The sequence below is a fragment of the Salvelinus namaycush genome, chromosome 15 (assembly GCF_016432855.1).
Source record: "Salvelinus namaycush isolate Seneca chromosome 15, SaNama_1.0, whole genome shotgun sequence".
Classification (NCBI taxonomy): domain Eukaryota; kingdom Metazoa; phylum Chordata; class Actinopteri; order Salmoniformes; family Salmonidae; genus Salvelinus; species Salvelinus namaycush.
Genome location: NC_052321.1, coordinates 28,835,437 through 28,964,006, shown reverse-complemented (window position 1 = coordinate 28,964,006; position 128,570 = coordinate 28,835,437). Strand labels below are relative to the sequence as shown.

The 128,570-nt window shown below is 41.7% G+C and overlaps 5 protein-coding genes and 1 long non-coding RNA gene across 15 annotated transcripts in view; 4 read left to right on the top strand and 2 right to left on the bottom strand.

Moving 5' to 3' along the window:
• stmn4l (stathmin-like 4, like) overlaps positions 1–2,362 on the top strand; it is a 5,038-nt gene extending 2,676 nt beyond the window's left edge. The window contains exons 5-7 of the mRNA XM_039008996.1: positions 204–395; positions 801–818; positions 1,726–2,362. Coding sequence (XP_038864924.1) covers positions 204–395; positions 801–818; positions 1,726–1,734 — 219 coding nt within the window. The 3' untranslated portion in view covers positions 1,735–2,362. The remainder of the gene's footprint in view (positions 1–203; positions 396–800; positions 819–1,725) is intronic.
• Positions 2,363–2,594: 232 nt separating this feature from the next.
• On the bottom strand, positions 2,595–3,798 carry il17a/f1 (interleukin 17a/f1). The gene is made up of 3 exons (XM_039008998.1): positions 3,766–3,798; positions 3,232–3,470; positions 2,595–2,906 (listed from the first exon to the last, which is right to left on the bottom strand). The coding sequence occupies exons 1-3, from the start codon at positions 3,796–3,798 to the stop codon at positions 2,666–2,668; spliced, it is 513 nt and encodes a 170-aa protein (XP_038864926.1). The 3' UTR covers positions 2,595–2,665.
• Positions 3,799–18,858: 15,060 nt separating this feature from the next.
• On the top strand, positions 18,859–27,065 carry LOC120059917 (interleukin-17A-like). Its single transcript, XM_039008995.1, has 3 exons — positions 18,859–18,891; positions 19,427–19,602; positions 26,834–27,065. Exons 1-3 carry the CDS (start codon positions 18,859–18,861, stop codon positions 27,063–27,065), a joined length of 441 nt encoding a protein of 146 aa, XP_038864923.1.
• Positions 27,066–28,191: 1,126 nt separating this feature from the next.
• Positions 28,192–29,813, top strand: LOC120060034 (membrane progestin receptor beta-like). The gene is made up of 4 exons (XM_039009098.1): positions 28,192–28,617; positions 28,791–29,060; positions 29,156–29,371; positions 29,478–29,813. The coding sequence occupies exons 1-4, from the start codon at positions 28,192–28,194 to the stop codon at positions 29,811–29,813; spliced, it is 1,248 nt and encodes a 415-aa protein (XP_038865026.1).
• A 12,018-nt stretch (positions 29,814–41,831) lies between these two features.
• On the top strand, positions 41,832–57,614 carry LOC120060402. 10 transcript variants are annotated; one of them, XM_039009702.1, is made up of 8 exons: positions 41,832–42,014; positions 43,214–43,289; positions 44,472–44,616; positions 55,154–55,298; positions 55,487–55,556; positions 55,679–55,786; positions 55,900–55,989; positions 56,579–57,614. In XM_039009702.1, the coding sequence occupies exons 3-8, from the start codon at positions 44,480–44,482 to the stop codon at positions 57,457–57,459; spliced, it is 1,431 nt and encodes a 476-aa protein (XP_038865630.1). In that variant the 5' UTR covers positions 41,832–42,014; positions 43,214–43,289; positions 44,472–44,479; the 3' UTR covers positions 57,460–57,614. The 10 variants fall into 10 exon arrangements, with proteins under 10 accessions (XP_038865630.1, XP_038865627.1, XP_038865637.1 ...); XM_039009699.1 differs by having other exon boundaries at positions 41,833–42,014; positions 44,469–44,616; XM_039009703.1 differs by lacking the exon at positions 41,832–42,014 and adding an exon at positions 43,037–43,111.
• Positions 44,360–48,178, bottom strand: LOC120060404. Its single transcript, XR_005478223.1, has 2 exons — positions 47,836–48,178; positions 44,360–44,607 (listed from the first exon to the last, which is right to left on the bottom strand). It is a non-coding gene; the product is annotated as an uncharacterized LOC120060404 (long non-coding RNA).
• Positions 57,615–128,570: the final 70,956 nt, after the last annotated feature.

Sequence of the window (128,570 nt, the reverse complement as noted above, 5' to 3'; positions counted from 1 at the left end):
GTTTCTAGATTTGTATGGTGGAGATGGGAATGCTCACAGAATGTTGGTCAGAATTGAATTTTTCCAGTTTGGTGGGGAGATGGAATCCTTAGAGTCAGGTGTGCGGTGTTGAGCAAGACTGCTTTGCATCATTGAAGAGATAGGGACTCTGGTCTCTGATCATCCACTCACCCCTCCATCTACCCTTCTCTATCACACCCTAGTGCCAGGAGGCTGAGTTGCTGAAGCACCTGGCTGAGAAGCGGGAACACGAGCGTGAGGTGGCCCAGAAGGCCCTGGAGGAACACAACAACTTCATTCGGCTGGCCAAGGAACGCATGGAGCTGCGCATGGAGCACAACAAGGAGAAACGGGAGGCACACCTGGCCGCCATGCTGGAACGCCTGCAGGAGAAGGTAGAGTTACACTCAGCTGATACCCAAGGCAGGATTGAGGTCCATTCCATTTCAATTCACTCAATACAGGAAGTGCATTGATGAACATTGAAATGGAATTAACCCCAACCCTAACTCTATCTCCTTTGTCTTTTGTTTGTTTTTCATCTGTCATGGATAATATCATCAATATTCTGTCAGAATAGTTCTATTTGGTTAAGATATTTTCTTTTTTGTGATGTTAAAGTTCAGAGTGCTGTGTATTACCTCTATGTAATGTAGCTGGTTTGAGAAACAATCAAGACACATTTGAGATACACTCTACTGACTAGTCATCCATAGAATATCATTACCTCTGACCATTATTTTGTTGATATGAAACGGACGGGAAGTCTAAAGAGTGGTGTCTGTGTTTCTCTCTTTCAGGACAAGCACGCTGTGGAGGTGAGGAAAAACAGAGAGCACAAGGAGGAGAGCGGGTAGAGAGAGATGGAGACAAAGAAAGAGAGCCCGTGGTGCCTCTGTTTTGTTGCGTGAGAATAGGAGGGAAGAGAAGAGACAAAATAAAGAGACTAGGTTCTTAAAATGGACATGGGATTTGTTTGACAGACGAGAATCCACAATGATGGAGTTGAAGTAGGAGAAGTGCACACAAGGCGGTTTCCTGGAGAGACAGAAAATCAAGTTGTAGTTTTGTATTGCGCTTGAGTGTAGTGGAGTATAAGAGCACTATGCATCATTTAGTAGCTAATTACACCTTCTGTAGGCTTGGTATTTATAATAGACTTTGAACACATCCTTATTTGCAAGAAGTCTTAACATAACTTACCTTCTTAAAGTTCTGTTCATTAAAATCACTGACACATATACTTCCATTTAAAGCATTCTACACGTCATGTTTGTTACACTTTTCACCACTTTTTGGCATGTTAGCTTATGTACAGTACATAAATAGTCATTGAATGGGATACTGATGCTACCGGCTTCGCAATTTATATCTTTTTCAAATAGGAAAGCTCCTTGATCTGAAGTGTTAATTATCTCCGTCTTTATTCTGTAGTCAATGGCTGTTGTGTTTCACTGTGGTGTGTAGTGTAGTGTTAATTGTGCACGGCTAGTTTCTTTGGTGTTTCTTCAGACATAGTAGATTTGATTATTAGGGGAATAGACTGTTTGCACTAATATGTACCAGTTACAGATGTATGTGATGTATCACTCAATATCAATTTAAAAAAGTACAACATCTGTATAAGAGACCCTTGTTGTTTGTATGCTTACTTACATGTGCACTAGTCACCTGTGTGCGCTTGTGTCTTATCTAACTGTCCTATCTCTGAACTCTGTGTTGTAGGTTTCATGACGGCCTGATCACAACACGAGCTGAACTTATTTTGGAAGCCATTTTGAAGGGCGTTCGCCAGCCTGTTCAGACTGTAGCCCTCTGGGTTCAGTCGTTTGGAGAAATGACTGAGACTATGAGATTCTAATGATGACACATGAGAGAGGTGCTTAAGTCAACGACTGAAGCGGATTGGTCAGTGTGCCCTGTTTTAGGAACTGATCAGTACAACAAAAAAGATATTAAAAGATCGAGCTGAAACCTATGACAAAGGATGATGTCATTGCTACCTTCTTCAGTGTTCTGCTCAGGATTCTCTCTGTGCTTTGCTGACGTGCCAACAGTGCCAACGGTGGGTCTGAGTGTGAGTGTGAGCGTTTCTGTTAAGGATGAGCGTGAGCATGAGTGTGTATAGTTCAGTAAAAACACTTTGATATCACACATTTTGCTTTGAGCTCACACCTGCAGGCAAGGTTTTAACTTAAATGTCCTTATGAGTTTGGTTTGTAAACTTGAGTCTGTTGGAGCCAAAATCATTGTAAATCTACTGAAGCGAATGGAGGTCAGGGAATGATGTGGCTGCTTGTTGATGTACAGAAATGATGCTCTATTTTAGATGCCAAAAGAGAATTAAAGGAGTTCTGTTTTGAATTGATCATGTGAATTTCTTTATTCAATAAATACCAAAATATCATCCAATACATTAAATAACCCCAAAATAAATAGAACCACATACTGAATAAATACATAATTAATTTTGTGCTTTAAAGCTCAATAGAAAATATATCCATATTTGACTATTCAAATTGATCTTTCAATGACATAGAGCCAAAGCTCCATAAAACGAACACACAAATACTTTCAATGAATGTGGGGATCAAACCTACAACCTTGGTATTGCCAACACTCACGGCCCCACCAGCTGCACCGCCAGGCTTGACCTCTGATATCATTACTGTTGGTGCTCAATGCTAGGCCTGACACAGGTACAGCCCACCGCGATGATCTTTGACTCCAGCCGGTAGTAGTATCTGTCCACGCTCCCCATCATCTTCCTCAGGACCAGGATCTGGTGGTAAATGGGTTTGGACTCCAGGCTCCTGTCCTCCTTACCCGCGACGTTCAGACAGCCCTCCAGAGAGCACCTGACCTCTGAGATGGTATGGGGAAAGCGAGACTCATCATAGGTGGTGCTGGAGAGACAGAGAGAGAGGAGATAGAAAGAGAAGGGGAGAGGACAATATTAGAGATCACAATGAATTCAACAGAGTACAGCTGAGAATTCAGACTTTTTTTAAGCAAGCTTCCTAAAGGTATGAAAGGCATATAGCATTTTCTTATTTTATTTTATTCCTTACTCTGTAATTGTTCTTAGGTATTTTGAAAGGCTCAAATAAAATGTAGTATTATTATTATTTTGAAAGGCATATAAAAATATATATATATTTAAAAAAAATAATGTCTGTGTGTATTGTGGTATTTCTATTGTGTCTATGTAAGCTCGTTGCAGGTCCTCACTTGGTAGTCCATGGGGAGATCGAGTGGTTCCCAATGGATCTGACGGGGCGGGAAGGAATCAAGTTGCTCGGGTCCAGGTGCAGGGGGACAGTTATTGTGTTTGGAGCTGAAGGCTCTACAGGCTTCTTGTGTCCCTGAAGGTTGTTCTGTGAGCGTCTCCCTGTCATCCCTGGATGGACGTGGGGGGCTGCCTCTGCACCCATCATCATCATCACCAACAACCCCATTAAACACAGCACCTGAGGAACAGAGGGACTGTTGGTGGCCTGGTATCACCTCTGAATGTAGGCATATATAGGACAGTTTTGCTAAATGTGTTGCTAAATATGTTTGTTGATTTACACTATGAGCCAGGCAAATTCAACAGCAAAACACAAAACATCCTCTTTACTCTACTATGAACCCATTAAGGGAAAATGGATAATCAAAATGACAGAACTGAACTTTAAAACAATTTCAACTTCTTGCTCAGCAGATACAGACACCAGTGGCAAACTCCGCTGATATCTTGAAGATACTCAAGTAATCACTTACCATCAAAAAGTGTACGTTTGAAGTAGAACTCATGATTTGTTTGTTAGTCTTGTCGTCCTCAGTGGAAGGTCGTTGCTGTGTTGTAGTCTTGGTCTGGTTGTCTGGTGGTCTGGTTGTCTGGTTGTCTGGTGGTCTGGTGGTCTGGTGGTTTGGTTGTCTGGTTGTCTGACAGTGTTCTGCTCGTCTTTTTCTGCTGTTGTGTTCTGGTTCTGTTCAAGTTGTCTGAGGTGATGCTGTAGGTTTTATACTGTAGTGGCTGTGTGCCTACTCAGAAGTTTCACTTCCTGTGTTGCTGCGATTGCCTTTCATCCTCTGCTTAATGCTTACTAGCTAACCACACAGCGTGAAAAGTAGTGCACGTAGTTACTGCTGTCATCTATGGAAATCTTGGTAACACTTTACTTGACACCCACCGTCATAAAACGTTATGGCACTGTTGTAACCATGTCATAATATGTCATAACAGCTGACATAACTTGTAATAAACTGTTTTAATATGTTCATAATACTGTCATGACACAGATCTTTAGACCTGTTGTGACATACTGTATATTGCGTTATTTTATGACTGGTTATGACACAAACCTACATAAGAGTGTCAAAACCAACAAAACCTACCACACAAGGCAAAACATTGCTTTACACCATAGCCTACGTGTCAACATTATGTTTATGTCATATAAAAAAATATTAATTGACCATATTCAATTATCACTGTAATTGCACATACCCCAATGCTCTGTGGCTGATGACTGGGATGAATGCAGTAGCAGGAATCAGGAGCAGGACAAGACACCCTCTTTTTGACTGATGATTGACATAAGGGCATGTACATGATAGACCTATCTGGCTTATATGATTATATGATGGTCATAATACTTAGTCCAATTAAAGTGACACAGGATGGTCATAATGCTTCATGACAGTGTCATAAAGTGTATTTCCTACAGGTTATTTAAAATATGATGAAAGAAAACATGACTGTAAATAATTCATTACAACAACAAGAAAGGATTTAAGAAACAAAGTTGCAAACAAAAGGGAACTTCTTGGTAGGGAAACATATTATTTGAATAAATGTGGGTTTTGACACCCTTATATAGGTGTCATAACTAGACAGAAAATAATGCAATTATTATGATAGTTTATGACAAGTTATGTCAGCTGTTATGACATATTATGACATGGTTATGACTGTGTCATAATGTGTTAGAATACTGAGTGTCAAGTAAAGTGTTAGTGAAATCTTATTGTCATATGTTGGGAATTTCAAGTCGGTTTTGGTGTCCGTAATAGGCCAGATAACTTTGTTCCATGACAAAGTCATTTTCAAAAGATTGTTAATGACAAGTATTATCATTATTATCGTTAGTGTTATGTAGGGCTCAACAATGTGTTTGCCAAATCATTTGATACTGACATTAGCCAGCCAGCCAGCCATAGGAAGCTGTATGGTTATGGGCCAGATCGTGTCAATAGTTCTGATAGTTATGAAGATGTATGTCTATGTCACAGCAACAGTATGTCAGTTTAAACAGCCATTGTCAAGCCGTGTGATTGTCATGGCCATAGGAGTCTACTGACTTTTTTGTTGTTGATTATATTATATTAGATCAACTCAATTAATTTGGTAATGTGCTTAAAATGATGTGTGTGGCAAACTGTGTGCTTAAACAATGTGATTAAAATGATGATGTGTGTGGTTAATGTTTTTCTGCAATTTGATATCAAAATCTTTGTGAGATTTTCACTGTCCTGGGAAAATAGCACACACAAAGTTAAAATCGTATCCTAGTAATAATACAACTATATGTATATAGACACTGCACACTTCCTCACACTTGATACTCCCACGCTTCAACAATCAGAACCCAATAGAATCAGCAACTGGCCTGGATTGTCATGCCGATCATTATGTAACCATGGGTTCAGATAGACAGCACTGTGAGTTTCCATCCTCACATTTCTTGCCTTGTCATGGCTTTGTATTTTTCCTCTTGAGATGATGAACATGATGAGATGATGAACATGATATCGAGACAATGCGGTTACATTTTGTATTATTGGCATTTACACAATGGCAGCAAGGGTAGATTCCCAACTATTCATGGTGTATCATATCTACTACAGGTGTAGGATCCTAGTTTGATCTAAAGTTTGTAATTCCCATTTTAAAATGTCAGAATTGATTTACCCTAACGAAAACCCCTACAAAATATGTCCATTCATTATAATTCACATTTCCTGTTGCTGCAGAATTATTTTCCTGCTGAAAAAGAATTGGCTCAAATTTAGATCCTACATCGGTAGATGTGTCTTGAATGATTAATTTCACCGTACAAGGTTGAACCCTAACACAGTACGTCCCAAATAGAGAGCCTGGACATGACTAGTTCCACTAGGGTCACAGCAAAGAACTGAGTTCAGGCCAGACACATTGGTTTGATTCATTTTAAGAGACAAGAAAAATCTTTCGGTGGGTCATTCACAGCCCTTTCTGAAACAAAGGGTCATATTCTCTTAGTTGCAAAACAATTTGATATCCAGTTCGTGATACATAAAAAGCTATACTACGCTATCTCAGAGCTGAAGCAATGGAAAGCGAGGGATCTCGGAGCGAGTTCAGGTCTTTCATTAAGGCTTGACAGGCTTTGATGTGGCTCAGGTCTTCTAGGACTTAGTTTTCCCCCTTTGTTCTGTCATCACAATCTAGGACACCACTGTCAGTCGAAATGTGGATGTCCGGGCCAGGGTTAACCTACATGGGGGTTTCTAAACATCCAGGAATCTCTGAAGTTGCTTCCTCCTCTTCCGCTAATAGCCAACCACCGTGGGCGAAGTAATTTCCAGGAACCATGGGGGGAGACCCCAAAAACATTTGATCGATTAACCTTTTACTGCACTGGGCTAAGTCAGGATCACACAGAGTGTTTATTGGTAGTCATAAACAAATCTACTTTGAAACGAAAGTATACACTTCACACACATGGTTATGAGCTTAAAAAAAGAAGACACCTATACCATAATTTTGAGTTTGCGTCCCAATTTTACACTTTATATACATCACAGAAGACTGAAATTTAACTAAACCGTTTGACATATAAACACAGTTTAAAAAAAATATTAAGAACATTCCACCCATGAGGCTACTAGGTCATTTGACTGCAGGAAAAGGCTACACGTGTGTATCTGTGGCGGACACTGGTCAATCAAGAGCTTGGAACAGGGCACAAATATATTTGCACTTTCCTGACTTTTGGTTAGTCACTTTATATACACTACCGTTCAAAAGTTTGGGGTCACTTAGAAATGTCCTTGTTTTTTGAAAGAAAAGCACATTTTTTGTTCATTAAAATAACATCAAATTGATCAGAAATACAGTGTCGACATTGTTAATGTTGTAAATGACTATTGTAGCTGGAAATGGCTGATTTTTTATGGAATATCTACATAGGCGTACAGAGGCCCATTATCAGCAACCATCACTCCTGTGTTCCAATGGCACGTTGTGTTAGCTAATCCAAGTTTATCATTTTAAAAGGCTAATTGATCATTAGAAAACCCTTTTGCAATTATGTTATCATAGCTGAAAACTGTTGTTCTGATTAAAGAAGCAATAAAACTGGACTTTTTTTTAGACTAGTTGAGTATCTGGAGCATCCGCGTTTGTGGGTGTCACATCTGCTCCTGCCCTAGTGGACATCCTGTGTCTCCTTGACATGCAGCCATTCCCCCAGTACACTCTCTCTCTCCCTCTCTCTCTCCCTCTCCCTCTCCCTCTCTGTGTGTGTGATTGTGTGGTTGGAGACAGGTGTGCTGGAGTCAGAGCAGATCCCCACCAGCTGCAACCCGTTCCATAATCAAGAACTCTACAAATACTCAGTCCTGCCACTTCCACTCTGCCAGATCGTAATCTCCGTTCAGTCAGTCATGCTTCTAGCTATTTGTTATTTAAGATCCTGTATCCTGCTGTGCCTGTTTCCTTGCCTGACACTGTTTAGCCTCTCACTGCAGTTTTGCCGCTCTGACTCTGGTTCCTGTCTCCTGTTCCACATCTCACCACCCTGCTACCCTGTTCTGGATTCAGCTCACCACCACTCCCTTGGATTCCCCTCCGGACCTGTTTACCCTGTCCCAACCCAGCTCACTCCAACCTCAGCCTCCACATCTGGTTTCCTACAACTCATTCGAGCTTCCCCGGATCTGCACTTCATCTCTCCCTGTGTTACAATAAATACCTTGGTTTATTCATCCCTGTTTCCTTGTCTGAGTCTGCTCTTGGGTTCCCCTGTGCTGCTCCGCATAACAGTGGGTTCGATTACAGGCTCAAAATGGCCAGAAACAAAGCACTTTCTTCTGAAACTTGTCAGTCTATTCTTGTTCTGAGAAATGAAGGCTATTCCATGTGAGAAATTGCCAAGAAACTGAAGATCTCGTACAACGCTGTGTACTACTCCCTTCACAGAACAGCGCAAACTGTCTCTAACCAGAATAGAAAGAGGAGTGGGAGGCCCCGGTGCACAACTGAGCAAGAGGACAAGTACATTAGAGTATCTAGTTTGAGAAACAGACGCCTCACAAGTCCTCAACTGGCAACTTCATGAACTAGTACCGGCAAAACACCAGTCTCAATGTCAACAGTGGAGAGGCGACTCTGGGATGCTGGCCTTCTAGGCAGAGTTCCTCTGTCCAGTGTCTGTGTTCTTTTGCACATCATAATCTTTTATTTTTATTAGCCAGTCTGAGATAGGGCTTTTCTTTGCAACTCTGCCTAGAAGGCCAGCATCCCGGAGTCGCCTCTTCATTGTTGACGTTGAGACTGGTGTTTTGCAGGTACTAAGGGAGTAGTATACAGCGTTGTACGAGATCTTCAGTTTCTTGGCAATTTCTCGCATGGAATAGCCTTCATTTCTCAGAACAAGAATAGACTGACGAGTTTCAGAAGAAAGTCTTTGTTTATGGCCATTTTGAGCCTGTAATCGAACCCACTGTTACGTTGATGCTCCAGATAATCAACTAGTCTAAAGAAGGCCCGTTTTATTGCTTCTTTAATCAGAACAACAGTTTTCAGCTGTGCTAACATAATTGCAAAAGGGTTTTCTAATGATCAATTAGCCTTTTAAACTGATAAACTTGGATTAGCTAACACAACGTGCCATTGGAACACAGGAGTGATGGTTGCTGATCATGGGCCTCCGTATGCCTATTGTCACGCCCTGGCCTTAGTTATCTTTGTTTTCTGTATTATTTTAGTTAGGTCAGGGTGTGACATGGGGGATGTTTGTGTGTATTTGTCTCGTATTGGGTGGTTGTATTGTATTAGGGGGTTTTGGTAGAGTTTATGGGGTTGTGTTCAGTGTAGGTGTCTAGGTATGTCTATGGTTGCCTGAGTGGTTCTCAATCAGAGACAGCTGTCTTTCATTGTCTCTGATTGGGAGCCATATTTAAGGCAGCCATAGGCATTAGGCTGTTGTGGGTAATTGTCTATGTCTAAACGTTAGTAGCTTGTGTGTGCACTTTCGTTTTGTAGCTTGTAAAGTGTTTCGTTTCGTGTTCATCTTCTTCGTAAATAAAAAGAGGATGTATTTATATCACGCTGCGCCTTGGTCCACTCATTCACCAGAAGACGATCGTGACACCTATGTAGATATTCCATTAAAAATCATCCGTTTCCAGCTACAATAGTCATTTACAATATTAACAATGTCTACACTGTATTTCTGATCAATTTCATGTTATTTTAATGAACAAAAAATTTGCTTTTCTTTCAAAAACAAGGACATTTCTAAGTGACCCCAAAATTTTGAACGGTAGTGTATATCATATTATTTTTCTATGTTGTATTTTGTTGTATCATGGGTGGCAGTTATATCAGAAGCATTGCATTTGTCTACATACACACCTCCTCTCTCTAGATAAAATGGGGTCACAGAAGTGCTGATACACTTCCCACAAGTAAGTCTCTCTTGAGTCACAGCAGCAGACTAAGAACGAAACTTCGACACAGTCCGACCAGACCACATCAGAGGACGCTAGGAACCACATCACACAGATTGTGACATAACAGTAAGAGGTGGGGCCAGCAGGAAAGACACAGGAAGTTGGTAGGTCCATAAAAGGAAAGTAATGTACTGTACAGTACAATACCCGTCAGCTCCAAAAATCCAAGGATAATGAACAGTAATATGCTGCTTTGTCTGTTTTAAAATGTTGTAGTCAATGGTGTAGTGGGCCTGGAGAAGTGGGTATACTCAAATTTTTCCCAAAATTTCCTAAATGGCCTGCCCGGGCAAAGGAAAGGCGCCCTGGGTGAAAAATTATATGAGAAACAGTGGCATACACTCTAAATGATCTAAAATGATGAATCCCATATTGGTTTTTCACAGTCAGGCCAACCCATGCTGTACTGTGCAAGTAGAGTAATACTATTGAAACAGATTAATGAGGTTATCAACTGAGTCAGAAGGTTTTTATTCTCAAAGTCACACTTCTTTATATAGAAACACAACACAATTAGATGTTCTAAATCCAATGTTTAAACCACATCAGGAGACCAGTTTTGACGGCTGGGAAAAATCTAAGAAATTTAGATTTCTTTGTGTATTTACCCTTTAATTCACGTGTGCAGGCACCTACAGTAGCACTGTTGTTTGGTTAGCGTTTCTGTAGCACATGAGATTAAGTTTGAAAAACAAATGGCCACTTGGATTGATGCAAATGCCAGGTAGACTATATCATTTTGCCATGTAGGCATAGGTTACTTTGTAGCCAGTTATTAACATTTAATTGGGAAGGTTTTACCAGAAGGTTACGCCTATCATTAACATTTCTATATTTTTTATGTCCTTAAATTGTTTAAAACCTGGACATTTTACTTCATATTATGAAGCATGTGTTATCTTGCTCAAAGTAGTCTATAGCCAAATCCCACCATAGAAACGTGGAGGCAATTATTTTATGAAGACATCCTCATTTGCGTTCTCCTGTTCTATTCTTTCAAATGTATTTAATTGTCTTGCAGCGAAAGGCATTATCCTAATCATATGAGCAACCTATGATAGTTGTTACATCTTTATCTCTCCTCTTTCTACATTTCTAACCGATATTCCCATCTCTGTCCACTTGCATGTGCGGAGCGCATTTTAGAGCTGTGTTTTCCTGTGTTAGAGTCTGGGTTAAACTTGGAACATTGTTATACTAGAGACATGATACATCAGGAGTAATACTATAGTGTCTGAGGAGTGATAGAGACTGTTTTTTACATCAGAAGTTAAATGGTTATCTGTAGGAGCCAGATGGCTTTGGAATGTGCTGGATAGAGGGGAGGCTGTTAAGGGAGTGCTATAGGTGATACGGGTGGAGAGCTTTGGATTAGGCATCAAGGGGGTTGAGGTCAGGTCAGATCACCTTAAGGGAGGAGGAACTGTTTATTACCCCATCACTTTGTCTTCCTTTCGAACCATAACAGATGTAAGAGTTGGAGAGGAGGAAGAGTGCATCTAAATTGGAGTATATATACTTGTGTTGGTGGAAACATGTTTTGTCTAATGCAGCTTTATTGATCCTCTGGGAAGAATTAAACTTTGTTTAGCTTTCATAGTGTCCGTAGAGTTTTTTACTCGGAGAATTAGAACCTAACACCTGCCAATTGCATTTTAGAACATTCACGCATAGGCCTACCACCGTATGCACATTGCTGGGCCTAAAATGTGAAATAATGCTTTATCAAAATGTTAAGCTAAGCATTCTGATCTGTTTCATCCTCCTTATTTAATTGATACACATATACCTCCACTACACTACTTTGATACGCATCATGGGGATTAAGAAGTGCCCACTGAAAAATAAGTGGGTGGGAGAATACCTGTGTATAGCCTCCACTAAAACATCCCTCCCTCCCTCCCTCCCTCCCTCCCTCCCTCCCTCCCTCCCTCCCTCCCTCCCTCCCTCCCTCCCTCCATGGGACAGCATCTGACTGTGTGCATGTGAACTTTTCCCAGGTTGAGAGGGCTTGTTAATGTGGTAGATGTGACCTGTTTTAAAATGGGACAGTGGCTGGATGCAGTCAGCCTTTCACTCATCTGTGCAGTGGTTGGGTAGTAGAGAGCACATGAGGATGCCCTATCATTGGAGGCATCTATCTAGAACAGAGTATCGTTCTCGATAGAGAGATAGATAGTAAAACTGTTGTGTAGTTGTGTAGTCTAGAGGTTACGGAATGACTAGACTACAACTGGGTAGGAGGAGGTAGGAGTATCACACAACTGCTGCTTCTCTATTATCTGTTCAGCCTATGCGGTTGATCGCTGAGGTAAGAGGGTAAATGCATGCAACAGGTTACAACAGTGATCAACAAAGGGGTGTAATGGGTTGTGCTATACTGCCCTACCAAGCAAAAAGGCAGTAACTGCTCTGCTGTAACAGAGTTGAAACGGCATCCTCTGTGTGTCTTCCACTAAGATACCAGTTGCATTTATATGGAGATGTAGGTTCTGGTCAGTCACATTACATACTGTGTTTTACAAGTAGCCCATGTCTTGTTATAATAATACATGTGAAAAGCAGTCCTAATGCACCCTCACATGGCAACTTTGATCCCCATAGATACTATAATCATCTAGGCCACAGGGGTTGGTGGAAGTCATTTTGGCAAAACAGTTTCTTCCCGCATTCAAGTAATGATGGCACCGAAGCAGACACATTGAGCACACGTTTGGCATGCCAAAGCTTGTTGTGCTAATAACATACGCCACCAACAAAGGTGATGGATACAATTTTGGATACAATTTTTGTTTCCTGACCAGGACAGTCACTCAATACTGGAATATAAAAGAAAACCAGAAACCCTGGACATGTGACTAGATATATTATTAGTGAGGTAGCAATGCTGTGTGTATGCTCAACTGGAAAGCAAGGGTGTATGGCTTTGACAATTCAGTATGGGATGCACGTCTACTGACTGTCAGCTGGCTAGAGATCGTGTGTGTGGTGTAACGTTACTGATTCAAATAACCCATATAATGTCAGAATACAATTATATGGTTTATATTCGTTATAGGGATAATAGATTGAAGCTAGGATAAATTGCTGATTGCCTCTTATGGGAGCAGGTATCACAAATGTATTGCTTCATGCTAATGCTAGCTAGGTAGGTTTTTACATTTTGGTAGGGGTGCATCACTTCTAGCTTGGTGGCTGTCACAGGCTAGAAATCGTGTCTGTGGTGTACTGATTCAAAGAAACCTTCAGATGAAATTTCAGAATATAATTCATTATAGGGCTAATAGATTGAAGTTAGTATAATTTGCAGATCTCCTCTTATGGGAGCTGGTAGGATTGTTAGTCTATGCTCACTAGCTAGCTAATTAATTATGTTCTCAGATCTACTTAGCTAGCTGTCTGGGTGTCAGCGTTTCAGAGAAAGTTCAACCATCATTTCCCCCCTGGAATGCTGTGCCATGTTGTTGTGTCCCTAGAGCTGTCAGTCAGTGTCATACAGGTTTGATTGCATCACTATCAGAATAAAATTATATGATACCAAGGTAAAAGGCAGTAACTGTAGCCAAGGGCAGGTTAAAACCAAGCTAAAGGGCAGTAAGTTCAGTTACTAATATGACCCCAGTTTTCTCCAAAACACAACACAATAGAGGCAGGATACTTGTCCACATGATTAAGCATGTAGTTAATGTAGCATAAATTACATGAACTAATTCTCGACCAAGTGAGCAGCTACTGCCTTTTTGCTTGGTAGGGCATTATAGCTGCTTTGTGTGAAGGCCTATGTTCCAGCCCAGCACGAATACATGTACGTGATTCACCTAAGTAAGACATTGATTATGAGATCACTAGTCGAATCAGGTGTGTTTGTGCTGAGCTGAGCTGGAACACAAGCATGTACACCAGGTAGGTCCCCAGGACCAGCAATGAAGAACATACAGAGCCACACATAAACAAAATGATATGCTCTAGATATGCTCTAGACTTCACTTTTGTTGAGGATGCACAATGTCAGTAAACCAGTCTTAAAGGGACAGAGGGATTGTTTTTGTTACCCTGTAAGTAGTATATGGTCTATAAAGTGGTGCTGGAGCGCCAGTAGGAGGCACTCTTTTCTCTGGTCTAAAAAAATATCCCAATGCCCCAGGGAAGTGATTGGGGACTTTGCCCTGTGTAGGGTACCGTCTTTTGGATGGGATGTTAAACGGGTGTTCTGACTCTCTGTGGTCACTAAAGATCCCATGGCACTTATTGTAAGAGTAGGGGTGTTAACCCCGGTGTCCTGGCTAAATTCTGATATGGCGGCGGCGGTGATGGCTGACGTTTTACGGGCTACTAAACAATAACTTATTTTGTACATAATGTTTCTGCCACAATCTCTTATGACCGAAAAGAGCCTCTGGATATCAGGACAGCAATTACTCACCTCGTACAGGACAAATATTTTTTCTTTAATGAGTCGGACGCGAAGTATTTACTTCAGACACCCGACAAGGCCCAAATCCCTGTCATTTGCATGAAGAACAGACAGAGATATAGGGGACGTAGGTCGGGGTGCCTTGTAAGGATCCAACGGCGAGTGAGTAATCTGCCTTTACCATCAGTCCTATTAGCCTACGTGCAATCATTGGATAATAAAATGGATGAGCTCCGATCATGACTATCCTATAACGAGACATTAAAAACTGTAATATCTTATGTTTCACCGAGTCGTGGCTGAACGACGACATGGATAACATACAGCTGGATGGGTTTTCCGTGCATCGGCAAGATAGAACAAATGCCTCCGGTAAAACATTGGGAGGCTGTATGTGTCTATTTGTAAGTAACAGCTGGTGCACGAAATCTAATATTAAGGAAGTCTTGAGATTTTGCTCACCTGAGGTAGAGTATCTCATGATAAGCTGTAGACCACACTATTTACTAAAAGAGTTTATCTATATTTTTCATAGCTGCCTACTTATCACCACAAACCGATGCTGGCACTAAGACGGCACTCAACGAGCTGTATAAGGCCATAAGCAAACAAAAAAATGCTCATCCAGAGGTGGCACTGCTAGTGGCTGGGGACTTTAATGCAGGGAAACTTAAATCCGTTTTACATAATTTCTACCAGTATTTTACATGTGCAACCAGAGGAAAAACAACTCTAGACCACCTTTACTCCACACACAGAGACACGTACAAAGCTCTCCCTCGCCCTCCATTTGGCTAATCTGACCATAACTCTATCCTCCTGATTCCTGCTTACAAGTAAAAACTAAAGCAGGAAGTACCAGTGACTCGCTCAATAACGTGGTCAGATGACGCAGTATGCTAAGCTACAGGACTGCTAGCACAGACTGGAATATGTTCCGGAATTCTTCCAATGGCATTGAGGAGTACACCACATCAGTCACTGGTTTCATCAATAAGTGCATCAATGACGTCGTCCCCACAGTGACCGTACATACATACCCCAACCAGAAGCCATGGGTTACAGGCAACATCCGCACTGAGCTAAATGATCCTCTATGCCCTCGTGAACCATCAAACAGGCAAAGCGTCAATACAGGACTAATATTGAATCGTACTACACCGGCTCCAGCGCTCGTCGGATGTGGCAGGGCTTGCAAACTATTACAGACTACAAAGCGAAGCACAGCCGTGAGCTTCCCAGTGACACGAGCCTACCAGATGAGCTAAATAACTTCCCTGCTCGCTTCGAGGCAAGCAACACTGAAGCATGCGTGAGAGCATCAGCTGTTCCCGACAACTGTGTGATCACGCTCTCCGTGGCTGATGTGGGTAAGACCTTTAAGCAGGTCAACATTCAACATCCGGAATACCAGGACGTGTTCTCCGAGCATGCGCTGAACAACTGGCAAGTGTCTTCACTGACATTTTCAACCTCTCCCTGACCGAGTCTATAATACCAACATGTTTCTAGCAGACCACCATAGTCCCTGTGCCCAAGAACACCAAGGTAACCTGCCTAAATGGCTACAGACCCGCAGCACTCACGTCTGTAGCCATGAAGTGCTTTGAAAGGCTGGTCATGGCTCACATCAACACCATTATCCCAGTAACGCTAGACCCAATCCAATTTGCATACCGCCCGAACAGATCCACAGATGATGCAATCTCTATCGCACTCCACACTGCCCTTTCCCACATGGACAAAAGGAACATCTACGTGAGAATGCTATTAATTGACTACAGCTCAGTGATTAATACCATAGTGCCCTCAAAGCTCATCACGAAGCTAAGGACCCTGGGACTAAACACCTCCCTCTGCAACTGGATCCTGGACTTCCTGACGGGCTGCCCCAAGGTGGTACGCATCTGCCACGCTGATCCTCAACACGGGGCCCCCTCAGGGGTGAGTGCTCAGTCCCCTACTGTACTCCCTTTTCACCCATGACTGCATGGCCAAGCACAACTCTAACACCATCGTTAAGTTTGCCGGCAACACAACAGTGGTAGGCCTGATCCTCGACAATGATGAGACTATAGGGAAGAGGTCAGAGAACTGGCAGTGTGGTGCCAGGATAACAACCTCTCCCTCAATGTGATCAAGACAAAGGAGATGATTGTGGACCACAGGAAAAGGAGGACCGAGCACAATCCCATTCTCATCGACGGGGCTGTAGTGGAGCAGGTTGAGAGCTTCAAGTTTGTTGGTATCCACATCACCAACAAACTATCATACTCCAATCAAGCCAAGACCGTCGTGAAGAGGGCACGACAACGCCTATTCCCCCTCAGGAGACGAAAAGATTTGGCATGGGTCCTCAGATCCTCAAAAAGTTCTACAGCTGCACCATCGAGAGCATCCTGACCGGTTGTATCACCGCCTGGTATGGCAACTGCTCGGCTTCCAACTGAAAGGCACTACAGAGGGTAGTGTGTATGACAGCAATGCATGCTTTGTTTTTTCCCCCTAGCACTGTTTCCATAACATTTTAGCATTTGTGGCACAAATCCTATTCACGTCCTGGTACCGATATTAGCATTTATCCCACATCTTGTTCAAATCATCAACAGTTGAAGTTGTACATACACCTTTGCAAAATACATTAAATCTCAGTTTTCCATAATTCCTGACATTTAATCCAAGAAAAAATTCCCTGTTTTAGGTCAGTTAGGATCCCCACTTTATTTTAGAATGTGACATGTCAGATTAATAGTAGAGAGAATGATTTATTTCAGCTTTTGTTTCTTGCATCACATTCCCAGTGGGTCAGAAGTTTACATACACTCAATTAGTATTTGGTAGCATTGCCTTTAAATTGTTTATCTTGGGTCAAACGTTTCGGGTAGCCTTCCACAAGCTTCCCACAATAATTGGGTTTTGGCTCATTCCTCCTGACAGAGCTTGTGTAATTGATTCAGGTTTGTAGGCCTCCTTGCTCGCACACACTTTTTCAGTTCTGCCCACAAACTTTCTATAGGATTGAGGTCAGGGCTTTGTGATGGCCACTCCAATGTCTTGACTTTGTTGTCCTTGAGCCATTTTGCCACAACTTTGGAAGTATGCTTGGGGTCATTGTCCATTTAGAAGACCCATTTGCGACCAAGCTTTAACTTCCTGACTGATGTCTTGAGCTGTTACTTCAATATATCCACATAATTTTCCATCCTCATTATACCATCTATTTTGTGAAGTGCACAAGTCCCTCCTGCAGCAAAGCACCCCCACAACATGATGCTGCCTCCCCAGTGCTTCACGGTTGGGATGGTGTTCTTCGGCTTGCAAGCGTCCCCCCTTTTCCTTCAAACATAACGATGGTCATTATGGCCAAACAGTTCTATTTTTGTTTCATCAGACCAGAGGACATTTCTCTAAAAAGTACGATCTTTGTCCCCATGTGCAGTTGCAAACTGTAGTCTGGCTTTTTTATGGCGGTTTTGGAGCAGTGGCTTCTTCCTTGTTGAGCAGCCTTTCAGGTTATGTCGATATAGGACTCCTTTTACTGTGGATATAGATACTTTTGTACCTGTTTCCTCCAGCATCTTCACAATATCCTTTGCTGTTGTTCTGGGATTGATTTGCACTTTTCGAACCAAAGTACATCCGTCTCTAGGAGACAGAACGCATCTCCTTCCTGAGTGATATGATGGCTGCGTGGTCCCATGGTGTTTATACTTGCGTACTATTGTTTGTACAGATAAACGTGGTACCTTCAGGTGTTTGGAAATTGCTCCCAAGGATGAACCAGACTTGTGGAGGTCTCCAATTCTTTTCTGAGGTCTTGGCAGATTTCTTTTGATTTTCCCATGATGTCAAGCGAAGAGGCACTGAGTTTGAAGGTAGGCCTTGAAATACATCCACAGGTACACCTCCAATTGACTCAAATGATGTCAATTAGCCTATCAGAAGCTTCTAAAGCCATGACATAATTTTCTGGAATTTTCCAAGCTGTTTAAATGCACAGTTAACTTAGTGTATGTAAACTTCTGACCATCTGGATTTGTGATACAGTGAATTATAAGTGAAATAATCTGTCTGTAAACAATTGATGGAAAAAATGTATTGTGTCATGCACAAAGTAGATGTCCTAACCGACTTGCCAAAACTATAGTTTGTTAACAATACATTTGTGGAGTGGTTGAAAAACAAGTTTGAATGACTTTAACCTAAGTGTATGTAAACTTCCGACTACAACTATATAAGTAACTAACGCTGATATTTGTACTATGTCTTGAATCGGATTTGTGCAACAAATGCGAAAAATTACCATACCGAAACAGTGCAGGGAAACTAAACCTAAGTATGAATTTCTGTCATACCCTGTCCATTGACTGCTTACAGGGTAAGGAAACCAATATGTAATTTTGTAATTTGGGTGAACTTTAACACCTTTTTGCGTGATGTTTCCACACCGAAGGCGCCTGGAAGTAGATTTAGTGATAAGGCCAACTATTTCAGATCTGCAGAATCCCCCTTTGTTTCAAATGGTCTACAAACAGGTCAGGTCAGAGATATTATCTCATTTTCATCCGTTTTCATTATTACATGCAAATTTACCACTCAAGGCATTCAGATAAATACTTCACACCCGAAGGCAGAAGTTCGACATAAAGACGTGACAGATAGACAAACAGAGATCAGAGATGGATCTCAAAAGCAACGTTTCGAAGTACCTGGTGAGTATAACAGTCAGCGTGTGATAAAGCTACTACTCATGTTTTTTGTTATACTGAAAATTGTATGTAACAATTGATTACATTTAACAGAAACTCTTATCGAGAGCAATTAAGGTTAATTCAAAGGCACATCCAAAGATGTTTCACCTACTCGGCTCAAGGATTCAAAATTGCAACCTTTCGGTTATTGGCCCAACACTCCTAACCACTAGGCTACTAGCTGCCTAATAAGGATTACCATACATATACTTATTTGCCATACTTTTTTTTGCCATGTACTTGTGATGTGCTAATTAATTTATCTCATAAACAAAAAACTCTTTGGTTGCATCATCTCTAATGTATTCATTAGTACAGTGCAGAGTCACATCCGATTTTGACAATTTGATTCATTTAATTGATCTGAATAAAAAAATAGAACCGTTTCTGTCCAATGGTTTTTGTTTAGCCTGTTTGTGCTTAAGTTTCAGCACTATTCATTAGTTAGATAACTTCTAATATATTTACTTGTATTTCCATCTCTTACCATCCTCAGGTTGTGTGCTGTGTGTCTATGCTGCTGGGCCTGACCATGGCGAAAGGAAAGAAGGGGACAAAGGAGAGGTGTAACGAAACACTGATCATCCCTTCAGACTTCTACAAGATTCCCACAGAGGAATCAGAGGGAAATGGGAACATTCACACACGCTCTCTGTCACCCTGGACCTGGAAGTGAGTTACATTTACATAATATAGTGGACACTCTTATCCAGAGTGACTTACAGGAGCAATTAGGGTTAAGTGCCTTGCTCAAGGACACATTGGCAGATTTTTCACCTAGTCGGCTCAGGGATTTGAACCAGTGACTTTTCAGTTACTGGACCAGTGCTCGTAACCGCTAGGCTACCTGCCGCAAATTTACAATAACATACACACTAAAGTATTTTCAAAAAAATTTACCTCGATCTGAGTTATGTGACTGTCTTACAATCTTTTTTTTTTATTTTTTATTTTTTTTATTTTTTTTTTAGGGGTGGATCAGCTTAATATTGCGGAAAGAATGTTGCTTCCAATGTAATTGTCTGCATCATTTCCAATCCCCCATATTTTTTTTGGGTAAATATATATATCCATACACGCATGCATACATATATACATATATACATACACATACCTATATAGACATACATACTTTTTTAAAGAATATACCTTTATTATTATTCCCCGCAACCCTACCACCGCTCCCCCAATTGGAGTAAACTAATAAACACTTCTGCTTTTACCTTCAATTTATACATCTTATACCTATTTTACAGACACAGACTACTTTATAATAGTTCTCTCTTGTTTGTTCTTAGTCCTTCCTCTATTTCTGTTGTCCATCCAATTTTATTTCCACTTGTAACTGTGCTATTTCACAAAAGCTCCGCACCTATACACATTTCACAGATCCCGTATGCCCTACATTGTTTATCTTGTTATTAGTCCCATCCTTCAGTTCCACTCAACCCTTCCCATCTATCTTCCAACATCATCCATTTCGGATTTTTATTTGCCATATATTTTTCAACTGTGCTGTGATGCTTCACAAAAGATTTGAACCTTCCTATTCTCATAGCTTCTACAGATTGTAAATTAAAAATAAACATTTTTGCTAAAATAATTATTATATTATTGATTGATTGACTATGGCTTTTCAAATCCCCCAGTATTGCTATCTGTAGCGTTAGTTCTAGGCAAATGTTGCAATTCTTCAGCCATTCCTGGACCTGTGACCAAAAACGAGCTACATATGGACAATACCAAAATAAATGATCTAATGACTCTGCCTCCTCACAACAGAATCTGCAGAGCTGGGAAGATTGTATACCCCATATATATAACATTCTATTAGTTGCAAGAATTTTGTACAGTAATTTAAATTGAAAAATTCGAAGTTTTGAATCCGGCGTTGTTTTGCGTATCAATTCATAAACCATGTGCCATGGAATGGGTACATCGAAAATCTCTTCCCAACTATTTTGCAATTTATATGGCACAGCTGTCAGTTTTTTGGTCCTTAAATGAAATTGGTATATGTTTTTATTTATCACACTTTTCTTTAACCATTTATGTTCTTTAATACAGGGCCGACATACAAGTTCCTTACTTTTTTCCCCTTCTACTTGCCTCTTCCATTTTTGTGGTAATGCTGCAATTAATTGGTTGTAATTTTGGGTAGAGCAGACATTTCCATATGTCTGTGTTAGCTGCATGTGTGACATAACTCCACCAGTCCTATTTATGATATCATTCACAAAAATTATACCTTTTTTAAACATTTCTTCGATAAATACAGTTTTTTTATCAATTACTATATTTGAATTTAACCACAATATTTGTTGTACTATTTGTTCCGTCCTTTCAGGTGGATTAAACTGAAATTGCAACCAACTTTCTAAGGCTTGTTTAAAAAATAAGGATATTTTGGAGATTATTTCCTTTTCAAACAACCGAAAGTGAGCAGGTGTAATCTGAATAAAGGGAAAAAGGCCCTTCTTGAACATAGGATGAGACATTCGTACCAATTTACTAGAGAACCAGTTTGGATTTAAGTATAACTTTTGTATGACTGATGCCTTTAGTGAGAGGTCTAATGCTTTAATATTTAATAATTTCTGCCCTCCGAATTCATATTCGTTATATAAATAGGCCCTTTTAATTTTATCTGGCTTGCCGTTCCAAATAAAATGGAATATTTTTTGTTCATATAATTTAAAAAGCAGGTCACTAGGTGTAGGCAAAACCATAAGCAAATAGGTAAACTGTGATATGACTAAAGAGTTAATCAGGGTGATTTTTCCACAAATAGACAAGTATTTTCCTTTCCATGGTAGCAAGATCTTATCTATTTTTGCTAACTTTCTATAAAAATTTATTGGAGTGAGATCATTTCTTTCTTTTGGGATTTTTATACCGAGTATGTCCACATCTCCGTCAGACCATTTAATTGGTAAACTACATGGCAATATAAAATGTGTATTTTTTAGTGATCCAATACGTAATATGGTACATTTATCATAATTTGGTTTTAATCCAGAGAGGATAGCAAAGGTATCTAGATCCTCTATGAGGCCGTGGAGAGACTCTAGTTGTGGTTTTAAAAGAAAACATGAATCATCAGCGTACAATGACACCTTAGTTTTTAAGCCACGGATTTCTAATCCATTAATATTAATGTTTGATCTAATTTTAACAGCTAACATTTCGATGGCAATAATAAATAGATATGCCGATAGTGGACAACCTTGTTTTACTCCTCTAGATAGTTTAAAACTTTCTGAGATGTAGCCATTATTTACTATTTTACACCTAGGGTTACTATACATAATTTTAACCCATTTTATAAGAGATTCCCCAAAATTGAAATATTCTAGGCATTTATATATAAACTCCAGTCGTACTTTATCAAAAGCCTTTTCAAAATCAGCTATGAAAACCAGACCTGGTGTCCCCGATATTTCATAGTGTTCTATTGTTTCCAGTACTTGCCTTATATTATCTCCAATGTATCGTCCATGTAAAAAACCTGTCTGATTAGGATGAATAATATCTGACAAAACTTTTTTTATTCTATGCGCCAAGCATTTTGCTAGGATTTTTGCATCACAACACTGAAGTGTAAGAGGTCTCCAATTTTTTAATTGGACTGGATCTTTATATATACCACTTGGGTCCTGTTTCAGTAATAACGATATCAGACCTTCTTGTTGCGTGTCTGATAATCTACCATTTATATAGGAGTGGTTAAAACAAGCTAATAATGGTCCTTTGAGTATATCAAAAAAAGTTTTGTATACTTCCACTGGTATGCCATCCAGCCCTGGAGTTTTCCCATCCTTAAAGGCCCCAATTGCATCAAGCAGTTCCTCCTCTGTAATTTGGCCTTCACATGAGTCTTTCTGTACAGATGTTAATTTTACATTATTAATAGGAAAAAAATCCATACAATTAGTTTCAGTTAGTGGAGATGGAGGAGCCTGAAACGAAAACATATTCTTAAAGTACTTTACTTCCTCTTTCAAAATATCATTTGGTGAATCATGCGTGACTCCATCATTTGTAACAAGTTTTAATACATTTTTTTTGGTAGCATTTCTATATTGAAGATTGAAAAAGAATTTGGTGCATTTTTCCCCATATTCCATCCAGTTCGCTTTATTTTTATAATATATTACACTGGATCTTTCTTGAATAAGTTCCTCCATTTCTTTTTGTTTTTCCTCTAACTTATTCTGTGCCTCTATGGTACCGTTTTTATTGCTATCTAACTGTACTGTTAGTCCTTCAATTTCCTTTGTTAATATGGACTCTTTTGATCTAAATTCCCTTTGTTTTATAGATGAGTACTGAATTGCATGGCCTCTAAAGGCACACTTAAAAGTGTCCCATACAATAAGGGGATCTGCTGTACCTATGTTATGTCTGAAAAAGTCAGTTATAAAATCTTCTGTCCTAGTTCTAAACAATTTATCATCTAGTAGACTTTGATTAAATTTCCAATATCCTCGCCCACGTGGAAATTCTGTAAGAGAAATATATATGCCAATTATGTGATGATCCGACCGCATTCTGTCCCCTATCAACACTTTTTTAACTTTTGGTGCCAGAGAGAATGGTATAAGAAAGTAGTCAAGACGACTAGCTTGATTCAGCCTCCGCCATGTATATCTCACTAAATCAGGGTATTTAAGTCTCCATATATCCACTAATTCCAATATATCCATGACATTCATGATTTCCTTAAGTGCCTAAAGGTGATAGTTTGTAGTGTGATTTCCTTTCCGGTCCATAGAGGTATTTAAGACCGTATTAAAATCTCCCACTATAATAATAGAGTCTAGTGTTGCTTGTAGAGTTGATAAATTCTTATATATATTTTCAAAGAAGCTTGGATCATCATTATTCGGACCGTATAGGTTAACAAGCCATATTTGTTTATTGTCCAATAACATATTTAAAATAATCCATCTACCTTGAGGATCTGTTTGGACAATTTGCACATTTGGATCAAAATTATTGTTAATTAAAACCATCACCCCTTTTGAATTTCTTTGCCCATGGGAGAAATATATTTTGCCCCCCCAGTTCTTTTTCCACAAAACTTCATCTAAAACTGTTGAATGGGTTTCCTGTAAACAATAGATATTATAATCCTTCTCTTTTAGCCAGGTAAATACTGATCGTCTTTTCTTATTATCTGCTAAGCCATTACAATTGTAACTGGCTATACTTATTTCACCACTTACCATAATGAGACACACCTTTCATTCTTTTAATCAGAATATATTTTTGTAAACGTACTATTAAAAAGTAACATAATGATTGAGTGTCTATATAGTTGTACCATGATATTTGCATTTCTACTAAGTAAACCTCCAATTGGTCCCTACTATTCCACCCGCTAAAAGGCCTCATCTCGAGATGGCTTGTCATCCCAATGCCCGGCAGACCACCCTCGACCCCCTGTATCCCATAGCCCTGAACCGACTGGGATCCATTCTTTGAAAAGAGCATACAGTGCCATTTACCGAATTGAAGAAGATCAATTGCCATATGCATTTCCATTGCCCTCACCTCGATTTGTATTATATATATCTGTGGATCATCCTCTATTGTCCCTAACATCTTTTACTTCTTCCTTCGCAACAGTTGTGGGATACACACATACACCCACACACACTCAGCCCTTACCCCCACACAACCATAAGCTCACTTTCTCAACAATTGCACCATCCCAGAGCCCAACTCAAGATGGGTCATGATTTACAAATGCACTTGCAGTTGCAGCTGCATGAGAAGGCCTGCAAGACCGCACAAAAAATTAGCAAAAATTGAGAGATTTATTTACCATTGTCATATCCTAGATAATGGAGGTCAAATGTACACCTTATTCCTGAAACACCCACAATACGGCCACCCGTCATGACCATGTCCCCACGCATCTCCATGCAGTCCGACTTTGATTTTGTGCCGCCAGGGCCACAATAATATACCCCCTCTCTGAATGTCCGAGTGTGACCCCCTCCCCATGGGTTACTGCAGCTAGTGTTGCCAGCACTGCCACTGCCTGGGTGGGGGCACCCCACCGGAATCCCCACCGGCTAGGTACAAGGTCGTCAAGGTTCTCATTAGCAGCTTTGAGAATTTCCTTGTATATTATGCTCTCCCTTTATGGGGCTTTGGCTTTGCAGGACCAACCCTGCCAAGCAGGCTCAGAATCTTGAGGGGGCAGTGCTGCTCTTGGTCTCTGACCTCATTTTAGCTGCATACAGACCGCTTACAGCGGGCACATAAAACAGTTAGGGACTTCTCCTTAGTATCTGGGTCATTCAGGTGGGTGTCTAGGGTATAGTGCCATGGACCGTACCATTAAAATAGGATAATAAATAATTAGATATAATTTATAAAAAAATAAATAAAAAAATGTAGTTCTCCATGATAGGACAATAAATAAATAAGACGTATAATTCATTATAAAAGTATATCCATCATCTGAACAACATTGAAAGCCCTCTCATACCCGGCTCACAGCAATACATTGGCTCTGGGATATGCAACCATTTCATTACTCACTCACTCAACTTTCCAAACATAACAAATAAAATAAAAAATAAACACAAACCATACCATCCACACATACTGTGCCTTCTGTTTACTTAGTTTTTATCTTCACTATGTTGAATTAGTGCTTGTGTGTTCAATTAGTTATATGTGAAGATTTATAGAAAAGCTATATTTTTTATTGTATTGTTACAATCAGTAACCGGGCTTGAATTGTGTTTATTTCCCTCGTCTATGAGAACTTTGTAATTTTTAAAATAACCATGGAGTAGTCTTTGTGTCTCTGAACAACTGGTTATCAATATATAGTTTATCAACGACGAGAGCTACTCGTTTCGCTTTTAATCTATTTTCTTTGAAAATTGGATACAGAACTTTGCGCCGTTCTGCAATTTCCTTCGGAAACTGATCATTCATGCCAATTTTGGTCCCAGCAAGTCTTTTACCCAGGCTTTTAACCATTATTTTATCTTTAAATGAAGCAAATTTGGCAACGGTGAATGCGTTCAAGTTGGATTTTGTCGATAACTTCGCGTGGAATCTGAAGCGCTGTAAGGAGGAACTCTCTAACTATAGATTCAGGAACTTCTCCTTCTTTTTCTTGGATACCTGTAAGTACCAAATTCTCTCTCATGGATCTAGTTTGTATGTCCAGTAAGGTTTCCTTCAGAACGGTGTTCTCCTTTTTAATTCCATTCATTTCGGTTTCAATCTTATTGACTGTCCCTTTTAGCGCGTGTGTTTGCTTCTCCAATGTCGCAGCTTTTTCATCACTCATCTCTAGGCTTGCCTTCAACTCTTTTATATCCTTACTAACTAATTCAAGTATACCCAGTTTGTCATTTATTGATTTTAACAGATCGGTTTCGACCTTTACCATTCCCGCTGGTGAAAATATTAAATCATCAGTGTCTGTAGAAGAGTCACGTTTTCGTTTTGTAATCGGTTCCCCTGTCTTACTCTCCGTCATGTTTGGTTGTTGCCTGTTTTCGTAATATTTGTCGATAAATGTCTCTAGTTTTAGGATTTGTTTTGTGTTATTGTCCAGATTGAAGGTTATCACTCACCAGATTAAGTAGTGCTAATATTTTAGTCTAATTTAGCAGATATTTCGAATATTATGTTTTATCTTGAGGTGCTCTACATAAATCCCTTCAGTCCGCCATTACCCTTACGTTACCTTTACGTCATACGTCAGCATTACCCGGTCACACTTATTTTGGATAGTCCAGACCTCTGTCTTACAATCTTAATACAAGCTCTATGTAAAGCCTGTGAAAACTATCCCTTCAAACAGTACTTAGTAGGTTTAAATATTTGTTGTTGATTTATTTTTCTTCTCTCTCTGTTGAATCTCTAGAACCACTACAGTGGAGAACCGTCTTCCTCAGACCATGTGGGAGGCCGAGTGCAGCTTTATGTACTGTGACAACCCCACCAACAGCAGCCAGTACATGCGCTACGGGCAGAACTCTGTACCTATCTACCAGCAGGTCTTGGTACTCTACACTTCAGCCACCAGGAAGTGCTACAGCGCCTCTTTCGTGTCTGTTGCCGTGGGGTGCACCTGTGCCTGGGCAAGGACTAGTTGATGTAACCTGCAGTACACTACATCTATGGCCTTACTTTGTTTTGTTATTCATTTAATTCAATCAAAATGTAATGTATTTTAATTTAAAGCAACTAGGGAGGTCCAACATTTGTTAATCCCACTAAGCCAGAAGAATTGACTGTGAATAGTTGAGTAGAATTGAAGAAAAAGATCCCCATTGACATATGTTCGTTCTATTTGAGCAATAAAAACATTTTTAAAACCCAATTGTCTTAAACTTTTTGAAATATATAATTTTTTGAAGTAGAATAGAATGTCCAGTCCATTCATCAGAATTGAAAAATCAGCAGTAGAAGTTACTAGGGAAATCTCACTACAATTTAAAGAATGTCTCATGACTGATTATCCTCGTGGTCTGCAGTTTGTGTTTGGGAGGAAAATAAGCATAATTGGAAACAAATTCTTAGATTCATTTAGAAAAGGAGACTCATTGTTTTATTAAGCTGACTAAGAGCTATGAGGTAGAACATACCGTCTGTTACCCTTGTGTGTGTGTGAGTGCATGTGTGCATGTGCATGTGTGTGTGTGTGTGTGTGAGAGAGAGAGAGATGGCCAAGCAAAATAGATCCCTATAATGAGGGAATAATGCCTGGGATCGGTAGGAGTGAAATGTTGATACGCATAAAGTTGCAGTCAGTAGTCAGAGGTGGGAGAGTCCAGAAAGGGAGAGCTTCAGGTTAGTTCCTTTTTCCTTATCTCACCTCTGTGGAACAGCAGCCTATACTTGTTATATATGTGTTAAAAGGGGGCATTCAAAGTTCTGTTTAATTAGGTTTGTTTCTCCTACATCCACTTTTAACGTGTTTCATCAGGGCTTTCTGGTTTAGTTTATAGTAGACATCTAAAAGCATGTCTTCTGCTAACTGTTATTCACAAGGTTGAGTTCCTGGTTTGTCTTTGTGATGGTCACTGTGAGCATATGTAACCAGATTAGTCAGCAGCATGTTGATGTTGTTGATGTTGATTTGAAAGAGGAGCATTATATGGCAGAGGATACACCAGAGGCATGAGAAGTCTAGTAACATGTTTGTCCAATAACAGTTCTGTCTGTAAATGTACAAATCATGTACACCTCTTATTGTGTTACTAATGTTTTGGGCAAAGCATGCACCTCAACAAATTCTACCAAACTCAGTATGACAACACAGTTACCAACCTGCTGTCCTTTCCTCTACAGACAGACCCCCTCACCTCACCTCAAACCTCCTCACAGGTGCACCATTCTCCTTACCCCCTCATTCCCTCTGCCCCCAATCCCACCATGCCCAGTATATCTGTCTCCCTCCCCCTAAAACCCATGAGTTCCCTCTCCTCCTTCCTCTCCTCTCTGTCTTCTCTCCCCCACACCGTCAGAGACACTGAGGTCCCCCTTCTCTTCCGTGAGCCCTACATCCTGTCTGGCTACCGGCCCGTGGGCCATTCCTGGAGCTTCTACTTCCTCAGCCTCTTCCAGATACACAATGAGACAATCAACGTGTGGAGCCACTTGCTGGCCGGAGTCTGCGTTGCGCTGAGGTTCTCTGTGTTTGCTGTGATGTGTGGAGGGGTACTTCAATATTTTTTGTGTAATTCAGTGTGTGTTAGGGTTAGATTTAGATGCATTTTTTATGTATGAATTTGTATGTGCGTATTTGTGTCCAAAATAATGCCACACAATTACTGCAGATGTAAACCTTGTATTTAAACCTCATCACCCTTCCTAAGGGTCTCGTGGGCCTGACCCTGAATGGACCAGACGGGCTGGGTCTTTACCTGGACCTGGCCTGTCTACCGCTGGTCTACTACGTCCTGTCTCTTCTGACCTACTTGTGCTGCAGCGCTACAGCCCACCTGCTCCAGTCCCACTCCGAGCTGGCCCACTATGCCCTGTTCTTCCTGGACTATGTGGGAGTGGCTGTGTACCAGTATGGCTGTGCCCTGGCTCTTTACTTCTACAGCTCTGATCCCGCATGGAGACGCAGTCGAGTAGGAGAGGTGGGGAATGAGTGAATTAGGGAGTCAATGAGTGAATGAGTGAATGAATGAGTGGACAAAGGAACAAAGTTACGAACAAACCTCTCCTCTGTTAGGTGTTCCTCCCTGCAGCAGCTCTCCTGGCTTGGTTGTCCTGTGCCTGCTGTTGCTTTGCCAAACTCAGTTCCCACCACCCATACCCACTCCATCGTAAGCTGTGCCAGGTTGTGCCAACTGGTCTGGCGTACCTGCTAGACAGCAGTCCTGTGGCACATAGACTGGTCAGCAGGACCTGGGGAGACGACCCTGCTATGACCCTACACGCAATACAGGTGAGCGAGAGGGAGAGAGAGAGGGGGAATGAGGGAGAAAGAGATAGAGAAGATTGAGGTTGGGGAGAGGTTTCTGCACAATCTGACACTCTGATGTCACACACAGGTGTTGCTGTTCCTCCTGGCAGCGTTCTTCTTCTCCTGTCCCATGCCTGAGCGTTTCTTTCCTGGGCACTGTGACATCATCGGCCACGGGCACCAGCTCTTCCACTTCCTCCTCTCCCTCTGCACGCTGACCCAACAGGAAGCTGTGTTTGAGGACTTCCTGTCCCGGCGGGCGTCCCTGACGAGGGAGTACGGGGAGTGCCGCCTACTGGTGGCAGCCGTGTCATTTCCTGTCCTGGTGTTCTGTAGCGTGCTGACAGCTGTGGTCATGAGGAGATTGGTGGAGAGGAGGCTGAGGAAGGAGGACAGATGGGGGGAGGAGGTAGAGAGAGGATAGAGAGTGGGAGAAAGAGTGATCTGATGTGAGGTAGAAAGAAGGGGAAGAGAGGGTAAAAGGGGAAGGAGAGAGAGATTTGGGGATTGTAAGATGAATTCTTATACATTATAAGGCCTTCCTACGATGACTTGATATCTAGCTTTTATGGTCACTTATTTGTTTTGAACATAATTCACTGGTGATCATAGGCTTATTTATGTATGTTGTTGTCTCGTTTGTAGTGTTCATCTTTGGCCATAGGGAGGCAGTGTCTACTGTCATTACTATCTACTGCAGGGAGAGTTGTGGTTTGTGAAGCAAACATGAACACTTTTACTCCAAGCACATTCATGCTGTGATTATGTTCCTATTGAGAAGCATTTCACAATTTCACGCTGTTTAGGTTCACGCTGTTTAGGTTCACGCTGTTTAGGTTCACGCTGTTTAGGTTCACGCTGTTTATGTTCACGCTGTTTAGGTTCACGCTGTTTAGGTTCACGCTGTTTAGGTTCACGCTGTTTATGTTCACGCTGTTTAGGTTCACACTGTTTAGGTTCACACTGTTCACGCTGTTTAGGTTCACGATGTTTAGGTTCACGCTGTTTAGGTTCACGCTGTTTATGTTCACGCTGTTTAGGTTCACGCTGTTTAGGTTCACGCTGTTTAGGTTCACGCTGTTTATGTTCACGCTGTTTAGGTTCACACTGTTTAGGTTCACACTGTTCACGCTGTTTAGGTTCACGATGTTTAGGTTCACACTGTTCACGCTGTTTAGGTTCACACTGTTTAGGTTCACGCTGTTTAGGTTCACGCTGTTTAGGTTCACGCTGTTTAGGTTCACGCTGTTTATGTTTACGCTGTTTATGTTCACGCTGTTTCGGTTCACGCTGTTAAGGTTCACGCTGTTTAGGTTCACGCTGTTTAGGTTCACGCTGTTTAGGTTCACGATGTTTAGGTTCACGCTGTTTAGGTTCACGATGTTTAGGTTCACACTGTTCACGCTGTTTAGGTTCACGATGTTTAGGTTCACGATGTTTAGGTTCACACTGTTTAGGTTCACACTGTTTAGGTTCACACTGTTTAGGTTCACGCTGTTTAGGTTCACACTGTTTAGGTCCACACTGTTTAGGTTCACACTGTTTAGGTTCACGCTGTTTAGGTTCACGCTGTTTAGGTTCACACTGTTCACGCTGTTTAGGTTCACAATGTTTAGGTTCACGCTGTTTAGGTTCACGATGTTTAGGTTCACGCTGTTTAGGTTCACGCTGTTTAGGTCCACACTGTTTAGGTTCACACTGTTTAGGTTCACACTGTTTAGGTTCACACTGTTTAGGTTCACGCTGTTTAGGTTCACGCTGTTTAGGTTCACACTGTTCACGCTGTTTAGGTTCACAATGTTTAGGTTCACGCTGTTTAGGTTCACGATGTTTAGGTTCACACTGTTTAGGTTCACGCTGTTTAGGTTCACGCTGTTTAGGTTCACACTGTTTAGGTTCACACTGTTTAGGTTCACGCTGTTTAGGTCCACACTGTTTAGGTTCACGCTGTTTAGGTTCACGCTGTTTAGGTTCACACTGTTTAGGTTCACGTTGTTTAGGTTCACACTGTTTAGGTTCACACTGTTTAGGTTCACGTTGTTTAGGTTCACACTGTTTAGGTTCACACTGTTTAGGTTCACGATGTTTAGGTTCACACTGTTTAGGTTCACACTGTTTAGGTTCACACTGTTTAGGTTCACGCTGTTTAGGTTCACGCTGTTTAGGTTCACACTGTTTAGGTTCACACTGTTTAGGTTCACGTTGTTTAGGTTCACACTGTTTAGGTTCACACTGTTTAGGTTCACACTGTTTAGGTTCACGATGTTTAGGTTCACGTTGTTTAGGTTCACGCTGTTTAGGTTCACGCTGTTTAGGTTCACACTGTTTAGGTTCACACTGTTTAGGTTCACGATGTTTAGGTTCACGATGTTTAGGTTCACTTTGTTTAGGTTCACGATGTTTAGGTTCACGTTGTTTAAGTTTACGCTGTTTAGGTTCACACTGTTTAGGTTCACACTGTTTAGGTTCACGCTGTTTAGGTCCACACTGTTTAGGTCCACACTGTTTAGGTTCACGCTGTTTAGGTTCACACTGTTTAGGTTCACACTGTTTAGGTTCACGCTGTTTAGGTTCACGATGTTTAGGTTCACGCTGTTTAGGTTCACGCTGTTTAGGTCCACACTGTTTAGGTTCACGCTGTTTAGGTTCACACTGTTTAGGTTCACGCTGTTTAGGTTCACGCTGTTTAGGTTCACACTGTTTAGGTTCACGCTGTTTAGGTTCACACTGTTTAGGTCCACACTGTTTAGGTTCACACTGTTTAGGTTCACACTGTTTAGGTTCACACTGTTTAGGTTCACGCTGTTTAGGTCCACACTGTTTAGGTTCACGATGTTTAGGTTCACACTGTTTAGGTTCACGCTGTTTAGGTTCACGCTGTTTAGGTTCACGCTGTTTAGGTTCACGCTGTTTAGGTTCACGCTGTTTAGGTTCACGATGTTTAGGTTCATGCTGTTTAGGTTCACGCTGTTTAGGTTCACGCTGTTTAGGTTCACGATGTTTAGGTTCACGCTGTTTAGGTTCACGTTGTTTAGGTTCACACTGTTTAGGTTCACACTGTTTAGGTTCACACTGTTTAGGTTCACACTGTTTAGGTTCACACTGTTTAGGTTCACGCTGTTTAGGTCCACACTGTTTAGGTTCACGCTGTTTAGGTTCACACTGTTTAGGTTCACACTGTTTAGGTTCACACTGTTTAGGTTCACACTGTTTAGGTTCACGCTGTTTAGGTCCACACTGTTTAGGTTCACGATGTTTAGGTTCACGCTGTTTAGGTTCACGCTGTTTAGGTTCACACTGTTTAGGTTCACACTGTTTAGGTTCACGCTGTTTAGGTTCACGCTGTTTATGTTCACACTGTTTACGTTCACGATGTTTAGGTTCACGCTGTTTAGGTTCACGATGTTTAGGTTCACAATGTTTAGGTTCACGATGTTTAGGTTCACACTGTTTAGGTCCACACTGTTTAGGTTCACACTGTTTAGGTCCACACTGTTTAGGTTCACGCTGTTTAGGTTCACACTGTTTAGGTCCACACTGTTTAGGTTCACACTGTTTAGGTTCACGCTGTTTAGGTCCACACTGTTTAGGTTCACACTGTTTAGGTTCACACTGTTTAGGTTCACACTGTTTAGGTTCACGCTGTTTAGGTCCACACTGTTTAGGTTCACGATGTTTAGGTTCACGCTGTTTAGGTTCACGCTGTTTAGGTTCACACTGTTTAGGTTCACACTGTTTAGGTTCACGCTGTTTAGGTTCACGCTGTTTATGTTCACACTGTTTACGTTCACGATGTTTAGGTTCACGCTGTTTAGGTTCACGATGTTTAGGTTCACAATGTTTAGGTTCACGATGTTTAGGTTCACACTGTTTAGGTCCACACTGTTTAGGTTCACACTGTTTAGGTCCACACTGTTTAGGTTCACGCTGTTTAGGTTCACACTGTTTAGGTCCACACTGTTTAGGTTCACACTGTTTAGGTTCACGCTGTTTAGGTTCACGCTGTTTAGGTTCACACTGTTCACGCTGTTTAGGTTCACGATGTTTAGGTTCACGCTGTTTAGGTTCACACTGTTTAGGTTCACGCTGTTTAGGTTCACGCTGTTTATGTTCACACTGTTTACGTTCACGATGTTTAGGTTCACGCTGTTTAGGTTCACGATGTTTAGGTTCACAATGTTTAGGTTCACGATGTTTAGGTTCACACTGTTTAGGTCCACACTGTTTAGGTTCACACTGTTTAGGTCCACACTGTTTAGGTTCACGCTGTTTAGGTTCACACTGTTTAGGTCCACACTGTTTAGGTTCACACTGTTTAGGTTCACGCTGTTTAGGTCCACACTGTTTAGGTTCACACTGTTTAGGTTCACACTGTTTAGGTTCACACTGTTTAGGTTCACGCTGTTTAGGTCCACACTGTTTAGGTTCACGATGTTTAGGTTCACGCTGTTTAGGTTCACGCTGTTTAGGTTCACACTGTTTAGGTTCACACTGTTTAGGTTCACGCTGTTTAGGTTCACGCTGTTTATGTTCACACTGTTTACGTTCACGATGTTTAGGTTCACGCTGTTTAGGTTCACGATGTTTAGGTTCACAATGTTTAGGTTCACGATGTTTAGGTTCACACTGTTTAGGTCCACACTGTTTAGGTTCACACTGTTTAGGTCCACACTGTTTAGGTTCACACTGTTTAGGTTCACACTGTTTAGGTCCACACTGTTTAGGTTCACACTGTTTAGGTTCACGCTGTTTAGGTTCACGCTGTTTAGGTTCACACTGTTCACGCTGTTTAGGTTCACGATGTTTAGGTTCACGCTGTTTAGGTTCACGATGTTTAGGTTCACACTGTTTAGGTTCACACTGTTTAGGTTCACACTGTTTAGGTTCACGCTGTTTAGGTTCACGCTGTTTAGGTTCACACTGTTTAGGTTCACACTGTTTAGGTTCACGCTGTTTAGGTCCACACTGTTTAGGTTCACACTGTTTAGGTTCACACTGTTTAGGTTCACACTGTTTAGGTTCACGTTGTTTAGGTTCACACTGTTTAGGTTCACACTGTTTAGGTTCACGTTGTTTAGGTTCACACTGTTTAGGTTCACACTGTTTAGGTTCACACTGTTTAGGTTCACACTGTTTAGGTTCACACTGTTTAGGTTCACGCTGTTTAGGTCCACACTGTTTAGGTTCACGCTGTTTAGGTTCATGATGTTTAGGTTCACACTGTTTAGGTTCACACTGTTTAGGTTCACACTGTTTAGGTTCACGCTGTTTAGGTCCACACTGTTTAGGTTCACGATGTTTAGGTTCACACTGTTTAGGTTCACAATGTTTAGGTTCACGCTGTTTAGGTTCACGCTGTTTAGGTTCACACTGTTTAGGTTCACACTGTTTAGGTTCACGCTGTTTAGGTTCACGCTGTTTAGGTTCACACTGTTTAGGTTCACGATGTTTAGGTTCACGCTGTTTAGGTTCACGATGTTTAGGTTCACAATGTTTAGGTTCACGATGTTTAGGTTCACACTGTTTAGGTCCACACTGTTTAGGTTCACACTGTTTAGGTCCACACTGTTTAGGTTCACGCTGTTTAGGTTCACACTGTTTAGGTCCACACTGTTTAGGTTCACACTGTTTAGGTTCACGCTGTTTAGGTTCACGCTGTTTAGGTTCACACTGTTCACGCTGTTTAGGTTCACGATGTTTAGGTTCACGCTGTTTAGGTTCACGCTGTTTAGGTTCACGCTGTTTAGGTTCACACTGTTTAGGTTCACGCTGTTTAGGTTCACGCTGTTTAGGTTCACGCTGTTTAGGTTCACACTGTTTAGGTTCACACTGTTTAGGTTCACACTGTTTAGGTTCACGCTGTTTAGGTCCACACTGTTTAGGTTCACACTGTTTAGGTTCACACTGTTTAGGTTCACACTGTTTAGGTTCACACTGTTTAGGTTCACGTTGTTTAGGTTCACACTGTTTAGGTTCACACTGTTTAGGTTCACACTGTTTAGGTTCACACTGTTTAGGTTCACGTTGTTTAGGTTCACACTGTTTAGGTTCACACTGTTTAGGTTCACGATGTTTAGGTTCACACTGTTTAGGTTCACACTGTTTAGGTTCACACTGTTTAGGTTCACGCTGTTTAGGTTCACACTGTTTAGGTTCACACTGTTTAGGTTCACACTGTTTAGGTTCACACTGTTTAGGTTCACGTTGTTTAGGTTCACACTGTTTAGGTTCACACTGTTTAGGTTCACACTGTTTAGGTTCACGATGTTTAGGTTCACACTGTTTAGGTTCACGATGTTTAGGTTCACGCTGTTTAGGTTCACACTGTTTAGGTTCACACTGTTTAGGTTCACGCTGTTTAGGTTCACGCTGTTTAGGTTCACACTGTTTAGGTTCACGATGTTTAGGTTCACGCTGTTTAGGTTCACGATGTTTAGGTCCACACTGTTTAGGTTCACGATGTTTAGGTTCACACTGTTTAGGTTCACACTGTTTAGGTTCACACTGTTTAGGTTCACGATGTTTAGGTTCACACTGTTTAGGTCCACACTGTTTAGGTTCACGCTGTTTAGGTTCACACTGTTTAGGTCCACACTGTTTAGGTTCACACTGTTTAGGTTCACGCTGTTTAGGTTCACGCTGTTTAGGTTCACACTGTTCACGCTGTTTAGGTTCACAATGTTTAGGTTCACGCTGTTTAGGTTCACGATGTTTAGGTTCACGCTGTTTAGGTTCACGCTGTTTAGGTCCACACTGTTTAGGTTCACACTGTTTAGCTTCACACTGTTTAGGTTCACACTGTTTAGGTTCACGCTGTTTAGGTTCACGCTGTTTAGGTTCACACTGTTCACGCTGTTTAGGTTCACAATGTTTAGGTTCCCGCTGTTTAGGTTCACGATGTTTAGGTTCACACTGTTTAGGTTCACACTGTTTAGGTTCACACTGTTTAGGTTCACGTTGTTTAGGTTCACACTGTTTAGGTTCACACTGTTTAGGTTCACGATGTTTAGGTTCACACTGTTTAGGTTCACACTGTTTAGGTTCACACTGTTTAGGTTCACACTGTTTAGGTTCACGTTTTTTAGGTTCACGTTTTTTAGGTTCACACTGTTTAGGTTCACACTGTTTAGGTTCACACTGTTTAGGTTCACGATGTTTAGGTTCACGTTGTTTAGGTTCACGCTGTTTAGGTTCACGCTGTTTAGGTTCACACTGTTTAGGTTCACACTGTTTAGGTTCACGATGTTTAGGTTCACGATGTTTAGGTTCACTTTGTTTAGGTTCACGATGTTTAGGTTCACGTTGTTTAAGTTTACGCTGTTTAGGTTCACACTGTTTAGGTTCACACTGTTTAGGTTCACACTGTTTAGGTTCACACTGTTTAGGTTCACGTTGTTTAGGTTCACACTGTTTAGGTTCACACTGTTTAGGTTCACACTGTTTAGGTTCACTCTGTTTAGGTTCACTCTGTTTAGGTTCACACTGTTTAGGTTCACACTGTTTAGGTTCACACTGTTTAGGTTCACGCTGTTTAGGTTCACACTGTTTAGGTTCACACTGTTTAGGTTCACTCTGTTTCAAACATAATTTTTCAAACAATAAACTAAACTTTCTGACACATGCATCTTTCAACAATGTGATCCTCCTCACACAAAAACAAACACATATACAGGTTTAGTGAGCCATGGCCACTGCGAACACAAAGGACATTCATGCATGGGTGCATGAGTGACTGTGTGTCGGTGAAGATAAGGATATTTTTAGGTTAGACCCTGTTGCTATAGTATATCTCAATCAGCACCCTGGGGTGATGTCGTGCTAAAACTCCTCTACAACATTCCCACTCCGCCTCAAACACACAGCCCTGTATTCACCAAATAAATCCAATCAAATCAAATTGTATTAGTCGCGTACACATATTTAGCAGATGTTAATGCGTGTGTAGTGAAATGCTTGTGTTCCTAGCTCCAACAGTGCAGTAGTATCTAACAATACACAACAATAGACACAAATCTAAAAAAGTAAATGAATGGAATGAAGAAATATAGAAAAATAAGGACGAGCAATCTCGAGGTCCGGAGTATATATATATATGATGGGATGTCTGGACATTATGGACAGTATGTGGATAGAAAATATAGTATATATGTAGAATATGTAGGGCAGAATAGTATATGTACAGCAATAGTTAAATAGGATGGCCTTGACTAGAATACAGTATATACATATGAAGTGGGTAAAACATAATGTAAACATTATTAAAGTGACCAGCGTTCCATTATTAAAGTTACCAGCGTTCCATTATTAAAGTGACCAGTGTTAGATGTTTATGTACATAGGTGTCACGAACGTCGTCAGGGTGGAAAGGACAGGACCAAGGTGCAGCGTGGTGAGCGTACATTTTTCTTTATTTTTAAATGTTATAAATGTCGCCAACAAAACAAGAAACAACAAAAACAAACGTGAAGCTGACTAGGGTTATACAGGCCACTAACACAGACAACTACCCACAAACACCAAAGGAAAAAAGGCTGCCTAAGTATGATTCCCAATCAGAGACAATGATAGACAGCTGTCCCTGATTGAGAACCATACCCGGCCAAAACATAGAAACAGAAAACATAGAAATAAAGACACTAGAATGCCCACCCTAGTCTCACCCTGGCCTAACCAAAATAGAGAATAAAAGCTTCTCTATGGCCAGGGCGTTACAATAGGCAGCAGCCTATAAGGTGCAGGGTTGAGTTACCGGGTTGTAAACGGCTAGTGACAGTGACTAAAGTTCAGGACAGGGTACTGGGCGGAAGCCGGCTAGTGGTAACTATTTAACAGTCTGATGGCCTTGAGATAGAAGCTGTTTTTCAGTCTCTCGGTCCCAGCTTTGATGCACTCGTACTGACCTCGCCTTTTGGATGGTAGCAGGGTGAACAGGCCGTGGCTTGGGTGGCTGAGGTCCTTGGTTATCTTTTTGGCTCACATAATGACTGAACCATTCACATAATGACACTAGACTTTTACTGCTTTTAAACTAGTACTTAATTTTCACTGCTGTAAGTACAGTGCAATAATACTTAAAGAGCTTGTTGCACTGTATTCAGAGTAATAATTACCCAGTAATAAGGACACACTAATGTAAGGGTTGAATGTAAAGTGTTACCTAAAATTACATTATCTGTGCAGGTTTTTACATATAAAACATACACTTAACCTAATAACTTGAGCTGTGATAGTTGTGATTCTGAAAGCTAGGCAGACATGTTAACACTTATCAGGGTGGGAGAGCGAGATAAAGCATGTCAGACATTTCTGTTCCCAGAAAGTTCCAAGAACATTTGTTAGGTTGCAGAAAATGTTCTCATAACACAAAAGCTGTCCAGTCGTGCTGATGATTTGTCAAGAGATTATTGAATGTTTGTATTAAACATTTGCCTGATGTTGCAAGAATGTTCCCAGATCACATTTAGCCTGCTCTTTAAAGTTTCCCAGAATGTTTTAATAGGTTGTGAGAACAGTCTGGTGGAAACATTGTGGGGACATCACAAAAAATATGTGAACAAAACACAAGGACAGTCCAGTTGTGCAGATGATTACACAATGTGTCTTTTGGCGGGCAAAATCATTCACCTGATGTTACAACAATGTTCCCAGAACACATTTTTTTTAATGTTCTTTGAAAGTTCCTAGACATTTCTTTAGGTTGCGGGAACATTGTGGAGTTCACAAAATAAGTTCCCAAAACACTAAAACTGTCCAGTTGTGCTGACATTCAGATCATGTTTGCAACACGGTGAACAACACACTCCATTGATGTTGTAAGAATGTTGACAGAACAGACATTCTGAGTTCTTTAAAGGATCCCAGAATATTTAATTAGGTTGTGGGAACACATTACAAGAGATAAGTTCCCAAAACACAAAATCTGTCCAATTGTGATGACATTCTTATAGTGTTTGTATCAGGGTGCACAAAACATTACCTCAATATTCTTAGCATGTTATTCCTATGTTCCTTTCATCTTACTGTCAAGGAAGTTAGTTGTACAACAATCCATGTAGAAACACATATGGCAATTATTTACAAACATAGTTTGAACCTACTTTTTTAATTTTAATTTTTATCCCTTTTTCTCCCCAATTTAGTGGTATCCAATTGGAATTTACAGTCGTCTCATCGCTGCAACTCCCGTACAGACTCGGGAGAGGCGAAGGCCTAGAGCCATGCGTCCTCTGAAACACGACCCAACCAAGTCACACTGCCCACTTAACCCAAAAGCCAGCCACACCAATGTGTTAGAGGAAACACTGTACACCTGGTGACCATGTCAGTGTGCATGTGCCCGTCCCACCACGCCACGCCACAGGAGTCACTACAGCACAATGGGACAAGGACATCCCTGCCAGCCAAACCCTCCCCTAACCCGGACAACACTGGGCCAATTGTGCACCGCCCCATGGGTCTCCCGGTTGCAGCCGGCTGCAACAGAGCCTGTACTCGAACCAGGATCTCTAGCGGCACAGCTAGCACAGCCATGCAGTGCCTTAGACCACTGCACCACTCGGGAGGCCCCACTTTTAACCTACTTTGTTGATAGTCGCAAGCGGGGATAGAGCCTTGAAATGTTGGAGTGATATCCCTTGAGTTAGTCCACCGTGCCACGGGGATGGGATGCAACACAAAGCTGTTTACACCTTTACTCTGACTCCAGGATGTGATCTTTGTCTTTGCAAAAGAGAGAATAACTAAATCTAGAAAAATACATTCTCTCTATTATTTTGTACTCTACCAATCTTCTTTATATACTGTAAACTTGGGATGTATTGACTTGTATTTTACCTACAAACTTGGTAGAGTAAGAAATAATAAAATACACTTCTTTTTCTAGATTTATTTATCCTCTCTTTTGGATAACCACATCTGAGAAGTCAGAGTAAAAGCATAAACAGATAAATATGTGTGTTAGTTCCATCCCAGTGGACCAGTGGTTTCATTCCAAGGATAACACTCCAAAGCTCCCAGGTTTGATCTCCGCTTGTGGCTATCAACAAATACAGTGAAACTACTGTATGTTTGTACAATAAATGTCAAATAAATTGTCATGTGATTCCAAATAAGTGCCATATGTGTTTCTACATGGATTGTTGTACAACTAACTTCCTTGACAGTAAGATAACACACGGAAAAAGAAAACACCATGGACTGTTCAAAATGTCATTTTATCATTCTGGGAACATAGGAATAACATTCTAGAACATTGAGGGAATGTTTTGTGCACCCTGATTCAAACATTGTAAGAATGTCATCACAACTGGACAGATTTTGTGTTTTGGGAACGTATCTCTTGCAATGTCCCCACACTGTTCTTACAAACCTAATGATGTTTTGTGAACTTTCCTCATAACATAAAAAATATGCTCTGTTAATATTTTTGCAACATCAGAGGAATATTTTTTCAACCTTAATGCCAACATTGTATAGTCATCAACACAACTGGTCAGTTTTTATGTTTTGGAAACATATCTCTTGTGACGTCCCCGATATTCTGGGAACCTTTAAAGGACAGACAAAATGTGTTCTGGGAACGTTCTTGCAACATCAGCTGAATGTTTATATAACATTGTATGATCATCAGCACAACTGGATCGTTTTTGTGTTATTAGAACATTCGGAGCTACATAATGAATGTTTTGGGAACATTCACAGAACCAATTTTGATTTGCTGTGTGGTCAAATTAAGATCCTATACCTGGGTAGATGTCTCGGATGACATCTCCATTAACGTTAGCGCAACGTTCCAATAATGTTTTCTCCGAAAAAAATGTAATTGAAACCAGACATGATTGCTGAATAATGTTAAGAGAATGTTATTGGAACAATCATGTCATAACGTCACACTATAACTTTATGAGAGCATTGTGGGAATATTCCTTGCTTGTTGTTATCAGTCTTTTTAATAACATTTCAATCAACATTAGCAGAACGTTCCCGTAATGTTTCTCAGAACTATTTCTATTGTTCTGACATTTTGTTGCAGCAGTATGACCTAAAAACATTCCTAGTACATTGTGCTATTACATTACCTGAAAACCTACTGAGAAAGTATGAGGAATGTTCTGAGGCAGTTGCTCCAAATGCTGTGCAAAGCATTTTAGTGAATGTAAGTGAATGTAAGGAGAACATTCTGAAGATATTTAATTGAAAACATTTTCTGAAGACAAAACAACAACATTTTGTTATCAAAAACATTCTTTGAATGGTTTAGGATGTTATCATCCTAATGTTAGATAAAACCGTGACTGGAACTTAATGGGGATCTTAGCAAATATTCTGTGAATGTTTCCGTTTTGCTGTGATGTGTGTCACATTGAGCGAGAAAGAGAGAGAAAGAAAGAGGTGGGGAGAGAGAGAATGAGGAAGTAAAGTTCCAAAGTTACTTGCTGCTTAATGCTAACAGAGATCTGTGACAAGATAACAGAGAGAGACAGAGAGAGAGAGACAGAGACAGAGGGAGAGAGGTGGTGGCTGTGGTGTACCATATTGACATGGTACATTTGGGTGAGAAGGTGTTGCTGTCTGTTGACCGTCTTTGACAAGGTCAGCTGTCCGACCCCGCAAAATACTTTACTTTGTGAGTACTTATTTATTTTCACCTGTGTGTGTGTGTGCTTGTGGGCCTTTGCACGAATACTGTATATACTCCACGAATACTGTATATGCTTGTTTGCATTTTGAAACTCCTCACACTGTCATACACAATATCTACCATCTGCTAAGTGTTTATCTTCTCCTTTCTCTCCTTCAAGTTAGTAAGTGGTCTTTCTCTTCTCCTTTCTCTCTTTGCCTCTATCATCTCAGTGGCACACACAGCTGGGGTCACAACACACTAAGCACCACTGATCAAGGGTTAACCGTCAGTTGGGGGCTGCTGTGCACTGCTAAAATAGCTGCCAGTTTGATATCATTGTATACTAATCCCTTGTCACAGTATTGTACAACAACAAAAACGGCTTGATCTCAATTCCCAGACCACAATACACACAAAAAACAACACAACAAGAGCCTTTCAAAGGAGAGAGGGAGAAAGATAGTGTGTGTTTCAGTATTAAAGCCTTCAACACCTGTACAGTGAAAGTCATTATTGACCATATAACACGAACATAGCAGCTCTGTTCAGTACTTGCCCTCTGTCCTTGCCCTCTGTCCTGTGTGTTCAAGGCTGTCAATGAATAAACTGCAGAATGTAGAAACTTCCATTTCCACTTTTATTAACAACCCATTTGCCGTAGGCTATAGTCTAAGTCTTAGGCGGCAGGAGAAACCTGTTCATTGTTCTTAGAGTGAGTTTTCAGGTGTGGTCAAAACAACCTGTTCCTCTGTGCAAGCATACAGTGTGCGTGTGTGTGTGTGTGTGAGTGTGTGTTTGTACATTAGGATTACAGTATTTGCTCATGGGTTACCGGAAAGAAAAAGTTACATTTCAAAATATAATTTGAATTGTTTGAACAACGTGTAGGCCGCATCAAGTACAGAGTGAGCAGTAGAATTAGCACATGCATTTTTATGAGCACAGGCTTGTATCAAAATGCTTTTCAATCAACACCAGCCCATTTTGATTGGCTCAAATCAACGGGTCATTGATTGGCAGTGGCAGTGAGACCTCTCCAAACAGGTGAAAGTGTTTCAGAGAACACAGAATGGAACTAACATGAGGTCATACTTGAAATGGTAGAATAGAATATAAACGTTGTTAATGATATCAGTTATCAGATGTATTAAATGTAAATTAAAAGCCTGTGTATTTTTCTTTCTGCTATTTGACACTTACAGGATGTTGACAGATGGCCCTGCGTTATGCATTTGATTGGATTATAACAGTCAAGACGTTATCCCTGTGAATCACAAGGTAAGTCTTTTTTTTATATGAAATACTGTTTCATATTCAATATGTAACAAGCTATCTGTAGAAGCCATATACTGACTGAACATGTCATATCATGATATCCTTTGGGTGGTGGCCATTCTTGATACACACGGGAAACTGTTGAGTGTAAAAAACCCAGCTGCGTTACGGTTCTTGACACACTCAAACCGGTGTGCCTGCACCTACTACCATACCCCGTTCAAAAGCACTTAAATATTTTGTCTTGCCTATTTACCCTCTGAATGATACACATACACAATCCATGTCTCAATTGTCTCAAGGCTTAAAAATCCTTCTTTAACCTGTCTCCCCCTTCATCTACACTGATTGATGTGGATTTAAAAAGTGACATCAATAAGGGATCATATAGCTTCCCCTGGATTCACCTGGTCAGTCTATCTATGTCGGTTTTCTTTCGTTTCACTGTTTCTATTTCAATGTTTTACTTTTCTTAGAATGTTTCGCACACTTGTTGATAATTTGGTATTTAAGTGCAGTAAGTGATTAATTAATTAACAGTAATTAAGTAAGAGTAGCCTCTCAGAGAAAATGACTTTTCCTATCATCAGTAAGTGATGTATTTGATGGGGTCAGGGAGTTAATCATATAGTTGTCTCTGCTCTCTGCATTCATAATTACAGCTTTATTTGTTAAATTGTATCCCAGCTATCTTCAGTGTCAGAGTTATCTTATTTGTGCTATAATTCTGTCTGTCTGTCTGTCTGTCTGTCTGTCTGTCTGTCTGTCTGTCTGTCTGTCTGTCTGTCTGTCTGTCTGTCTGTCTGTCTGTCTGTCTGTCTGTCTGTCTGTCTGTCTGTATATACAAAGAGTCTGTCTGTCTGAATATACAAAGAGTTCAATCCTATACTGTAATAATATGTGTATACATGAACCCTCTTGAATTATCTTTCAATGAGTAAGTAGATGAATCCTCTCAGTGCACAAATGTGTGCTATGCTTTGTTTTGTCAACTTCTCTTTGATCACGTAACCATAAAAGTACAAATTGACACCATCAATCACAACTATACACAAAATAAACACTCCTTTCAGTAGATGAGCCAACACTTTTATTTCACCAAAGCACACTCGAAAGCATGTATGCACCCACAAACTCTCTCTCTTTCTCTCCACCTCTCTCACTCACTGTTTCCCCTTACAGCAGCAGTTGCCATGGCGCCGGTGGGAGAGGTCATGGGGTCATGGGCAGTGTCAGTGTCGAAATCATTCTCTCCAGAGGTCGTTGTTTTCTCTCTGCTCTTCCTCCTCCTCTCCATCATCCTCCTCACCCTCTGCACTATCTGTGGAAGGTCAGTGATAGATTCATTTGATAACATTCTTATTTTGTTCCATTATAGAAAGTATTTGACGCCTACAGATGTGGAATCTTAATTTGATCACCCTGTAGCAGGATAACTTTACTGCAATGCATGAAATGTAAAACGTGTAGTGTATTTGAGCTTAAAAAAGGCTTCTGAAGTTTGTAATTTTCACTTTGAAATTCCAGACTTGTTTTTCCCTTACGAAATATGTATAGACTCCTACAAACATGTAAATGAATTATAATCCATTTAATCATTTACAATTCCTATAGCAGCAGGATTTTTTTCCTGCTGTAGCAAACTGGCTCAAATTAAGATGCTACATATGTATGAGTACTGTACAAGACCCTATATGGCATGCTTACAGGAATGAGGTGTAGGTAAATGTATGAATGAAACGTGCATGGAGCTCAGTGCTCCAGGCTACAACTAATTCATCCCTCCATACAGTACACCACGGCCTCAGGTTAAAATTCCAACTCTTTCTGAGATTCTAGAAGACTTTGTCCCATCAACTGGGGCTAAGGAGAGAGTGGTTTTACATTTAAACCATGACTAGAAAAGTAATGTACCTGTTGTATATGTAGGAATACTAACAGTGGCCATGGATTACAAGCAACATCCGCATCGAGCTAAAGGCTAGAGCTGGCGCTTTCAAAAAGCGTGAGACTAATCCGGACGCTTATGAGAAATCCCGCTATGCCCTCAGACGAACCATCAAACAAGCAAAGCGTCAATACAGGATTAAGATTGAATCCTACTACACCTGCTCTGACGCTCTTCGGATGTGGCAGGGCTTGAAAACTATTACGGACTACAAAGGGAAACCCAGACGCGAGCTGCCCAGTGACGCGAGCCTACCAGATGAGCTAAATGCCTTTTATGCTGGCTTCGGGGCAAGCAACACTGAATCATACATGAGAGCACTAGCTGTTCTGGATGACTGTGTGACGCACTCGGTAGCCAATGTGAACAAAACCTTTAAACAGATCAACATTCACAAAGCCGCTGGGCCAGACAGATTACCAGGACGTGTACTTAAAGCATGCGCGGACCAATTGTCAAGTGTCTTCACTGCCATTTTCAACCTCTTCCTGACCGAGTCTGTAATACCTACATGTTTCAAGCAGACCACCATAGTCCCTGTGCCCAAGGAAACAAAGGTAACCTGCCTAAATTATTACCACCCCGTGGCACTCACGTCGGTAGCCATGAAGTGCTTTGAAAGGCTGATCATGGCTCACATCAACAGCATCCTCCCGGACACCCTAGACCCACTCCAATTCGCATACAGCCCCCAACAGATCCACAGATGACGCAATCTCAATCACACTCCACACTTCCCTTTTCCACCTGGACAAAAGGAACACGTATGTGAGAATGCTGTTCATTGACTACAGCTCAGCGTTCAACACCATAGTACCAACGAAGCTCATCACTAAGCTAAGGACTTTGGGACTAAATACCTCCCTATGCAACTGGACTTCATGACGGGCCGCCCCCAGGTGGAAAGAGTAGGCAACAACACGTCTGCCATGCTGATCCTTAACACGGGGCACCTCAGGGGTGTGTACTTAGTCCCCTCCTGTATTCCCTGTTCACCCACGACTGCGTGGCCAAACACGATTCCAACACCATCATTAAGTTTGCTGACAACACAACAGTGGTAGGCCTGATCACCGACAACGATGAGACGGCCTCTAGGGAGGAGGTCAGAGACCTGGCAGTGTGGTGCCAGGACAACAACCTCTCCCTCAATGTGAGCAAGACTAAGGAGCTGATCGTGGACTACAGGAAAAGGCGGGCCGAACAGGCTCCCATTTACATTGATGGGGCTGTAGTGGAGCGGGTCGAGAGTTTCAAGTTCCTTGGTGTCCACATCACCAACAAACTATCATGGTTCAAACACACCAAGACAGTCGTGAAGAGGTCACGACAAAACCTTTTCCCCCTCAGGAGACTGAAAAGATTAGAAATGGGTCCCCAGATCCTCAAAAGGTTCTACAGCTGCACCATCGAGAGCATCCTGACCGGTTGCATCACCGCCTGGTATGGCAACTGCTCGGCATCTGAACGTAAGGCGCTGCAGAGGGTAGTGCGAACGGCCCAGTACATCACTGGGGCCAAGCTTCTTGCCATTCAGGACCTATATAATAGGCGGTGTCAGAGGAAAGCCCATAAAATTGTCAGAGACTCCAGTCACCAAAGTTATAGACCTTTTTTTCTGGTACCGAACGGCAAGCGGATACTTGAGCGCCAAGTCTAGGACCAAAAGGCTCCTCAACAGCTTCTACCCCCAAGCCATAAGACTGCTGAACAATTCATAAAATCGTCAACGGACAATTTACATTGACTCCCCTCCCTTTTGTACACTGCTGCTACTCACTGTTTGTTTGTTACCTATGCATAGGTATGCATTGTTACTCACTTCGCCCCTACCTGCATGTACAGATTACCTTAACTAGCCTGTACCCCCGCACACTGACTTGGTACCGGTGCCCCATGTATATAGCCTCGTTATTGTTATTCTTATTGTGTTACTTTTTATTATTACTTTTTATTTTAGTCTACTTGGTAAATATTTTCTTCTTCTTGAACTGCACTGTTGGTTAAGGGCTTGTAAGTAAGCATTTCACGTAAAGTCTACACTTGCTGTATTCGGCGCATGTGACAAATAAAGTTTGATTTGATTTTGATTTGAGTGTACTTATGGATCATTATCAATGTATGCTTGATCAATGTCATGATACTCTACACCTGAGACATTGTCTTTGAATGTCGTATTGTCTTTTGTCTTGTAGATACATATTTTGGTTTATGATTGTCTCAAATGCACGCATGCGCACACACACACACACACACACACACACACACACACACACACACACACACACACACACACACACACACACACACACACACACACATTCCAGTCAGACAGAACGTTCAGGTTTGGTGGCTTCGGGAATTCCTGTGGTATGAGACATAGGACTCTCTCTTCCCCTCTCTCTACATTACGAAACGACACACTTCAAATAATGTACATAATGTATAGGCCGGCCCCACCGGTGAATCACTCAGATACTTCACTCTGTTTATCTTTCTTTTCCGAGCAACGGATGACTAGAAAAAGCTTAAACCAAGTTTATTCACCCACTGGGTGCTTCATCTACAGACACAAGTCACACAAGCATATACAGTACTTACGACTAGGAGTCCCCTCCTTGTATGTCCAAGATAAACACTCCTTTTCTGTTGTTTGGCAGAAACTCGGTCGGTGCCTCTTACTGGTATTGTCATGGCCCTGCCTAAGTCTAGGACCCTCTTGGGCGTGGAATTGTGTATGAGATAGGACTTTGATCAGATGGTCTTTGAGGTGGGACCCTATGGCCCCCTCCCAGCAGTGTCTTCTCTCTTCAACTGTTGACCTTAAAGGCTTCCCAGATGGCGCAGCGGCATAAGGCGTCACTACAGCCCTGGGTTCAATCCCAGGCTGTGTCACAGCCGGCTGTGACCGGGAGACCCATGAGGAGCGCACAATTGGCCCAGCGTCGACCGGGTTAGGGGAGGGTTTAGCCGGCCTGGATTTCCATGTCCCATTATGCTCTAGCGACTCCTTGTGGCAGCTGGATGGTGTTTCCTCCTACATATTGGTGGCTGGCTTCCGGGTTAAGTGAGCAGTGTGGCTTGGCAGGGTAGTGTTTTGGAGGACGCATGGCTCTTGACCTTCGTCTCTCCCGAGTCCGAGTTCAAGTAAAATAAATCAATGTAGACTACAGCAGAACAAAAATATGAGAATATATACAGTTGAAGTCGAAAGTTTGCGTACACCTTAGCCAAATACATTTAAACTCAGTTTTTCACAATTCCTGACATTTAATCCTTGTAAAAATTCCCTGTTTTAGGTCAGTTGGGATCCCCACTTTATTTTAAGAATGTGAAATGTCTCTCTATAATAGTAGAGAGAATGATTTATTTCAGCTTTTATTTATTTCATCACATTCCCAGTGGGTCAGAAGTTTACATACACTCAATTAGTATTTGGTAGCATTTCCTTTAAATTGTTTATCTTGGGTCAAATGTTTTGGGTAGCCTTCCACAAGCTTCCCACAAGAAGTTGGGTGAATTTTGGCCCATTCCTCCTGACAGAGCTGGTGTAACTGAGTCAGGTTTGTAGGCCTCCTTGCGTGCACACGCTTTTTCAGTTCTGCCCACAAATTTTCTATAGGATTGAGGTCAGGGCTTTGTGATGACCACTCCAATACCTTGACTTCGTTGTCCTTAAGCTATTTTGCCACAACTTTGGAAGTATGCTTGGGGTCATTGTCCATTTGGAAGACCAATTTGTGACTTCCTGACTGATGTCTTGAGATGTTGCTTCAATATATCCACATCATTTTCCTACCTCATGATGCCATCTATTTTGTGAAGTGCACCAGTCTCTCCTGCAGCAAAGCACCCCCACAACATGATGCTGCCACCCCCGTGCTTCACGGTTGGGATGGTGTTCTTTGGCTTGCAAGCGTCCCCCCTTTTTCCTCCAAACATAACGATGATCATTATGGCCAAACTGTTTTATTTTTGATTCCTCAGACCAGAGGACAATTCTCCAAAAAGTAAGATTTTTGTCCCCATGTGCATTTACAAACCGTAGTCTGGATTTTTTTATGGCGGTTTTGGAGCAATGGCTTCTTCCTTGTTGAGCAGCCTTTCAGGTTATGTCGATATAGGACACGTTTTACTGTGGATATAGATACTTTTGTACCTGTTTCCTCTAGCATCTTCACAAGGTCCTTTGCTGTTGTTCTGGGATTGATTTGCACTTTTCGCACCAAAGTACGTTCATCTCTAGGAGACAGAACGCATCTCCTTCCTGAGCGGTATGATGGCTGCATGGTCCCATGGTGTTTATACTTGCATACTATTGTTTGTACAGATAAACGTGGTACCTTCAGGCGTTTGGAAATTGCTCCCAAGGATGAACCAGACTTGTGGAAGTCAACAATTTTTTTCTGAGGTCTTGGCTGATTTCTTTTGATTTTCCCATGATGTCAAGCAAAGAAGCACTGAGGTTGAAGGTAGGCCTTGAAATACATCCACAGGTACACCTCCAATTGACTCAAATGATGTCAATTAACCTATCAGAAGCTTCTAAAGCCATGACATCATTTTCTGGAATTTTCCAAGCTGTTTAAAGGCAAAGTCAACTTAGTGTATGTAAACTTCTGACCCACTGGATTTGTGATAAAGTGAATTATAAGTGAAATAATCTGTCTGTCAACAATTGTTGGAAAAATTATTTGTGTCATGCACAAAGTAGATGTCCTAACCGACTTGCCAAAACTATAGTTTGTTAACAATACATTTGTGGAGTGGTTGAAAAACTAGTTTTAATGACTCCAACCTAAATGTATGTACATTTCCAACATCAACTCTAGGCCTCCTGCCAATCTGGTAATATGAAGCACATATTCAGATTACAAACTTGTTCTGTGCAGTGAAGGCAAAGGAACTAAAAAAAATCCTACCTTAGTTTTCAAAACTTCCCACAATGACTTTCCCCATGTCAAGTGCATTTAACTCCTGAGAGTCAACTTCTTGCTCAAAGCCATGAGCGGGCCTGTGACGTTTAGCCTTCTTCTAAGACTGTTCTGACTCTGGCTATAGTGCATCTTTTTTTTTCTTTTTTTTCTCTAAGGGTTCTCTTTTGCTAGTTTAAGTCCTCCAGTCATTTCTAGACCGACGCTCCCAACCTTTTTGCATGTTGTCCAGCCCACCTTTGACTTCTGCATGACAAGCCAGGGGTTATACGTTTGCTTGTTCTTGAACTGAAAACTGCACCTTCTCCGAGCACTTCATCGGTGTTTGATACACTGTCCCCCCCAGCTCCCCGTCTCCCTCTCCTGCTGAGTCTGACTCGCTAGTAGGCCTACTAGCTAGTGGAGGTGCCAGTGGTGATGCTGAACTGGCAGGATTAGCAGAACTGCTAGCTAAGGCATTGCCATCAGGAAAAGTTTGCCCCTCACTCCTCTCCTCCAGCACTGACAGTTCTCCGGCTCATTCTGGGTTCGATTCACCATTTTTCTCTGGATTTTTTTACTTGAAAAATGTCAAACTCAATTGCCTTTTCTTATAAATGTTTTATTTGACTTTCCCACCATTCAAATACAGTAGGTAGATGACTAGACTCGGCTATGTGATTATGTGGCTTTTTCTGGGTTCGATTCACCATCTTTCTCTGGATTTTTGGACTTGAAAAATGTCAAACTCGATTGCCTTTTCTTATAAAAAATGTATTTGGCTTTCCCACGACTCAAATTCAGTAGGGACATGACTAGACTAGGCAACTACCAAGACCTGTGTCAAGATCAGGTACTTACCCCACTGGCCCTCCCCATAACCTCTATGTACATATAATAGAGCAGGTCTGGAATCAGTGTGGCATGATAGGATGATTACAAAGAAGGATCACCGCGCTTCTACATGATGGTCTTTCTGGGGGGTGGGAGAAATAACGAGGGGGCAACTTGATTTAATACTGATCGCTTTTATTAGAATGTCTATAGTGTGAACAGTGACATAATTAATAAATCATGCCATGAGAGCTACCAGATCTGGGCAATAGGTGCCGGAACAAACAAAGTCAAATCTGAGAGGTGCCGGCAGGATCCGGCTCAAATTAAGCACTGGACAAGACTGTAACTACCAATTGGATATCACGAAATTGGGGAGAAAAAGGAGTAAAAATACAAATAAGAAACATAATAAAAAACTGTTGACCTTATCTCGAGTTGAGTTCCAGATCCCTCATTGTCCTGGTTCCGCCGCAACAGGCCTGCCTGTTGGAACTGAGACTAGACTGTTGCTCTTTGCCTCCTTCCTTAGAAATATTAATATTCAGCAATAACATGGTTGAACAGAATATTAACTTTGTCTCACTCAGTAACTTACTTACCATACACAAAGTTCCTATTCACCCTTCATTGACCCCAACATATACAAACGTGATGGCGCCGACGGAGATGACAGCATCTCAACTAGCTCTTAGGAAACTTTGCAGTATTTTGTTGTTAATGTACTATTTATTTTTAACATTATTAGCTCTGGAAATGTTTTGAGTCATTACATACAGCTGGGAAGAACTATTGGATATTTGAGCGGCGGTAACTCATTAGAACTAGCAGCATTACGACCAGGAATACGACTTCCCTGGAGCAGATACTTTGTTCACTCTCCCCAGAGCAATTGAACATATTCTAGAGGCCGATCCGAAAACATCGCCTGCGGAGGAGAGGCACTCAAGGCAGCCTGCTGGTTTGATTTAGGAGGCGCGCACACCACCCACCGCTTCCGAGTATATTACTCGCTAATGCAAGGATTTCTTTCCAGAGAGACATCGGGGCCTGTAACATACTTTGATTCACGGAAACATGGCTCTCTCGGGATACTCTGTCGGAGACGGTAAAGCCAACAGGATTCTCAGTACATTACGCAGACAGGAATAAATATCTCTCTGGAAAGCAGATGGGCGGAGGGGTGTGTTTCATGATTAACGACTCATGGTGTAATTATAGGAACATACAGGATCTCAAGTCATTTCGTGCACCCAATCATGAATACCTCACAATCAAATGCCGACCATATTATCTCCCAAGATAATTCTCCTCCGTCATTACCACGGACGTTTACATCCCTCCTCAAGCCGATACCATGACAGCCGTCAAAGAACTTCACTGGACTTTATGCAAACTGGAAACCACATGTCCTGAGGCTGCATTTATTGTAGCTGGGAATTTTAACAAAGCAATTTGAGGACTAGGCTGCCGAAGTTCTATCAACATATCGACTGTACTACTTGCCCTGCTAAGACTCTCGACCATAGCTATTCAAACTTCTGGAATGCTTACAAGGCCCTCCCCCGCCCTCCTTTCGGCAAATCTGACCACGACTCCATCTTGCTCCTCCCTTACTATAGGCAGGAACTCAAACAGGAAGTACCCGTGCTAAGAACTATTCAACGCTGGTCTGACCAATCGGAATCCACGCTTCAGGATTGTTTTGATCACGTGGACTGGGATATGTTCTGGGTAGCTTGCGAAAATAATCTAAACGCATACACGGATACGGTGACTGAGTTTATAAGGAAGTGTATAGGAGATGTAGTACCCACTGTGACTACTAAAACCTACCCTAACCAGAGACCGACGTCTTGCTTCCCGACAGGCTAAACAAATTCTTTGGAAGCTTTGAGGATAACACAATGCCACCAACGCGGCCCGCTACCAAGGACTGTGGGCTCTCCTTCTCTGTGGCCGACGTGAGTAAAACATTTAAACGTTTTAACCCTCACAAGACTACCGGCCCAGACGGCATTCCTAGCCGCGTTCTCAGAGCATGTGCAGACCAGCTGGCTGGTGTGTTTACGGGCATATTCAATCTTTTCCCTATCCCAGTCTGCTGTCCCCACATGCTTCAAGATGGCCACCATTGTTCCTGTACCCAAGAGGGTAACGGTAACTGAACTTAATGACTATCGCCCATAGCACTCACCTCTGTCATCATGAAGTGCTTTCAGAGACTAGACAAGGATCATATCACCTCTCCCTTACCTGCCACCCTAGACCCACTTTAGTTTGCTTACCGCCCCAATTGATCCACAGACGATGCAATCGCCATCACTCTGCACACTGCCCTATCCCATCAGGAAAAGACGAATATCTATGTAAAAATGCTGTTTATTGACTATAGCTCAGCATTCAACACCATAGTGCCCTCCAAGCTCATCATTAAGCTTGAGGCCCTGGGTCTGAACCCCGCCCTGTGCAACCTGGTCCTGGACTTCCTGACGGGCCGCCCCCAGGTGGTGAAGGCAGGAAACATCACCTCCACTCTGCTGATCCTCAACACTGGGGCCCCACAAGGGTGCGTACTCAGCCCCCTCCTGTACTCCCTGTTCACTCATGACTGTGTGGCCGAGCATGCCTCCAACTCAATCATCAAGTTTGCAGACGACACAACAGTAGTGGGCTTGATTACCAACAATGACAAGACAGCCTACAGGGAGGAGGTGAGGGCTCTGTGGTGCCTGGAAAACAACCTCTCACTCAACATCAACAAAACAAAGGAGATGATCGTGGACTTCAGGAAACAGCAGAGGGTGCAGTCTCTTATCTACATCGACGGGACCGCAGTGGAAAAGGTGGAAAGCTTCAAGTTCCTTGGCGTACACATCACTGACAAACTGGAATGGACCACCCACACAGACAGTGTGGTGAAGGCGCAACAGAGCCTATTCAACCTCAGGAGGCTAAAGAAATTTGGCTTGTCACCTAAAACCCTCACAAACTTTTACAGATGCACAATTGAAAGCATCCTGTCGGGCTGTATCACCACCTGGTATGGCAACTGCACCACCTGCAACCGCAAGGCTCTCCAGAGGGTGGTGCGTTCTGCCCAACGCATTACCAGGGACAAACTACCTGCCCTCCAGGACACCTACACCACCCAATGTCACAGGAAGGCCAAAAAGATCATCAAGGACATCAACCACCCGAGCCACTGCCTGTTCACCCCGATATCATCCAGAAGGCGAGGTCAATACAGGTGCATCAAAGCTGGGACCGAGAGACTGAAAAATAGCTTCTATCTCAAGGCCATCAGACTGTTAAACAGCCATAACTAGCACATTAGAGGCTGTTGCCTATAGGCATAGACTAGAAATCACTGGCCACTTTAAGGAATAGAACAGTAGTCACTTTAATAATGTTTACATATCTGGCATTACTCATCTCATATGTATATACTGTTTTCTATACTTCTATGGTATCTTAGTCACTTAATAATGTTTACATATCTTGCATTGCTCATCTCATGTGTATATACTGTATTCTATACTATTCTACTGTATCTTAGTCCATTCTGCTCTGACATCGCTCGTCCATATATGTATATAGTCTTAATTAATTAATTTGTGTGTATTGGGTATATGTTGTGTAATTTGTTAGATATTACTTGTTAGATATTACATCACTGTCAGAGCAAGAAGCGCAAATATTTCGCTATTCCCACCGTAACATCTGCTAATCACGTGTATGTGACCAATAAAATGTGATTTGTTTTGACATGTACATTTCTTATATGTGTAAAGTAATCAATAGGTTCTGGTATGGTAACATGAATAAGTATATTTCAAGCCAGAATCCAACACCTTCAAATAGTGATTTGATAGCGCCATAGTGCGAGTGCAAAAGTTCAAACACAGACTAATATATCATGAACACACCTTTAAATACAGGTCTGCTATCAGCAAATAATCACTTTATATACTGTTTATAGATACTGTTGCTGATATGGATTAGTTAATGGTGAACCACATTTATTGTTTGTGCACTTGATTCTAAAAGTAAATACTTTTTCATGCATTGTTGAATATTAGGGAGTGTACCAAATTCTTTGAAATTCTGTAAACATCAGTAGGTATCTGTTGTACTTGTTCGGATTCTCTAGTTTGCGCTGTGTTCCACAGGCAATCATTTGAGCTCCAGGACGGTGGTGGGGGGGTGGAGAGAACCCAGTCACAGCTGATGAGAGTGGTGAGAGACAAAACAAGCAACAACAATGACGACAGCTATGTCCTGACCAGGGTTACTCAGAAGTCAGTCAGAGAGGAGGTAGGGAGATACGGAGGAAGGGAGGAAGCAAGGAAGTTGTAGCAGGGATCAAAGGGTTGAAGAGAGAAGGGAGGGAGGGATGCAGTGGATGGAATCCTTTTGAGAGTACTTTGTCCTGAGACCAATGACAGCAAAATGATGAACCCAGTATACTGTGATGTCATTACCTGAGTGTTTTTGATTGACAGGTAAAGTTGGAGAACACCCTGGCCGCCAGGGAGAACCCCATGATCAATGACATCAGAAAAAACGAGAGAGGTGGGAAACCAAACTGTTACACCTCTGTGTTTATAGTTTCAGCCGTAAGCGAGGCTACCTCTAGATCTGCTTGAAGGGTTGTCTTACAGTGTGTGTTCTGTTTTCATCTCCTCCCTGGTTAGATTTCAGTCCCATACCTGAAGACAGTGTCCCAGAGCAGCTTCCTGCTGAGCAGGATGGCATCAGGATCAAACCCTGGAGGAGCCACAGGGTGGCGCCAGATCAGCAAGGTACTGCCTTCATCACTCTCTCTGTATCCCCCTACGCATTTCTCCCATGTGTCTTTCACACAAGTTTGGTGAGTAGTGGGTAAGTATTACAGGTGTGTTTTGATGTCCTGCAGGTGATTCTCTAGGTTCCTTGCAGATTGCCAACGGAACCCCTGTGGCCATGACGACTATATCTCCTTCCCCTCCCACCACCGTCGACATCGGTAGACTACCTCAAATCACCTATGTGCACTTCTCAAACGATCAACCAATCAATCAAATGTATTTATAAAGCCGTTTTTACATCAGCCGATGTCACAAAGTGCTGAACAGGAACCCAGCCTAAACCCCCAAACAGCAAGCAATGCAGGTGTAGAAGCACGGTGGCTAGGAAAAAAGGCAGGAACCTAGGAAGAAACCCAGAGAGGATCCAGGCTCTGAGGGGTGGCCAGTCCTCTTCTGGCTGTGCCGGGTGGAGATTATAACAGTACATGGCTAAGATGTTCAAACGTTCATAGATGACCAGCAGGGTCGAATAATAATAATCACAGGGGTTGTAGAGGGTGCAGCAGGTCAGCACCCCAGGAGTAAATGTCAGTTGGCTTTTTATAGCCGATCATTCAGAGTTAGAGACAGCAGGTGCGGTAGAGAAAGAGAGTCGAAAACAGCAGGTCCGGGACAAGGTAGCACATCCGGTGAACAGGTCAGGGTTCCATAGCCACAGGCAGAAACTAATGGGGCTCAATCTCTCTTTGACTAAGCTTCAGGTTAAGTGACTCTCCTCTATTATTTTCTTATTTTCTCATCTTGTAGGTGACCTGAGGGAGGTCCTGAACTTCACACCCGAGCTCCGCTCTATGCCAGCACCTATATCCGTGGTGGAAGATGACAGCATCCTCGAGTCCGTACCCCCACCTGTCTATTCAGGGGACACCATGGACACCCCCATCATGAATGTTCACCACACCCTGGTGCTGGATGCCCCCATCGTGGATTCCCTCAACATGGACAGCCTTGCATCTGTGGATGCCCCCATTGTGAACAGCCTTGAACCTGTCGATATCCCCATTGTGAATGACACTGACCCCCTCAATATCCCCATCGTGAACGACCTTGACCTACTGGAGACCCCTGCAGAATTCAGCTCCAACTTTATCGCTCAGCTTGAAGAAGAGGGTCAGGTGGAGGGTGAGGACCAGGGGCCTTCCCTGGGGGTCCGACCCCAGCACACCTATGAGATCTTTGGGGAGCTCACACCTGATGAACCCTCTGTGGAAGTGGACCTGACAACCCCAGGCTATCAAACCATAGCTGAACTGGTCCACGAATCAACCACACAGCCTAACGATGACACAACCATGGTCACAATGCCATCGGACCTGGCAAGCCCAGACTATGAGATCATAGCTGAACTGGTCCAGAAATTGAGCGCAACCACACTGCCTGACAATGAGCCAATAAAAACTACAGGCACAGACCCGGGGGAGGAGCTTGACCTGACAAGCCCTCTCTCATTGGTGGAGGAGGTAGAGGATGGTTTGAGTGACAGGGGGTGGAATCCAATGTACGCCAGGGTGAGCAGGAAGCTTAGTAAGTGCCCTACCCCACCCCCTGTGCCTCCGCCAGAGGACGAGGAAGAGGAGGAATCTTTACCTCCATTACCGGAAAGAAGTGGAGAGATGGAGGAATCGTAGAATATCCCTTCAGACTTTTAAAAAGCACTGCAAATGTGTGTTATGACTCAATGCTATTTGTATTTATATGCAGTGCATTCGGAAAGTATTCAGACCCCTTGACTTTTTCAACATTTTGTTACATTACAGCTTTATTCTAAAATGGATTAAATAGTTTTTTCCCCCTCCTCAATCTACACACAATACCCCATAATGACAAAGCAAAATCAGGTTTGTAGAAATGTTTGTAAATGTATTAAAAATAAAAAACAGATATCACAGTTACATAAGTCTTCAGACTCTTTACTTAGTACTTTGTTGAAGCACCTTTGGCAGTGATTACAGCCTCGAGTCTTCTTGGGTATGAAGCTACAAGCTTGGCGCACCTGTATTTGGGAAGTTCCTCCCATTCTTCTCTGCAGATCCTCTCAAGCTCTGTCAGGTTAGATTGGGAACATCGCTGCACAGCTATTTTCAGGTCTCTCCAGAGATGTTCAATCGGGTTCAAGTCCGGACTCTGGCTGGGCCACTCAAGGACATTCGGAGACTTGTCCCAAAGCCACACCTGCGTTGTCTTGGCTGTGTGCTTAGGGTCGTTGTCCTGTTGGAAGGTGAACCTTCGCCCCAGTCTGAGGACCTGAGCACTCTGGAGCAGGTTTTTTATCAAGGATCGTTATGTACTTTTCTCCGTTCATCATTCCCTCGATCCTGACTAGTCTCCCAGTCCCTGCAGCTGAAAAACATCCCCAAGGTATGATGCTACCAGCACCATGCTTCACCATAGGGATGGTGCCGGGTTTCCTCCAGATGTGACGCTTGGCATTCAGGCCAAAGAGCTCAATCTTGGTTTCATCAGACCAGAGAATCTTGTTTCTCATAGTCTGAGAGTCCTTTAGGTGCTTTTTGGCAAACTCCAAGTGGGCTGTCATGTGCCTTTTACTGAGGAGTGGCTTCCGTCTGGCCACTCTACCATAATGGCCTCATTGGTGATGTGCTGCAGAGATGGTTGTCCTTCTGGAAGGTTCTCCCATTTTCACAGAGGAACTATGGAACTCTGTCAGTGACCATCGGGTTCTTGGTCATCTCCCTGACCAAGGCCCTTCTCCCCGATTGTTCAGCTTGGCTGGGCGGCCAGCTCTAGGAAGAGTCTTGGTGGTTCCAAACTTCTTCCAATTAAGAATGATGGAGGCCACTGTGTTCTTAGGGACGTTCAATGGTGCAGAAATGTTTTGGTACCCTTCTCCAGATATGCCTCGACACAATCCTGTCTCGGGGCTCTATGGACAATTCCTTCGACCTCATGGCTTGGTTTTTTCCCTGACATGCACTGTCAACCGTGGGACCTTATATAGACAGGTGTGTGCTTTTCTAAATTATGTCCAATCAATTGAATTTACCACAGGTGTACTCCAATTAATTTGCAGAAACAAGGATGATCAATGGAAACAGGATGCACCTGAGCTCAATTTTGAGTCTCATATTAAATGGTCTATATCTTTATGTAAATAAGGTATTTTTTGTGTGTTTTTTTACATTTGCAAAAACGTCTAAAAATCTGTTTCGTTTTGTGATATTGTGTGTAGATTGATAAGGATTTTTTTTTTAAAATACATTTTGGAATAAGGCTGTAACATAACAAAATGTGGAAATAGTCAAAGGGTCTGAATACTTTCCGAATGCACTGTATACTCAACTATCTGTGCCTTATTTCTAGACTTATAATATATCTGATGATGAGGGTAATGGTTGTAACTAGTCCAAATAGAAAGTAACACTTCCCCATCTAATATACTCTTATATGAGACAGGTATCTCACTATCCTCTCCTCCTTCCAAGTAATTTCATTGGTTTTGCAAACGCTGTTCCAACTCAATGCCATGCTATGCATTCCATAACGAACCCCGAGCCAGAATAGAACTGGGTCCCTTAACATGTGCCAGAGTAGGCTGCTCCCCTGCTCAGATGTTGCATGCATCAACCAATGGTTGCGTGCCACGTCATCGACTGTGTCATCGACTAATAGATTGCTATAACATATGATGTGGTTCGCTAATACGTTAAATACCTACCCAGGCATTCTAAGATCTGGCAGGCATCAGCAACACCTAGGCAAAAGAATGCACCCTTTATGTTTGTATGTACTAACACATTACAGCGTGACATGGCAATTACACAATTATAAATCTAGGAGTTTTTGTTTCTTTGAGATTCATTCAACTGGGTCAACTAAGACTCTCTCTCTAGAATTACAAAAGTAATACTATAATGACTATACTGGTGCATTCTTAATAAATCATGCATGTATATTAATAAATTAAATTGACATCAACACAATATAATAGCCATAGCTAGTTTTTTTTTAAAATAAATTTTATCCCCTTTTCTCCCCAATTTTTGTGGTATCCAATCGCTAGTAATTACTATCTTGTCTCATCGCTACAACTCCCGTACGGGCTCGGGAGAGACGAAGGTCGAAAGCCATGCGTCCTCCGAAGCACAACCCAACCAAGCCGCACTGCTTCTTTAACACAGCGCGCCTCCAACCCGGAAGGCAGCCGCACCAATGTGTCCCTCCCTAACCCGGACGACGCTGTGCCAATTGTGCGTCGCCCCACGGACCTCCCGGTCGCGGCCGGCTGCGACAGAGCCTGGGCGCGAACCCAGAGACTCTGGTGGCGCAGTTAGCACTGCGATGCAGTGCCCTAGACCACTGCGCCACCCGGGAGGCGCCATAGCTAGTTTATTTATTTATTCAAAGCTTTCCATGTGAGAGGTATAATAAATCATTGAAATGTTTTTTATTTTTTATTTAACTAGGCAAGTCAGTTAATAAAGACCAAATTCTTATTTACAATGACGGCCTACCCCGGCCAAACCCTAACAATGCTGGGCCAATTGTGCACCGCCCTATGGGACTCCCAATCACAGCTGGTTGTGATACAGCCTGGAATCAAACCAGGGTCTGTAGTGATGCTTTTAGCACTGAGATGCAGTGCCTTAGACAGCTGCACCACTCGGGAGTTTATCCTACTTGGGATTTAAGGACTATGTAAATCTGTGCTGTAAAATGTTAATTTTCATTATTAGAACATATAAGCAGATTGAAATACAAGAGGACAGATGTAGTAAACAGAATTTAGTACAGCCTATTGGCCATCATTTACTATGAAATACTACATTGCAAATCTCTACCTCATTAATTCCCTCAACCATTGAGGGAGTGAATGTCATAATCTGAAATTAAGCCACTTTAGAAATATCACATTGTGGAAGGGACATAGCGAAATTCAACACATATATCAGTGTTCCAATTCAATATATTGCGTGTAAATGGGTATGTGTGCAGATGCAATTCCTGTATCTCACCACAGTGGGGTAGTAGAACTGAAGATCTGTGACTGGATTTCTCTCTTTCAGTGGAAAGGGAGTTGCCAAAAAAGGGGCCACATTGAGCTCCTCTAAAATCCTGCTGCCGATGCATCACGTGAGGCAGGTGGGGCGGAGCGCCACCAATATCCAAGAGATTTGCATGCAAATCTGTTATTTCCTGTCACAACAGTATATCATATCCGAACTGTAACTGTGCAATAGATGAAACGAAGCAATAGCGTTATAAATGTTGCATATTATTTTAACCAGGTTATTTTGTAACAGGCAGGCAGACATGCTAAGTGTTGTTATATTGCAGAGCGATGACTAGCTAGTTTACTCCATAACAGTGTACTCGACTACAGCGGCCTTCTGTGCAAAGAGCTAAAGATATGGGAAGTAGCCATACACTGATCATAACCCAAATGTTATAAAGTTTGTGTATATGTGGCTCAAAACTCATTTCTGGGATTGGTTATAAGTTCATTAAATGTGTTGCCAGTGTAGTGTACTGGTTTCGATGCATATGAGCTTTGTTGATTGAGTTTGGCGAGTCAATATTTCAATTTTAAAATCACCACCGCTGTTGTACATTCCTTCTGAGGAAGGGTGGAAAGACCGCAGGAACTGTGGTCAGGAAATGAAACATAAATACACAAACCTAGCACATACCTTTCAAAAGTAGGCATGGAGAGAAAAATATGCCTTTCCTTCTACTAGTATAGCATGTCCATAAGCCTTGTGGAAATGAGTGCAACGTCCTTCAGCTGTTTTACTCTAACGTTATGCAACAGTAAGAATACAAAACCACAAGTACATTGCTCAATGACAAATATTTATAAGACTGTGGAAAGAATTGTTTCTTCAGCATTTTTGTGGTCCGATTTGATGTTGAATTCCACTGTGAAATTGATGGTTCTGTCTATTAGCCATTGACAGACATAACCATGGAGATAATTCATAGTTTAGTAGATTAGTTGGTGGTGGGTGCCCTGCATGGTGCTGCAAATGCAGTATTGTTTTTCAACTGACTGATTGTGGCGACCCAACCAAATTCACATAGAAATTTGTGTCATAGATCTGTCATTGTCATCGAAAGCAAGTCTAAGGAGTGGTAGATCTGTTCTATGTGCTCCAATTCTATGCTTCCCGTTCTTTAGTTTCGTTTTTGCGTCTTCTTCTTGCGGTTTTGTACACCAGCTTCAAACAGCTTAAAATACTATATTTTTGGTTATCGAAAATATATTTCACAGCGATTTAGACTTACACTAAACTTGCTTGTTTTGACACATAAACTGAAATTAGGCGAACTATTCGAATTTTAGCAACATAGTACATCTTTAAAATGAGAAATGTGAGCACTTTCTCCAAAAGTGAATGCAGGAAATGTGAGCAGGTTGCCACCAGTCTCTCCTGTGGGGTCAACTAAACTCTCTCTCTATGGTCTCCATCAGGTCCACTTCTGATCCATCATATAGGATGACGGGCATGGAAAGAGAGGGGCCGTGGCTATCGTCAGGGACTCTGGGAAGGAACAGAGATATGTCAGAAATTGTTATAACAAGAAATTGACTCGCAGAGAGAGTTTCAGAAATGGGCCTAGATTAAAGCAATAGTTTTATAGATGTGATGCGTAATGGATACAGTCAGTGTGTAATGTGCACCATAGAGGCAATATAGCCTAGGCCTATTTCACAATAACTTCTAAGTGTAATTCAATATTTAATCATCATCTTTTTTTTTATAGCATATCCTCATGTTTAAAAGTATCTTAATAAATTATCCACAATAAAGCAGTTTGCAAGTGTTTTGCTGACATGTAACTAATCTGATCTGCCCAAAGGTTTGGTATTTTGTTATGCTCAAGGTGAATTTGATCTTGCCCGATCGGCAGTTACTCACGAGTCTGGTTCTGAGCGAGGCACTGACTCCACACAAGTCCCCTTTGTCAAGAAGTCCTGTTGAGAGTTTTGACAATAGAGTTGTCAGAGAACACCATACAGTCCCTTCAGAAAGTATTCACACCCCTTGACTTTTTCCACATTTTGTTGTGTTACAGCCTCAAATTAAAATGGATAACATTTAGATTTTGTTTCACTGATCTACACACAATACCCCATAATGTTGAAGTGGAATTATGTTTTTAGAAATGTTTACAAATGAATAAAAAATGAATAGCTGAAATGTCTTGAGTCTATAAGTATTCAATCCTTTTGTTACAGCAAGGCTAGATAAGTTCAGGAGTAAAAATGTGCTTAAAGGTGCAATATGCAGAAATTGCTCTGCCATATCCTGGTTGCTAAAATTCTAAGAGTTCGCCTAATTTCAGTCTATGTGACAAAACAAGCAATGTGTAGTGTAGAGAAACATTGTGCCATCTAAACCGCTGTGAAATATATTTTCAATAATCCAAAATATTGTCTTTTCAGCTAGTGTACAAAACTGCAAGTAAAAGACGCAAAAACTAAACTTAAGAATGGGAAGAATAGAAATAGCACACACAGAAGAGATCTACCGCTTAATAAACTTGTTTTCAATGAGAATGACAGATCCATAACACACTTTCTATGTGAATTTGGTCGGGTCGCCCAAAAAGTTACATATTTCAGCTTTAACAAGTCACATAATAAGTTGTATTGACTCACTCTGTGTGCATTAATAGTGTTTAACATGATTTTTAAATGACTACCTCATCTCTGTACCCCACACATATGTAATGTCCCTATGTCGACTGGTGAATTTCAAGCACAGATTCAACCACAAAGATCAAGGAGGTTTTCCTATGGTTCGCAAAGAAGGACACCTTTTTGGTAGATGGGTAAAAAAAAGCTGACTTTGAATATCCCTTTCAGCATGATGCAGTTATTAATTTTACACTTTGGATGGTGTATCCATACACCCAGTCACCGCAAAGATACAGGCACCTTTCCTAAAGAGAAAGGAAACCGCTCAGGGATTTCACCACGAGGCCAATGTCGATTTTAAAACAGTTACAGAGTTTAATGGCTGTGATAGGAGATAACTGAGGATGGATCAAACACATTGTAGCTCATCCACAATACTAACATAAATTACAGAATGAAAAGAAGGAAGCCTGTACATAATACAAATTATCCAAATGTTGCATCCTGTTTGCAATAAGGCACTAAAGTCATACTGCAAAAAATTTGGCAAAGTTATGTACTTTTTGTCCTGAATACAAAGTGTTATATTTGGGGCAAATCCAATCCAACACATCACTGAGTACCACTCTTCATATTTTCAAGAATTGTGGTGCCTGCATCATGTTATGAGTATGCTTGTCATCGGCAAGAACTACGAAGTTTCTAGGATAAAAAGAAACGGAATAGAGCTAAGCACAGGCAAAATCAGAGGAAAACCTGGTTCAGTCTGCTTTCCAACAGACACTGGGAGACAAATTCACTGTTCAGCAGGACAATAACCTAAAACACAAGGCCAAATATACACTGGCGTTGTTTACCAAGACGACATTGAATGTTCCTGAATGGCCTAGCTACAGTTTTGACTTAAATCGTCTTGGAAATCTATGGCAATACTTGAAAAAAATATATATATTTTTGTTGTTATTTATTTCACCTTTATTTAACCAGGTAGACCAGTTGAGAACAAGTTCTCATTTACAACTGCGACCTGGCCAAGATAAAGCAAAGCAGTGCAACAAAAACAACAACACAGAGTTACACATGGGATAAAAAAACTTAGTCAATAACACAATAGAAAATATGTATACAGTGTGTGCAAATGAAGTAAGGAGGCAAGGCAATAAATAGGCCATAGTGGCAAAGTAATTACAAAACATGTCTGTCTAGCAATGATCAACAACCAACTTCATTTGTCAAGGGGTGTGAATACTTTCTGAAAGCACTGTATATGGTTTGCAGAAAACTTTACAATAAAAAAATGTAATCAGTTACGAATGCCATTGGTTAAGAAGTTTTAACATTTTATATAACAGGAAATAATAAATCAAATGCTGTCAATTTGATTATGCTCGTCCATCACCACTAATGAGAATGAGCTAAAATAATATTCTTACATTTTCCTGAGTGGCGCTTGGGAACTGAATGTGTGTATCTTTGGAAAAGTGGTGAAAGACATGCTTGTCCTTGTTGATGACTTCTACAGAACCGTTATAAGGACAATGTGCCCCCGTCCCTTCCGACAACTCAGAACTCTGCAAGTGAGGGGTTGAATTGAAATCGCTTTCATTGTGGACCCGTCTGGAGTTACAGAATCCATACGTGTCTGTCCCGATTAAAAGCGTCTTTGCAAAAGTTTTCCTTTTGGAACGCAATTCCCGATTGTTATATTCCTCTAGAACCCGGTCCAGTTCCACATCAACGTCATAATCCTCTACTGAAAATTCCGAGTCGTGTCCTTCACTGTGGCAGTCTAGTTGTTGCGCTATGTTTCGTGACTGATTGAAGTTCGTCAATTTGGGTATCTTCAATGGTTTGAACAAGTGACTTTCCTCTTTCGAAACATGGGCTGTGTTGTCATCTCTTTTGAATGCGTTTATCTCGTTGACACTCGCAGGTGCAACCTTCTTTCCACAACTACTACCGCTACCCATGTTGTTGGTGTCCCTTGGCACCAGGCTGTAAAAATGTACGAGGCACAGCAAAGGCACGCTCCCATTGCCAGTTCCCTTGGCCCCCCACCAAGTAATCCAAGAACTCAGAAGTTAGATCAAAAATTAACTTGCCTCCACTCAATAGATCACCAAAAAATGTGGTTCACTTACGCAATCGGGGGAAAGCGGTCCTTCTGTCTGTGGCGCAATGGAATCATACAAACACAAATAAAAAGTGTGGAATAATTTGATTCAATCTAGACGTCTACCGGTAGCTTGCAAAACGCAGTCAAACCATCCGCGCTTCAGCCTCCTCCTAAATTTGTGTGCGCGAGTACACAACACTTTACGGTATCACGTCTTTTCTGACTGATTCGGATGCGCTCTCATGCGCAGTCAGATATAAATGTACAGTAGGTACTGTACAAATCATTCCAAGCAAACAGTTTGAAACACATTTATTCAATATTCGTTTCATAACATTTTGGCCTTATCAAAAATGACTTTGATATTATGGGTAGAGTGAGGCTGCAAAGGCTGCAGAAGCCTACCAGGGTGCTGTTTACCAAATGTGAAAGAAAAATGTCTTTACAGTCGTGACACACAAATACAGTAGACACACACACTCACGCACTCACAACATTTTAAACTTAGATTGACCCCTATGTCCAAAAAATTCACAGTAAAAATGTCTGGTATACTTTTTTTGAGATGTGTGCGACTAGTAGATCATTAATCCAGTGTGATGACCATTGCATCGCATAAGAGGCCTAGTGCTAAACAACTAAGTGAAATTATTTGAATCCCAATTCATATTTTTTTTTTTGTGAGCGCAATGCACAGTTTCTCTAGAGATAAATCAGATCAAGCTGGAACTGTGCAATGTAGTTGTCACGTCCTGACCATAGTGCTTATGTGTTTTGCTTGTTTTAGTGTTATTTTGTAATTGTATATTGTTTTCACGTTCATTAAATCATGGAAACTTACCACGCTGCACATTGGTCCTCCGATCCTTCTCGCCTCTCCTCGTCTGAGGAGGAGGACGACTTAGACTGCTGTTACAGAACCACCCACCAAACCCGGACCAAGCAGCGTGGCAACGGGCAGCAGCGACAGCAGCAGCGGTACCAGGAGGAATGGACATGGGAGGAAATTCTAGATGGTAAAGGACCCTGGGCAGAGCCAGAGGAGTGTCGCCACCCCAAAGCGGAGCTGGAGGCAGCAAAAGCGGAGAGGCGGCATTATGAGGCGCTAGCAAGGCAGAGCGTCTGGAAGCCCGAGAGGCTCACCCCAAAATTTCTTGGGGGGGGGGGGCTAAAGGGGAGTGTGGCGAAGTCAGGTAGGAGACCTGCGCCAACTTCCCGTGCTTACCGTGGAGTGAGAGGGCGTCGTACTGGTCAGACATCGTGTTATGCGGTGGAGCGCACGGTGTCCCCAGTACGCGTGCTTAGCCCAGTGCGGGCTATTCCACCTCGCCGCACTGGTAGGGCTAGGTTGGGCATCGAGCCGGGTGTCATGAAGCCGGCCCGACGCATCTGGTCTCCAGTGAGTCTCCTCGGGCCGGCGTACATGGCACCAGCCTTACAAATGGTGTCCCCGGTTCGCCAGCATAGCCCAGTGCGGGCTATTCCACCTCGCCGCACTGGCAGGGCTACGGGGACCATTCAACCAGGTAAGGTTGGGCAGGCTCGGTGCTCACGAGCTCGTGTACTCCTTCACGGTCCGGTATATCCGGCGCCACCTTCCCGCCCCAGCCCAGTACCATCAGTGCCTACACCACGCACCAGGCTTCCAGTGCGTCTCCAGAGCCCTGTTCCTCCTCCACGCACTCTCCCTGTGGTGCGTGTCTCCAGCCCAGTACCTCCAGTTCCGGCACCACGCACTAAGCCTCCTGTGCGTCTCCAGAGCCCTGTACGCACTGTTCCTGCTCCCCGCACTAGCCTTGAGGTGCGTGTCTCCAGTCCGGTACCACCAGTTCCGGCACCACGCACCAGGCCTCCTGTGCGCCTCAGCAGGTCAGAGTCGGTCGTCTGCCCAGCGCAGTCTGAGCTGCTTGCCTGCCCAGCGCCGTCTGAGCTGCCTGCCTGCCCAGCGCCGTCTGAGCTGCCTGAGAGTCTCGCTTGGCAGCCATCCGTCTGCCAAGCGCCGTCTGAGCCATCCGTCTGCCCAGCGCCATCTGAGCCATCCGTCTGCCCAGCGCCATCTGAGCCGCCCGTCTGCCCCGAGCCGTCAGAGCCGCCCGTCAGTCAGGAGCCGCTAGAGCCGCCTGTCAGTCAGGAGCTGCCAGAGCCGCCAGCCAGTCAGGAGCTGCCAGAGCCGCCAGCCAGTCAGGAGCTGCCAGAGCCGCCAGCCAGTCAGGAGCTGCCAGAGCCGCCAGCCAGTCAGGAGCTGCCAGAGCCGCCAGCCAGTCAGGAGCTGCCAGAGCCGCCAGTCATGAGCTGCCTTCCAGTCATGAGCTGCCCTCCAGTCATGAGCTGCTTTCCAGTCATGAGCTGCCTTCCAGTCATGAGCTGCCCTCCAGTCATGAGCTGCCCTCCAGTCATGAGCTGCCACTCAGTCCGGAGCTGCCATTAGTCTGGAGCTGCCTCTCTGTCCGGAGCTGCCCTTCAGTCCGGAGCTGCCCCTCTGTCCTGAGCTGCCCCTCTGTCCTGAGCTACCGCTCTGTCCTGAGCTACCTCTCTGTCCTGAGCTACCTCTCTGTCCTGAGCTGTCTCCTAAATCATGTGGGGACCTTGGTGAGGATTCCTAGGTCAAAGTCGGGGGCGAGGGTCGCCACTCAAAGGACGCTAAGGAGGGGGACAAAGACAATGGTGGAGTGGTGTCCTCGTTCCTGCGCCGGAGCCGCCACCGCGGACAGATGCCCACCCAGACCCTCCCCTTGAGTTTTAGGGGTGCGTTCGGAGTCCGCACCTCAGGAGGGGGGTACTGTCACGTCCTGACCATAGTGCTTATGTGTTTTGCTTGTTTTAGTGTTGGTCAGGACGTGAGCTGGGTGGGCATTCTATGTTGTGTGTCTAGTTTGTCTGTTTCTGTGTTCAGCCTAATATGGTTCTCAATCAGAGGCAGCTGTCAATCGTTGTCCCTGATTGAGAATCATATATAGGTGGCTTGTTTTGTGTTGGGATTTTGTGGGTGGTTGTTTTCTGTGTCAGTGTTTGTGCCACACGGGACTGTTACGGTTAGTTCTTTTGTTATTTTGTAATTGTATATTGTTTTCACGTTCATTAAATCATGGAAACTTACCACGCTGCACATTGGTCCTCCGATCCTTCTCGCCTCTCCTCGTCTGAGGAGGAGGACGACTTAGACTGCCGTTACAGTAGTAGAGAGTTGTAGTTTCCAACAGGCCAATATTCAACATAGTTTAGCACCCAAAGCCTGGTAATTAATTTAGTTACAATGACCATAATCCGTTGCGTGCCTACTTGTCTGGTCTGTGTGGTGCAGACAATAGAAATGATAGAGGCCTCTGGAGGCCCAAAGGCCACTTAAGCATTGGTAGCCCCATTAAGGGCTTCCTCCATGCTTCTGCCATTTTAAAGTAGTCAACTGGGTGCGGATTCCTATGGGTTGTAGCCTCAATGGCGCTGCCCATGCTGTCACAGACGCTATAATGGCACAGATATTAAGATGAGTCCTCTATATATCTCTATGGTGCAATCATAGCCGGAGAGAAGAGACAGAAGAAAGCCAATCTAGAGGGATAGAGATCAGGTGCTTTGTGAGGCATCTCTACCTGAAAATAAGTTATTCATAGTTGTTATTCGGCAGTCATAAAAGTATGCCTTATTTACTTTGAAGAACTACTAAAATAGTGATTTTGTCAGACAGCATAGGCAGCAGCTCTATAGAGATGAGATGATGACTTGGAATGAAATAATAAAGTCATCAAATAGGCCTAAAACAAATGTAAGATATATACACAGCAACTGAAATATTTTACTAAAGTAAAGTAAGGTGAATAAATGATGGTTAATAAGTGATAAGCAGTAATGGGCAGTCACTACCATCATGGGACTTTTAATAATTGTTTTATTCTGTGTTACAGCATTCAACCCACATAATGCATAGTGCATTTAGCTCACAATGGATTATTGATCCAATAGTGGCACGTGACAAAATGTTTACCATCCATTTTTACTGTGTTAAGATTGAATTAGGTTCCCTAAAGGTTCACTGTAATAGAACAAAACAAGTATTTTTCCCATGTTGTAGCTGGCATAATATGCGCATGTTACGCTTTGCAATGTTAATGAAAATAGATTATTGATCTACGAGTGGCACACCTGTCACAAAATGTTTACCATCCATTTTTAATGTTTTAAAATGTAATTAAGTTCCCTCAAAGTTCACTGTAACATAGAGTAAGCAAGTATTTTGACCATCTTGGAACTGGCATAAAATGGACATCTTATGGTTTGCAATGTTAATGACACTGGATTAATGATCTAATAGTGACATATCTCAAAATATGTTTACGCGCCATTTTGTCAGTGGAAAACTTGAGTTATACGCCCTCAAATTTATATGCTCTCAGATATTGAGTTATATGCCCTTAAAGTTCACTGTAATATATAGAATTACCAACTATTATCCGCCATCTTTTAAGATGACATAATACGGGCGGTTTCTTTCTGATCACGTCGTGATGTGTGTTTTGTCCTATATTTTTACTTAATTTATTTTTATTTTAATCCCAGCCCCCGCCCCCGCAGGAGGCCTTTTTCCTTTTGATAGGCTGTAAATAAGAATTTCTTCTTAACTGACTTGCCTAGATAAATAATGGTTAAACAAAAATAAATACAAAATACAATTACTAAAAAATAATAACTGTTTTAGATAGTTTTTTTTTTTTTACATTAAAACCTGTTAAGGCTAGGGGGTGCTGTTGTCACTATTTATGGAAATCGTGTAATTTTTGAAACGGCTTCCTACAAACTTCTTGATCGTACAATATGCATATTATTATTATTATTGGATAGAAAACAGTCTATAGTTTCTATAGCCGTTGAAATTTTGTCTCTAAGTGGAACAGAACTCATTCTACAGCAATTTCCCTGACATGGAGTCAGATTTCACACATTTTGGCCCCTGTTCTGGAGTCAGTTTTAAGGCCACTGTTATTCCTATTAGTATACGGACACTGCTTACGTCTTCCCCTGGATGCCTTTACGTGATGACGCTTTGAATGGTATCGATTGCCCAATCACAGCCACTATAAATGAAAAAATCCTGTAGGTAGGACCTCTTTTCTAGGTGCGTCATGCGCGCGGAGGATACCGACCTACTGTTTTTCCAAGCATTAGTGTAGCCTGTTATATTTCTCCGGTCATATTTTTACTCGTTATAGGAGTTAAAAACATCATAAGGTAGTTAATTTAAAGCGTTTTATAGCAATTTATATCCGTTTAGTGCGATTTTGGGACATTTATTTCTGAGCCACTGTGAATCTCTGGGCACCGTTCCAGTTCATGCCGAACGCAATGTGCATTTCTGCATGGCAAGAGGACAGCTTTCGACCAAAAGACGATTAGACCCAAGAAAGGATTCTTTGCCCAAGATTCTGATGGAAGAACAGCTCAAAGTAGGAACAATTTATTATGATAAATCGTGTTTCTGTCGAAAAATGTTAGTGGCTTAGGACGCCATCTTTTTTGACGTAGCTTCGCTTGGCGCAAACTGTATTGAAAAGTAAGGATAATTTAAAAAATGTAATTCCGCGATTGTATTAAGAATTAAATTGTCTATCAATCGCTGTCCACCCTATATTTTTTAGTCACGTTTATGAGTATTTATGTATACGACTAGATCACTGTCTAATATGGCGCACGGCATTTTCTGACCAGCTCGGCTACTTTTCTCATTGTATAACCACGATTTTGGTGGCTAAATATCCACATTTTCGAACAAACTGTATATGTATGTTGTAATATGATGTTACAGGAGTGTCATCTGAAGAATTCTGAGAAGGTTAGTGAAAAAATTAATATCTTTTGGCGATGTTGACGTTATCGCGCTCTTTGGCTAGAATCAATGCTGGGGTAACGTTTGCATATGTGGTATGCTAATATAACGATTTATTGTGTTTTCGCTGTAAGACACTTAGAAAATCTGAAATATTGTCTGTATTCACAGGATCTGTGTCTTTCGATTAGTGTATGCTGTGTATTTTTACGAAATGTTTTATGATTAGTAATTAGGTAAGACACGTTGCTCTATCTATTTATTCTAGTCGATTTGTGACGGTGGGTGCAATTGTAAACTATGATATCTACCTGAAATATTCACATTTTTCTAACAAAACCTATCCTATACCATAAATATGTTATCAGACTGTCATCTGAGGAGGTTTTTTCTTGGTTAGTGGCTATCAATATCTTAGTTTAGCCGAATTGGTGATAGCTAGTGGTGTTGGTGGACAAAGAAAAAATGGTCTCTTTTGCTAAGGTGTTTACCTAATAGATTTACATATTGTGTCTTCCCTGTAAAACATTTTAAAAATCGGACATGTTGGCTGGATTCACACGATCTGTATCTTTCATTAGCTGTATTGGACTTGTTAATGTGTGAAAGTTAAATATTTAAAAAAAATATTTTTTTTGAATTTCGCGCCCTGGCTTTTCAGTGGGGGGGGGGGGGGGGGTGCCGCTAGCGTCACCCCAGTCCTAGACAGGTTTAAATGCATTATGTGGGTTGAATGCTGTAACAACACAGAATAAAACAATTATTAAAAGTCCCATGATGGTAGTGACTGCCCATTACTGCTTATCACTTATTAACCATAATTTATTCACCTTACTTTACTTTAGTAAAATATTTCAGTTGCTGTGTATATATCTTACATTTGTTTCAGGCCTCCTGATTCCTGCTTACAAGCTGAAACTAAAGCAGGAAGTAGCAGTGACTCGCTCAATAAGGAAGTGGTCAGATGACACAGATGATAAACTACATGACTGTTTTGCTCGCACCGGTATTATTCCGATGGCATTGAGGAGTACACCACATCAGTCACTGGCTTCATCAATAAGTGAATCGATGACATAGTCCCCACAGTGACCGTATGTACATACCCAAACCAGAAGCCATGGATTACAGGCAACATCCGCACTGAGCGAAAGGGTAGAGCTGCCGCTTTCAAGGAGCGAGACTCTAACCTGGACGCTTATAAGAAATCCCGCTTTGCCCTCCGACAAACCATCAAACAGGCAAAGCGTCAATATAGGCCTAAGATTGATTCGTACTACACTGGCTCCGACGCTCGTCAGATGTGGCAGGGCTTGCAAACCATTACGGACTACAAAGAGAAGAACAGTCGCAAGCTACCCGGTGACACGAGCCTACCAGACGAGCTAAACAACTTCAACACTTGCTTCGAGGCAAACAACACTAAAGCATGCGAGCGTTAGCTATTCAGGACGACTGTGTGATCACGCTCTCCATAACAGATGTGAATAAGACCTTTAAACAGGTCATCATTCACAAGGCGGATGGATAACCAGGACGTGTGCTCTGAGCATGCACTGTCCAACTGGCAATTGTCTTCACTGACATTTTCAACCTGTCCCTGACCGAGTCTGTAATACCAACATGTTTCAAGCAGACCACCATAGTCCCTGTGCCCAAAAACATCAAGGTAACCTGTCTAAATGACTACAGACCCGCAGCACTCACATCTGTAGCCATGAAGTGCTTTGAAAGGCTGGTCATGGCTCACTTCAACACCATTATCCCAGAAACCCTAGACCCAATCCAATTTGCATACCACCCCAACAGATCCACAGATGATGCAATCTCTATTGCACTCCACACTGCCCTTTCCCAGCTGGACAAAAGGAATACCTACGTGAGAATGCTGTTCATTGACTACAGCTCAGCTTTCAACACCATAGTGCCCTCAAAGCTCATCACTAAGCTAAGGACCCTGGGACTAAACATCTCCCTCTGCAACTGGATCCTGGACTTCCTGACGGGCCATCCCCAGGTGGTAAGGGTAGGTAACAACACATCTGCCATGCTGATCCTCAACACAAGGGCCCCTCAGGGTTGCGTGCTCAGTACCCTCCTGTACTCCCTGTTCACCCATGACTGCACGGCCAGGCACGACTCCAACACCATCATTAAGTTTGCCGACGACACAACACCGACAACGATGAGACATAAAAGGAGGAGAGAGTACGCCCCCATTCTCATCGACAGGGCTGTAGTGGAGCAGATTGAAAGCCTCAAGTTCCTTGGTGTCCACATCACCAACAAACTATCATGGAACAACAACACCAAGACAGGAGGCTGAAAAGATTTGTCAGTCCTCAGATCCTCAAAAAGTAATACAGCTGCACCATCGAGAGCATCCTGACTGGTTACATCATCGCCTGGTATGGCAGCTGCTTGGCCTCTGACCACAAGGCACTACAGAGGGTAGTGCATACGTCCCAGTACATAACTGTGGCCAATCTTCCTGCCATCCAGGACATCTATACCAGGCGGTGTCAGAGGAAGTCCCAAAAAATTGTCAAAGACTCTAGTCACCAAAGTCATAGACTGTTCTCTCTGCTACAGCACGACAAGTGGTACCGAGTCTAGGACCAAAAGGCTCCTTAACAGCTTCTACTCCCAAGCCATAAGACCGTAGAACAATTATTCAAATTGCCACCAGGACAGTTTACACTGAGAAAGTGTAGCAGCATCAGCCACTGTTCAATTAACTCTAAATCAAGTGTTATGTTTTACCCTGTAGGTGTTGCCTATTACTCTACAGTAGAGCTATGCAAACACCACAATCAAGTTAATTTGAACACTGTAAGAATTGAATGGGAAACACTGCCACAGAGTTAAATCTTTAACACTTTTAAAAGTGTTATATTAATACCAGTTCAGTGGCATGTATATGTTCACTGAAAATAGTGTACATTTAATACTTTCCGAGTTAAATGTACACCACTTATTTTACTGTGCAAACAGATCATGCAACTGTACCCACTAGTTGGCCTGACTCTTTTCCTGACTCTGAGCACAAACATGAGGATGATTAGTGACAAAGAGAATGAAGCAATTAGTTTGAAATATCTTGGCCAAGTCAAGACAGCAACAATGGCCGGGCCATTGTCATGTCTGTGTTCCACTAATAGATTCTATTGAGGCAAGTGAGGACAGGACAAGAAGGATGTGAGACCCTGTCACAGAGAAGTAGTGTGAAAAACAGACTCAGAGATCCTATGGTGAGTGATTAAATGTCCAGTGCTGACCTATACAATAGAGGGGCATTCCATTCCAACAACACAGGCTTCCCGGAGATTCCCCAATAAGCCTTTGTTTGGTCCGCAGCTTGCTGGAGAGTTACCAAGTCAAAGACACCTGGCCTAGAGGCTTTTTGCTGGCTTCTCATCTGCTTGGAATAAAAACAAAGAAAATGTGTTGGCCTTTTCCCCACTTTTTTTTACATGAGAAAGTTAAAGATGCATTATCACAAGAGAGACAAAACGGTATCCTTTTCAGACCTTCACCTGGCCCAAAATTGTCAGAGAGGATTCATATGGTTGTCAAATATGGATGAAAAACCCATTGAATGTTGAGTGGAAATGTTTTACATATTGGGATTTTTTACATTCCTCCTATATCCTTAAATGTTCTGTTCTAGCCGTGTTTGTGTTCTTGAGCAGACCCCTCTCTGCTATTCACTGTTACATTTATGTGTCCCAGAAGGGTTGAGAACATCTGAATCTCAGCTCAACAGCTTCCAGACAAGAGAGAGAGAGGGGAGGCACTGCTGCAGCTGTGGAGTCCACAGAACAAACAGACCAGCTACAGAACTGTGGTTTTCCCTACTCTACTCCACTCTGGCCATACTAGAAATAAACCATTACATGAAGACACTAGCTATAGGGGTCTAGGGGTTGGCGCAGACAAGAAGTTTTTTATCAACTCTGAATAACTACTCTTGTTTTCTTCTACCTTTAGTTTTCTATTATAATTTTTTTCTACCCCTTTTTCTCCCCAATTTTGTGATATCCAATTGGTTGTTACAGTCTTGTCCCATCGCTGCAACTCCTCTACAGACTCGGGAGAGGCGAAGATTGAGAGCCATTCGTCCTCCGAATCACGACCCTGCCAAGCCGCACTGCTTCTTGACACATTGATCGCTTAACCTGGAAGCAGGCCGCACCAAAGTGTCGGAGGAAACACTGTCCAGCTGGTGACTGAAGTCAGCTTGCATGCGCCCGGCCCGCCACAAGGAGTCGCTAAAGTGCAATGTAACATGGAAGGACCGCTGCGCCTTAGAGCGCCTTAGAACACTGTGCCACTCGGGAGGCCCCTTCTATGGTTTGTTTGATGCTGTATCCCATTCCTCCTCCAAGTTCATATGAATAAGAGTCCCCCCAAAATTAGAATTATTGTCCTCAAATGTTGAAACAAATGTTTACTTTCCATTTTTGTGGTATATCAGCCTCAAACAAGGATGTTATTACAATGGAATGTGATGGATCTAGAAATTATTTATGCTTTCTGTTTCACACATGGAACCAAAACTGCTGACGCCATTTTTAACAAGGCAGCTGCCCACTGATAGGCATTCCATTAAAACTGTGACAGGGCCTGTTCTCTCACCATAAGCTCCTCAGGTACACAAACACATTCAATGTTACACATGACATCTCTATCTCTATCCCATCCTGCCTGAACTGTAGTCTCCATATGTCTCTCCCTTGGTATGTTCATGTGTGAATGCCATCCCTTCACAGTTCATTACACAGGAAGGATAAACAAGAAACTGCAACAGCCTTCAGAACTGCCATGCTGTTGATACTGGGTAACAGCCTGTTAGCGATCTGTTTGCTGTGATCAGATTTGCTAGCTATGTGATCTGTTGTTCATTGATAATCAATTACAGTATTCTTATGTGTAATTTTGCTGTGTTTTCCATGTTCTGTTGATCTACCCTAGATAACAGACATACAGTGCCTTCAGAAAGTATTCACACCTCAATAAAGTTGCAATAATTTCTAAAACATGTTTTCACTTTGTCATTATGGGGTATTGTGTGTAGATGGGCGAGGAAAAGCATCTATTTAATCAATTTTGTATTCATAATGTAACATAACAAAATGTGGAATAAGTCAAGGGGTATGAATACTCTCTGAAGGCACTGTATCTGTAATCCCTTCAGGGCCCACACAAAAGTAGTACACTTCACTGTCTCACCATCACTGCCAAACTTTGTGACATTCTATAGACTTAATTTTACAGACGGCCCTGGCTTGGACAGTATGTACGTTACAGTTTGTTGGGAAAAAATGTTTTAGTCCCAGTGAAAGAGAATGTCCTCCAATACATTTAGCACATAATCGGCTGAATGGATGAACAACGCAAGGTCCTGAAACATATTGTATCCCCTTGACATAATGATATAAGGTTGCTATGGTAACCCCCCCCCCCCCCCCCCCCCCCCTCCCTTTCACTGTTGAAGAGTGCAGCTTTGGTGAAAGAGAGACACTGTCAGCCTATTCATCACTGGCCTTTCCCCCAGTTTCCTACATTAGAATTATGCAACTTCTAATGTGAATTAGAGGGCGATTGATGTGATAAAAATTTTTTGTGGTACTTTTACCCATTTTTAACCCCAATTGGTAGTTACAGTCTTATCCCATCGCTGTAACTCACGTACAGACTCGGGAGAGGCGAAGGTCAAGAGCCATGCATCCTCCGAAACACGACCCTGCTTCTTGACACACTGCTCGCTTAAACCTGAAGCCAGCTGCACCATGTGTCGGAGTTAACACCGTACAACTAGCAGGCACCCGGCCCGCCATAAGAAGTTGCTAGAGCGCGATGGAACAAGGACATCCCGGGCGGCAAACCCTCCCCTAACCCGGACAACGCTGGGCCAATTGTGCACCGCCTCATGGGTCTCCCGGTCACGGCTGGCTGTGACACAGCCTGGGAACAAACCCGGGAATGTAGTGACGCCTCAAGCACTGTGATGCAATGCCTTAGACAGCTGCGCCACTCGGGAGGCCCGATTGATGTAATTCTAATGTTGGTAAACATGTCATTGGGACATTAAGGGCTCTACAGGGGTCCCAAGAGGAAGTTGGCTTTGCATTCCTTGTGAGGGAAACTGAACACAAAAAGTGTATTTGATGTTGGGACCTTTTTAATACTCCACTTTTTGTGAAATGGCTGTGCTGCTGTGGCTGTGTTGCTGAAAACCCCTTTGATATTCACAACCACCAGATGGAGCTAGCATGCAGACAGACTATAGCCTCTCAAAGAACAAGGAGGAAAGAAGAGTGTGACATTGTTGTCCATGTTATACGTCTTGATCTTGACCTGGGATGATGTTTATTGCAGACACACAGACTTTTTTAAGACTCTACATTTTGTGAAATTGCTGTGCTGCTCAAACCCTTCAACATTCAATAGTGTCCTTCTGAGGCAAAAACAAAGCATTAATTCAAAATCTAAATTTATTTCACACAACTCACCCAGTTAGACAGGTATGCCTTTGATATTCACAACCACCAGGTGGGGCTAGCATGCAGATAGAATATAGCCTCTCAAAGAACAAGGAGGAAAGAAAAGTTTGATATTGTTGTCCACGTTATATGTATCAATCTTGACCGTATTGTGTGCAGCTAACTTTCTTTTCTAAAGCTGGTACCAGAAGGTGTAAACTGCTTTTTCTGTCCCAATTAGTAATGCAGAATCACAAATATTTGACAAAAACAAACTTTTGAGGCTGTAAATGCATACAGTATTATGGACCATTTAATTGAAGTGGGTTTAGAAACGTTTTGCTCTTTCACTTTGTGTGAGGAATTTTATCTGATAGAGTACCAGGAACCCAAACAGCATTTCTTTTCTTTTCAATCAGTTGGCTAAAGGCAGAGAGGTCATAAAAATAGTTTAATAAGATAACGCTATGAGCACAGTACTGTAGTAGTATACACAGCAGTTTACCAAGGACCTTGTGGAGAACCCTAAGTAATCCTAATCAAATGTAACATTTGTGTGCTAGTAAGGCAACCCTCTCTCTCTCTCTCTGTGTGTGATGTTTCTGAGAGTGTGGCAGAGAGAGGAGAACACTAAATGGATACTTTACCTCATTTAAGCATAGGGGTTATGCCATACATTGCCCCCTGTTATGTAATGGAGCAGTAATTGGCAAGCATCCTTATCTGTTCCCGCTAGTCTAAAAATACAGTTTGAAAACTCCAACAGAATGTGGGATTTATGTAACTGACGAAATGACAGGGTATTGGATCACTAGCTGTTTCTCTGCTCTGAGAAACAAGATAAGTGACTGTGGGTGTATGCATGCTAGTTCCCCAGTCTTTTATATCTGGCAAGTTTGTGGTTTATGCAAGTTTGTTACACTCGAGTCTCACCTGTTCTTGCTACACGGTATGAAAAGCAATATGTTACATTTCTTCAACCACATTCTTCAATATCCTCTAATGACTCTTATAGGTAATTGCATCATCTCTGTGTTCAGGTAATTAGTTAGCAGTCAACATGCTGTTTTGTTCTGTGGTGTAGTTATACTGCTGATGCTCCAGAGATTAAATCAACTCCACTGTAATTATAGCAGCAATATTGACTAAATGTTTTCCTTTATTAACATGCAGTTAAAGTCTACTCCTAGAACTCAGTTTAAATTTGTCACTTCCATAAGGCTTTTCCTGGTCAACGTTTCTGTCACTGTTCCAGCATCCTAATGAGGGCTCGGCAGCGGCACCCAGCTGTGTGTGTGTGTGTGTGTGTGTGTGTGTGTGTGTGTGTGTGTGTGTGTGTGTGTGTGTGTGTGTGTGTGTGTGTGTGTGTGTGTGTGTGCGTGTGTGCATTTCTCTGTTTCAGAAAAAGCCCTAAATGGTACTGTACATTTGAACCTTCTTGATCCCTTTACAAGGAAGTGTACTACGCTTTCCCAGCAGCCAACAGGGGAACTAATGACCGATTCCGATTCACCCCTGAACTAAAGTCATCAGGGACGAATCAAATCAAACGTATGCATGGCTAGATAATGGGCCATGTGGACAGAGGTGTGTCAAGTGTGATGCTTATTTCATTACCTCACACTCACACTTGCTGTTTGTAATAATGAAGTGCTTACTGACAGTTTAAATGCAGCCATTTAAAATTAGCAGCACACAACGCTAATCCTGAGGGCATCCATCAGCCAAGATGAGCCCCAAAGCCCCTAAGCAGTTCACTGTAATCATACAACTCACTTAGATACTTTACACCAAGGGCCTAATGTTGTGACTAACCATTCATATCCCTGTGATGGGTTGAGCTATGAGTAAGATTTCCAATGTATGTATTACATAATGGCACATAAACTTGAGCTTTATCCTTGGAGGACGGGTGTAAAGAAAGAGAACCGTATGGAACTGTGACTTTTCTGACAAACTACACAAGGTAAGCAACTTGAAAATGCGTTAGCACAGTGTTTGTGAGATTTATGTGCACGTCTGCACCCATACCTAATTTGGCTGGATCTGGCAGACAAGGCAGAAAGTCCACGACAGAAAGAAACCCTCAATAGATTCCCCCACCCAAAAAATTGTGAGGACGTGTGCACTTCTCCTGTCGCTCAGAACGATTGTAAAAGTCAATAACCTGTGCATGACTACATATCTGTAACATATGTGTTTAATGGTAATCTAACATATGTTACGGGTTATGTAACTTCAGCATTTTCTTTACGTGACTTTATGACATTGTTCAGGTGGTATGTAAGGTGGAATTTGTTTTGCAATAAGCAAAATGCAAGCATGCATTTTGTTTATAATTGAATTGCTAATTGCTAATCAGGAATACATTTTACAATATTATCTCTGAAAAAATGTAGAGGATGTACAGGTGTAGGATCTTAATTTGAGCCAGTTTACTACAGCAGGAAAATAACCCTGCAGAAACAGGACATTTGAATTATTATGTGAATTATAATAGCCAACTTGACACAACTGTGGGAAGAATTGGAGTCAACATGGGCCAGCATCCCTGTGGAATTCTTTCGACACCTTGTACAGTTCATGCCAGACGAATTTAGGCTGTTCTGAGGGCAAGGGGGGGGGGGGGGGGGGGGGGGGGGGGGGGGGGGGGGGTGTTGTGCGACTCAATATTAGGAAGGTGTTCCTAATGTTTGGTAAACTCAGTGTAGTGCATTCGGAAAATATTCAGATTCCTTGACATTTTCCACATTTTGTTAGGCCTTATTCTAAAATTGATCAAATCATTTTTTCCCCTCATCAATCTACACACAATACCCCATAATAACAAAGGAAAAAACGTTTTTTGAAAGTTATACAAATTTGATCAAAATTAAAAACGTAATTATCACATTTACATAACTATTCAGACCCTATACTGAGTACTTTGTTGAAGCACCTTTGGCAGCGATTACAGTCTTCTTGGCTATGACGCTAGAAGCCAGAGGTGTGGACTCGAGTCACATAACTTGGACTCACTGGAATTGTGATACAGTGAATTATAAGTGAAATAATCTGTCTGTAAACAATTGTTGGAAAAATGACTTTTTCCAACAATTCATGCACAAAGTAGATGTCCTAACCGACTTGCCAAAAGTATAGTTTGTTAACAAGAAATTTGTGGAGTGGTTGAAAAACGAGTTTTAATGACTCCAACCTAAGTGTATGTAAACTTCCGACTTCAACTGTATTTCTTAACTCCATTCTTTTACTTTAGATTTGTGTGTATTGTTGTGAATTGTTAGATATTACTGCACTGTTGGAGCTAGGAACACAAGCATTTTGCTACACCCGCAATAACATCTTCTAAATATGTGTATGTGACCAATACAATTTGATTTGATTTGACCTATTCACTTTATATCCTGAATATAAAATGTTACGTTTGGGGCAAATCCAACACAACACATCACTGAGTACCATCATATTTACAAGCATGGTGGTGGCTGCATCATTTTGTGGGTATGCTTGTCATTGGCAAGCATTTTTTTGATGAAAAGAAATGGAATAGAGCTAAGCACAGGCAAAATCCTAGAGGAAAACCTGGTTCAGTCTTCTTTCCAACAGACAAATTCACAATAACAATAACCTAAAACACAAGGCCAAATATACACTGGAGGTGCTTACCAAGACAACATTGCATGTTTCTGAGTGGCCTAGTTACAGTTTTTACTTAAATTGGCTTGAAAACTGCAAGACTTGAAAATGACTGTCTAGCTATGATCAACAACCAATTTGACAGAGCTTGAATATTTAAAAAAATAAAATAATGTGCAAATATTTTACAATCCAGGTGTAGAGACTTACCCAGAAAGACTCACAGCTGAAATCGCTGCCAAAGGGGATTCTAACATGTATTGACTTGGGGTTGAATGCTTATGTAATCAAGATATACTAGTGTTTAATTTTTCACATTTTAATTTTACAAATGATAGAACATTTCTTCCACTTTGACATTACAGAGTATTTTGTGTAGATCATTGGCAAAAAATGACAAGTAAATCAATTTGAATCCCACCTTGTAACACAATAAAATGTGGGAAAAGTAGATACTTTCTGAAGACACTGTACACAGAAAGCGGGTCGGGTAAAACAGTAAAAAGTGGGTAAAACAGTGGGTAATACTGTAGATTGTGTTGGTATAACAAACTTTGTGGTATGAGAAGTAGTGTATGATCAACAACATTGTGGACACTGAGCCAGTAGTTAAACCCAAAAATGAACAATCCTGACTATCACCATTTACACACTGCTCATAGCTCTCTTTTTTCATGCTATCACTGAATTTCAGAAACAAAAAAATACCCTTTCTATCCATCCATGTTATCATCCTCTCTGCTATTGTGGAGTGATTTTTACTCTTCTCTTACCGTCTTACAGCTTGTTCTGCACCCCTGTTGTTATACTTGTCAGCCGGAGCTCAGTGGAGCGTTTGAATTATTCAGGCTGCCAGCAGCATCTCTCCTCTACATGGGCCCAGTTCACAGCCAGAGAGGCGGGGCTACTGCTGCAACACTCTAGCCTTGTTCAGACCTCTGGCTGCGATAGCAGAGGTTAAACCGTAATTAATATCCTTTGAAAACAGTAAGATCATGCATCTATCACATTATCACATTAATCAACTACAGGTTTGGCACTTGTTTAATGGTAGTTGTAATGTTTATTATTCTTACGGTGCTGTAATAAACGTAATCTTGCCCTGCTTGGCTACTTGACTGTTTCAAAAGCACAAACAGACTTACTACTTACTGTCATTGTGGCAGATCTCCAGATATCAAACAAGGCTCAGTGTCCTCCCCTTTGGAAGGTGTGTTTGTTTATACAGCCTCCATGGCGAGAGGAGAGAAGAAGCGTTCCACCTTGTTAAACAGAACACCAGTTCATCTCAGCCATGAGCTCTACCTCTTACTACTGAGCTGTCCGTGATCCTCCTAGACAACTACTTCAAGGTCTCAGAGCGCGTGACATCATAGATGAAACGTTGTAGTGCACACCGCTAACTAGCTAACCATTTCTTACCAGTTACACCGGCAACCTTGAGAAGAAAATGTAGTCACTGTTAAGGAAATGCAACAAAGCAATGGAATGTTTTCATTGGAAATCAATACTGTCCCTCTCATTAATGTACTCATACCTCTGTGTTGATGACAGGCGACTCACAAAAATGATACAGAAAGGGTTTTCTCAACATGCCAGACAAACGGAAATCGTAAAAAAAACTGTGGAACTAAAAACATATTCATGTTTTGTGTAATTGTACTATCGTAGAGCGATACATTTTGTCAGATAACTTGCTAATTCAAAACATGGGTGAAAACTGAGGATAAAGGGTTGGTTGCTATTACAGCATACATAAATCATCAGAGAGAATAATATGAGTCCTCTTACTTTGCGTGATGATGACATAGAATGATATGATTCCTGTGAAAGGTCAATGTCCGTTTAGGAATTAGCTGGAGAATGGACTCCATAGTTAACTGGCTGTGTCCCCTCACTCACTCAGTCACTCACTCACTCACTCACTCACTCACTCACTCACTCACTCACTCACTCACTCACTCACTCACTCACTCACTCACTCACTCACAGACGGACAACCACCAGTTCTTTGACCCTGCTATGCTAGCAATTGCCATTACAGATGGTGGAAATCCTCCCACCCAAAAGTTGTCAGACTTGACAAGTCGAGGCCAGAGCACAGAGCTTTCCTCTTGCCTCATTATTATCATATTTTTGTGTCTATCAGCCCCTTTTGACCTATTCATGACACCCAACTAGCAGATAACAACTCTGACATTAAAGAGATGCTAAATACGTTATGTATACTTTTACACTAGTAGTTTTGAAAGTAGCACTCAAGAGCCAAAAATGGTCACAATTCAGTACAACGTCACATATGTGTATCATGTTGTTGTTCACGAGCCAGAGTGTGCACAAAGAGAGTTAAAAAAAACTCTGGTGTGCATACGGTGTGCATGTGCTTGGGACCACCCCGTTACCTCATTGGACAATACTGGGCCGACTTGATTCCGCCTCCCACTTCAACCTTGCAATCTCATTGGACATGATTCCACCTGCCAATCAACATTGTCCATCATGTTCGGTTGTAGGCTACTGATTGTCTGGGCTACCACACTTTGTTGCATGTTCGGATCAGACTATGGCAAAATAAAATAAAATCTTAATTTCATAGGATGACACATACAGTATAGGCTAAAAAGAATAATAATTTATTCAAATGTATTCTTTTATTAGGTTAGATGCCACAACCACCAGAGAATTTCTGACCACAAACATCCTCAAAATAATTTCATAATTGGAATACCTGTTGTGAGTTTATCAAGACAAAAAGGACCCAAAAAAACATTGGGTGAAAAATGTTTGCTGCTGTAGAATACATTCACATAAAAAGTTGTGTGTGTGGCGAGCAGGGTTTCTATGAAAGTATGTTGAAAGTAATGTGAAATATACTCCCCAAATTCAAGATAGCTAAGAAATACGATTGTGACCAAGATGGTTTTGATCTGGTTGATCTAGTAATTTATTTTCAGCTGAAATTCCATCTGTAGACCATGATTTTTTTGTTTGTTTTTTATTTATTTTTTGCCAGCACCCGAATTATTTTCATTACTATTTTCATTACTATCAGTGAAATGCATTGAAAGGGAGAAATGAAACTAACCAAGTAATGAGGTCTTGTAGATATTATATCTGTCAATTTGTAATGCTTCTAATTTCTGATGCATTCATAAAAATGTTGTATTTGATTTACTCTCACTTTGCTGGTTGTTGCATAGGCTTGTGTCTGCTGTTGGTTATATTTGTTGCTGTTTCCAAGCAGAGCACACACCTCTAAATGAAGGAACACTAAATCTTGTAAGAATTGAATGTAAGGAGTTTGTGGCTTTATATGTTAGAAGATAACTATGGTTTATAATGCATGTGACTATACATTGAGTCCAAAACGGGAGGTTTCAAAAATAACAAGGTCGTTTTCAGTCCTCTGTATTAAACCTTTTAGGGATAGGGGGCAGTATTCGGAAGTTTGGATGACTGAGGTGCCCAAAGGAAACTGCCTGTTACTCAGGCACAGAAGCTAGGATATGTATATGCATGGTACCATTGGATAGAACACACTATATAGTTTCTAAAACTGTTAAAATAATGTCTGTGAGTATAACAGAACTGATTTGGCAGGCCAAACCCCGAGGACAATCCATCCAGGAATTTTGTTGTTGTTGGGGTAATTTGACTTTCCAAAGCTTTTCTATGGGAAAGCCTAATTATTAGGACCCAGATTGCAGTTCCTATGGCTTTCACTAGATGTCAACAGTCTTTAGAAATTGTTTGATGTTTTTTTTTTTGAAAAATTAAGAAGTATTCGTATTCTTACTAAGTGTCACTCAGAAGGACTCTAGTATTTTGGTGCGCGTGAATGACTACTCGCTCCTCGTTGTTTTTCTCCGGTATTGAAAACAGTTTATTCCGAATTAAATTTGATCAATTATTTACATATTAGGGTACCTGAGGTTGGATTATAAATGTTGTTTGAAATGTTTGGACCAAGTTTACAGGTTACTTTTTGCATTCCTTTGTAGGCATGTTGGGCGAGTTAGAACAGGTGTATTTCTGAATCAAACGGGCCAAATAAACGGACATTTAGTTTATTTACATATTAGGGTACCTGAGGATTGATTAGGAACGTTGTTTGACATGTTTGGACCAAGTTTATTGGTTAAATGCTAGCTATTAAAATCAGATCCAATAACAACATTAGAGGATTAGAAATCCAAGGCTTAAAAACAAAGCGGTCAATGTATGCCGATGACTCAAGTTTTATATTAAGTCCGCAAGCTAGATCCCTGCAATGTCTCATTAAAGATCTAGATAACTTTTCTGTACTCTCTGGACTAAAACCTAATTATGATAAGTGTACAATATTACACGTGCTTCTACACCTGCATTGCTTGCTGTTTGGGGTTTTAGGCTGGGTTTCTGTACAGCACTTCGAGATATTAGCTGATGTACGAAGGGCTATATAAAATAAACTTGATATTACGTATTGGATCCTTAAAAAATACAACTTTTCCATTACCTTGCAGCTTACCTATAAAACGGGCTGATGGTAGACATACTCGGTATTCATATCACAAAAGATATAAAAAAGCTCTCCACAATGAATTTCAATAGAAAACTTGTAAAAATAGACAAGATCCTACAACCATGGAGAGGTAAATACCTGTCTATTTATGGAAAGATTGCCCTGATTAACTCCTTAGTCATATCTCAGTTTACTCACTTACTTATGGCGCTGCCTACTCCTGATGATTCGTTTTTCAAATCATATGAGCAAAAAATATTTCGCTTTATCTGGGACGCTAAACCAGACAAAATAAAACGAGCCAATCTATATAATGAATATGAATTGGGTGGGTTGAGATTATTAAATATAAAAGCACTAAGCTTCACTCATTCAAAAGTTTTATTTGAACCCTAAATGGTTCTCAAGTAGATTAATAAGAAAAGCTCATCCATTGTTTAAAATTTGCCTTTTTGCATTTGTGCAGATTGCCATGTTTCATTTGCGATTAATTGAAAATGTAACTTTTTTCAAAGTATCTGTCTTTTTCAAACAAGCATTGCAGAGCTGACTACAATTTAAATGTCATCCCCCTGAAAAGATAGAACAAATATCATGGCTGAACTCAAATGTGCTGGTTGATAAAATACCTGTATTTATGGGAAAGATGTTTGAAAAGGGTATTTTGTTCTTAAATAATATTGTAAATTGTAATGGTAGATTTATGTCCTTCATGGAGTTATCAGAATTGTACGGGAAGGTCTGCTCAATCCAAGAGTACAACCAATTGATTACAGCATTGCCCCAAAAATGGAGGAGACGGGCAACTGGTCTGTATGAGTTGATATATAAAACAACGCAAGATTCAAGACTTCGTGCTTTTCAGCTAAAATTATTATATAGAATTCTTGCCACCAACAAAATGTTGAATATTTTGGGCATAAAGTCATTGAAGCTCTGCAGATTTTGTTGTGAGGATACAGAATCAGTAGACCATTTATTTTGGTATTTCCCTCAGGTAGCCTGTTTCTGGTCTCAGGTTCAGGAACCGCTGAAAATGCATAGCATTGATCTAAAATTGACCCTAGAAATAGTACTGTTAGGAGATCTGGAGAGACCGGGTCAGTCAATTACTAATATACTAATACTCTTAGTAAAAGTATTTATCTTCAACACGCAATCTGTAGATTCTATTCGATTAGATAGATTGAAATTGTACGTTAAACATCATAGCATAGTTGAAAGATATGTGTTGCTTAGAAACACAAAATGGGTGGCCAGCAGAGATAGATGGGATGGGCTGAGGGAAGCTGAGGGTTGGTATGTGGAATTGGAGACAAGTGGGTGTGGAGTTGCTCTGTGAGAGAGAGAATGATGGTCAAAAGATAAAGGAAAAAAAGTCGAAATAAAACATAATAAAAGTACATTTGAATGACACTAAGTGGCAGTGTTTTTACAACTAATGCCGGTTTGCCTGAGGCTGATGCCGTACACATGCATATACACACACTCTCATTAAAATGAACACATACAAGAACACACACATTCATGTAATAGTGCCAGACATGCACACAAACATATAAAGTAGGCATTGCTGTTATGATTTCAGTTGTCCTTGATGTCTTTTGTTTTAAATTTGTTATTTTTTTTTTTATTTTTTTGCATTGTTTGCTGTTTTCTTCTGTCTTTTCCTTTTTTCTCTTTAGTTCATTTTCTTGGTGTATTGTAAACAATTGTTTACAGACAGATTATTTCACTTATAATTCACTGTATCACAGTTCCAGTGGGCCAGAAGTTTACATACACTAAGTTGACTGTGCCTTTAAACATCTTAGAAAATTTCAGAAAATGATGTCATGGCTTTAGAAGCTTCTGATAAGCTAATTGACATCATTTGAGTCAATTGGAGGTGTACCTGTGGATGTATTTCAAGGCCTACCTTCAAACTCCCTGCCTCTTTGCTTGACATTATGGGAAAATAAAAAGAAATCAGCCAAGACCTCAGAAAAAAATTGTAGACCTCCACAAGTCTGGTTCATCCTTGGGAGCAATTTCCAAACGCCTGAAGGTACCACGTTCATGTGTACAAACAATAGTACGAAAGTATAAACACCATGGGACCACGCAGCTGTCATACTGCTCAGGAAGGAGACGCATTCTTTCTCCTAGAGATGACCGTACTTTGGTGCAAAAAGTGCAAATCAATCCCCGAACAACAGCAAAGGACCATGTGAAGATGCTGGAGGAAACAGGTACAAAGTATCTATATCCACAGTAAAACGAGTCCTATATCGACATAACATCAAAGGCCGCTCAGCAAGGAAGAAGCCACTGCTCCAAAACCGTCATAAAAAAGCCAGACTACGGTTTGCAACTGCACATGGGGACAAAGATCATACTTTTTGGAGAATTGTCCTCTGTTCTGATGAAACAAAAATAGAACTGTTTGGCCATAATGATCAAACAGTTCTGTTTGGAGTTATGTTTGGAGGAAAACTGGGGAGGCTTTCAAGCCGAAGAACACCACCCCAACCGTGAAGCACGGGGGTGGCAGCATCATGTTTTTAGGGTGCGTTGCTGCAAGAAGGACTGGTGCACTTCACAAAATAGATGGTATCATGAGGATGGAAAAGTATGTGGATATATTGAAGCAGCGTCTCAAGACATCAGTCAGGAAGTTAAAGTTTGGTCGCAAATGGGTCTTCCAAATGGACAATGACCCCAAGCATACTTCCAAAGTTGTGGCAAAATGGCTTAAGGACGACAAAGTCAAGGTATTGGAGTGGCCATTACAAAGTCCTGACCTCAATCCTATCGAAAATTTGTGGGCTGAGCTGAAAAAGTGTGTGCGAGCATGGAGGCCTACAGACCTGACTCAGTTACACCAGCTCTGTCAGGAGGAATGGGCAAAATTCACCCAACTTATTGTGGGAAGCTTGTGGAAGGCTACCCAAATTGTTTGACCCAAGTTAAACAATTTAAAGGTTATGCTACCAAATACTAATTGAGTGTATGTAAACTTCTGACCCACAGGAATGTGATGAAAGAAATAAAAGCTGAATAAATCACTCTCTACTATTATTCTGACATTTCACATTCTTAAAATAATGTGGTGATCCTAACTGACCTAAAACAGATAATTTTTACTAGGATTAAATGTCAGGAATTGTGAAAAACTGAGTTTAAATGTATTTGGCTTTTTTTCTTCCTGTGAATAATAAGAAAGAGAGTTCCAAACCTCTCTGCCAATAACATCTAGTTTTCAGTTTTCCCCTCCCCACTCAGACCACTCGCAGAAAGTACTAGCAAAATTCTTGCTTGAGAAATTGCTCTTGCTAAGAAGCTATTTTGGTTTCTTTTTGACCATTTTGATTGAAAACAATCACTGTAAGGTATGTAATTGTTACCCAGAGTATCAGTTTACTTTGATGTCTTGAGGACTGTTCATACTTACCTTTACCATGTGTTTTCAATTGCTTATTTCTCAGAGCAATTTAGTTGTTGTCTGTTGAATTCTGTAAGGTCACATAACCCACTCTGACAGGTCATGGAACATTGTATAAAATAAAAAATAGTTTTAAAATTAACTCTTGCCTTTCTTGCACTAACACTTGCACTTGTCTTCAATTTTACTAGCACTGACTTTGCTGATTGATAGCTGCTTTATTGTAGAAAAGTTTTACATACCATAACTGTGATGTGTGGTCTTCTTACCAAGCTACCTTAAGATGGATGCACTAACTGTAAGTCGCTCTGGATAAAAGCGTCTGCTAAATTAGTAAAATGTAAATGTATATTACCTGTGCTAAGTGGTTTGTCAGCTAGCTAACCTTTGTTGTGTAAATGCTTGTTTTTAACTTTACCTCAGCTCTTCATTGTATCTCAAGCCATTGACAGACTGATATCCCCTCATCTGTTAGACCAAACAAGGGTTGACTGCCTCATAGTCAGGGGATTCAGGCAAGAGAATGAGCAAGCCCTCGCCACAAAAGGCCAATCCTGATTAGCTTGCGATCTGCACCAGTTGAGCTGATATCAGTGGCATTATTACCATATAAATGAGACAAGGGCTTCGGTAATTGCTCGTGCAAATTAAAGCCAAATAGCCATGCATTGGAGAAAGTTGTCGCTCAGGAAGGAGACGCCGGTGTCTTGAATTTTCTCGGATAAGATTCCTTTGTGCCCTTGTGTTTACCAGGTTTTAGATCCCCGAGGATTGTTACATTAAGCTCCCCAGCTTGACAAGGAGCTACTAATGAAAGAGAATATACACATATAATAAACAACTTGCCTATACTATAGGCCACATGAGGTGTTTTAAAACTGGCATTAGTTACCATATTGTTATAATACTGTACAGTATCTTTATTACAAATGTCCTACTGAAATATATGTACATCATGGAAATATAAAGTTACTAGCAGCACCTCGCCCTTGCGGGCGATAAATCAAGTCAGTAATCAAATTACTAATTTGATTCAATGCAATTCCCCCCTCCTATGAAATGTATCTGTTTAACTTTTGGGACTCTGGATATGCTGCTATCATTCTCAACCACAGAGCATAATGGCAATTGCTTTCTTTTGAAAAAAAAGTACTGGAAAATTACCTGAACATTTTTTTTTTCTGAAAATACTTGGGAATATAAAGGGGCCAGTGGCTTGTAACAGGATTACACTCTTCTTTTGAGCCTAAAATGAAGGAGACCGGCGTAAAATTGTAGGAGATCCCGCCACAGTTTTGCAACAGTGATATAATATAGATTTGCTCCTAAAGGTTGAAGTTAACGGTCTTGTCAGTCCTTACATAACATAAAATATGGTTATATTACAAGAGCTAATGAACATATAAACAGCCTTCCACGTTTAGCCTACAGTTAATCCCCTCACATTTTATTATCTTACACAGTAGTTAAGAGTTTTATTTTTGCTGTTGTATAACCTAATAGTGTTTGGAGCTGAGAGAGAGGGGGAGACTGGGGAATAACATTTATTAGCTGATGGGATGACCCACCTGGGATAAAAGGATGCGTGACATTTCAGCTGTGGAGTAATGCAATTACCCTGGGTGTCAGCAGCAATAGAGCAGGCCTCCCCTCGCTGTCGTTTTATTCCTCCACAAAAACAGCCTTTGATTTGTACGTGGCAAGGATTACATGGAGACACTTTGTTTACGATGAGGGCCTTTATATACCATTTGAATCCCATTATAAACATCATTGGCCAGTTTCCTGGACTCAGATTATGCCTAGATTCTCAATTGAGCATGCTTTTTAGTCCAGCAGGAGACTTAAACTTGGTCCAGTAAACCTGCCCCATATTTAGGACTATATGATTAGTTAAGATTGTCAGGGTGATTGACTAATATTTTTTACTACAATAGTGAACAACACAAAAATAATGAGATCAATCTCCTGACGGTGTCTGTTCCAAGTAAGTGACCCCTATAGGGTTTAGTGGCCAGAGAACAATAACAATTGTATGTGACCCTGACCTCAGGAGGTGATTGTGCACTACAGGAAAAGGAGGACCGAGCATGCCCCCATTCTCATCAATGGGGCTGTAGTGGAGCAGGCTGCACCATCAAGAGCATTCTGACTGGTTGCATCACTGCCTGGTATGGCAACTGCTCGGCCTCTGACCGCAATGCACTATAGAGGGTAGTGCGTACGGCCCAATACATCACTGGGGCCAAGCTTCCTGCCATCCAGGACCTCTATACCAGGTGGTGTCAGAGGAAGGCCCTAAAAATTGTCAAAGACTCCAGCCACCGTAGTCATAGACTGTTCTCTCTGCTACCACACAGCAAGCGGTACCGGAGCCCCAAGTCAAGGTCCAAGAGGCTTCTAAACAGCTTCTACACCCAAGCCATAAGACTCCTGAACAGCTAATCAAATGGCTACCCAGACTATTTGCATTCCCCCCTCTTTTACACCGCTGTTACTCTGTTATTATCTATGCATAGTCACTTTAATAATTCTACCTACATGTACATATTACCTCAATTACCTCGACTAACCGGTGCCCTGCACATTGACTCTCTAGCAGTACCCCCCTGTATATAGTCTCACTATTGCTGTTTTACTGCTACTCTTTAACTACTTGTTACTTTTATTTCTTATTCTTGTTTGTATTTTTTAAACTTCATTGTTGGTTAGGGGCTTGTAAGTAAGTATTTCACTGTAAGGTACACCTGTTGTATTCTGGCATGTGACTAATACCATTTTATTTTATTTTATTAATCAGAATCTCGTTTATTGTCCTACAAGAGGAAAACCTTGGCACAGCTCATACATGAATACATAAAACAACATGAAAACACAGAAGAAACAAACAACAGTCAAGGCATAAATAGTGTGGTGATAGCCCCCGAAATGAAACTCCTCCCAAAACGCATTGTGCACCACAGAATTGTCTGGGATCTCCGACCAAATGGGAGGAGATCAAAGCAAAGGTGAAGTGGATGGATCAGGCTGGAGATTATATGGCAGGCTTTGCGGTTATTCAGAAGGGAGAGTTGAGGAGTGGGGAGACCAATCAGTCTTGATGCCGTTTTTGTGATCTTTAAGAGTTTGTTGCGTCGTGAGACATTGTGGTAACAGATGAGAGGAGTAGAGGAGTAGTGGCTCAATTATGCTCCGGTACAGTAGTAGAAGGGGGTTGTGTTTGACGGACAGGTTGCGCATATGCCTGATGACAGACAGACTTTGCTGTGATTTCTTAGCTATTTCAGTGGTGTGTTGTTCGAAGGTGAGTCTTTGGTCTATATTTGAATGAAGGAACCATTTCGACCGCCTCTCTGTTGATGACGATATTGCCGTCATTGTCTTTTGTTTTGGAGACATTGAGATCAGGTAGTTATTGCAACACCATTCACTGAATTGAGTAACGGATGATTGATATTGCTGGAAGGAGGGGGGGGGGGGGGGGGGGGGTCGTTCAAGAGGGACAGGATGGCTGTGTCATCAGAGTACTTGAAAAGGAGTGTATTGTGGTCCATACTTTGGCAGTCATTGGTATGCAGAGTGTGCAGGAACGAACTAAGAATGCAACCCTGTGGCGCGCCCATGTTGGTGATGCGAACAGAGGACTGGGTGTTATCTGTCCTCACGGCCTGAGGTCTGCCACTTAAACAGTTGTGGATCCAGTGGATGATGGTGGGAGATACGTCCAAGTTATTGAGCTTTTGGATCATAGTGTGCTGTTGGATGGTGTTGAAGGCAGAGATGAAATCCACAAACAGGATGAGTGCGTAATTCCCCGTTCCCCTGGGGGTGTTCCAGGAGCTTTTGCATGCAGACCACCACGTCATCCGTTCCTCTCCCTGCTTTGTAAGCAAACTGGTAGGAATCAAGGGAGGAGTGAACGGTGGGCAGTAGGATGTTAAGAACCAATGTTTCCAAGCATTTCATGATCAGTGATGTGAGAGTGACAGGTCGGTAATGGTTGAACTCATTTTGGGAATGGGGACGATGTTAGAAGTTTTCCATAGGGTGGGGATTGTGCTAGTGCAGGGGTCGGGAACCTTTTTGACTAAGAGAGCCATGAAAGCAAAAAATTTGGAAATTTATTTCAGTGAGAGCCATATAATATATTTTAAAAGTGAATTCAACTAAATGTCAGTATAATAAGCCTCTGAATTTATTCTTAAATAATGTTGTTATAATACTCACCATTAATGCGACTTCTGGTGCTGCATGGATTTGCTGATGTCTTTGTAGTCTGGTTGGTACTTGGTGAGGTTAAGCTTCATGCAAGCGTTGAGGCTTTCATCCGTTAAACGTGATCGTAGGTTGGACTTGATGTTTTTAAGATGTGAGAATGACTGCTCACATGCATACGTAGATCCAAACATGGTCAATACAGCAATACTCACACGCTGCAGTGTGTGGTATGTGACAGGAAGCGCGTTCCAAGTTTTGAGAATCAGCTGGTCTTCGGGTTTAAGTTTTTTCATTTCTGTCCACATGTGCTTGCTCGCCAACTCCGCTTTCTGTCGTGTGATTCTTTCCAAATCTTCATTCAGTGACTTGAACTTATTCACCCACATGTCTGAGGCCTTCAGGTCAGCCACTTCTGCTTCAAAATCTCTGACGGAGACACCAGGAATGTAACTCAGGTCGGCTGTGTTCAGTGAACACTCGTTTGGAAGGGTGATGAACTTAAAAAGACGAGTGTGCTCACGAAATTCTCCAAAGCGTGCTTTGAAGGACTGTAGGAGACTGGATGTGCAGCGAGCTAGCTGGTGAAGATCAAAGTTTTGAATAGGCTCACTTGCTGTGCATGCATCTTTAAATTGGCTCAGTTTTTCAAAATGTAGTAAACGACCTGTTTCAAGATCCATGATGAAAAGTTCTAGCTTGTTTTCAAAAGCAAACACAGCTTGTTGAAGGGATAACACTGTATTTCCAATGCCTTGCATATTCACGTTGAGCTGGTTCAGATGTTCAGTCATATCTACGAAATAGTAAAACTTGAGGAGCCACTCAGTTTCGGCTAGCTCAGGATGCTCGATGCCTTTCATTTCAAGGAAAGTCCAGATTTCTTTCAGGCAAGCCGCAAAACGGCTAAGCACCTTCCCTCTTGACAACCAACGCACATTGCTGTGCAAAAGCAGACCAGGATAGTTATTTCCAACTTCATCCAGCAGTGTTTTAAACTGGCGATCATTTAAGGCTCGAGCAACAATAAAGTTGATCACACGAATGACCAGCGACATCACTTCCCCAAACTGCCTGTCACACATCTGAGCACAAAGTGCCTCCTGGTGTAGAATGCAATGGAAACTTAGGATGGGTCTATTTTCATGTTCACGGAGAAGCGCCACAAATCCTTTTTTATTCCCCACCATACACGGAGCACCATCAGTACACACTGAGAGAAGTTTATCCATAGGTAGATTTTTTTCTTGAGCAAACTCCATGAAAGACTTAAATAAATCCTCACCTCTTGTGGACCCTTTTAATGGCAGAACTGCAAGACTTTCTTCGCGCAGTGTGTCACCAACAGCATATCTTGCAATCACGCTGAACTGCGACAAATGGCTCACAGTCTGTTGACTCATCCAAAGCCAGGGAAAAGAACGGCGCTGCATTTATGTCCTTCACTTGTGTTTCCTCCACTTTGTTTGCCATCACGATGGTACGATCATGAACAGTTCTTGCCGACAGAGGCATGTCTTGTATCCGTTTAATTATCTTGTCTTTGTTCGGAAGATCATCAAAAAGTTCATTGGCTACATCCAGCATGAACGTTTTAGCATACTCGCCATCTGTGAATGGTTTTCCATTCCTCACTATTGCTAAAGATCCAGCAAAGCTAGCGGAATTATAGTCACCTTGCCGGGTCCATACGCGGAGTTGCTGCTGGCTAGCTTGCACCCTGCTCAGTAGCTCTTGGCACGCTTTCTTTCTGCTGTCTCCCGCAGGGTATTTTGAAAGGTAGCATGGCGCGTGTCGAAGTGCCGCTTTACATTCGACCGTTTCATCGATGTAATTTTGTCATTGCAAATTAGACACACCGCAGAACCTGCTCTCTCCACAAAGGCGAATTCTTCGGTCCATTCGTCCTGAAATGTACGATACTCGTCATCTTTTTTTCTTTTCGCCATCTTCTTCGTCGAAGGGTTAGCTTTGAGCTAATGACCGAGCAGACTGATTCAAAAGGAGGCGTTTACCTGTTTTACCTAGCAACGGCCAACGTAGGCCAGTATCATTTAATTAAAATAATGGACAATTGCTCCTGCAGCCCTGAACAGGACATGAGCAGTGAAAAATCGATGGATGGATTAAAACAAGTGAGAATATTTTGTTTTATCTGCGAGCCAGATGCAATCATCAAAAGAGCCACACCTGGCTCGGGAGCCATAGGTTCCCGACCCCTGTGCTAGTGGATAGTGATAGGTCAAACAGCCTGTGGAGGATGGAGCTGAGCTCAGCAGCGCAGGCTTTTAGGACTCGACCCGGTATCCCTACTGTCCCCATTGCCTTGCACTTAGCTTTCTGCAGCTGTAGCGCCACCTCTATGGGATCAATATCATGCCAAATGTATTGTGAACACACAGCATGCATTTTGGTAATGTGTATCATGATCTGTACAAATAAGTACCAATCACAAATGTAAATCACTTTCCACAAATGTAAATTACTATCTACAAATGCAATTCAATATCCACAAAGAAACACCTTTTGATTTGTATTTGTAAATCGATATATTGCATTAGAATTTTTTTATAACTGCAGATATGCAGGTAATTTCCAAAGGCCTTAAGTAAAATGATTGCCATAAAGATTTGCGCATAAGAGAGATATGCGCAAACATGACAGATATTGCAAACCTGCAACTCCATATTTGGAAGCGCTTAGGTCACCTAACTTTTGGCAGGGATTTGACGACAAGAAAAATACAAAAAGTTCTCACGTAGAAAGCGATATGTAGTCGTAGAAGAAAAGTTATTACGCATATATGTAGTCGTAGAAGAAAAGTTATTACGCATATATGTAGTCGTAGAAGAAAAGTTATTACGCATATATGTAGTCGTAGAAGAAAAGTTATTACGCGTAGAAAGCGATTTGTAGTCGTAGAAGAAAAGTTCTCACGTAGAAAGTGATGTGATATAATATGTTAACCATACGTTTAACCATAGTATGTCCAATCGAAACCCTAGCCCTAGATTACTCTATATTAGATGACTCTATACTCTAATTTCTGCAGACTTGAAAGGCAGGCATGTCACGTTCTTTCAAAATCGAACCCAGAAGCAGACCAGGACAAGGAGAGTAGGAAGAAGGTGAGTATTTATTTACAAGTGAATGTGAACGGGTAGATATATCCAGGTGGCGTAGCGGGCAGCGGTGGTGAGTTGATGGGAGTAAATAGGTGGATCCAATGGGGTAGCAGAATCCTCCGACGACCAGGCGGGAATGGGGTAAATGATCCGGGTGAGTAACTGAAGACAAAACAAACGGAGGTAAGTTTAAGGCAAGCAATACGTAAAAAACAACAAAACAAATTCTATCCAACTTGAGGCTGATACTATGGCACAACATACTGTTCATGGCTAACGATCCGGCAGGGAATGGATGTCAGGTCCGGGCTTATGAAGAGGAGAGATGATGATCAGGACCAGGTGTGCAGATAGCTGATGGGATACAGGTGCGGGTAATCAGAACTCCCAACTGGCTACATTGCCCGGCAACCAGACAGGGTGCGTTCCAGGACGCCGAAAAAAACACTCCAGGACAGAACACAGGCAAAAAACCGACTCAGGAAACGGGATTCGTGACAGTACCCCCCCTCCGACGAACGCCACCGGGCGGACTACCCGGAGCGCCAGGGTGGAGGCGGTAAAAGTCACGAAGCAGGTCATCGTCAAGGATCTGACGCCGAGGAATCCAACTCCTCTCCTCAGGACCATATCCTTCCCAATCCACTAAATACTGGTACCCTCGACCCCACCGTCTGGAGTCCATGATGCGGCGCACCGTGTAGACAGGACCACCTCCGATCATCCGAGGAGGAGGAGGACGAGGAGGAGGGGGCAACAGAGGACTGAGGAGAACCGGCTTGAGGCAGGAGACATGAAAGGTGGGATGTACTCTTAGTGTAGCAGGCAACTTGAGTCGGACCACAACAGGATTAATGATCCTCTCCACTACAAACGGACCAATGAACTTCGGTGACAGTTTCCTCGACTCAGTCCGTAGAGGAAGATCCCGTGTAGCCAACCAAACCCTATCTCCGACGGTATAAGCGGGGGCAGGAATACGGCGACGATTCGCCTGGATCTGATACCGGTCAGAAACCTTAAGGAGGGCCTTCCTGGCCCGATGCCAGGTGCGGTGGCAACGACGAATGTGGGTCTGGACAGAAGGAACCGAGAGATCCCGCTCCTGAGAAGGAAACAAGGGAGGTTGGTAACCGTACAGGCACTGGAAGGGAGACATCCCAGTGGCAGATGAAGGGAGAGTATTATGAGCATACTCGACCCAGGGTAATTGAGAGGACCAAGAGGTGGGATCAGAGGAAACAAGACAGCGCAGCGTGGACTCCATCTTCTGGTTGGCTCTCTCCGCCTGACCATTAGATTGGGGGTGAAATCCAGATGTGAGACTGACTGTAGCTCCAATGGCCAAACAGAAGGATTTCCAGACAGCAGAGGTAAACTGAGGACCACGGTCAGAAACAATGTCACAGGGCAACCCGTGGACCCTGAACACCTCCCTAACCAGGATCTCGGACGTCTCAGTGGCAGAAGGCAGCTTGGAGAGGGGAACAAAGTGGGCAAACTTGCTGAATCTATCCACAATGGTCAGAATAACCGTGTTACCAACAGAAGAGGGCAACCCCGTGACAAAATCCAGGGCCAGATGCGACCAAGGTCGCCGGGGAATAGGTAGGGGGTGAAGAAGCCCAGAGCTGGCCCGATTGGTACTCTTATTCTGCGCACAAACAGGACAAGCGGCAACAAACCTCCGGGTATCTTCTCCCATGGCAGGCCACCAAAATCGTCTGCGCAGTAGCGCCATATTCCGAGCAACGCCAGGGTGACAAGCTATCTTGCTGGCGTGGGACCACTGAAGGACAGCAGAACGAACCGACTCAGGCACGAACAACCGACCGGGTGGACCGTTACCGGGCCCGGGCTGTGTCCGAAGGGCTGCCAACACATCCTCCTCAATCCTCCATGTAACGGCTCCCACGACAACGTTCTGGGGAAGAATCGTCTCAGTCTTGGCCCCACTCTCCTCCGTCTTGGAGAACATCCGGGACAGGGCGTCCGCCTTCCCGTTCTTCGACCCAGGTCGGAACGTCAGGGAAAAATTGAAGCGTCCAAAAAACAAAGCCCACCGGGCCTGACGGGAGTTGAGACGTTTAGCCGATTGCACGTAAGCCAGATTCTTGTGGTCAGTCCAGACCACAAACGGTTGCTCCGCTCCCTCCAACCAGTGACGCCACTCCTCCAAGGCAAGCTTCACAGCGAGAAGCTCCCGGTTACCCACATCGTAGTTTCTTTCAGCTGGAGAAAGACGACAAGAGTAGAAGGCGCAGGGATGGAGTTTACCGTCAGTGGAGCTACGCTGGGACAGGATGGCGCCCACCCCCACATCAGACGCATCCACCTCCACAACGAACTGACGGGAAGTGTCAGGTTGAGAGAGAATCGGGGCGTTGGTGAATCGGCTCTTCAAATCTAGAAATGCCCGGTCTGCCTCAGGAGACCAACAGAACTTTCTGGTGCAAGACGTCAGTACAGTTAAAGGGGCGGCCACCCGGCTGTAATCACGGATAAACCTCCGATAAAAATTCGCAAACCCCAGGAATCTCTGGAGCTGCAATCTTGTACCGGGCTGGACCCAATCCCGAATCGCCCGAACCTTCTCTTGGTCCATCTTGATCTCTCCCCTGGATATGATGTACCCGAGGAAGGACGTCGTGTGGGCGTGAAAATCACACTTCTCAGCCTTCACGAACAGACGGTTCTCCAATAACCGCTGCAGGACCTGCTTGACATGCAGAACGTGGCTAGAAAGCTCCTTCGAGAAGATGAGGATATCATCCAGGTAAACGAACACAAAAATACCAATCATATCTCTCAGAACGTCATTCACCATACTTTGGAACACAGCAGGAGCGTTGGTCAGTCCAAACGGCATCACCTGGTACTCAAAATGTCCCATCGGAGTATTGAACCCAGTCAACCACTCGTCCCCCTTTTTGATCCGAACCAAATGATAAGCATTACGTAAATCAAGCTTCGTAAAAACCGTAGCACCCTGTAAGGAATCGAAAGCCGAGCTCATCAAGGGCAGGGGATACTTGTTCTTGACCGTAATATCATTCAAACCCCGATAATCAATACACGGTCGAAGAGAGCCATCCTTCTTGCTCACAAAAAAAAATCCTGCTCCCAGAGGTGATGACGAGGGCCGAATGAGACCTGCAGCTAGAGACTCCTTGATGTAGGTCTCCAAGGCCTCACGTTCAGGTCGAGAGATACTGTATAACCGTCCCTTGGGAAAGGCAGCTCCAGGAAACAGATTAATCGCACAGTCATAAGGTCGGTGGGGAGGAAGGGACAGAGCCTTCTGTTTACTGAATACTTCACCCAACTCGTGATATGTTTCTGGAACCAGGGACAAATCAGGAGGACCAGAGTCACTGACCTGACTGGAAACAGCAGGAGAACAGGCAGTCCTAAGGCAGTTAGCATGACACTCAATGCTCCAACTAGTTACCTTACCCGTCACCCAATCAAACGAGGGATTGTGTTCCTTCAGCCAGGGGTAACCAAGAACCAGAGGAACATGGGGCGAGGACAGAATGAAGAAGGAGATAAACTCTGAATGATTCCCCGACACCAACATCTTAACCGGTTCAGTCCTCATAGTGATCCGTGCCAGACTACTGCCGTTCAGAGTGGTTGCTTCAATGGCTTCCGGCAATTGCTCCTTGGAAAGCCCCAGCTGTTCCACCAAGTCGGCATCAATAAAGCTGCCATCGGCACCTGAATCGATAAGAGCGTTCATCTCTAAGCTCTGATCCTTATTCATAAGGGTCGCAGGAAAACGGGGTCTGACAGGATCCTTGAGAGATTGAAACTGGCTCGCTAAAATTCCTCCCAAAACTAGCGAGCCGGGCAGTTTAACGGGCGCTGTGGACAAGCGGAGATGTAATGTCCCGAGCTACCACAGTAGAAACAGCTGTTGGTCTTACGTCTACGTTGGCGCTCCTCCTTAGTTAGCCCGTGTCGCCCCACTTGCATTGGTTCAGAATCTGGTGGCAAGACCCCTCCACTAATCCCGTGTGGGGAATAACGATCAATACGTTCTGGTTCACTTCCTGAACCGAATGGTAACCGAGTTGCTGATTGATTGGATGGGCCCCACTGCTTCTCCCTCCTCTCTCGGACTCTATTATCTACCCGAATAGATAAAGTGACCAAGCTGTCTAGGTCACTAGGCTCTGGATAGGATATCAGCTCGTCCTTGAGTTGCTCCGACAACCCCTGGTAAAAAGCCGCTTGTAGTGACTCCTCATTCCAACCACTCTCCACAGCCAATGTCCTGAACTCGATCATAAAGTCTGCCACACTGCGAGCTCCTTGGCGAAGAGTGAACAAGCGTTTAGCTGCGTCCTTACCTCGGACTGGATGGTCAAAAAGCTCTCATCTCTCCCGTGAACTCCAGGTATGAAGCCATGCAGGTCCCCTGTCGTTCCCAAACGGCTGAAGCCCATTCCAGAGCTCTTCCACGCAGCAGTTCAATAACAAAGGCTATCCTAGCCTTGTCAGTGGCGTAAGAATGGGGCTGCAGATCAAACACTAACCCACACTGCATAAGAAACGAACGGCATCTTCCCAAATCCCCTTCATATTTATCAGGCGTCGGTACCTTGGGTTCACGGAAGGAAACCGCTCCAGACACGGCAGGTGAGATGGGTGAAACAGGTGGTGAATGAATCGCCGGCAAACTGAGCTGATCCTGGATTTGTGTCAAGCTAGCAGATAAGTTCTGGATTGAACCCGCTATCTCCTGTAGCGTCATCTTGTGTTGTCCCAATGTCTTCCCCTGCTGGGTAATGGCATGGCAAACGGAGTCCAGGTCCGCTGGGTTCATCCTTGGCCGGATCGTTCTGTCACGTTCTTTCAAAATCGAACCCAGAAGCAGACCAGGACAAGGAGAGTAGGAAGAAGGTGAGTATTTATTTACAAGTGAATGTGAATGGGTAGATATATCCAGGTGGCGTAGCGGGCAGCGGTGGTGAGTTGATGGGAGTAAATAGGTGGATCCAATGGGGTAGCAGAATCCTCCGACGACCAGGCGGGAATGGGGTAAATGATCCGGGTGAGTAACTGAAGACAAAACAAACGGAGGTAAGTTTAAGGCAAGCAATACGTAAAAAACAACAAAACAAATTCTATCCAACTTGAGGCTGATACTATGGCACAACATACTGTTCATGGCTAACGATCCGGCAGGGAATGGATGTCAGGTCCGGGCTTATGAAGAGGAGAGATGATGATCAGGACCAGGTGTGCAGATAGCTGATGGGATACAGGTGCGGGTAATCAGAACTCCCAACTGGCTACATTGCCCGGCAACCAGACAGGGTGCGTTCCAGGACGCCGAAAAAAACACTCCAGGACAGAACACAGGCAAAAAACCGACTCAGGAAACGGGATTCGTGACAAGGCATCAACATGGCCTGCCTCTCGTTCGCCAGCGATTTATAGAAATCGCTTTCTACGGGTACAAACCTTTTTTTTATGAATACAAATCACTCTGCGTGTGAGAACTTTTTGTATTTTTCTTGTCAAAATCCCTGCCAAAAGTCAGGTGACCGAAACGTTCCAAATATGGAGTTGCAGGTTTGCCATATCTGTCATGTTTGCGCATATCTCTCCTTATGTGAGAATCTTTATGGCAATCATTTTACTTAACTTTTTATGGCTGCAGGGGCAGTATTGAGTAGCTCTGATTAAAGGTGCCCATTTCAAACGGCCTCGTACTCAATTCTTGCTCGTACAATATGCATATTATTATTACTATTGGATAGAAAACACTCTCTAGTTTCTAAAACCGTTTGAATTAGATCTGTGAGTCAAACAGAACTCATTTGGCACAAACTTCCTGACCAGGAAGTGGAAAGTCTGAAATCGATGCTCTGTTCTACTTCCTGCCTATACATGGGCATGATACGTAAGAGTCTACGTGCACTTCATAGACCTTCCCCTGGATGTCAAGAGGCTGTGAGAGAAGAAATTTAGTGTTTATCTTGGTCTGAAGTTGAATACAAGCTCTTTGTATGACGTGTCCCTCATTTCCGGTACTCTTGGGAGCGCGAGGTGGACAGTGGGATTGCCTTCTGTTTAGCTGCCGTTATGGACGACCAATATCTCCGGCTTTGATTTTATTTGATACATGTGACCATATCATCGTAAAGTATGTTTTTTCAATATAGCTTAATCAGATTATTGAAATTTTTTCGGGAGTTTTGCCGTGTTCCGTTCTCTGACTTTGTTGATGATGGAGCGATTCGTGCCACTTGGCTAGTGCGCATGCTAAATGAAGAGGGAAAGTTGCCGTTCTAAATCCAAACAACGACTGTTCTGGACAAAGGACACCTTGTCCAACATTCTGATGGAAGATCAGCAAAAGTAAGAAACATTTTATGATGCTATTTCATATATCTGTCGTACATGTGAATTAGTCGTCGGCGCCCAACCTTTGGGTACTCTAGCTATACCGAAGCTGCATATCGTAATGAAGTTATTTTTAGAATTCTAACACTGCGATTTCATTAAGAACTAATGGATCTATCATTTCCTATACAATATGTATTTTTTAGTTATGTTTATGAATAGCTATTTGGTCAGAATATGTGTGTCAGAAAAAGTGTCAGGAAAAATCCGGACGTAGTGGGAAAACGTAGCTAAGTTAGCACAATGTGTAACCATTGATTTCAGCTCTAAATATGCACATTTTCGAACAAAACATAAGTGTATGTATAACCTGATGTTATAGGACTGTCATCTGAGGAAGAAAATCAAGGTTAGTCAAAAATTATATATCTTTTGCTTGTTTGTTACGATCGCTTACTTTTGCTACTGGGAAATTGCTTGTGTTTTTGGCTATTGTGGTAAGCTAATATAACGCTATATTGTGTTTTCGCTGTAAAACACTTGATAAATCGGAAATATTGGCTGGAATCACAAGATGCCTGTCTTTCAATTGCTGTACACTATGTATTTTTCAGAAATGTTTTATGATGAGTATTTAGTTATTTGGCGTTGGTGTCTGTAATTATTCTGTCTGCTTTTGGTGCAATTTCTGATTGTAGCTGCAATGTAAACTATGATTTATACCTGAAATGCACATTTTTCGAACAAAACATAGATTTATTGAATAACATGTTATAAGACTGTCATCTGATGAAGTTGTTTGTTGGTTAGTTTGGTTGGTTCTTGGTTAGTTAGGTTGGCTTTGTGCATGCTACCTGTGCTGTGAAAAATGTCTGTCCTTTTTTGTATTTGGTGGTGAGCTAACATAAATATACGTGGTGTTTTCGCTGTAAAACATTTTAAAAATCGGACATGTTGGCTGGATTCACAAGATGTGTACCTTTCATATGCTGTATTGGACTTGTTAATGTGTGAAAGTTAAATATTTAAAAAAATATATATTTTGAATTTCGCGCCCTGCACTTGAGCTGGCTGTTGTCATAAGTGTACCGACGTCGGGCTTGCAGCCATAAGAAGTTTTAAGGTCCGTGGAAATGACCTGCATATCTGCAGTTATAAAAAAATTCGAACACAATATATCGATTTACAGATACAAATCAAAAGGTTTTGTTTGTGGATAGTGAACTGCATTTGTCGATAGTGATTTACATTTGCGGAAAGTGATTTACATTTGTGACTCACAACCTGGTTTCAGTCTTATGTCGCAAACTTTGAATGTCTGTATTTTTACATTGGATACAAGTTGAGACTCAGAGCTACAAAATGGTATATCATACACTGCATTTGAGGAAACAATGGGGAAGTAATTCTGCTTTGCAAGTTGATCAACTTGTAAACTCACTTTTGAGAAAACCGTCTTTCAATGTTTTGGTACTACTATTGGAGAGCCTTTCTTTGTCTACACCCATTCAGCATTGTTCACTCCCTCATATCCCTGTGGCGCTAGGCTAGGCTATGCTAGTCAGCGTTTCTGATGACAATGATCCCGGATCCGGGATGGGTGGTTCAGAGAGGTTATTAAGCCTTAGCCCTACCCATCTCTTTAAGGGTTGATCCAAGCGTTCTGTACTAACTTGCCAGCTAAAAATCTGACACAGCGGTTGCATTAAGAACAAGTGTATCTTTAATTCTATGTAAAACATGTATCTTTCATCAAAGTTTAAGATGAGTATTTATGTTATTTGACGTGGCTCTCTGCAACTTCTCCGGATATTTTGGATGCATTTCTGAACATGGCGCCAATGTAAACTGAGGTTTTTGGATATTAATATGAACTTAATCGAACAAAACATATATGTATTGTGTAATATGAAGTCCTATGAGTGTCATCTGATGAAGATCATCAAAGGTTAGTGATTAATTTTATCTCTATTTCTGCTTTTTGTGACTCCTGTCTTTGGCTGGAAAAATAGCTGTTTTTTTCTGTGATTTTACGGTGACCTAACATAATCGTTTGTGGTGCTTTCACTGTAAAGCCTATTTAAATCGGACACTTTGGTGGGATTAACAACAAGATTACCTTTAAAATGGTATAAGATACATGTATGTTTGAGGATTTTTAATTATGAGATTTCTGTTGTTTGAATTTGGCGCACTGCACTTTCACTGGCTGTTGTCATATCATCCCGTTAACGGGATTGCAGCCATAAGAAGTTTAAGGTCACGACAGCCTTTAGTGGAATGCTGCTCAGGTTATTGTGGTTGAACTTTTGATGTCTACCGCTTCATGGGCCAACACACATTTTATGAAGATTTGAGATTTGATTGCATGTTAGATTGCATAATCCAATTTTCGCCATAATTTGGTATTATTTATTTAACTCACTTTGTCTGCCATTGACCATGTCTAGTTTTCTGTCTCGATGAAATAAACATGTAATAATGATAGAGAGAAAGAGAAAGAGAGAGAGGAGAAAGAGCAAGAGTATCTACTCCTTACTATAACTTGACTTGACTGATTTCATTCTCAACAGGGACCTCTCATTAATCTTTTATATCTTGCCTGTAGTTATCAATACATAAAAAATACTGTCTGTCAGAGTCTCTTCCTTGCATCGAACAAAAAGACAGGTGCTTTCATCTTCAGAGCAGGTGAAAGAAAAGTTTGATTTACTTTACCTGCTTACTTTTTATGAAGTTCTCTAATATTTAACAATCTACCCAGAAAAAGACACAAGCTTGTCACAACTTCCGCCGAAGTCGGCTCCTCTCCTTGTTCGGGCGGCGTTCGGCGATCGACGTCACCTGCTTTCTAGCCATCGCCGCTCCATTGTTCATATTTCCATTTGTTTTGTCTTGTTCCATACACACCTGGTTTTCATTCCCTAATCACACTGAATGTATTAGTCCTCTGTTCCCCTCCATGTCTTTGTGTGAAACTGTTTTATGTTATGTGGGTATTGTCAGACTTTTGTTTATGTTCCGTGTTTTGGGCACATTTATGTACTTATGTGCTTTCGTTTGGACCGGAATAAAAAGTGCGCCTGTTACCTACAATCTGCTCTCCTGCACCTGACTTCGCCTCCAGTACACACCCGTAACAAAGTTTGTGATCTGATAGCCATAATTTTAGCTTGTTTTGAAGAAACTAAGTAGGTCTACCTAATTTGGAACTGTTGATCCTAAGAAAATGCTGTAATATTGCACAAAACAGTTTATCAAAGTAGATGGCAGATTGTAATGAAAGTCATCGTAGAGATACATGTTCTTCCAACTTTTACCTAACTTTATAGTAGTTCTAACACGTACTGTATCTACCTGGTAAAGATGAAGCACACGTTTTACCTGTCAAAAGGGACCATTACTCCTCATTAGAATTCGGCTAAATAAGTTTCATTTTTCTGCCTAAATTCCTCAGTGTACTGTCACAGTGAATCCCTGTGGCGAGGCATTACTGGTGGCCAGCGTCAGCCTAATTACAGGGAATTGTGGCTGTCAGATAGCGGGCTGAAGCCTGCAGTATTACACAAGCATTAGCATAAGAAATGGTCCCCTAAAAACTTAATAGGATTCACACCTCTTTAGGGAACACTTGAGTCATCATACATACAGCCTCCAGGATGAGAGGATGCAGATAATGATCCGTTCGTGAATCATTTGCGAACAGTTTCTCTTTTACAGTATGCTGTTAACTTAAACAGCCGCTAAGACACTAAGACTGTGCCAGTGGGACCAGATGTACTGATCTGCTTGGCGGTCTTTGTCCATGCACATGCGCACAGTACGCACACATAGTCTCTGTCCCCATAACACTTCCTTCTTAACAGGAGTTGGTATAGGGCATTCCTGTTGTATGGAGCTTATGCAACTCTTATTATGATGTTGGCACCCTGCTGGTCCAGCTGGGTTCCTCCTTACATCCAGAGCATGGACCAGATGAGGTCCACAGTGATTCCCTGGGCTGAGCTGGCCTTGGTCTGACCTTGGAATTTGGATCTAACTTTCACTCTCATTGGCCCACAGTACATGGGACATATGGATGGACACACATGGTATGGAATATGGAGTGTGGGGTAGCCCAGCTGAGGATGTCCATATGACTAAGAACAGTTACCTCCTTTCACCCATGCCAAAACTATCAAGAGTTGTTTATAAGTAGCTTATAGCGTAGTAGTTAACTAGTATTCCTCTTAGTTACCAAGAGGATCATTCCTGATAAATAAAAGATCTGGGACTTTTGCAGACATGTCTGCCTGTGAGTGTCAGAGAACTAATAAATATTTAAGGACTGCCGCTCGCTGCCATGGGGAACGGCTATGTTCGTCATGCAATAACAACAGCTTGTTTACATATTCTCAGTCTATAGTCTTAGACATAAGTTTAATTTCTTTGTCATTATTTTTGCTCCTAGAGGTCTGGAATAAGTGGGCCACTGAGGATTCGGGTCCCTAATTGAAATAGTGTAATATCGCCTCTCTCTTCCTGAATCCCGAGGACCACTCTGGAACATGCCAGGAAACTGGCGTTTGTTTCATCATACATAATGAAACTTCTCTACACAGTCTGAGCTGAGACTAGTTGCATGAATCAATTGAACATTAAAACAAAGACATAAGGAAAGGAAAAGTTACTTACGGGTGAACTGTTTCAGTATAGTTATGGCCCTGCTACGCTACAGCCATTGGGCATCCAGCACTGCCATCAGCCATTGAGGGAATGTTTCCTTTGAAATCAATGCGAGCAGCTATACTGATGTTGCGCCTGCGTTGCGTCACGTTCAAGCTCAAGAATGAGCTGAGGTTCAATTTTCGATGGCTGACGAGCACGTTCATTCTATCTTGCGAATATAACTAATGAGAAATACATTTGATTTTGGTTGCATATGGTCTCGACTATGCACCAAAGGTGGTTTATGAAGTCAAGAAGGTACAGTATGTACTATGGACTATGTTCACAATGTAAACAAAAGCGACTTGTGTATTTAGAGGATAATTTAGTACATCCACTAGCAACAATTTAATGAGTACTCTTGAAAATCTGGACCGAAGCCTATTGTACTTACGAATAATCGATGAATATGGTACAGTACAGCAGGGGGAAATAGAATAAAGACGCTCTTCCTTGCTGCTACTACCCGCTCTCAAAACAACGCGCTCTGTGTAGCAGGCAGAACGTCAAATTGAGTCGATGCTGATGACAAGACAGCGAGACTCGTAGAGTGGTGCTGAAGTGTTACACTGCAGGCATTGGGTCAGTGCAGACCTTTAGGACACTAGATGGAGCCATGTGGTGATTTGATTACCTCTCAATCTGTTAGAAAAAGGGCTCAGATTAGTCTAAAACACATGACACGGATTAATTGATTTGACTCTGGAAATGGTGATCCAGAGTAAAATCATGGCTAATACTGGTATCATCTTGGCATTTCACGAGTTGACATTTTCCAACAATGAAAATCAAATATATATTTTTTAAACTTTAAGCTAGAATCCTGAATTGCTACATACATTGTTGGATTTATAAATTAATGATATACAGTATACCCATTGATTCTTGAAGAATATGACTGATAAATGCCTCATGAGCTTAGTTCAACTGTCGTACCCCATCAGAACCCAAAATATACGTTTTTTTAACTACAATGTTTGTGAACAATGTAAATGTAAACAAACACTGTTTAGTCTCAGAACATTATTAAAACTATAATTTTGAGATAATGTATGGTCAATCGTTGCGTCCATAACTCTGTCTATGATTTGAGAGTGGTTACATTTCTCCAGGCCCATCCCTCAGCTTTTTACCAAAACAGAGATGGGCTATACTCTTTGATATTGTTTCAATTAAGGATTTTAGCTTTAAGCGGGTGTGCTATTAAATGCTGACTCCATAATAAGCACCTGTCTCTTTTCTCCCTAAACATCAAAGCTGTTTCCCTTTCACATGTTTGCCACAGGGATATATAGCTTTTTATAAAGCAATTTTCAATAAAGTCAGCGTTGTTCTGGAGCAGGGCACACCATCTGCCCGAGCATCAAAATAAAATGAAAAGGGGTATTTAACTACAACCTGCTCAGGATTGATTGACATTGGTAAAAATGGCGAATGAGACCCCAAAAAATGACACATAAGAGGACCCTCACACCCTCGTGACAATAACTGTTCTTTTCTGGAGGAAGGAAAAAAGACAAGGCTAATTAAAGTGATGTATTACCTTGCCTGTCTTTCTTTTTATACATTTCGAAAAAACGGATGACATATAGTGGCTGTAATAGTTACCAAATGGTATATCTTCTTCTGCTTCTGTTTCTATCTTTCAGCATATCGGATGAAAGGGTGGAGGAGAGGACTGAGAACCACAGATTTACTGCAACTGAATGTAAAGAAACTGTCATCTGGAATCATAGCCCTAGAATCTACTCTTCAGCAGCGAGTTTAAATGGGTAAGTGAGGAGTTACTGCTTTGCCCTATTAGGTCTGTGAAGCTTCCTGTGTTAAATGCGTTTGTATATTTTATAGCCCAACGCCGCCCCCAATTAGTATCATGTTGCTAAGTGCCCTTGTATCCAGTCAAGCAGACCTGAGCCTGTTTGTGGTTCACTCTGGGTAACAGTTACACACTCTGTCTGAAAACAAAGCACTGAGGCCTCGTGGAGGATGCTAACTGCTGCATATTGTCTGACATTTACATAACTTATTCAAGCCCTCTTGGAGAGAGGGAAAGAGTAGTGTGACCCTACAAACTCACTTTTACAGACTCTATACACTTCTGCATTCATGTTTTTCAGACATTTTATAAATGAGGAAGACAGTATGATAGTGAACCTATCTCAGCTCGTGTCATGTTTCCGGCAAGGAGATGAGGTATTGAGGTATTGAAATGAGCAACAAAAGGTATTGAGGACAATGGTGTCTGTCTGTCTGCAGTTGTTATAAGTGTGTGTTGAGTCCTGGAATCCAAACACTCAGTCTCACACCATACTATACACTGTTCCAGACAAAATCAGAGGAAAGAAGTGCTGTGGTGCCCAAACACAGAGCCCCTATTGGTCAAATCACAGATGTCCTGTCCTTTAGTCAGTAATCCTGCCTTCCAAAAACTGCCATTGGGGGCTCTCCAGCTCTTCAGCCAAGATGGATGATCATTGATCTTCAACACGTATCACCCCTGCAGCAGACCTCTGTTCTGTTCTGTTCTGTTCAGCTCCCTCTGTTTTCTCATGGTCGTCACGAACATGAAAAAGCTCATTAGACACGTTCACAATCTTTGCCATCCCCCTTCCTCTCCTCCCCTCCTTCCTCCCTCTACAACCATATACTATGGCCAAGGACAGAAGTGTGTTAGCTAGTTTTGAATGTCTCTGTGCATGCATGGTGGACAGTAGCCATTAAGTCAGTGTAACAGCATAGATGCACTCTAAATTGATTTGTTCACCTTGCAGCCCAAATACCAAGTTACCATGTTTGAAATATTATAAAAAATAAAGACAGGATATTCACGTATTGACTCAAAAATGAAAACCCATTTTCCCCATAATTTATTCAAACAAAGGGAATCAATTGATATAGAGTATGCTGATTTCACCTGCCAATATCAGGTCTACCTTGTGTACCAGTAACACCTGTAGTATGAAGGCTACAGTCCTATGTAAATATACAGTAACTGTATCACCTCATTAAGAGATCAAACAGAGAGCCAGCATAGTCTTCTGAGTGTTAGGAACATTTCTACTGTCTTCTGTGCTTACTGTATGACCTCCACTGATCAGAAGAGAATTTCAAAACAGGGAGCCATGGGGTCACACCCGATCCGAGGCCAAAATAGCAAATGTTCCTTCTGCCCGAATATTCTTCATGTTAAATCAGATATTTTCTCTCTTTTCAATTTGTGAATACTGCTAACTATCTGACTTCTGCCCCTACACTCTCTTTGATGTTGGTAAAAGGCTGGAAATAATCATGATTACCATTTAAAGGCAGAATCTTTTAATTCTGCCAAAACTGAAGGAAGGTTTTTGTAATTTTCCCACATAAATGATGTAGCTTTATAAAGTGGTCGGATGGAAGATATTGGACGGCTGCATAGCAAATCAATGGTTTGACAAATAGACAGCTTAATGTGCTTTAATGGTGATTCATATATTATGTCCTTACAAGCCACAGATGATTAAGACATCTCAGTGTCTTAATCATCTGCTGGGATCAATACCACCAAAGACGTTTGATGTAACCAAGACTGGAAAAGCAGGAAATAAATCTGTAGTTAAATGGTCATGATGGGAGCTTGTTAGTCTATTGCTTGTTAATGTCTTTGATCTATTCACCCACAGTAGCAAGTGATCTCCAATGACCCCTTCTCTGTAATTTCCCCTAAATAGGCAATGGGTTACAAGAGTCTGACTATGATCAAAAGGATGAAAATGTAAATATAATAAAAATACAGAATGGAAAACTAATTTTAATCCATTTGAATGACATGACTAAAAACTGTACAAGAAAAGTAATTACATTACACATATACATGTCAAATAAAGACGTTTCCAAATGTCTTAATTCTATAAAAATCACAACAATGTTGATGAAATACTGGACATAGCATCATGAACTAAGAACATACTAATTGAAAATGAAAATTAGTTTAAACCTTTCCACACCATAAAGTGTAACCCTGTGCTGGTGACATCACTGATCTGGAACCAGTTATACATTACCCACAATGCCAGAGGAGAGGGGAAAGTGCCACATTAGCACCCATCTAATTAAGAAGCCAAACAAGGAAATGCTCTGATGGACAGTCATCAGTTAAAATCAAATGGACTTTAATCAACCAATAACATCTGCTCACAATATACATAATCAGGAGGAGATATGGGCCATATGCTTTCTACTGAAACAAAACCTGGCCCACTGTTACTGGGAGGATTGTTTAAATACAAACAAAACATTCCAATATGTTGCCTAAGTATACTTATTCCCTAGATGTTGGACTTCCTCTGTATATTAATAGTACTGTTCATCCTTGATATTACATTTACATTAACAAGACGTCACTAATCAGACTCATCTTTGCTGCAATGAACATATGGCTTACCTGAACTAAAAGATATGGCTGCCCAATCATCAAGATTATTGAACGCACCGCTACTTACTTATAAAATCAATACCAATCTGCTTTAGCATAAGGATACCGTGTGTTCCTGTGCGGGGTTCACCTTGCACATATGGAATAAAATAATAGACAGGTGCTGTATGAGGATCCTTTAGAATTTCTCTTGAACAACACAATTCTGGCCTTTGATTTTCCAAGCAAGCATTGCTCTGAGAAAAATGAGTAAGGTCATATGAAAGAAATCAGATATTTTAATTGACAATTGTTTTTTAATTATAATGTTTTACTTGAACCCAAGGGAATCACAGAGGTGTGGAAAACAGAAGTCGTCAGCACATCTTTAAAAGTGTTATGTGTAATATAAATAAGCTGAGTGTAAAGTAAGTTCTTTAACTGGACAATTTTCTGTACCTCTGGGATCTCTCACATCAATTCAATTTATTTCAGTAAATGGACCAATTCATCAGGGAAATGTAGTGAGTCGTCTGTGTTTTTCATCAAGCGATACCTTGCCCTGCTTTCTCATGACCACAAATGGAAGGAACACTTGATAAATTGATGAATTGACATTGATAAATCCTATGTACAAGAGAGGAAATGGTCCAAAAAAAACTACAGATGGACAAAAAACCGACACATTGTTAAGGCGGCCTCCAATCTAACTAGATTGACTTTTATTGTCTTATTTCCAAGGGAAGTATGTATATTTTACATAATAGTAATGTAATGTACCGACAAGTTGTGAACTTGTGACACCAATGTGCCACTGATAGATTAATCAGCCACATGATTACCTACAGCAGTTATTGACCTCTGGCCAGCCGGGTATCTACAGTATACTGATTTCTATAGATTCTCAGCTCATTCTGTAGAAATGAATCACTACGTGGGTTGGCATTTGCTTATAAAACTAATCATAAAGCTAATAGAAGAGTCATAGAAATAAACTCTAAACAGAAGAAAAATACAGTTGAGACTCTGTGCCTTTCAGAGGCAGCGAGGGGATGGTTTCTTCCAGATGTCTGTGTGTGATATGCACTTCCCTCCCGCCACCCCGCGTTGATGAGCCTGTGTCATCCCGTGACATTTTCAGAGCCATTACATTTCATCAGGACAGTAATTAATCATAGCTGAAACAATGTGGTGGCCTGGAACAGTCAGGCTGCCATACAGTAGCACTGAGGTACACAGAACCCTGCCAGGGACCTCCATGGCAATGACACCCAATGGGGTGCGACAGGAAGTGTTTCCATAGCGATCACACGTGTCAATGACATCAGGCCCAATCCCACGTTGACACCTGTCCTTGTGTCTTTATTCAACCTGATGTACAGTACCAAAACAACACTAAACATACCTATACAGAATACGCCAACCCAAAATGTGATGCAGAATCTCTTCATACAGTATTATATATCTATCACTATTTATACACCATGTGCGTCTAATCCTGAATGCTGATTGGTTAAAACCGCATTTCAGCCGGTGTCTATTCCACAATTTACCACAGGCTAAATCTATGACGTTAAAATTGATTTATACTCTGTTCCATCTCACTGCGCAATCCACTGTCTCATAAGCCCATTGTAAACTTGATCTCCACTATAAAAAGCATCTACTGTAGACATTATCTCACATTTCTTTTAGAACAACATTTAGTTTTCAACAGCGGAGATTTGTATAAACCTTACTGTCTGTCTCTCCGACATTTGCAACATTGTTTCAATATTCAAATTCGATCTCCAGCTGTCCCATAGTAATGAATGTGTCGGGAGTCAGGACGAGATGGACAGACAGGCATCGTTTCTCAGCCAGGCGAAATCATGAATCAGCTGGCATCATTTTTATGGATATATGCAAACAAATGTCAATTGAAAAAAAGTGAAATGAAACGAAGTGCAGTTAGTTTGCAGTCTTTCCAGCTTCAGTTTGAAGTGATTGTGATAGCTGTGTTCTGGGCTAGCTCCTCTGAACAACAGTGTTCTGACGAGTGAGCACATTTTCTATGCCAGGCGAAATTGCGCCCCTTTAGCTCATTGTTATGGACGTATCCAAATAAATGTCACTAGAAAACAGCTTAAACAAATGCCAATGCAGCTACTTTGCTGGTATTTGACGTGACTGTAAGTTAGCCGTAGTTAGCTAGCTAGGAAGCAAGGGATAAGAATGTTGCCAGCCAGTACGGCAATGCAACATTTAGAATGAACGACTAGAATGAAAATCTCCAAATAACCTATTATTTTTTGTTCTCAGAGCGTTAATAAAACCTCTGAGGAAAACTTTCAAGGAACCAGAGTAAAATGTTCTCAGAACCTCCCTGCAACCTAAAAATAAACATTCTCTGAATGTAAAACGTTGTTTTACCGGTCAGGAAATGTATGGCTTCGTTCCCACTAACAATGTGAAACCATAAACATACCCACAACTTACAAGGAACAAAATGTGCTAGCTGGGACTGGACTCCTGTAGGTTATATTCCTGTCAACCGAGTTACATAATCCCATTCACATCTTTGTATGTTAAACCATCCTCTCAGGTGGCCAAGAGAGCTGAAACACAAAGCAGAGGTGTGATGAAGTGGCACAACCTTGAGCTACAGGCTGCTCTTAGCTGGGTTACATGAAACACAGATGTGGCAAGGAGTTTCAGGGTACAATACGTGTGTAAAAGATTTGAAAACATATAGGCTCTCCAGCTGTAAAGATTGTTTAAAAATTCTAAAGAACAAAATAAATTCGAAAGAAGTTTTGAGAGAGAAATATATCAGGACTTAACAATCATTACATAATTTCTACATATCTAAATGAGAGGCCATTGAAATGGGTTTGGCTTCAGTTTAATGAAGGTTTGAGGCTTGAGAGACGAAAGTGAGCCAACAGAGATTTCTCTTCACATAATTGAATTTGTTGAATAGGCAAGTACAAGTACATTTGAGTGAAAGCATGTAGTGTTCAACTGGAGGTTCTGGTGAATGGATAATTCCATATAATTCAAAATAAATATAATGGGCAATGTGACCTGGAGGATTACGTTTAAACACTTATACATTGTCTCAAAATATCCATTGTTAGCACACTATGACACATTTTCAACGTGATGTTTTTTTGTGTTGTTCTAATGTTGTTGTGAGCAGGGTGGTCTTCATCGGAGGGCATAAGGAATGGAGTGTGCCATCTCATGTCAAGCCATGCTGCTATTACTGTCTACTCTTTCTGTTTACCTGTACTTTTTTTAACTGACTAGGCAAGTCAGGCCAAACCCGGGCGACGATGGGCCAATTGTGCGCCGCCCTATGGGACTCCCGATCACGGCCGGTTGTGATACAGCCTGGATTCAAACCAGGGTGTCTGTGGTGACGCCTCTAGCACTGAGATGCAGTGCCTTGGACCGCCGCTCCGTGCAGGAGCCCCTGTATTGATCAGTGGGAGAAGATGGCTTCAATCCAGGATGTAGCTGGCTCATCTAATGGACACAGTATGATAAGAAAATACATTCGATCTTAAGATAATTCTTGAAGTACTGAGAAAATAACATGCAAAGCTTTTGACTTTAAAAAAAATGGCCAACGCTTGTTGGTCAGTCAAACTTAAAAATAAAAAATATACAAGTGGTCTGCTTTTTTTTCCATTGTGAAGTTTCAGATTATTGAAAAAGGACTTAAAAGATGTTTAATGGTACTTGTATCCTTTACACATAGTGTAGGCCTACCTGACTGGATATGTTAGGATGATATCTTTCACATGTTAGAGGTAAGTGTGAAAGTTGGGATTTCTGAATATTCCAGCTGACCAAACCCGATGAGGTCAGATGATTATCAAAGCTGCTGAATCAGAGAGTTGCTACATTGGCATTTGAAAGGGAAGACACTGACAGTCCAAGGCCTTCGCATCTGCAAGAAAAGGAGGGTGGACGCTATAGAAATGCAGCTGTAAGCACTGGAATTATTAACATTTAGGTGTGCTTACAAGACAGTATTAAATCAAAGTAAGCAAAAAATTAAAAAGGCTGCAGTATTCTAGATGAAAGAAGCCCACATCCTCACTTTTATTCTCTCATTTATTATTCATGTCATAACCCGCCCTCCCTGACCCAATCCCCCTCTTTGTACAGAGAGAAAAAAAGGCTCCAAGCCATCACTGACCTCTACATGCATCTACATATGTGGTTCATAAGGGGGTTCAACTTTGAGTTTTTCAATAATTTGAACCTTCATATGAGTTCATAGCATTTTAGTGGTCATGGTTTGTTGTGTCTTTCAACACATGTCAAAACCTATATCCTTGGTTGGGATACACACAGTCATACAGGACAGTAAACCAATATCTTAGTCAATAATGATAATGGAGGAAAATATTAAATCTATAATGCCTTATTTGGTGTGATGTTGGGAAATCCCCTAATGTTTTCTGCTTCCTTTAATGAACCTTTTTACTTATTCTAATGTCCTCCATGAAGACTATTTTGAGAAGATACTTTCCTTATAGTTAGTGTCACGCCCTGACCTTAGAGATCTTTTTTATGTCTCTATTTTGGTTTGGTCAGGGCGTGAGTTGGGGTGGGCATTCTATGTTTTGTGTCCTATGTTTTCTTTTCTGTGTGTTTGGCCGGGTGTGGTTCTCAATCAGAGGCAGCTGTCTATCATTGTCTCTGATTGAGAACCATACTTAGGTAGCCTTTTCCCACCTTTGTTTTGTGGGTAGTTGTTTTCTGTTTTGTGTTGTTGCACCTTACAGGAGTGTTTCGTTTCGTTCATTCATTTTGTTTAGTGTTCTGTTTTAATAAATTAACATGAACACTTACCACGCTGCGCTTTGGTCCGATGATTCCTCGTCTTCAGACGACGAACGTTACAGTTAGAGGTTTTTATTTAGGAAAAATGTGCTTACTATGACTGTGATATGTGGTAGTCTCACCTAGATACTTTAAGATGGATGCATTAACTGTAAGTCACTCTAGTTAAAGAGCGCCTGCTAAATGAATAAAATGTAAATGTGATTAAGTGATTTCAAGATCACTTATGATGCTTAATTATTTACAACCTCTTTTGAAGGCTGGCAAACATAGCATCTTAATATTCAAGAAAACACACAGTTTTGAAGGTCTTTTAGTTTGTCTATCATTAAAACAATCTGGAAAGCTTAAATCTAACACACCAGTTACATTCTATTGACTGCTGCTTCCCTCTGGCTCCTAGACCTGTCTTGTCCCTACAGGTAACGTTTACTCCCAACATGATATCATAGGAAAAGTTCTCAATACATTGCAGTCAATGGGAATAGATTAGTGTCACGGGGTTAATGTTTTTCTGTCTCTCTCTCTACCTCCTTCACCCCTCAATCTCTTATCTCTCCCTCGCCATTCTTGCACCCCTTCCACCCTCAAGTCAATAAAAAAAGACCAATATCCTCTTCAGAATTCATTCAAGAATTCATAACAAGTGTCTTAGTTTATAGAACTGCAAGACCATTATGTCAAATGGAGGTAAAAAATGCTTTTGGGTCGATTGACTTCACATTTTATATACTGGGTTCCCCGCTAACAAATAGGTCAAATTTGGGAATATAAAATATTTTTAACCCTTCGAAAAGTAATGTACAGCCTCCTGGGGTGCCCTTTAAGTTTCAAGTCTTTACCTTAAGAATTGACCATTCTACAGATGATGGAAGACAGTGTTTTTGTGTTACTGCAGGGAGAGAATGAAGGACCGTGTTGAGGATTAATTAAGATGTCCTTTTGCCACAGGAAGCTGAACCTCAACACAGGGCATCCCTATAAGGTCATGATTGGTTGTGTGCAAGGAGGGTTAGCCAGATCGAACACAGTCAACGGGGGCGTCATGGTTATGTGAGGGCTGTAGGTAATGAAAGAAAGACCTTGTTCTCTGTGGGACCAAGTTTTCACTGTGAAGAGTGAATTTCACATGGTCAGATGTACAGTAGGCTTGTGTTCATCAGGAGCATCAATCCCATGCATGAATTTTGTTTCTAGCCTCAACCATCTTGTCGATGTCACTCAAAGCACATTAAAGGGATACTTCGGGATTTTGGCAAGGAGGTCCTTTATCTACTTCCCCTAACTTTAACCCTCACTTCATCTCCACCTCCTAGTTGAACCGTTCTGCCGATGTCACTCAAAAGCACATTAACTCTAGGTCAGTCTTCAAGTGAGGCCTACCTTTCTGCCATGTATTGGGGGCAGGGGCCAATTATGTAGTGGGGGTAAGGGCAGGTGAATGAATTGTTCATTGTATTAAGATTAGGGTTATGTCTAGCCAAGATGTGAGGGCTAGGGTTGAGCAGGGATGTGGACATGAAGCTAGGGTTAAGTTTAGGGGTTGAGTTTAAAGGTTGTCTGCCTGCCTGCCTGTCTGTCTCTCTGTCTGTGAGTGGATATGTCTGTCTGTTTGTCTGTCTGAGTCTGTCACCAATTTACCCATTGCAGCTCTATCACCAACTTCTTTGCCTTGAATGCGATGTATTGACTTGCGCCAATACCCTTAATGCATATTTATGCGTCAACATCTTATCTGTGGAGGTGGGAAAGTGGAGAGAGAGGTGGAGGTGGGAGAGAGAAGAGGGAGAGAAATAAGATTAGAGTGAGGGGAGGAGGGAGAGAGAGAGAGAGAAAGGGGGGGAGAGAGAGAGTGAAGGAGGGAGGGTGGAAATATATAGATAGAAAGAGAGAGAGAGAGGGAGCGAGAGAGAGAGAGGATTGTGTCATGTTTGTGATGCATCCATACTGTGATGTTAACCTTCTTTTTGGTCATAACTTACTGTGCCCATGTTGAGTCTTTAATGTGGATGTAAAGAGAAGCAGTGGATTTTGAAGAACAAAGTACGTACATGCACCACCTGACACCTGGTCTGCTTTAGTTACTCTGATAGACCTACAGGAGCACTGGTTTACATTACAAACAGTTGATCTGCTTTAGTTACTCTGATAGACCTACAGGAGCACTGGTTTACAGTACAAACAGTTGATCTGCTTTAGTTACTCTGATAGACCTACAGGAGCACTGGTTTACAGTACAAACAGTTGATCTGCTTTAGTTACTCTGATAGACCTACAGGAGCACTGGTTTACAGTACAAACACTTGTACCTTTATTTGGGGAAACAGTAGCCTATTGTTGGTCCACCTATGACAGCCAATGTTAAACTCATCAGGAGATATTAACATACTAGACGAGAAACTGAGTACACATTTTTGATTATTCCATTGAGAGCAGTAAGAGTCTCATTAACCAAGGAGAAAGTGGTTGAAATTAGATAAACACTCATAATGGGATTCCATAAAATGATAAGAGCAGGATATGACAGTCAATGTGACCCAAGGACCTTAATGAATTCTTTAAATCTGCTGATGAAAACGCTTTTAGTAGATAGAGCGGTGCGCTTCAAGACTCTCAAAAGCTCTGTCTGAGAGGGAGAGAGAGAAGACGTGGAGAGAATTTAAACTCCCCCATTTCTAACGCCGTAGGAGATGTTTTAAAACTTTCAGGACATATTAGAGATTCGTTATATAATGATGGTGAATGAAGATATTTGCTCATCAATTAGCTCTGCATTGACATTGTCCTGGGGCAATACTAACTGTCCAGAAAAAAAGTTTTGAATTTTAATGCTGTGAAATTGTGCTGTCAAACTCAACACTGTTTGGGTAGGTACTGGTAAGAATTACAATGAAAAAGTAGTTAAATGCCACTATTCAACTGCTATAAGCTATCACAACTTTGCCAACTTGCTAAATATAGTCAACAATGCACTTTACAATTAATCTAATATTCAGCATTTGTCATGGTTTTATAACAGTTTATTAACATGTCATTAACATGTTATTACTGTTATCATCAACACGAGCATTGTATTATCTGTTATACCTATCAATCTACCTACCCTATATTACAAAGATAACCTATTAGGAACATATGACATTGATGGTGATATTTTATTGCTGCATTCATCCTTTTCAATTGAGGATAATAGCCTACACACTCTTACAGTGTAAGATACCTAGATATGGAAGCCATAGATGGAGACATTAGTGAGGACAGATTGTGGAAGGCAAGAACAGGTCCAGTGTCACAGTAAGGAGAGAACCAGGAGCCCCGTACATTTCCAGCTATGAAATATGCAAACGCTGCACATGATTATGAAATAAGACCTGAAATGTAGCCCTTTAACTTTTGCTACACGCGCAGTCAGCACTAGGGGATGCCTGGTAGATTAACATGGAGAACCCCTCTGCTTATTGCGTTAGAGCAGCTCCAACGGGCTATTTTAATAATGCATATTCACTCATGCATATATTCTCAGCACTGTGTCAAGTACAGGGGATTAAAAAAGTTTATCATTTCAAAACTGACCTATCAGGCTTTTTTATTGAGCATCCAATAAATGTTGATTCCTTTTTTGCCTTTCATAGAGCACCTATTGACAGTGTTGAAAAAACACATTTATCAGCCATCAGGGAGATGTTATGCTGTATTTCATACCAATACTAATATTCTCAGATCTCAAAAAATGATTCTGAAGTTAGTGTCTATTAAACTAAAAATGATAATGTATGAGTTCTCAAATGGTTTAAATCAGTGAGGTTTTAATTAACGTCCACTATTGAACTTTTTTAAAGAATTTGTTGTATTTCAGTGGCTGTGAACTGTAAAGGCAGAGTCTTTGCTCAATGGTGTCTCAATGCTTTTCTTCACCATGTTTGGAGGTCTGTTTGCCATGACTCCATCTCCCATGCAGCCCCAAACTTTCCAAATATTCCCTTGCTAAACACAGACAGCCAGTCTCTGGTGCTAGAGTCGATACAGAACCTACTGAGGTATTGATAGGATGGATATCTGGAGGATAGGCTTGAGATCTTGCCAAACCCATGGCCTCCAATCCCTGGGTGAGAAATACAAAAAAAGAGAAAGAAAAGAGAAGAATAGAGAATGTGAAGTACAGTACCATTGTTAAACCACCTAAATCATCTGCCATGAGTGGACCGGAGCAGTCCACTAACAGACTCCGAAATGTTTTATTTCATTTTTAATACTCCCGGATCTCCTGAACAATCTAGGATTGTGTTGCTGTAATCCCACTGCTAGATGTTTCCTATGCTCAATATGTTAATATCTTCCACCACATGGATCATTTGTCAGGGACTTGGCAGATGGGGTTTGCATCCGTTTGCATCCAAGACAGATGTACCAACATGTTTGTTCCCCTTCTCTGTGTGCGTTTCAATGGTTGATTCACCATGCTTTCCTATGGAAACAATACCTGCCTTTGTTCAATGATAAAAAGTTAGTAGGTAAATCCAATGAACATACAGGGGAAAGAGATCAACAGACCTGAGGGTTAGCAGCCTGTAACTAAGTAGAGTGTGTAGAGGCAGATGGTGAACTGTGCATTGTTATTACTCAATAGACCAAATATGGAAAAGGCATGTGTTCCACTTCATCTCTAGCTGAATCAATTCTACAATTATCTTTCAAGCCCCCTTCAAAAAACGACTCTATAACCAGTGTCTGACCAAAATTAAATAGATACTTTTTCTGGCTTTATTAGGTTTATTTATGCACTGAGTGTTTTTCTCAATTTACCCAGTTTGCTTGATCTCCATATTAAGTACGAAAAGCTCTTTGATGGTATAGTTTGTATCTTAATAATCATCATAATACTGTACTGCCAATAATAATAAACTGTTTGAAGTACATCACATGAATCTGTTAAATTTAAATTTAGAGTCAAGGCAACACAAGCATCATCAACAACACAATCATGGAACAAACCTAATTTCAAGGGGAAGTTGGAGTCAAGTATTGAGGAAAATTACACAAAACAATGCCATCCGGTTATCTAGCAGCACTATTGAAAGGGGCTGCAAAAATCCACTTCATCGGATGCTGTCATGTCGACATATAACACTAAATATTTTCTAAGTTATGCAATACTGTACTACTTATACATTTGTCCTTCCTACTCTCAGGCAATACGACTCGCTGATGCTGCCATCCATGCATCCAAACAAACAAACGGACCAGAACCCTTTTCATCATGCAAGCTATGTTATTTACATCCGTTTTTTCTATTGTTGTTTATGAATGTATACTGTCCTTTTCTAGATGGTACTGAGACTCATGAATGTAATGAGGCATTACTTCCCTCGCCATCCATTGAAGGTGGGGATGTTATTGTTGTTGATGTGTACAGTAGGGGAACAATTTCAATTATATATGCTTGGGCTTGTAACTATACCACAGGCAATGGAGACAATTTCCTCAACACTCTTTAAAAGTTGGCTACCGCTTGAAGTGCATGACCATCAAAGTTCCGTTGCCCAATTCCTTTTATCCCAAGTCTCATCTGATTGATGATGTTGGAGATTAAGTATTGTTTACACCACAGCAGCCCGTCATTATACAGCGTATGCTGCTTACAGTAGCAACCTGCAGTGAGGGGAATACATTTGAATGCATTTCCATGACATTAAAACGTTTTAAGTGTATGTGCTGACCCGAGGACTTTCAGATGGGCACTGCCCTATTTTTCCCTTAAATGTTTCCAGGATAAAAATGAATGCTGTTGTGAATGTTGCAGTCGGCCGGCGGGGGGGTCTCGGCAAACACTCTTTCATGTGCTCGAGCCTGACAGGCTTTTGAAATAAGTGGTAGCCTGAGATTAGGCTGGGAGGGTATCAGGTCAGGTTTTAGAGAGACACTAGCTGATGATGATAGGCATCCTCCAACTTTAAGATATCTTCAGAGACAATATCCTGTTTTAGATCTACTGTATACCTGAGTTAACAAATAAAATGGAAAAAAGCTTCACTCCAGCATCTATTAACATGTTAGATGTTGCATAGATACAGTATATGCTGATGTAAAACACTGTTCACTCAGAGTGACTTCTGGGCATCATTAGTATCCTTAACAGATTTCCCATTTAGTGTTTTACTTTCTTTAATATGGGGGGAGTATTTCTATTTCTGCCTCGAGTTGGGTTTGATGTTTTGATGTTTTGCCAAAAGGTAGGAGGAGAGCTAGAGCTTGGTCACCTCAAAAGATTCAATCCAGGGACAAGGACACTCTAGTGGGTCAAACTGAACATGTCTCTACTTCTCTTCATGTGCATCCGGGCAAAGACCACATTAAAGTGTCACTACACATCTTCATCAGTATTTCCAGTCGAAAGATTTTCAAATTCTATAGCACCCACAAAGTGGCTAACCATACATACCTAGAACATTCTGATAAGGATTGCAGGATTGAAGTATAATTAGTAACAGAATAAATAATTCTGACATAATTGTACAGACATAATTGTACACACTTTAGGTATTGCCCTTAACTTTCGAACACACAGTTTACTCATAAATTACCAGTGAGCAAGTCCCACAACCACAGACAGAATATCTCTCCAGATTCATTTATATCTCAGCACTGAAGAGGTTAAATACATTGCAAGTACATTAGAAGTCATATACAGTATAGAACCCCTGACATTAGATCTGTAGAGTATTGGGCTGATTGAGTAATTGATTGAATTAAGCCTGCACTCTGCCACAAACATATACAGTGCATTCGGAAAGTATTCAGACCCCTTGACTTTTTCTACATTTTGTTACGTTACAGCCTTATTCTAAACAATATATATATATTTTTTTTTTATGTCTTAAAACCTGTTTTCGCTTTGTCATTATGGGGTATTGTGTGTAGATTGATGAGGAAAACATTTATTTGAATCCATTTTAGAATAAGGCTGTAACCAGTGTCGACCCGTCATTCAGGGCAGGTGGGGCAGAGCTAACGATTGGGAGGAGGGGTTGCCATGGTTACTGTTAGCCGCCAGGGAGGTTTCACAGGAATGACCTAATGACAAGTTTCAGTCCAAATGACCTAGTGTTCGGACATAATGTGCGTGGGCTTCTAGCAGTGCTCCAAGATGACTGGAAGTCTCCTAAGCCACCTCAGTCCTTGTTATTTTATGTGTGTGATTTTGGGCGACGCCTGTACGCCACTGGTGGTCTTCACAGGGGAGGATGAAAGGAGGATGAAAGCCTCGTCACTTTAGTCCAGGTGACCAGGTTCTTGCTCTGCTGCCAATTGTTGGTTCTCCTTTTCAAGCCATGTTTCAAGGTCCATATATGGTTGTGCGCCAGTGGACTGAGCAAAACTATCTAGCTGCCACTTCAAGTAACAGACACATCTCAACATCAACTGTTCAGAGGAGACTGCATGAATCAGGCATTCAAGGTCGAATTGCTGCAAAGAAACCACTACTAAAGGACACAAAGAAGAAGAAGAAACTTGCTTGGGCCAAAAAACACGAGCAATGGACATTAGACCGGTGGAAATCTGTCCTTTGGTCTGAAGCATGGAGGAAGAGGTGTGATGGTGTAGGAGTGCTTTGCTGGTGACACTGTTAGTGATTTATTTAGAATTCAAGGCACAGTTAACTAGCATGGCTACCACAGCATTCTGCAGCAATACGCCATCCCATCTGGTTTGCGCTTAGTAAGCCTATCATTTGTTTTTCAACAGGACAATGACCCAACACACTTCCAGGCTAGGTAAGGGCTATTTTAACAAGAAGGAGAGCGATGGAGTGCTGCATCAGATGACCTGGCCTCCACAATCACATGACCTCAACCCAACTGAGATGGTTTGGATGAGTTGGACTGCAGAGTGAAGGAAAAGCAGCCAACAAGTGCTCAGCATATGTGGGAACTCCTTCAAGACTGTTGGAAAAGCATTCCTGGTGAAGCTGGTTGAGAGAATGTCAAGAGTGTACACAGTTGTCATCAAGGCAAAGGGTGGTTACTATAGGTTATTAAACAGTGTGTTTTTATGTTTTGCTGGTCGCATTATTTTATGCTGTGTGTCACATGTTTTGTCAATGCCTGTTCTGTCTCTGTGGTTTTCGGCAGCCCAAAGCGCAGCTAATGCCTGTTTGATTCAGTCATAATGTCATCAAAAAGCATTTTTCCTCCTTCACTAGAAGTAGAATGGTCCGACTACAGAATATATAATTTTGGGCAAATTGATGCTGTTATTTTCTTGATTTCTGAGTTTGATACAATGATTTTTGGTCTCTCTGAAGGCTTAGGTCCTATAGCCACGGTTCACCACTGCTGTGATCATAACCCATCCATCTTTCAAGGGAAAAATCCTTGGAATTTCAAATCTTCCTTTTCTTTGCCTTGGCATCTTAATTAGCGACAGGAGCATGCGACTGAGAGCAGCCGGCTGGGCTGGGTCTCTGGAAGGAAGGCTCCTCTCCAGCTTAGGGACGCACATATGGTCCTGTCATGTTCCTCCCTAATGAGGATTAATGGCAGCCATGACAGTCTCTTCTTCCAGAGCTAGAGACAACCACACTTAAAGCCCACTTAACTTTGAACTCCATCTGAACTAGATGCCAAAGTTTCTTAATCGCAATGTGAAAGTTCTGAGGCCCCCTTTTCGACACATGCTTTTGCTGTTCACTTTCAGGTACTGTATGTCATATTCCCCTATTTTGATTTTCTTACTAAGACAACCACAAAGATGTCTTATCTCTGGTGTATTTTTCAGTTTTCATATGTGATTCCGCAGGAATTGAACAAAGAGTTTGTGTTTGACGTCAGTAAAGCAGCTGGCGTGTTAGAGTTTCTAGTGAGTAAGGTCCTGTCATTTCAATATAGATGAGTATGTGTTGCTGAGATGATCATCTACACTACGTCTATGTTCTCTGAATGATGCATCAGAAGGCCAAAGTTGTGTCTTAACACAAGTACTGAAAGAAACCAAATGAAAAGACGAATAATTAGTCCTCCTACCAATGTATTTATAAGTATTTTGCCCTTAATGAAAATGTTTTACTGTTTCTGAAAATGTCATTTGTTTTCTAGCATCTCATGGTGAACACCTAGGATATCCAATATAGCTGTCACATATCTTAACGACAAGGCCATAATGTATTATACTCAGCACAATGAAACTTGTGCAGTCATTGTAACACTGTAGCCTCTCCCCATTCAAAGCTGACTGCAATGCCCTTTTCAACTTCCGCTAAAACGCTGAATGAAGGGAGATACGTACTCACATCTTTTCAGGCTATTGCAATGTCCCGTTGTTCTGCAGACACATGCAACTGCTTTGTGTTCTACAGTTCACACAAGGGACAGACAGGTGAGTGAGTCTCAGTGGGAAAGCACAGTGGTGGAAAAAGCAAAAAATTCTCATACTTGAGTAAAAGTAAAGATACCTTAACAGAAAATGACTCAAGTAAAAGTGAGTCACCCAGAAAACATTACTTGAGTAAAAGTTTAAAAGTATTTGGTTTTAAATATACATAAGGATCGAAAGTAAATGTAATTTCTAAAATATACATATTAAAAATACAAGAATAAATAATTTCATGCTTTATCTTGGCCAGGTCGCAGTTGTAAATGAGATCTTGTTCTCAACTGGCCTACCTGGTTAAATAAAGGTGAAATAAAAATACAATTTGAATAAATGTCAAATGTCTTATCCCGTTACCGGGATCATTTATCAACAACAACCTCTAAACTGCAGAGCGCCAAATAAAAAAATTAAAATAATAATATTTATAATCATGAAATCACAAGTGAAATATTCCAAAACACAGCTTAGCTTGTTGTTAATCCACCTATCGTGTCAGATTTTGAAAATATGCTTTACAGCGAAAGCAATCCAAGCGTTTGTGAGTTTATCAATCACTAAACAAAACACTAAGAACAGCTAGCCTTAAATTAGCTTGGTCACGAAAGTCAGAAAAGCAATAAAATTAATCGCTTACCTTTGATAATCTTCGGATGTTTGTACTCACGAGACTCCCAGTTACACAATAAATGTTATTTTTGTTCGATAAAGATTACTTTTATAACCAAAAACCGAGATTTGGTTTGCGCGTTATGTTCAGAAAACCACAGGCTCGTTCCGGTCCTGAGGGGCAGAAGAAAATTCCAAAAAGTATCCGTAATGTTCGTAGAAACATGTCAAAAGTTTTTTTATAATCAATCCTCAGGTTGTTTTTAACATACATAATCGATAATATTTCAACCGGACGGTAACCTATTCAATACTACAGAGAAAGAAAATGTTGAGCTACATCTGTCGCGCGCAGGAACTAATCAAAGGACACCTGACGCGTTTTGAAAAATCTCGCTCATTTTTCAAAATAAAAGCTTGAAACTATGTCTAAAGCCTGGTCACAGCCTGAGGAAGCCATTGGTAAAGGAATCTGGTTGATACCCCTTTAAATGGAGGAGGGGCAGGCAACGGAACAGGGATTTTTCCAAATTAAAGGCACTTCCGGGTTGGATTTCCTCAGGTTTTCGCCTGCAAAATCAGTTCTGTTATATTCACAGACAATATTTTGACAGTTTTGGAAACTTTAGAGTGTTTTCTATGGTAATCTGTCAATTATATGCATATTCTAGCATCTGCACCTGAGAAATAGTCTGTTTACCTTGGGAACGTTATTATTCCAAACATAAAAATTCTGCCCCCTAGCTGAAAGAGGTTAAGCAAACCATATAGCAGGGGTCGGGAACCTTTTTGACTAAGAGAGCCATGAAAGCAAAACATTTGGAAATTTATTTCAGTGAGAGCCATATAATATATTATAAAAGTGAATTCAACTAAATGTCAGTATAATAAGCCTCTGAATTTATTCTTAAATAATGTTGTTATAATACTCACCATTAATGCGACTTCTGGTGCTGCATGGATTTGCTGATGTCTTTGTAGTCTGGTTGGTACTTGGTGAGGTTAAGCTTCATGCAAACGTTGAGGCTTTCATCCGTTAAACGTGATCGTAGGTTGGACTTGATGTTTTTAAGATGTGAGAATGACTGCTCACATGCATACGTAGATCCAAACATGGTCAATACAGCAATACTCACACGCTGCAGTGTGTGGTATGTGACAGGAAGCGCGTTCCAAGTTTTGAGAATCAGCTGGTCTTCGGGTTGAAGTTTTTTCATTTTGGTCCACATGTGCTTGCTCGCCAACTCCGCTTTCTGTCGTGTGATTCTTTCCAAATCTTCATTCAGTGACTTGAACTTATTCACCCACATGTCTGAGGCCTTCAGGTCAGCCACTTCTGCTTCAAAATCTCTGACGGAGACACCAGGAATGTAACTCAGGTCGGCTGTGTTCAGTGAACACTCGTTTGGAAGGGTGATGAACTTAAAAAGACGAGTGTGCTCACGAAATTCTCCAAAGCGTGCTTTGAAGGACTGTAGGAGACTGGATGTGCAGCGAGCTAGCTGGTGGAGATCAAAGTTTTGAATAGGCTCACTTGCTGTGCATGCA

Coding starts and splice junctions, on each gene's coding strand:
- LOC120060402 (XM_039009702.1), top strand. CDS start 44,480: ATGGCGCCGGTGGGAGAGGTCATGGGGTCATGGGCAGTGTCAGTGTCG. Junction 55,299..55,486: donor AGAAGTCAGTCAGAGAGGAG/GTAGGGAGATAC, acceptor TTTGATTGACAG/GTAAAGTTGGAGAACACCCT. Junction 55,557..55,678: donor CATCAGAAAAAACGAGAGAG/GTGGGAAACCAA, acceptor CTCCCTGGTTAG/ATTTCAGTCCCATACCTGAA.
- LOC120059917 (XM_039008995.1), top strand. CDS start 18,859: ATGGATCTCAAAAGCAACGTTTCGAAGTACCTG. Junction 18,892..19,426: donor GCAACGTTTCGAAGTACCTG/GTGAGTATAACA, acceptor TACCATCCTCAG/GTTGTGTGCTGTGTGTCTAT. Junction 19,603..26,833: donor CTGTCACCCTGGACCTGGAA/GTGAGTTACATT, acceptor TTGAATCTCTAG/AACCACTACAGTGGAGAACC.
- il17a/f1 (XM_039008998.1), bottom strand. CDS start 3,798: ATGAGTTCTACTTCAAACGTACACTTTTTGATG. Junction 3,471..3,765: donor CAAACGTACACTTTTTGATG/GTAAGTGATTAC, acceptor TCTGTTCCTCAG/GTGCTGTGTTTAATGGGGTT. Junction 2,907..3,231: donor ATCTCCCCATGGACTACCAA/GTGAGGACCTGC, acceptor CTGTCTCTCCAG/CACCACCTATGATGAGTCTC.
- LOC120060034 (XM_039009098.1), top strand. CDS start 28,192: ATGCACCTCAACAAATTCTACCAAACTCAGTATGACAACACAGTTACC. Junction 28,618..28,790: donor TGAGGTTCTCTGTGTTTGCT/GTGATGTGTGGA, acceptor ACCCTTCCTAAG/GGTCTCGTGGGCCTGACCCT. Junction 29,372..29,477: donor TGACCCTACACGCAATACAG/GTGAGCGAGAGG, acceptor TGTCACACACAG/GTGTTGCTGTTCCTCCTGGC.